Source organism: Vulpes lagopus, chromosome 10 (assembly GCF_018345385.1).
Source record: "Vulpes lagopus strain Blue_001 chromosome 10, ASM1834538v1, whole genome shotgun sequence".
In the NCBI taxonomy this organism is placed as follows: Eukaryota; Metazoa; Chordata; class Mammalia; order Carnivora; family Canidae; genus Vulpes; species Vulpes lagopus.
The window spans coordinates 18,648,359-18,792,537 of NC_054833.1; the positions used below are offsets into that span (position 1 = coordinate 18,648,359).

Consider the following 144,179-nt stretch of genomic DNA (forward strand, 5'->3'; position numbering starts at 1 on the left):
GAAGTGACAGGGTGGGGGTGATGCACCTGGGCTTGCACTCCGCCTCCCCACTGACAAGCTGGTGACCTTGGGCAAGTCACTTGAGTCGTGTGAGCTGTGAACCTGGGTCCAGCGGTGCCTGCCTCGTCGGGTACTTGCAAAGGTCAAACGCAGCAGTGCAGTGGCTGCTGTTCGGCTTCCACGCAGGAAACCCTGCTCGCTCGCTCTCTTAAGTAGAACAGCTCCCAGGGAACTCACCCCAAGACATCTATGCCAAGGGCCTCGTTGGTAGAAGGCGCTCAAGAAAGGGGAGCTACCCTATTTCAAGTCCAGGAGGCCTCGGTCACACCACGCATGCTGTAGACTGAACATCTGTGTCCCCCCCCAAATTCATATGTTTAAACCTCATCCCAGTGTGACGGTATTAGGAGGTGGGGCCTTTGGGAGGTGACTGGGTCGTGAGAGTGGAGCCCTCGGGAATGGGGTCAGTGCCCTAGTGAAAGAGGCCCCAGAGAGTCCTCACCCCTTCCGCGGTGTGGGACGACAGCGGCCTGTGAGCCAGGGAGCAAGCTTTCACCGGACACTGAATGTGCCGGCGCTGTGATCCTGGGCTTCCCGGCCTCCAGAGCTGCGAGGACTAAGTGTTTGTTGCTTAAGCCAGTCTGGATATTGTTACAACAGCTTCAATGGCCTAAGGCAAAGTATGTTATTTTTTTTTTTTTAAAGGTTTTAGTTAGGGATCCCTGGGTGGCTGAGCCGTTTAGCACCTGCCTTTGGCCTTTGGCCTTTGGCCTAGGGCGTGATCCTCGAGGATCAATTCTTGCATCAGGCTCCCTGCCTCGAGCCTGCTTCTCTCTCTGCCTGTGTCATAAATTTAAAAAAAAACTTTTTTAAAGATTTTATTTATTTAATCAAGAGAGACACAGAAAAAGAGGCAGAGACACAGGCAGAGGGAGGAGAAGCAAGCTCCATGCAAGGAGCCCGATGTGGGATTCAATCCCAGGAATCCAGGATCACGTCCTGAGCCAAAGGCAGACGCTCAACCGCTGAGCCACCCAGGCGTCCCAATAAGTAAAATCTTAAAAAAAAAAAAAAAAAGTTTTAGTTATTTGAAAGAGAGAGAGAGAGCAAACACGCACGAGCACACAAGCAGGGGGAGGAGCAGAGGGGGAGGGAGAAACAGGCTCCCCACTGAGCAGGGAGCCCGACGTGGGATTCGATCCCAGGACCCCAGGATCATGACCTGAGCTGAAAGCAGGCACTCAACCGACTGAGCCACCTGGGTGCCCCCAAAGTATGTTACTAATTAATACATTAGGTGCTGATGAAACCACTTAGAGGGCTGGAGGGATAGGACCTAGGCTGGGTTCTCGGAAACAAATCCCAGAACACCACGGAGAACTGGCCTGCCAAGAGAGCTGCCCCTCGCCACCATCAGGGGCTGGGACTCAGAAAGCTCCTGAGCGACACAGATCCGGGGTCATAGAGTGGAGCAGAGACTTGACGATAGGAAAGCCACTTGCCATTGTCGCTGCAGAAATCCCGATGGCTCAGAAAACACCAGGGAATCTCCCACGAGCCACACGTGCAGGACACACGCCCTGCTTCCCGCCTGGGGTGCCCACTCACACGCAGTCCCTCCCCTGTCAGGTGGCCTGCAGGCTCCTGTGCTCAGCTGTCCTTGCTGTCACCGCCCCCCCCCCCCCCAGGCATGGCCCTCAGCCTGGACGGTGCAGGAGCCTGAGCGAGCAGGGGGCCCCGGGGAGCTCCAAGGAGCGAGCGCCCAGTGCATCTCCCGCTAGAACTTAGCGCAGGGCAGAGCCAGGTAGGAGGGGAAGGCTGGCCTGTTTCTTTTCTTCTTCTGCTGACTTTTGTCCCCGAGCTGGAAGGCCTCCCACTGTTACCTGCATAGCAGTCACAGATGGGCTTGTTTTTTGTATTTTTTTTTAAGTGGCTGGTTTGCAAAGCAGCCGAGGAAGGGAAATTCCTGGATAAAGCAAAAGAATGCTTGCGTGCCCAAGATGTAGCAGCTGTGTGGTCCTGGACACGCTCCTGGGGCCCTCCCTCCGGTTCCTGGTCCCTAAGGTGGCAACGGCCGTGGCTCCTGCCTCACATGGTGCTGTGGGCTTGACGTGACGCGGGTCAGGTGCGTTGAACACGGTACACGTGCCCAGTAAAGGACAGCTGCTGTCAGTTCTGTCCTCGTTACTGTTACTGCTGCTGTTACCAGCCCCCACCTCCGGTCTAGAAGTAGGCCTCACTGATGGCCCAGGCAGCGTTTCTGGAATGTTCCCACAGCTAGAGAATTTTCAGGGAATTGAAGAGTTCATTGCGGCTCCCTGGTGAAGGCACGATGGTGAACACCTGCATGGCCCTCTATGGGTGCCACACCTGGAGGCTGGCCTGTCCTGCCTGCTTGCAGAGAGGGTGTCCACTGCGGTCTGCTCACAGCGCCCCTGTCCCTCCAGGGACCCGGATGACACTGGTGCTGTTGAACCCCCTTTCCTTGCACACACCAGTAGGACGCTGGGCCACAGGCCCTACGCTGACAATGAGACCGGGAAGGAAGGGGGAGAATGGCAGTAGGGCTGGGGGTGCTGGGAGCAGCTCGTCCATTGGTCAGAGAATCCAACTCACCAGCTTTTCCTAGTTATGCCTGAGGCTCTGCAATCCAGACTCGCTTCTTCACTTCGCCGTTTGTGGGCTTCCCTTAAAAGAAGCCGGTCGGGGGGTCCGTGGGTGGCTCAGCAGTTTAGCGCCTGCCTTTGGCCCAGGGTGTGATCCTGGAGACCAGGGATCCAGTCCCACATCGGGCTCCCTGCGTGGAGCCTGCTTCTCCCTCTGCTTGTGTCTCTCTCTCATGAATAAATAAATAAAATTTAATAAATAAACAAAAGAAGCCAGTCTGGAGCCAGAGAAATGTGACCCACCCCCCACCCTTGTGTCTATGTATTACCCACACTCTGACCTCCTGGAATTTTTTGAAAATTCCAAATCTCGGGGCACCTGGGTGGCTCGGTGGTGGAGCGCCTGCCTTCGGCTCAGGGCGTAACCCCGGGGTCCTGGGATCGAGTCCCGCATCAGGCTCCCTGCACGGAGCCTGCTTCTCCCTCTGCCTATGTCTCTGCTTCTCTCTGTGTCTCTCATGAATTAAAAACAAAACAAACCATAAATCTTGATTCTTACCTTGTCAAACAAAGCCGCATTTACAAATAATGTTTTTTAAATATAGACTTTATTTTTTTTTTAGAGCACTTTTGGTTCACAGCAAAATTGAGAGAAGGTACAGAGCTCCCATTACAACCCCACCCCCAAGTGCACGGCCTCCCGCCCTGTCGACACCCTCCCTGATCATCATCTCTAATAATCACCTCTCACAGAACGATCTAAAGGGGCCGAACCATTTTTTTTTTTTACTGAATCTCATGGGGTAACTTGCCTTGTGTATATAGTCACACTCGAACCTGGCAAAAAAATTATGGGAAATGTCTATGCTTGATAAAACCATAATTCAACAAAACTACCAATTTTGCCTCTGTGGCTCCAAATTCTACTCTTTCTCCAAAGAAATCAAACTCTTTAAACCTGTAGCAACATTTTTTGGGGGGGAGCTGGGATTGCTGTTGTGTTTCAAGGGGTTGTCCACATAGATCTTCTGTAACAGGGAGAAAATTCTTTCACCTCTTCAGGACTCAGCACCCATCTCAAATTTGATCCCTTTCCCTTTGGGGCCTGAGTCCTTTTTTTCTTTTCTCTGCTTCTTTGGGGTTGTTATCAGAACCACTAGGTTTGGGGATCCCTGGGTGGCACAGCGGTTTGGCGCCTGCCTTTGGCCCAGGGCGCGATCCTGGAGACCCGGGATCGAATCCCACGTCGGGCTCCCGGTGCATGGAGCCTGCTTCTCCCTCTGCCTATGTCTCTGCCTCTCTCTCTCTCTCTCTGTGACTATCATAAATAAAGAAAAATTAAAATATATATATATATTTAAAAAAAGAACCACTAGGTTTGGCACTTCTTCTCCAATAGCCTGCAACTTAAAATCCATGACCCCCAGGGATGTGCCCACACATCATCTTCGTGTAGAAGAACAAACTTTTCTCTATGCAGTCTACGTATTCACCTTTGCTGTCAACCTTCTGGTACTTCTCAAGTGTTGGTTTTTTTTCTCCCAATGATCGCCCTAAAGTCTGTTTTCTTTCGAATTCCCAGGACCCGGCTGGACATTGTGCATAATCCAGGTAAAGTGCAGTAGTTGCTTCACGCTGCCTTCCACAGGGAAGAATCCGGAGTCCTTCCAGATTGCTAAAAGATGGGAAAGCCCAAGCTGACGTGGTAAGAAGAGAGCTTCAGTTCTAAATTCCTTCCTTGAAGGAACCTGGACTTGCTTCCCTCTTTACTGATCACCATCCCAGGCCGCGTGGTTACAACTACCCAGGCTGGGTGTGATGTAACATGTTCAAACTGAATTACTCCTGACTCCTAATCGTTCATTGCCTTGAGTTTTTTTCTGTCTTGACTCCCTATGTAGACTGGGAGTTCCTGGGAGGAAGAAGCCATCATATTCTTTCTTTCCTTTCCCTCCCCCCATTGCTGAGATACAATTTCAATATAATAAAACTCACCAGTTTGGGGTGTATGATTTGGTAAGTTTTAACAAATGTTTTCAGTCTTGCAGCCAACACTACAATAGTGATATAGAACATTTTCATCATCCTAAGAAGTTTCTTTTGTGCTACTTTACAGTCCCCTCTCCTCACTCCAACCCCTGGCAACCACTGATTTGTCACTATGTGTTACCTCTTCTAGAATTGTATAGAAGTGGAATCACACAGTATACACGCTTTTACCTTTGGCTTCTTTCACTTAACATGCTTGAGATTCGTCCATCGTATACCAGTAGTTCGCTCCTTTTTATGGCCGAGTGGTTTTCCACTGAATGGATAATTTGTCTCTCCATTCACCCGTTGACAGGCACTTCAGTTGTTCTCTGTGTTGGAGCTACCATGAATAAAGCCCCTTGAATTCAATCTAGGAGTGGTCTAGGAGATTGCTGGATTGTAAAAATCGCATTCTGAAAGTTTTCTAAAATGATTGTACAATTACACAGTCCCGTCTAGCAACAAACGAGAATTCTAGTTGTTTGGCATCCTCACCAACGCTCGGTACTATCAGTCTTTTAATTTCAGCCATTCTGGGATGTGTGGAGTTACTTCATTGTGGTTTCATTTCCCTTCGCGATGATGTTGAGTGTCTTTCTTGCGCTTATTTACCATTCATATTATCTTCCTTTGTCAAGTGTCAGATCTTTTGTCCATTTTGGGGCAGTTAAGAGTTCTTTATAGATTCTAGATACGTCCTTGGTCTGCTATATACTTGTGAATACTTACTCCCATTCTGTGGTCTCCCTTAAGTGTCTTGTAAAGAGCAAAAGTTCAATGTGATGAAATCCAACCTAGTGGTTTCCTGCTTTCTCTTTGATGTGTCCTATTTTTTTTTTTTTTTTTAAGATTTGATTCGTTTATTCATGAGAAACACAGAGAAGAGGCAGAGACACAGGCAGAGGGAGAAGCAGGCTCCATGCAGGGAACCTGATATGGGACTCGATCCCAGAACTCCAGGATCATGCCCTGAGTCAAAGGCAGACGCTCAACCGCTGAGCCACCCAGGGATCCCTGATGTGTCCTATTTAAGAAATCTTTGCCTAACCCAAGGTTACAAACAACTTCTGCTATGCTTTCTTTTAGGAATTTTAAACTTTAGCGCTTACATGTAAGTTTATGATTAACTTCAGGTTGATGTTGGTATATTACGGGAGGTAAAACTTGAGGTTCCTTGTGCTTCCTATGGATATCATGTTCCAGCATATTTTGTTGAAAGCACTACCCTCTCCTCATTGAATTGCCTCATCAGCTTGTCAAAAATCAACTTATCAGATATCTGTGCATCTATTTCTTGATTTGTTCCTGTTCTACTCATCTACATTATGTCAATACCACCTGTCCCATTACTGTAACTTCATAATACATCTTGAAATCAGGTAGTGTTAAGTCTTCCAGCTTGCTTCTCTTTCCTCTTAAAATGTTCTGATTCTTTTAAGTCCACTGCATTTCCATATTTTTTTTATTTTTATGTTTTTTAAGATTTATTCATGAGAGACACACAGAGAGAGTCAGAGACATAGGTAGAGGGAGAAGCAGGCTCCCTGTGGGGAGCCCAATGCAGGACTCGATCCCAGGACTCCGGGATCACGCCCTGAGCAGAAGGCAGACACTCAACCACTAAGCCACCCAGGTGCCCCTCTATATAACTTTTTAAAAATCAATTTGCCAATGAAAGAATGGAAGTAGGTCTAGGTAATTTATGTATTTCAAGGAATTTATCCATTTCCTTGAAGTTGTATTTATTGTGTTGCATAGTATTATAACACTCCCCTCCCACCCTAAGCTCATCCATATGATTAACTTTGGCCAATGCTATGTCAGTGGACTTTCTTCTTTTTTTTTTTAGGTTTTATTTTATTTGAGTGGAAGAAAGAGCACACAAGCAGGGGGGAGGGGCAGAGGGAGAATTTATTTATTTGCAGTATCAAGAATATCTTATTTAAATTTTTTAAATCTTTTTTTTAATCTTATTTAAATTTACAGCTTAATGTGATGATGTCTTCTGTAAGCAATTTGGGCAACTTTTTTCCCCCTTCCCCATTGGTAAAAATAATTTCTTTTGGGTTTTTAGGAATGTCTCTAACTGCAGGATGGATGTCATTATTAGTTTCTAGGACTTCCTCTTCGAACAGATGATCTGGTCTCAGGTTATTTGGTAGCCTCCTCTTTTTCAACTGTTGGCAAACTGATTTTATGATATTCCTCCTGCTACCCTTTTAAAAATATATATTAACTCAAGTCCATTTTAAAAATGTACTGGAGGGGATCCCTGGGTGGCGCAGCGGTTTAGTGCCTGCCTTTGGCCCAGGGCACGATCCTGGAGACCCGGGATCGAATCCCACGTTGGACTCCTGGTGCATGGAGCCTGCTTCTCCCTCTGCCTATGTCTCTGTCTCTCTCTCTCTCTCTGTGTGTGTGACTATCATAAATAAAAAAAAATTAAAAAAAAATAAAAATGTACTGGAAGCATGATGATGTAAAGGAAAAGACATGGGCCTCAGAACCAAGTCAGGTAAGATTTTGAACTTCAGTTCTATAGATGAGATTAGATCCATCTGTCTAGATAGAAGCTTGTCAATTTTATCCATCATTAAAAAAAATTTTTTTTTTAAGATTTATTTATTTGAGAGAGAGAGCAAGCATGGGTGGAAGGGGCAGAGAGAGAAACTTTAGCGCTAAGCATGGAACCTGATGCAGGGCTCCATCCCAGGACCCTGAGATCATGATCTGAGCCAAAACCAAAAGTTGGATGCCTAACCGACTGTGCATGAAGGCGCCCCTCATTTTTTAAAAATCTGCTTTTGGTTTCATTTACTTTCTCAGGCTTTTCAGTTTTCTATTTCATTGGTTTCTGTTACTGTTTCCTTCGTTCTGTTTAGTTTGATCTTTCTCTACTGTTTCAGGGTGGGAGCTTAGATCATTAATGTGACACTTCCATCTTTTCTTAGTCAAGCATTTAATATCATAAATGTCCTGAGCACTGCATTAGTTACATCCCACAGATTTTAATATGCTGTTTATGTTGATTCAGTTTAAAATACTAACTTGCCTTATTATTTGGACCTGAATCATTTAGAAGTAGGCTGTTTAATTCCTAAATACTTGAGGATTCTTCAGATATGTTCCGGATTTCTAGTTTAATTCTGTTGTGGTTACTTTATGTGATTTCAATCCTCTCCAGTGCATTGAGTGTTGTTTTATGGTCCAGAATGATCTTGGTCACGATCACAAGTGTGTATGAAAAGAACATTCTGCTAGTTGTCCGGGCAATGTTCTACAAATGTCAGGTTGGTTGACAGTACTGTGCGACTCTTCTCTTTCCTGACGTGCTGTCAGCTTGTGCTATGAATACTAAGGGACAAATGTTGGAATCTCCAACCGTAACTGTGAATTTGCCTTGTCTTCCTTCAGTCTCGTCAATCTTTACCGCAGGTATTTTGAACCTCTTATGACACGTATATTTAGGATTGTTATGTCTTCTTAATGAACTGAATTCTATGACATTTTGAAATGTTCCTCTATCTCTGGGAACATTTGTTTATTGTTCTGAAGCCTACTTTGTAATACAGCTTTTTGGTTAGTGTTAGCATGATACATTCCCCCTTATTTTTATTTGTACCCTCGTATTTAACATGGGTTTCTTATAGACAATGCATGGCTAGGTCTTGCCTTTTTATCCAATTTGACAATCTCTGTCTTTTGAGCGCTTAGAACATTTACATTTAAGGTTTAATAATGTCAATACGGGTGGTTTTAAATCTACCTTCTTGCTGTTTTCTATTTATCTTAATCTGTTTTTTCTCTATCTTCTTCTTTTGGATTGTTTTTTAATGATTCTGTTTCCTCTCTACTATGGCTGATTAGCTATTCCTGTTTTATTTATTTAGTGGCTTCTTGGGGTTTATTATGTACATTCACTTGCCACAGTCTGTATTCAAATATTATGCATATAGAGTGAGGCCCTTACAACAATACACTTCCAATTCTCTTTCTACACTTGTGCTACTGTTGTCTACAGGGAGCTGTAGCTGATTCAAGTGTGTATAACCATGTCCATGATCAGTATTCCCACAATACAGCAGCCTGCACACAGAGCCCACTCTATAGGGTGAAGAGAGAAATGAATACATCCCATGTTAACAATGAGATCACTTGTTTGGAGGAGAGGCCGACTGCACAGTCACCAATTAATCAGAACAGCTACCAACCAGCCATAGCTCTGGAGCAGAGCAATTAATCAACACACCCGCTGGCTCAATTATAACAACTCAAAAGCAAGCTACATAAGAGGAAATTAGCCTCATAAACATACCCAAAAACCCTAAGTAGATTTTGTTTTTTTCCAAGGCCTCCAGCTGTGCTAGACATCAGCCCTTTATTTGCTGGAGCATGGTGGTGCCTAGGAGAGTCAGGAATTTCCATGGCAAAGGCTGGGGAGGCTTGGAACAGCAGTTATTTACCAAGCAGTTTGGAGGTATTTCAGTATTTTTACACTGGACAGCCATTCAGGTGCGTGCCAGCTGTGCATATGCCCTGGAGGTAGATAATGTGAAGCACTCTCCTATATACACTTCTCTATGGAGTCTTCAAGGATATATGGCATATGTGCTAATATTATAGTGGGATAGAGTTCTCCGAGGGCATGAGAGGGGTATCTAGGTTGGTCCCTAAGGAAAGCCAGACATAGGAGGCACAGCAGAAAGAAAACATTCGGAAGTGTGTTACAAATTATAATGGCAGGTATTTAGTACTTGCCATCTACAGGTACTGTGTGGTGCAAGTCACAGTCACTATCTCTAAACCTCACTGCTACCCTTGAGAGCATATTGTTATTCTCAGTCTACAGATGAGGAATTGGAAGCATGGAAAGATTTGCGCCAGGTCACAGTGAAGAGGCAGACATGTATCCTATTCATCCCACTCATCGCCGTGCTCCCTCTGATCAAGGCTATTCCTTCCATTATGTGAAGAATTTGTTACTTACACGGGTTTCATTTGTATTAAATAGTGTCAAGCAACAGCAAATAAAGCCCAGGCTCATGCTTTCTCTCTCTCAATTCCTGAAAGCTGGGATCCCTGGGTGGCGCAGCGGTTTGGCGCCTGCCTTTGGCCCAGGGCGCGATCCTGGAGACCCGGGATCGAATCCCACATCAGGCTCCCGGTGCATGGAGCCTGCTTCTCCCTCTGCCTGTGTCTCTGCCTCTCTCTCTCTCTCTGTATGACTATTATAAATAAATAATAAAATTTAAAAAAAATTCCTGAAAGCTCCCTTTAATTAGCTTTCTCATTCTAGAAGACGAATCATGGCTTGGAGCTGGAGGAACAATATGGGTTACCCAAGCTCCATGATTGTGGGAAACAAGCCTCATAAACATAGTATGCAAGCAACCCAACCCCAAATCCCTTAATTGGTGCCACAAGGTATGATCCTCAGAAGGCAGGCCTCTCCGGAGCCTGCAGTCTTCCTTAATTTGACATTGTCCAGATGGTGTGTGCAGCAACTCTTTAAACTGGAAGTGCCTCCTGCCTTTTAATACTAAAACAGAGGACTAAAAATAAGCTTAGAATTTTATATTCTATTTTATGGATGCATCTTTTCTCTTAGTGAGTGTGGTCTCTTGGATGGGAAACTGACTCAACTTGCTCAGTAAAGATCACAGCTTGCAGCCCCTTGAGCCTGACAAATCTTTCTTTCCTGAAAAGGAGCAACAGGAACTACTGGTCCCAACTCAAAAGCTGTGAGGATTTTCCGTAACAGCAAACTCCCAAGTCTGTGGCCAGCATAGGAAGTACAACCACTAATGTAATAAGTGAGGTTTAGTTTAATAATCAACACACCTATTGGCTCAATTATAACTCAAAAGCAAGCTACATAAAAGGAAATTAGCCTCATAAACATACCCAAAAACCCTAAGCAGATTTTGATGTTTTCATCCTCAATGCAACAAAGCTTCACACAAGAACTCTTGGGACCTTTATGAACTCACTAAACATAAAAAGAAAGCATCCTTAAAGACCGGGGTAAAGACCCTTCACATACTTTTACAGTATTAATACTTTTGTGTGGCCTGATATATAGGTGATTCAAAAATATTTTTCAAAACCAATTTATTATTTTTTTAAGATTTTATTTATTTATTCATGAGAGACACAGAGAGAGAGAGAGAGAGAGGCAGAGACACAGGCAGAGGGATAAGCAGGCTCCGTGCAAGGAGCCCGATTCCGGACTCGATTCCTGGACCCCAGGATCATGTCCTGGGCCAAAAGCAGGCGCCAAACCACTGAGCCACCCAGGGATCCCCCAAAACCAATTTAAAACATTTTATGTAAAATTTACCATTTGACAACTAATTTTCACTAAAAGGCTTGAGATGATTCAATCAGCCTTACTCTAAAGTGGCAAATACTTGGAGATCACTGATCTAATTAAACCTGAGTGATGAGTTTATTTTCCTATTGAACATAATCAGTACTCTGGGCTCTGCACAGCAGCCACCTTGACAACATGTAAATTAAAGTGACCAAGACCAGTCTAAATATTTGAGAAGCTTCCTTAATTTCTTTTTGCTCACAAATACCTCCTCTCTTAAACTTCAGCATAAGCACTGTTCTCCTATGGCAGATGAAAAAAAACCATACCCACAACCTCTTCAAGAGGAGCAAGGGATGGGAGGCAGTAGACGAGGTAGAACAGGTCTGAATTTTTCCTCAGCTGCTTCAACTTCCTTATGTTGGTTAAGATTCCTCCAAGAATCTGGCATTTAACTGTTAAGACATCTTAATTTCAGGATGTACCATGAAATTGATTTTTATGTCTTCATGTGAAATGTAAAGTTGGTCAATGCGATGAACTCTGGTGTATAAACAGTATCAAGATACAAAGTAAGTTCATTTATGGATCTGTTTGAATTTAACTAAATGATAGGTGGAAAAATAAAATGGTAGGATTTTAATTGTTTTATGATTTTATTTATTGGGGGTCAGGGAGCACAACTAGGGGAGCAGCAGAGGGAGAAGCTGCGTCCGTGCTGGGCAGGGTATCAGATGTGGGGCTCAGCCCCCAAACTCTGGGATCATGACCTGAGCAGAAGGCAGATGCTTAACTGACTGAGCCATCCAGGAGCCCTATGTTTGGGGGGATTTTATAAAGCAGTTCAGAGAACGTGGTGGATATGCAGAGATTGTTATGAAATGGCAGACGCTACCATGATGTAAACTCATTCAAAAGTGTACACAGTTAATAAAGGTTTGCATGGGGTGCCTGGCTGGCTCAGTCAATGGAATGTGCGGCTCTTGATCTCAGGGTTGAGCACAAGCCCCATGATGGGTGTAGAGATTACTAAAAAAATAAAATGAAATAAAATCTTTAAAAAAATAAGTCTGTATAGTGGTTAAGAGCAGGGGCTCTAGTTCCAATCTTTGTTGCATTATTTGTATGACGCTGGGAAAATAAGCATTTCTATGCCTAAATTTTCTCATCCATAACATTTATTACCTACATCATTCAAGAAATCATACTAAAAACACTTTGGGGATTCAAAGATAATCACATATATTTTACTTTCAAAAAATGTTTAAACTTAGTTGGAGACAGAAGCAATTAATTATAAGAGGGATGTACAGAAAGAGCATGGACCTTGAGGCCTCCAGTTCCAAGACTCTTTGAGAACTAGAGCAAGTTATTTAGTTCCTGGAGCCTCAATTTCTTTATTTCTAAAATGGTGAAAACCCTAGTCTTCATATCTCAGAGTGTTTCCCTGAGAATTAGATATGTTCAATACAAAGAGCTCATCAAAATCACAGAGATACCACTTTGCAGCCATTAGAAAGGCTATTACCAAACAAAACTAAACAAAACAAACCACCAGGAAGTACCAAGGGCTGCTTAAGGCATGGAGAAAGCGGATTCCTGGGGCACTGCCCACGGAATGAATGTAAAATGTACAGACTCTGTGGAAAACACTGCGGTGGTTTCTCAAAAAAAGAAACATAGCATTACCTTATGACCCAGCGATTCCAATTTTAGGTATACATCCACAAGAACTGAAAACAGAGACTGACTCAAACAGACCTCTACATAGCCACGCTCGAGCAGCATTGTTCCCAATAGGCAAAAGCTGGAAATAACCCAAATGTCCACCAACAGATGAATGGACGAGCAGATAGGGAATATACACACAATGGAATATTATTGCAGCCTTAAAAGAAATGTGTTCTGATACATGCTATGACATGGATGAATCTCGAAAAGACTAAGTAAAATAAGCCAGACACACAAAATATTGTATGATTCCATTTAAATGAGGCCCCTAGAACAGTCAAATTCATAGAGACAGAGAGTGGAGTGGTGGTCATCAAGGGCTGGGGGAAGGGATAAATGAAGAACAACTGCTGTTTAATGGGTAGAGATTCGGTTTGGGATGATGAAAACATTCTGGAAAGGTACATTGGTGATGGTTGTACAATAGGATGAATGTTAATGTCACTGAACTACATGTTTAAAAATGGCTAAAATGGTAAATTTTGTTATGTATACTTTTTAACTATCCTTAGTGCTTTTAAGAGAGTTCAGCAGAAAAAACTGTTTATAGCCAGTAGACTATAAATGCAGGCAAGAAGATACCATCGGAGCTAGAACTTAAAAAATGGGTAAGATGGATAGCAGTTATAGTAATTAATAATATTAGTATTTAATGAATCAAAAATTAGATGTTAAGTGATAGGGTCTTGCAAATGCTTTTGTCAAAATTAAAAATAATAAATTGACAACTACCGTGCTAGGCATAAGGGTTATATTGATAAAAATATAAAACCTGCTCTGGAAAAGCTCAAAATCCAGTGAAGGAGTCTGAAACACAAATAGATAAGCATGGAAAATTAATACATTCAAGGATCAAGCAAAGCCTCTTATGATCTAAATCTACATTTTATTGGATAGTTTGCAGTAGTTGATATTATACTTAAAAATCTGTAAAAAACTCTCGTTACATTTTACACCTCCTCCTTTCACAGGGGCCATGCTAATCTCTGTATGTTCCAATTCTAGTATATGTGCTGTTGAAGCAAGCACGCTGGTTGCATTTTAGATCTGCTTTTCCCACATCATCCTATTTTTCCCTAAGTATCCACACTGCCCCTTCACTTATTTCTCTCTTCTACTAAAAACCCAACTATGCCTTTCAATCTTACTCTTTAGTTTCAGCAGAATCACTAAAATCACATTGAAAAAACAGAATAATAAATTAAGTTACAATATATAAAAATTGCTGATTAATTCAAATGGTTTTGACCTACAAAAGCAGCAATTCTATATGGCTCATGATTATGGTAATGCCAAACTCCTAAATATTTTTAGTTTTTAATTTTTTAAAAAGACTTTATTTATTTATTTGAGAGCATGAGAGAGAGCACAAGCAGGGGGAAGGAGCAAAGGGAAAAGCAGACTCCCCGCCAAGCAGGGAGCCCAATGTGGGACTCAATACCAGGGTCCTGGGATCATGACCTGGGCCGAAGGCAGATGCTTAACAGCCTGAGCCACCCAGGCACCCAGTCCTTAAGATTTTTACGTCTGAACTTTATATATTTAGAAATTAAGTATAACAGCAGTAATAAGATTTCATATTGGTTAAGTGAACTGTTGATTTCCAACTTATAAATCTGAAGGCTGTTTTTCATACCTAAAGTCTAATGGCCAATCTGATCTATATCCAGTCAACCTTTCTGTCATTGTCAGTTACTTATTAAAATAATTAAAGTTTCATTTCTATTTGGAACATACCTTGGAATCTCTATCCTCAGTTTCTAAAGATTCAAGATACTGCTATTAGACAGGAGATGATTAACATTTAATGCCAAAGTTTCACCTGAGTGACCATCAGACAACAGAACATAGTACAAACAAAAAGGAAGAGATGACTGACACACACAACATGATTAATCTCAAAAATATGTGGAGTGGAGGAAGGTACATATTATAGTATTGTTTATATGAATTCTAAAAAAGATACATCTAATCAACAGCAACAAAAACCAAATCTGTGGTTGCCTAGAGGTACGGCAGAGAAATTGAAGAGTAAAAGGAGTACATGGGGATTTTGGGTGGTGTTGGAAATGTTCTCTATCTCGATCAAGGTGATGACTTCACTGGCAGGGGTGTAAATTTGTCAAAACTCAATGAAACATACATTTAAAATGGGTGCATTTTATTAAATATAAACAGTACCTCGATAAAGATGATTTACATAAAAGAAAATGACAATATTTTTAATTAAAATCTATTTTTAATTAACAAGTGAAAACATGAATACCTTATTTTTAAAAATTAATGTTAAGGATAAAGCTAAAGTTTTCTTTGACCATCACTTCCCACCTCTCCCATCTATACTCGTCCCCCAAATAATTACTGTTATGAGTTTGGTATGGGTCCTTCATGACCCTTTAAAAATATATTTACATACATATATGGTCACAGAAAATGTATATTATTTTGTACATAAATATAACTTGTATATACCTTTCTGCACTTTACAATTTTCACTTAGCATTGTTTCTGAGATCTATCTAATGTTAATATAAATAAAGTTCATTTCTTTTAAATCCAACATAGTAATCTATCACAATTATACTATATTTTATTTAACCAGGCCATTCTCCTTCTGACAGTTATTTACATTTTTCCCTATAACATTTCACCAGTGTAGTAGTAAATAGCAGTTACTGAGGTGGCCACAGGAATTATAGGTGGTTTTCCAAGGAAATGATAATCTTAGCTATAAAGTTTCATTTTTTAATATGAGAATGTATTCATGTATTATGTATACAGTTTAAGTATCAACTTTAAGAATTTTTCTGATACATAAGTTATCACAAAGAATGAAACAAAATTAGTAATAGGAAGCAATCATCTATTAAAATGTAAGTCAAACAAAGCTACAAGGCATAATAGTGTACTCATGGTTTGAAACATAAGTACTTACTGAAAATTAATGTTCTGACCACTAAGTGAGTCATATAAACACAGTCTCCTACTCAAAGCAACTGTAATTAAAATATTGGCATACTGGTTATCATGGCATAAGCATAATTAATACATGCACAAATACCTCATTTATATTTTTTGCTTTCTTCTTTTATGACTATGATGTCTGTCCCCATCCCTGAAATGACAGGAGTGAAAAAAACTATTACAGATGGTGGACATTTTAATATCAGAACTTTGAAATAGTAACTCACCAGAGTTAAAAGATGCATTCAGAACTAAAGAGTATTTTTCTTTAAGTTTTTATTTATTTATTCATGAGACACACACACACACACACACACACACACACACACACACAGGCAGAGACCCAGGCAGAGGGAGAAGCAGGCTTCCATGGAGGGAGCCGGATGCGGGACTCGATCCCAGGACTCTGGGATTAGGCTCAGGGCTGAAGGCAGTGCTAAACCACTGAGCCACCCAGGCTGCCGCAGTATTTTTTTTTTTTTTAATTAAGCTCTATGCTCAATGTGGGGATTGAAATCCTGCCCCCAAGATAAAGAGTCACATGCTCTACTAACAGAGACAGCCAGATGCCCCTAAACAGTACTTTTTTTTTAAAGAGTAAATATGCAAAAAACTAAAGCACAAAATTGACATGGGGATAAACAAAATGAAATTTTTAAAAAATTGAGCTTTAGAGTGCCACTTTAAAATTAACTTTGAATATAAAGAGGACCAGAGAGTTCATTTCAAATAAAATGTTAAAGTCATAGAAAGAATTCAGAAATTTTCTGATATCCTTATGCTGGTTCCTATCAACTCCATTCAACCATTCAATTCATTCCACCTCAGGCATGGATATCAAAGATTAACCCTGCACTCTTGAGAAGTATTTCCAACTAATACTATTTAAACTCTAAATATAACCCCTCTAAAGACATATTATTTCATGTTTACATTTGAGGCTAATGTACTTAAGTCAATAAAAACTGATCAGAGATGCCAAAAATTACTTAAATGGAAAAAGCATTTTTGTTAATATAAACCAGAAAGAAGTAAAAAGCACAATAACTGATAATTAAGTAATCTGTGTATAATCATTACAAAATGTCATTTATATATGAATCAAAAGGGATTAGTAAGCAGATATTTCATTTTTATAACAGGACTAAATCACACCTAGCTTTAAACCTACGAAATGAATAAGATGAGCAAAATTATTAAACCAATAAGCATTACTAATTCCTGATCACCAGTGGCCCTGGAGAAGGACAAGATACCATTTGAGAGGCTACTTTAGACAAATACTGTGCATATACAACTAAAGAAGACATGGACTCAAGGAGCTTAATCTAGTAGGGAGAGTAATAACTTCAATAAAAAAATACATGGTAGGCAGAGTGCTGACAAAATGGAAAGATCAGCTCTGCCTCAGTGAGTGAGAAGCTTCCTGGAAATGACTAAGCTGGGTCTCAAAGGACAAGAAAGAGTTTACCAAGCAGGCTTTAAAAAATTAAAATTAGGCAGCAGAATCTAACATAAAAAGGCATAAATGTGACACAGTTTAGAAGAGGAACTGTAAGTAATTCAGGCTAACTAGAGCATAATTTAGGCATTTCATGTGGGAGTGGCAATATACAAGGATGGGTCGGCAGGAGCCCTGATCCTAGAGGTCTTGGGAACCATTCTATACAATGTGGATTTTTAGCCCCAAAGAGTTTTAAGAGCGAAAATTCACTCGGGCAGTAAAGAAGGGATGACTCCATTTGGGGTAAGCTTATAGGTGGTTAGAACAATTAGGAAAACTATCATTTCCCAGATGGAAAGCAGTAAGGATAGAGACAAGGAGGTGCATGCAACGTATACTCAGGTAGAACCAAAAGCAATTAGGAACTAACAAGAAAGTAGGAATAAAAAAGGAGCAACTAAAACAACTCCATGATTTCTGGCTTAGGTGAACCAATGATGGTCATCCCATTATCTAGAATAGGGAATGCTGGGGAAAGAGGGTCAGAATGAAAAAGACAGTTAAGGACCTAACATTGAGATCCAGGTAGATGCCCTTTAAGCAGGTAAACCACCAGAACAGACCACAACTGATTTAATTTTATTCTTTTAGGGACCCCTGGGTGGTTCAGTGGTTGGGCGTCTGCCTTCGGCTCAGGGCATGACCCCAGAATCCCAGGATCAAGTCCCACATTGGGCTCCCTGTGTGAAGCCTGCTTCTCCCTCTGTGTCCTCTCACAAATAAATAAATAAAATCTTAAAAAAAAATATACATATATATATATATATAAATTTATTCTTTTAGTATTAGTTATATCTTTCCAGCTGTCAAAAATCTATCAGAGATATTAACAAGGGCAAAAGTGACTTGACAGTCACTTTTGTCAAAAAAATTTTTTTTTTTTCCATATAGTAGTCATCTAGCATTTAATTCATTCAGTTGGCAAACACTTATTGAACACCAATTATGTATTGGTTCCTGTACAAAGTATACAAAGATAAGGAAGACTTTCTCTCTGTCCTTATAGAGTAGAGCTTAAGGAATAGGCCTTTTTTTTTTTTTTTAAGTAAGCTCCACACCCAGTATGGGGCTTGAACTTATGACCCTGAGACCAAGACCTGTGTTGAAATCGAGTCAGATGCTTAACCAACAGAGCAACTCAGGCACCTCCAGACGAATTATTTTTTAAAGAAGTATTCAGAGGCACTAAAAGGGGAAGACCAAGTATGTTCAGAGTCTTGCTTTGCAGATGGTTTCCTTTTAAACGGTTCAAAGTTTTAGCCTAGTGGTTTCTAGATATAGAATATTGAAATTAATATCTCTAAGTATAGATACCTATAGATCTAAAAGGCAAAAGTGACCCTCCGGGAGAGACTGGAGAGTGAGGAGGAGAAGCTGGCCGACTGGAAAAAGATGGCCTGCCTGCTCTGCCGGCGCCAGTTCCCCAACAGAGATGCCCTGGTCAGGCACCAGCAGCTCTCAGACCTTCACAAGCAAAACATGGATATCTACAGACGATCCAGGCTGAGTGAGCAGGAGCTGGAAGCCTTGGAGCTGAGGGAGAGAGAGATGAAATACCGAGATCGAGCTGCAGAGAGGCGAGAGAAGTACGCCATTCCAGAACCTTTTGACAGCTGTCAAAAATCTATCAGAGATATTAACAAGGGCAAAAGTGACTTGACAGTAAAGTTTGGATCTTCTCTCTGACCCCTGAATTCAGGAATTAGCAAGAGAAAGAAATGACAAGAAAAAGGATGGTGGAAGGAGAAGAAAGAGTTAACTTCCTACCTAGACATCGCCTCCATACATCCTGGCTAGGAAACAAGGAGTACAAGAGGGAAAGCCATATCCAATCAGGCACACAGAAAACTATGCCACCAGAGCTGTGGGTACCTGAACTGAAATCAGATAAATGCTAAGAATTCTCATCAATTACTCTCTTCACTGTAACTTACTCTTACAATCCATTTTCTTAAGGTTGTCTAAAACAGAAGGCTCTATTTACTTTTCAAGAGTAAACAGTTCACCATCAGATGATGCCGTGTTAGACTTACCTCTCTTTCCTTCTTCTCGAGTCCCAGTTTTTATCCTTATCTTTATTTCTTTTTCGCTTATGTGGGCTCCTACTCCGATCCTTTCTATGTCGTGAATATTCAGTATCCAAATAACTTCCACCAGACTGCCGTGAATCTACTGAAGCTGATCGCCTTTCTTCATTCCTGAAACACAAAGAACAATCAGTTTCAACCACCCGTCTCCACCAAACACAGACACAGCAGCTTAAGTTGAATATTCTGTATAAACAATGACAGAGCCGAGAAATATATTCTGTGAGAGGACAAAGAAACATAACTCTTATATGTTTTACGTTCTCACTATTTCACTAGTATATTAGTTTCCCCAAAATTGTCAAAGGGCAATGCTAACACAAAATCTCTGGTATAATAATCCTGAACAATGACAACATGAAACAATTTAAGTATTTTATGAATTACGGTGTGCTAATATTAATGTTCTGAAAAATGTTAAAATTTTATTAAATAATTATAATGTAACTGATTAAAAAGAGATTTTCACTGGTAAACACCATGACATACTTTTCAGCATCATCCTCTGCTCTCTCCTGCTCTTCTTGCCAATGACTGCTGAGTTCTTCCATGTGCACATTTATGACATCCCGAATCACCTCAGAAGAGATAAGCACCCAATTTCAGGTAAGAAAGTTTTTTAAAAAAATTATATAAAGCTAGAAAAATCACTGTTAACAATCATCCAAATATTTACTAAGAATTATGACAGAATGGACTGTGGGACATGAGCAGTTTAGAGAACACAAAAAAGTCAATGGTCAAATTGGAATATAAATGGTAGATGAAAGTGCTATAATTAATAATAAACTTGCTAGTTGATCACTATATTATAACGGTGTTAGGAAAAATATCCCTATTCTTAAGAAGTATATACTAAGAAGCAACAAAAAAAATCATGGGGTATGTAACTTACTCTTAAATAGTTTAGAAAAAAAGATAATGTACAGATAGAGATCAAAACAAAGAAAACTGTACAGGTAAAAAGAGAGCACAAATGACAAGCAAATGGGACAAAATGTTAACTACAGGTGATCTGAGTAAAGGGTATTCAACACTTCTTTGTACTGTTTTTAGTTTTGCAACTTATTCGTATGTTTGAAATTATTTACAAATAAAAATTTTTAACAACTTTATAATTAAGTCAAGATGACAGCCCAAATATGAAACATTCTCATCACTTCAGATACTTTTCCTAGGAGACTACATAAAATCCCTTACCTCTAGGAACCATTTGAAAGTTTTTTTCTTTCCATGCCATCAAGCACAGGGGTAGTCAACTGGGAGGCACAGATGAAACTAAAATAGAAGCTTGGGACTCCTGGTGGCTCAGCAGTTTAGCGCCTTCAGCTCAGGGTGTGATCCTGGAGTCCCAGGATCGAGTCCCACATCAGGCTCCCTGTATGGAGCCTACTTCTCCCTCTGCCTATCTCTCTCTCTCTCTCTGTGTCTCTGTCTCTCATGAATAAATAAAATATTTAATAAAATAAAAATAAAATAGAAGCTTACACTTCCCTCATGCCTAATTAGGTGATATTTTAAGAAGGTACAGGGGACAAGGGGCACTCTCAAAGACGCACACTGTAAAGTTCAGGACAGATGGAGTTTCTCCTCATGTCAAAGAAACTTTCAAGGGCTCCCAAAGTAAAATGGAACAATGTCCAAAATCCTTAATAGGGCCTCTGAAACCTTTCATGATTTTACTACATCACATAATTGAAACCAGCCTTATCTCTTACTAGATAATTGAGATAAGTAGCTAAGAGTAGCCACTCTAGATTACTGATGGATCTCTGGAAAACTCCTGTACTTTTTTTAAGGAACACTAGCCTTTCCACCTGGAATATCTTTATCCATCATTTCCCCTCCCCTACCATATTCTCTTGTGAAAATCTAACACATGTGACATGAGTCACGCATACCTAAATTCCAAGTCCAGCTCTAGCACTTCCAGAGTAGCCCTACATGAGCTCCTTGAAGCCTGAATGTTACTGGACAGTTTCCAGATTTGCCACACAGGAAAGAGCTAATGAACATTCTTTATCCTTCCTGCTTCTCCCTTTCCTTCAAATGCTATCTTCTCGATCAAGCCTATAGCAATCTTAACTTTTAAAAACAATCACTCCTTTCTCCCACAAACTTTGATCTCACTTTATTTTAGCACTTAATGCAATCTGTATTTTGAAAGATCTGTTTCACTTGTTATACTATACTAAGCTTCTTGTGAGTGGGGTCTGTATGCCATTTATCCCTACCGACAGCAGTGTGTTATGCATAATAAGTACAGTAAGTAATAAATTTTTTTTAATTTGACAAAATTTAGGTTCTAGTCCAAATTTAAAAAAAATTATACAGGATATGAATGAAGCTAGAAATAGATAAAATGTTGAAAAAGCTGTGATCAGAAATATGATAAATCACTGAAGGATTTGTAAACACTGAAGCTTTTACAGGTGAAAGGTGTTTTGGATCTGCTTCCAAAATTATCGGTTTGGAGGAAGGAGAAAGTAAGAGGTAGTGAGTGAGAATATAAATAAAATGACAAAGCCACATGTTGATAATCGTTGAGGCTGAGTGACAGTGACAATGGGGTTCATAAGACTATTCCATTCACTTTAGTATATGTTTGAATATTTCCACAATAAAGAATTAACCATAAAATTGTGAAGAACACTAACACTTGATTACAAGGTATTGAGACTAGAGAAGAAACAACTGATGAACCTCCAAGTATGTGAGGGACTGTAAGAATACTTAGCTAGTATGACATGGTCCCAGACCTCTACCGGAAAACGTAAGTATAAAACATATACTTTAAGTGTGAAAAGAACAGCATACTTTTAAGTACTTAGCTATGTGGTCCAGAAAGCATAAAAGCAATAGAACAGCAAATGACTGGGTCAACCAGCACCTCATGGAGACAGTGGGCCTTAAACTGATCAAGATTTAAAAGCATAACAATAAAGAGCATTTGAGGTGAGAAAACAACGTGTTTTTTGGACACAGAGATAAGAATAAATGTGTATAATCAGATACAGTTTAAGAGACATGCTAGATTAAAGCAAAAGAAAATGTTTGGTAAAATGAGGCCAGATTATGGACAGTCACAGAAATCAGAGCAAGAAGAAAGAAATAATGTGGTAAGAATTCAGAGATTCAATGAGGAAATTATTTGTAAAGTCTGGGCAAGGTAACTCATGTATCAAAAAATTAATCAGCTGTATCCACTAAAGGATGTCTGAAAATAAGTCTAGACATGTATCAAGAGATTAATGTTTAAATAACTTATGCCAGACTTTTCTTAAGCCCAAGTATTTAGCAGAGTACATAAAAGCACACTAAAATTTCTGTAAGGCAAAGACAGAGGTCATTTCTTGGCCAATTTCTGTGTCCCCATGCATTATCTCCATCAATTCTTATTACCCTACAAAGCTGTATAAAATGAAAAAAAAGTTATAGTTAAAATGGTGAAAAAAATAAAATGGTCAAAAACTTGTTCAAGTCAAACAGCCAATGATAAATAAGCAGCAGGATCAAAACTCTAAATCAGGTCTAAGGCCAAAATCTACACTTTTATCACGACATAATACTATTCTCTCAAAAGTAAGCATTTTTTTACGATTGTGCAGCCTCTTTACCTAAGATTTTTGTACCTGAAAAGCCTTTGCTTGGCACAGTGGATCTGACAGTAATGGAGCAAATACAAATCAGGTGTGCTGCCCTAAAGGCACCTTCTTTCAGATAACCTCCAAGGAACTGTGGAAATCCGTAGAGCTGGCTTGGAGAACTACCTAAGGGAAATTTCTATTCTCAACAAACCACTAAAAGATTATGTAAAACTTACCTCGGTATAGGATTTCTTGGTTATGTGAACATTCTTAGCTCTATAGGACTGGCGTCTTCTCTTATAATCTCTCACTTCTGCCAGGATTTCAAGGTAAGATTTTGGACTTTTTCTACTATTATCTAATAAAAAAAATAAAATATAATTATTATATCCTTGGAAGCTTTTAAATCTTATAAATTAACAGGAGGAAAGGCTACAATCATTCCATATTTCAACATGTTTCCATGCATCCAAAAACACACAAAACTTCTATATTATAGAAATAGGCTAAATCTTATATCATTCTTTTTCTCTAGCCATTAGTTGAACCTCACGTTGTTAAGGTACAAAGACCAGCACAGCTGTAAGTAACGATCTTACAGAAGGAAGGTGTGCTTATGTGAAAGGGAGCACAATTTCATGCACTGAGAAAACATCTTTATACACGTGTGAATGTTAGATAATGCAAAACCATCCTATTCCAGTTCAGAGTAGTCTGACAACTAAAGCTTAATAACACGCACAGAATGAAATAACAATTAAGAAATATAAAACTATAAATATCCATCTCAAACCTTGATTGACTTTGGCAGCCAAGTCTACAAAGAGATCACTGTCATTTTCAATAATTTGTGAATCAGAGCGCTTTTTCTTCGTCTCCTCCATTACAAAATCATAGAGGGCAAGACGATCAGCTTGGGTTAGATCACAAACGCATCGTTTGTGATTCAGAGGAACTTCAACAGGTAATGAAGAATAAATCCCTAAAGTAAAAATAAAACCACAAGAATAAACAATACATGAAGCATTGTGGATTTAAAATCTACTCCTTATCTTTAAACATGTGCTGTAATAATGCGATATTAACACAAATGTTTTCGTAATAATCCCTTAACATACAAAATGTCCATCTACGTGATAAATGGTAAACAGTGACTTTATCCTCAATGTTATATCCACAGAAAGGATGTATTGTGGATGTTTGCTATCCTCTCCAACAATATTAAGTCAGATCCCATGAAGGCAGGCAGTAATAACCAGAGATAATTTAATTTGCTCATAAGAAAACCTTCTGGGTAACAATTTTTAAAAGGCTACCAGTATTATAAAAGTAGATACTAACTTTCTGTTTATAGGCTTTCCCCATAAAAGCAAGGGGCGGGGGGATGCTTTCAATAGGTAATACATATTATAGTCCCTCTGAAAATAAATTATGGAAATATGAAAAATGTGTAAAAAAATGTCTTTACATGAGACAGCAACTTAGGTATTCCATACTCAAAATATATCCCACTTGTGCAATGACTTAGAGCTAAAGACCAAAACACAATTACTTAAGTAGGAGAAATCCCAAACCTCCTCAGACCAGAGAAAGAATAAACTGAGACTAAATTTTTAATTTTCTGAAGAGGAAGCATATTGGTATAATCAAATTAATTTTAATAACTTAGCAGCAGTGCCCCCCCAATAGTCATAGAACTTTCTAAAATCTGCTCATTAATGAAAGAAAATAAATACAATACCTTGATATGATGTATTAAACATTGAAGAAAATTTTTGCTTTGAGATTCAAATTTTCTCAAAGAAATAAAAAATTATTGTAACTGTAAATAAAGCAATTGTTTTAAAACAATTCTTTCTAGCCTTCATTATTCACTTGATGCAAACAATGAACATGAGCTACTAATGTTTCCTAGGTTACTCTGAAGTAATAACGCTGGTTCATAGAACAAGGTTAAGATCAGTAGCTCTTCCCAGATACTTTTATTTGATAAAGTCTAACCTCATTGATTTCCTAGGTAGAGGCAAAAGAAAAATTTAAATAAGAGCAAACTATGAACTAAGCACTACAACATAAAAAGAGAAACGACTTTACATTTGTCTACAAATTAAAAGGAGTGTTACATTGAATATGAGTTCGTGAATAGCCATGGATAACAATACATGGTCCCTTGTATTAGTCAAAGGGTTCTGAATTAGTGGAGAAGGGTTTCCTTTCAAGTCAATCAGTTTCACTCTAAGTCTGACAGACATTAGGAAAAGCCTTTTTATCCAGGCAAGTGTTAAAACATTTAACTTCGTACGATAAAAATGGTTAACTTTCATAAGCCTAATTCCTTTGAATATAGGCTCTAAAAAGCTGGGAGAAAAATACAAAGATTAGAAAACACTGATATAAGCAAGCTCCACATAAACCTCTGCCTGTTACTTTTAGACAAAGAAATATAATTTCCTCCTTTAAATATTTTGGAGTTGTCTTTACTCATCTTAAATTTCTGTATGGTGAAGATTAATACTTCAGTTCCTTGAAATCCAACTAAAATTGCAAAAACTGTAATATTGTGACAGTGGTTAAGATAAAGTTTAGAAATTTGAGTGATACTTTTAAAAGGATATCATTTGCAAAAAGGATACTGCATATCTTTAAATAAGGAGTATATTCAGGTTCCTAATTCCTCTTTATACTCACCCCAATTACTGAAAAAGAAAAAGTACAGGAAAAGTTAAACAACAAACTGCATTCAAATCATTCAGAACATAGTTATTTCTGACAAAAAAAGGGATAAATACAAATAAGCTTACATTTCCATAAAAAGTAAGTTTTCAAACACAAGCTTCTATATGACTTAAAAGTACATCTGAATGCACTGTAATCATATTAAATTGTGATCCTCTACTTTTATTTTGTAGTAGCTTTCCTAAAATTGTGGTATAATATACATAACATAAAATTTACCATTTAGCCATTTTTAAGTGTACGGCTCAGTGGCATTAAGTACATTACTGTTTTGCAACCATCATCTCTGTCCATCTCCTGAACTTCTTCATCACCCAAAGTAAAATTCTAATCTAGCTTTTTAGTAACTCTGATTCTTCCTTTTCAGTCACTTTTGCCATCACAGAGCATCTTAAACATATGACATATAATACTAAACATTAGTAGAATGTACTGGCTTAAAGCTACAAATTCAGAATTTTAGGGAGAATTCACACAGAGTCAATTTCCAAACATCATAGAAAAAGAAATTAAGGCCCATAGAGGTGAAATGACTTGCCGAAGCCTCACAAGTGGTAGGAACAGATTAAGCCTAGAACCACTCCTCTTGGGTCTCTTGAGGGTTCTTTAGTATAATACACTGATCTTCAAATCATGGCCCTGATTCTAATATATGTCATGAAAACATATATTAGGAAAAAGATAAACCACTAAATATAAAATGACTCTTTATGATTAAAATTAGCATCTTGGTTATAAAACTAACCAAGGTAATCACATCTGAAAATAAGTACGTAGATCTAATGGTTGTTTCAAGCTTTCACAAGGGTTAGTGAATTGAGAATAATTCTGTACACTGAGTGGTGACCTGGTATGAGTGATGAAATGGAAACATAAATTAACTCATCAAAAAATTCATGACAAACAAAATATTAATTAAATGGAAAACTAAATTGCTCGTTAGTCATTCTTCCTTCAAAGTTAACAAATCAGTGAGATATAAGAAAGAAGAGATTCTTGTTCTGGGCTATAAGATTTTAAAATGTCTAAAGACATAAATGGGCCACAAAAATAATGTCTATTGAGAAACTGCAGAACTCAACACAAAATGAAAAAAGGGTTTAAAAAGAGGGTGACAAATCATATAACAAAATTCTTAAGTTAAATCTTAAGACAGTGCCACAACAAAAGTGCCCTTAATTTTCTACTGAAAGAATTATTCAAAATAATTCTTTGCTTTTGTAAAGAACTAAATCCAAGGTCCAAATCTACCTTATGGCTTAGTCATAAAACAAACAAAAAAAAACCTTGAGAACATTCTCTAAATTACATATATAAAAATCACACCCATTTCATTATCTTAGTATCACTTTCTAGACATTAATGTGCTTAGTAAATTGCTTAGACATTAGCAGCCAATTATTAGAGCTCCATCTAGTTTAGCATTCATTATCTCCATTACCCTAAACAACACTACAAGATAGTTTTATACTACAGACAAGGAAACAAAACCTCAGAAAAACTGTCATTTGTTCCAGGCCAAGCAACTAGTTTCTTTCTTTAAAACGGGCTTACACAAACCAGAATAAACAAGGAACAATACTAATAATAGCAAGCAGTGAGTAGGTACAGATTTGAAAGTTTGTGGTATTCCTCTACTTAATTCTGACATATTAAATAATGAATATATTTGAGCAGTATCTAGATTCGTAATCTGTAAGTTTCACTAAATGTAGTTTCTAACAGAAAAGAGAGTAACTCCATTCAGAATGTGTACCCAAATCCAGAACTTGGTTCTCAGTCCAGCCCAGCAATTACCAAGTCTTGCTATTATTATTATCTAGCAAAAGAGGATTAATTCATTTCTCTGTGCCTCTATTTCTTTACCTAATAAGGAGGAGAAAATACTCATCCAGTCTATGTTAAGTGTGTTACGAAAAAGAAATGAATATATAAAACAGCTATGAAGAAAGAATCTCTTTTAAAAAAACTTAAGTATTGGAATGCCTGGGTGGCTCAGCGGTTGAGCATCTGCCTTTGGCTCAGGGTGGGATCCTGGATTCCTGGGATTGAGTCCCACACTGGGTTCCCTGCATGGAGCCTGCTTCTCCTCCATCTGGGTCTCTGCCTCTCTTTCTGTGTCTCTCATGAATAAATAAAATCTTAAAACAAAACAAAAAACTGAAGTATTGACAGCCTTCAGAACAAACACACCAGAACCTTATCATTACTCTCAGGGTGTGTTTCCTCATCTCTAAAACACAGGCGCTGGATTAGATGATCCTCCAGTTCTCTTTCAACTCTAGCAAAACAAATTCAGTGAATCTAACTAGTTAGGTCAAAAAAGGCCTTTAACTATTAACCCCTCCAAAACACAATAGCAAAAATCTTCTACTTTTTAATGGTTCATTAAGTAAACGGGAGTAGAGTCAGTAACAGGAGGCAAAAAAAAAAGACTTGTCTGATCACAGCTCAGTAATCTCTTCAAATAAGAGTGAAATGTCTAACCTCAAAGAAAAAAAAAAAAACCCTGCAATTTGGCAAAAAGTACATAAAAATGGGAGCTTAAAAACAGGGAATACAAGAAAATGTGCTTCTGGCTGCTTTATGGAACCACTGTAATGTACAGGAAAGGTAAGAGAGTACCTCCTGGAGACACGATGCAACGAAGGAAAAAAAAAATCAAATCCACTGGCTTACAACAATGGGTGAAGATTCTGAACTTCAACAAAGGAGAAACAAATCCTAACCATGGACTAATGAATATAATTTGGCTAGAAAGAATGAGGGGGAGGAAAAGGTAAGATATCAGAGAAAGCTACCTTCAGAAGGTTCAAAGACAACTCAGAAATGCTTATAAGAGTCAGTCATGCTGTGGCTGCATATTATATCTAAGTTCAGAAATCTAGTAACTATTTACTCATTTACTTTTATGTTTTCAATGCATTTTGTTTTCATTTCCTAAATTCTCATACTTAAAAATGCTAACCTAGTTTCTGCTGAAGTAAGTCCCAGGCAGAAACTCTTAACTCAGCTCCAAAGTTGGGCACGAAGGGACCCACGAACTTTCTGACACTCTATGTAAAACTTTGTGTTTGGACTGTATTTGAAGGGCAGCTGTCAAGACCACTCTTAGTATAGGCCTTTCCTTTTACATTGCATTCCAATATTCTGACATTTAACAATGGACTGATTCGAGAGAGAGAGAGAGATAGAGAGAGAGAAAATCTCAGGGTAAGACAGTCTCAATGGGATTTAGATACCAATAATCATAATAAAAATTTTCTACAAGGGAATCTCACCTATTAGGTGATTGCAAAGCATGAACCCCTAGCTAAGACACGGAGCGGTCTAATGAGACTGCTGTATTTGAGCAGAAAATATCTACTTAATGAAGCTGATACCAAACACATTGGTCCAATGTTAAGTTAAAATGAACTTTTCCCATGTAAGTGTTTCCACAAGACTTTTCTTAAAAATTAGTAACCTCTGCTTGCGGGACAGAAATAGTTCAAATCATTAATTAGCTCAAACTATGATGCCACTTACTTTGATTATAACAATCACCATCTTTTCCAACTGCCGTTCTAGCTTGTTTAATTATCTGGAATTGTGAGTCCTTATCTGTCAAAAAAGCACCCATAAACACAATATGAATCATCAGTGCCCATGATTAATTAACTTGTTCCAATCCAAGCTCTTTGGGCATATTGACAATCCTTCCAGAATCTTAGGAGTGAAAAAACACATCCCCACCCAGGTAACCTGAATACAGAATTCTTTCAGATTTAGCTAGAGAACCCAGTAAGTAACCGGACTTCAGGCAGTTTAGAAAACATTATCACAAGGCATGCTGCAGTAGCTGCTACAACTTTGAGCAACCAATAAGAGCTACCATTTCTTAAATCCAGCTAAGGGTCAGGCATTATTCTAAGCATTTTACATATATTATATCATTTAATCTTCACAAAGGCGCTAAAAGAAATTTAGGCAACAAAAAAGGTGTAATTACTTGCTAAAAGCCATAAATCTATTAGTGACAAATCTAGGAGCTGAATCTGGGCATTCTGATTCCAGAGCCTGGGATTTTAACCTCCACACAGGCTGTGAACACTTGGAATACATTTCCAGCCTCAGTCTGCAAACCGTGTTTTATGGCCAGAATTTTGCTATATGCAAGAAAAAAGGTATCTATTTACTGTACAAAGTTCTGCCGGCTTTTCACTGCCTATTAATATAACACTGGTCTCTAAATTCCAGATTAAACAAACTAGTTTGACTGTATATTAGTTAATCCTACATTCTCTTAAGATATAAACATCCTTCTTACTCATAAACATGCTTATAAAATCCATTCTTTTGATAATTCGAAAATGAAATGTCAATATCTACACTAAGATACTTTTGTTATAATCTATTAAATCATTACTTACTCAAAGTAATTGATGGTATCTTCAGATTCTCATAGAAAAAATCAGAATTATACATTTGATCCTAAACAGTAAAAACAAAGTTAGTATTCATGTAACAGATAACTATTTTAAGATTTTACATGAACAAGAGATTAGTATCATTTAAATATTTCTTTAAAAATTTTGCAAAATTAGGCAAGTACCATTCTACCCCACAAATGACTAGTATTTTATTTATTTTTATATATATACTTTTAATTTTTATTTATTTATAATAGTCACACACACAGAGAGAGAGAGGCAGAGACACAGGCAGAGGGAGAAGCAGGCTCCATGCACCGGGAGCCCGACATGGGACTCGATCCCGGGTCTCCAGGATTGCGCCCTGGGCCAAAGGCAGGCGCCAAACCGCTGCGCCACCCAGGGATCCCAATGACTAGATGACTAGTATTTTAGATCAGAAAACCTCACACTATACCTTCGAAATATTCTGAATTTATTCATGCATGAATTGCATGACATATACACAATAAATATATGGTACCTCTTCTTCTTTGGTGTAGCCCAGTTTCCTCAACCTACAGGACATCATGTGCTTCGCTAAAGATGATTTAGGCATGTGATGATTAGAATCATAAGGGCATATCACAACTTCATCCTATAAAAAGGAAACAAAAACAAAGAAAAAAGGAACAAAAAATTTTATTTTTTTTAAAAGATTATTTGAGAGAGAGTGCGCGCGCACAGGTGGATATGCAGGCAGGGTGGGGCAGAGGGAGAGAATCTCAAGCACTCCCCACGGCACACTGAACCCAGGTGAGGCTCATGAGATCCCGACCTGAGGAGAAACAGAGTCGGAAGCATAACGAACTGAGACACTGAGGCACCACAAGGAACCACATTCATTCATTCATTCATTTATTAAAGATTTTATTTATTTATTCATGAGAGACAGAGAGAGCGAGAGGCGCAGACACAGGCAGAGGGAGAAGCAGGCTCCATGCAGGGAGCCCAACACGGGACTCGATCCCAGGACCCCGGGATCACGGCCTGAGCCAAAGGCAGATGCTCAACCACTGAGCCACCCAGGGATCCCCAAGGGAACACATTTAAATGATTATACCATTAAATATTTACTACTTAAAAAAAAAAAAGATTTTATTTATTCATGGGAGACAGAGAGAGAGAGAGAAAAAGAGAGACAGAGACCCAGGCAGAGGGAGAAGCAGGCTCCATGCAGGGAGCCTGACGCGGGACTCGATCCTGGGTCTCCAGGACCTTGCCCTGGGCTGAAGGCAGGCACCAAACCGCTGAGCCACCCAGAGATCCCCCAAAATTCAGATTCTTTAATACAACTGAAACAAATTTTAGAACTTCTGTGATTTCTTTAATACAGTAAACAAGGGCAGCCTGTGTGGCTCAGCGGTTTTAGCGCCACCTTCAGCCCAGGGCCTAATCCTGGAGACCCGGGATTGAGCCCCCACGTTGGGCTCCCTGCATGGAGCCTGCTTCTCCCTCTGCCTGTGTCTCTGCCTCTCTCTCTCTCTGTCTCTATGAATAAATAAAATCTTAAAAAAAAAAAAAACACTAAATGAGAACTGTTTGTGCACAAGTCAGATATGCCTTAAGGGTCTTTGGGGAATCAATCAAGTTAATTTAAACCTGGGAGAAATAATGACAGTGTAATAAACCCAGAAAGAGGGCAGCCCAGGTGGCTCAGGGTTTAGCGCCGCCTTCAGCCCAGGGCCTGATCCTGGAGACCCGGGATCGAGTCCCACATCGGGCTCCCTGCATGGAGCCTGCTTCTCCCTCTGCCTGTGCCTCTCATGGAGAAGTAAATAAAAATATTTTTTAAATAAATAAATAAATAAATAAATAAAAATAGAATAAACCTGGGAGAAATAATGACAGTGTGATAAACCCGGAAGGAGCACCAGAGATTGTGCATTACCCACACTGAAGCGCTTCCCTCCTCCCACCCCATTAATAACCAACCAAAAAATCAGGACTGTTTAATACTCCTGCCTACAGTTTTTTTTTTTTTCCTTCTAAAGATTTTATTTATTTATTCACAGCGAGAGAGGAAGAGAGGCAGAGACACAGGCAGAGGAGAAGCAGCCTCCCTGCAGGGAGCTCGATGCAGATGCAGGACTCGACCTGGGACTCCGGGGTCACGCCCTGAGCCCCCCAGGTGCCTCCTGCCTACAGTTTTTTTTTTTAAGATTTATTTATTTATTCATTCATTCATTCAGAGAGAGAGAGAGAGATGCAGAGGCACAGGCAGAGGGAGAAGCAGGCTCCACGGAGGGAGCCCGACGTGGGACTCGATCCCGGGTCTCCAGGACCACACCCCGGGCTGCAGGCGGCGCTAAACCGCTGCGCCACCGGGGCTGCCCCTGCCTGCAGTTTTCAAAGCGCTTCCAACGCTCGGGAGAGTCGCAGCCTTCCTGGTGGCACCTGGTGGTACCCTCTAGTAACCCTACAGCGGGTGCTGCCGCTGTCAGAAGCGGACCTAATGTTTTAAGGCAGAGAAAGGTGAGGGGAACTCCCGCGCTCTGCAGAGGCCGAATCCGGGGCAACTCGGCATCCGTGTGACACGTGACAAAGCGGACGGCCCACCTCCACCCCCGCGGCAGCACTCCCCCGGCCCCCGCTCCTCCAGGCAAGCCCCCCGCCCACCGCGGTTCACCTCCACCGCGCACCGCACTTCCGGCGCTCCGGGACCCCCGCCCCTCCCCCGCCCCCTCCGGGGCCCGCTCCCCCCTCCTCCCCCCAGGCCCGCAGGCGTCCCGGGCGCCCCAGACCCAGTCCCGGGCCTCCCCCCTCCTCCCCCCAGGCCCAGTCCCGGGCGTCCCCCCCCCACGGCTCCCCCCACGGCTCCCCCGCCACCCGGGACCGCAGCCTGACGGGCTGACGGGCCCCTCACCTCTGCCGCCCCCTCCGCCCCGGGGTCCAGCCGATCCAGGCTCCAGCCCAGGGACGCCGTCACCTCCTCCAGCTTCCGGCAGCAGCTCTCCACGAAGTCGCTAAGCTCCTGCTGCAGCCGCCGCCGCTCCTCCACCGGGGGCGGCTCGCCCGCCGCCATGGCCGCACCCGACCGGCCCGCAGGAAGCCGTCCGACTGCCGGCGGCGCGCGCGCGCAGGCTTCTGGGAGCCGGGGGCGGGGCCAGCCGTCGTCACGTGCTCGGGAGGGCCTATGGGGAGAGGGCGGGGGCGGGAGCTGTCATTGAGGGAGGTGTTCCCGGGTCCTTTGCAGGCTCGTGCGAGTGCTCCGGGATGCTGCATTGCCCAGCCTCCCTCTCCCCACCAAATTTTTATTTTATTAAAAAATTTTTTTTAGTTTTATTTATTTATTCATGAAAGGCACAGAGAGAGACTGAGAGGCAGAGACCCAGGCAGAGGGAGAAGCAGGCTCCATGCAGGGAACCCGATGTGGGACTTGGTCCTGGGTCTCCAGGGTCACGCCCCGGGCAGAAGGCGGCGCTAAACCTCTGCCCACAACTTTTTATTTTAAATTTTTTTTTAAGTTTTATTTATTTATTCATGAAAGACACAGAGAGACAGAGAGAGGCAGAGACCCAGGCAGAGGGAGAAGCAGGCTCCATGCAGGGAGCCCGATGTGGGACTTGGTCCTGGGTCTCCAAGGTCACGCCCCGGGCTGCAGGCGGCGCTAACCGCTGAACCACCCGAGCTGCCCCCAACTTAAAAAAAAAAAAAAAAATTTGGTTTATTCGCCCTCTCCTCCGCTGCCCCGGAGATGCTCAGTCCTTCCGATGAGGCCAGGCCGCGTTGGGGTGAGGTCTTCTTGCAACAAACAGCTCCCGGGGGCGCTCCCCCGCCCCATGGCCTCCCCCGCGGAGCCTGCCGGCGTCTGCTCCGCCCTCCTCTTGCACGACTGTGAGGTGGCGGCCACGCAGGAGATCAGTGCCCTCATTTAATGTTGAACGATCCTGGCCAGGCGTCTTTGGGAAGGAGCTGGCCACTGTTGGCATCGGGAGCCTCGAAGCAATGGAGGGGCTGGTGGACCTGCCCCAGCGGCTGGCGCTGCACCAGCCAAGGTCCTGCCCGGTCCGCCCCTGCTGCCCCTGCTGGGAACAAAGTGGAAGCAAAGAAGGAAGAATCTGAGGAGTCTGATGATGACGTGGACTTGGTCTTTTTTTTTTCTTTTCTTTTTTTTTTACTAAACCTCCTTAACCATGTTCAATAAAAACCTGAACTTAAAAAAAAAAAAAGGTTTATATCCACAGAGAAGTTTAGAGTGTACAACGAGCGTTTGCACAGCCATCCTCCAGCTCATTAACATTTGTTTTCTCCCTCTCCACATACACACACAGCCCCACGTGCTTGTTTTTGCAGAATTATTTGAAAGTCAGTTGCAGCACCTTCAACCCCCAAATATGTCTGTATGCATCGCCTTGAGAATAAGGACATTGTCCTAAATAGCGACCGTACATGGTCAAACCTAAGAGAATAATTTGGGAATATCACCCGATGTTCAGTTTATATTCAAATGTCCCTGGTTGTCCTCCCAAATTCCTTTCAGAGCCATTTCCATTAGTTTTTCGACCCCACAAGCTGTAATTGGCTATTGTCGCCTTTAACCCGACAACGTCTCCCCAACCTCCTTTTCAAATTAAATCACTGAATTTTTTGTCTGGAGCTGCAGCCAGGTGTCTTGTAAAATGTTCCTTTCTGGATTTATCAGGTTATTTTCCCATTATGATTAGGTTTTTTCCCAAGCATTTTTGCAAGGAGGTGTGTGTGACTCTTTATTACATGTCACAGAGAACATCTATCTTAAATTCTCCTTCTATTAGTGATGCTACATTTGATCATTTGATAAAGGTAGATTATTTTATCGCTCTATTGTAGGACATTTCCCTCTGCGGGATGATACGTTGAGGCCGTATGTCTTATTCCCCAACAGACTCAGTCCTTCAGTGAATCTGTCATTATGTTAGGAGTTATAAATGATTCTCGAATACATACTGTCATGGTTTCTATATTTGTTAACTGGCATTCTTACCATAACTTGATTTTGTTGTTCACTATGGAATCAAGGGATTTTAAAAATTATTAATATAAGGTTTTAAATTCATTATCACATACTCCATTACCATCATAATTCTTGCTGATGCTCAAATTGTCCCAAATTTGACCAGTGGAAGCCACTTTAAGCACTTCGTGTCTCTTTGATGTGTCCCAATAGTACTGGAGTACCTCCTTTTCCTTGCTTTGATTAACCCAAGCTTACTTTGTACATTTCCTATCCAAGACCTGGAATCAGCCCTTTTGATTTCCCCAAGTGGCTTTAACTCCCAGAATCTAATCCCTCTTATATTATGTATTTTTACTTTTTTTCAAGCCTCGTGCCAAATCTTTGCTTCCCTTTGGGCCTGCCTCTATCAGATGAAGAAACTGTGGAGGGAATTTTAGTACAATTCTCTCACAAAAAAAAAAAAATTATGAGTATAAATAGGCAGTACCCAAAAATACAGAAATAGGCCAATAGCTGCAAACAGATGTGGGGTAAGGGAGGAGTTCCAGTTTACTCTGCCTACAATATCCCTACTTTTTATCTGTATTTACATGGCTAGCCCAGCAGCATTCTAGAAAATGTGACTTTTTAGAGGTGTAATGACAGTCATTGAAAAACTATATATATATATATATACACACACATATAATACATATATGTATGCACATATGTGTTTATATGTAACACTTTAAATATATATCTTTAAATATATAACCTTAAATATATATATGTATTATGTATATATATATAGAACTTTTCTGTGGAGGCACGCTGTAGGTGAACCAAATCAAAATTAGCCAAGGATGTCCTCTGGGACAGACCATCTCACCTCAGAGCTTAATGACAACTTTGACAACAGCCTAGAGGTATATTCTTTCAACCTGAAGAACTGCTTTACATTGATGCTTATTAATCTGTTTCATTACCATTTTTCTAGGGACTTCTGACCTGTTCTAGGAGTCTATTATAGGCTGAATTGTGTGTTGTCCCCATCCCCACCCCAATTCATGTTGGAGCCCTAACACCTAACGTAACTGTATTTGGGGATAGGGACTATAAGGAGGTAAAGTTAAATGAGGTCATAAAGATGGAGCTCTAGTGTGATAATATTCAAGTCCTTCTAAGACACACCAGAGCTCCTTCCCTACCCCTTACTACCTACAATCCAAAAAGAGTGCTTTCACTAGCAACCAACCTAAGACTACCTTGGTCTTGGCCTCTGCAACTATGAAAACATGAATTTAACTCACATAGTCTGTGCATCTTCTTATGGCAGCCCAAGCTAACCGACAGTCTCCTAGCTCTAATAGGAAAATCTTTCTTCATTTTGCCCAGCACAGCGCTTACCCCTTATTTTTCTCTTCCTTTTATTTTTTTTTTTTGGGGGGGGGCTATTTTTGTACCATGTGTCTCTACCATGGGATCCATAGCTTCTGGCACAATGTGTAGCACACGGAACTCAATACTTAGTGAATGATGTTAATTACAAGTCCTCCAGATTGGGGGAGGAGCAAGAAGAAGAAAAGGAGGTGAGACAAGAAATGAATGCTGTTTTCGTCCAAAGTCCAAAAAGCCCCCGATAATTTAAGTATTACCTTACATATGATCTTTTTTGTTCAACATTAGCATTTCACTTGTTTTCTTACTTTCTGATCTGTACCATAAAATGTTTGATTAATACATACTGCTGATATATGAAGGTTGTCCCTCTGATTGCTTTATATGTGTTTCCTGTCCCACCTAGACTATAAATGTTTTGAAGTTAGGGGGCTGGTAAAGTCTATCGAATCCTCATAGTACCCAGCCTAACAACTAGACATAATAAGTATTCAGAAAGGTCATGTTGATTTAATGACAAATGTCTGAATTTCAAAAGCTTCTCTTTGATACAAAGAGCAGGCTTATATCTCATTGTCTTTCAACAAAGAGCCAAAACCACACCAGGATTCATTTTTATAGATTCAAGGACAATTCTTTCCTCTTAGGGGACAAAATGAAACCCCACATATCCGGAGAATATTCAAAATGGAATCTATCTTTTTTAGTGGTATTATGGTGACTTTTGCCCATGCTACTTAGAATTTATTGACCAGAATAAACAAGAACTGGGTATTGACGTATGGCCTGGCATTTTTACACAGGGTTCTTTCCGAGGACTCCACCTGACAAACCAAGGGGACTTGAGAAATGTCAAAGAAACTACAAAAGAGCAACTTCCAGCAAGAATTCAGAACTAAAATAGTTTTTTTTTTTTAATGGTCTTTCTTAATAGGTACTTGGTAAACAGAAGGTATTGGACATCTTTTACAATGAGCAGAACTATGCTGATAAATACCTTGTATGTATAAAAGTAAGAAATGAAAACGCAAAAATTTCAAAAGTCTAAAAGTTTATTGCCAGAATAGCAAACTTCATAAAGACACCTTTTTAAAGTACATAGTAAATGACAAGCAAAATAAACAGAAAACTTTGACCAAAGAAAAGCAAAGATTGCTGCTATCATGCACATATAGTCAAATTAAGACCAAACCAAACAAGTGCATTTAAGAGTATATGGGTTACACAATCCACAATCTAAGACTAAAGGAGACTCATTCCAAAACGTTTGGGGTGGGGTATTCTAGGGAGAATGGGAGGAAGAATTTTCTCCTAATACAGAAAATGGAAATATTTAGATGAGACACAGAATGATGACTAAAACATCAATGATCAGCTTAATTTCATCTTCAAGAATAGAAATCTGGATTATAGGCCAAAAGAAGTACAAGAATCGACCAAAAATCGAAACATAGAAGGAACAAACTCAGATTCAATTTGTGCTATCCTTACAACTGATTACCGCTTCATACACACTACAGCCACTGCGTGACATACTCCGGGTGAGCTAAGGAGAGAAAAAGCCAGAAGAGCCTTTACTATTTGATTTCAGCCAGAGTCATGTCTTCTTAATCATGGAAAGCTCTATCACTATACTGCAAGCACTATAGTATTTGCCTTTTGTTAGTATTTAGTAAAGTGAAAAATTCACATAAACAAAGCCAAGGAAATAACAACTGACCACTAGTGCCCAATAGAGCTACTGCTAAAGGAGTAGGAGTAAGAGTAGGAGGCGTTCCCAGTTGCATCAAAGCTTCCTCTCCGGGACCCACTGCGGGAACCAGAGCGAGAGCCGGAGCGGGATCCGGAGCGAGAGCCAGAGCGGGATCCGGAGCGGGAGCCTGGGGCAGAAGACATGTTGTAAGGGCTAGGCAAGCCCTTAGACGAAACAGAGGCGGCCTCCAGGAGGCGAAGGCCGGTGATATCTTCCACCATGGAGCGATTCATGGCATCCTTATAGGAGATTTTCAATTTGGTTTTGGGGCAGGTCAGGATTTTGGCATAGGTGCTGGTGTCTTGCAGCCTTTGAGCTGCTCGGCCATCGATGTACCCCTTCCTGATGGCTTCTTCTGTGCTTATCCTCCCATGTACTTCCGGATCAACAAGGCCCCCAGTGAGGTACTGGAACTCCAGGAAGCGCTGACCTGCCTCATAGGGGAGCCATTTTTCTTTCACTGCCTCTGCGGCTGACATCTTCTTCTTTCCCTTCACGCCTTCGAAGCCAATGAAGGCTTTCTGAGCGGGCTTCAGCCTGGTGGCCATATCTTGGTCAATCAGGCCCTGGGAGACTGCATCCTGAAGTGACAGCTTCTGACCGCTGGTTGGGTGGATGATGCCACCTGTGCAGGCCTGAGCCTCCAGGAGCCTCTGACCAGTGATGCTATCGACAATGCCCCTCTCTATTCCTTCCGTAATGGAGATCTTCTCTAAGTTTTCTGTGTCAAAGATGGCGGCAATGGGGCTCAATTCTTCCAGGGGGTCAGACAGAGAGCTACTCCTGATGGTTATGTTCCTGACACTGGATATGGTAGAAATCTTACTTAGGGACTCGTGTCGGGAGTTGCTAAAAACGTCATCGCTGATGCTACTAGCACCTATGCCACCGCTGTTGCCAATGCCATTTTTCAAGGAGATCATATCAGCAAACTGAGTGAGGCTGAGGCTGCCAGATCGGTACTGATCAAAGAACTTCCTGTCAATGAGGCCCTTGTCAATGGCATCTTGAATATCATACTGACTGCCTGTCTTCCTATCGACCAGGACCACCCTGGTGGAGCCGTCAGATCCAGTGATGGTTATTTCTTCCCACTCACACTCCTGCTCACACAGTTCTTTGAAGGTTTCGTAATCAATGAGGCCCTTCTTATAGGCCTCCTGAACAGACATCTCCTTGTTGGTTTCTGGGTCAACAATGACTACTCTACGCTTCCTGAGGGTATTCTTTTGTGATGTCTGGACCTCCTTCTTCTTTTCTTTCAAGGGCAGAAGACAGAGCCCTGTCTCATCATCCTTGATACACCTTTCTTTTAGTTGCAGATAGGTCAGATTTTCTTCTGTGTTGGGGTCAAAAAACCCTTTTGTATCATCACTTGGGTCTGAGAGAATTTCACTGAGCTCCTCATTAAAGTAGCCCCTCTTGTATGCCATGTCAACTGGCAACCGATGGCTCTCCTTCGGGTCGATGATCCCGCCTGTTGCGATCTGTGCTTCCAACAAACGAATGCCGTGGCCCTTTTCGATGAGTTCCTTGTTCATGGCTTGGAACAAAGAGATGATGTTTCCTGTTTCAGGATCGTTATACCCCGTGACAGCTCGTTCCGCAGACAGGAGCTTCTCTTTGAACTCAATACCCACCAGGCCTCTTTTGTAGGCTTCCTCCACCGGCAACCTCAGGTTGCTAACAGGATCCACTATAAAGCCAGTGGCTGCTTGGGCTTCCAGCAACTCCAGAGCAGTACCAGGTCGGACCAAGCCAATTTTCATGGCCTCATAAATGCCAAGCTTCTGTTTCGTGGTTTCATTGTATATGCCTGCTATGCAACTTGAACCCTGAAGGAAGTCTTTAATTCTCTCACCAACCTCATCATAAGAAATCTGACCTGATTCCAGTTCGTTTACAGTGGATGGTCTCAATATGCCAGAATCGACCAGCTCAGAGACGGTCACCTGTTGTCTGATTCCTTGGAAGGACATACTTCTCTTCTGCACCGACAGCAAGAGTAGGCCAGTGTGTGGTTCGATTCTACACCGTTCCCTCAGCTGCATGTAACTGACTTTCTTTTTGGTGACTGGATCCACAAAGTTTTTCTGACTATCTCGGGGATCATTCAGGGACCGATACAGATCTCTGTCAATCAGTCCACGGGCCAGTGCTACATCTTTTGGCAAAAAGACACTATTCACGGGGTCCACTACACCCCCTGAGGCAATCTGGGCTTCCAGCAGGCGCATGCCGGTTTCTCTGTCGATCAAATTTTTCTTGATGGCTTCCGAAACAGATACTGTCTTGCCCGAAAACGGATCATCGAAACCCGTGACCGCTTTCTCTGCTGTGTATATCTGCTGACGGTCATCGAAGTCAATGAGGTCCCGAGCGATTGCATTGTCAACAGTCAGCTTCTCGTTCCTGTGGGGGTCGATGATACCGCCTGTAGCTGCCTGGGCCTCCAGGAGCATGACTGTGGACTCCGGGGTGATTAACTTCTTTCTCTTGGCCTCTACTAGAGAGTACTTTTCCTTAGGGGAGGCAGAGGCTCCGGCGATCGCTCCGGCACCCCGAAGGAAAGGCTGGATTTCAGAAGCAACTTCTTCCACTGATTTTTTCCCTTTCAACAGTTTGTCCAAGGTTGTCTTGTCAATCAGCTGGCACTCATAGAGCTGCATCGCCGTCACCTTCTTCCTTAGCCCATCGAACACCAGCTTGGAGGAGTCAACTGTCCACTCGTACTCCGTCTGGGTCTCCCGATGGGACCCATAGGGGCGCTGCTTGAGCTTGTCGATTTCCCTCTGAAGGCGGGAGCGCTCGGTTTCCAACTGTGACTGCGTCTCCCTGGTCGAATCCTCCAACTTGCGCCTGTAACGTTCCTCGATCCTCTTGATCTCTGCCTGCAGTCTTTCGATCTCACTCCTAAAGCTGTTCTTCTCTCTCTCGCTCTTCTCTCTTTCCGATTCGATCTTCCTAATGGTCTCTTCCTTGCGGGAATACTGGGTTTTCCACTGATTGAGGTCATTCTGGATTTGCTGTTTCTCACACTCCAGGCGTTGTTTCACCCTGCTTTCGGCCTCTAGTGTGGCCTTCAGGCGAGTGAGCTCATCCTCCAGCCTCTGCAGCCTGCTCTTGTCCTGCTCCAGAACTTTGATTTTCACCAGGAGGCTCTCTCTTTCCTGCACCACCTGAGTGCACTGGTTCTTTGATTCCTGAATCCTATTAGATGCCTGGAATTTAAAAAGAAAGAAATGGGAAGAATAATGTTTTGATTATATCATATGGCGATCATAATTCAACTTCTTTCCCCACATTTAAAAAAAAAACAACAAACATTCATTTATTTGCCCTTCATCTGTGTTCCCCGGATACACTGCTAGTTTGTTATCTAATTACTTTATGGGAAGAAAATTCTGTAGATATATGCTGCCACTTTGATAAATGGCTTCATACTATATTTTTAGAAGGAACTAGAGAAGTCGTAGACCTCTCTTATTCCTAACAAGAATTATGGTTTGAAAAAATACAGGGAATTTTGTTTTAGGTTATCACACCTGCTACACCTACATCCCACCTGTTATATCTATACTAGTATGTACAATAAAGCAAAATAAATCCATAGACGTATATGGACCCCACACCCAGCCCCACACAAATATTGTCTATAGAAATCAAATTAGAACTTAAAAGAGCTATTTTTTTAAATTAGGGGTTAAAAAAAGAGAAGGCAAACAAAAAGAAACATATTAGGGTTGTGATCAAAAGGGAATAGAATAATTAATGCAGGAAAATGCATGCAGAAAAATCACATAAGCAAGAAAGAAAAGGTGATTTTAAAACTGCAGAAAAAGCCCCTTTCATATGGCTTTTACTTAGAAAAATGTTCATTAAAAATGCAGTTCATAGCTCACTAAGAGCTATCTTCTAAAAAATAGAGTGGAACATACAAGAGGACAAGCTCCGAGGTGTCATACTCGTGCTAATGTTCGAAAAGCATGGCCAAACAGAAGTTACACGCAGATCGACGTCGATGCAGGGACAGAACAGAACGGCAAACAGCACTGAAATTACTTTAAAGCAGCGGCCTGGGTTATGACAGATGTTAGCACAGCAGTAAGAACAAAACTCAGATTTTCTGTGAGCATCCGGTCCCAGCAGCAGGAGCACAGGTGAGACTAGAAGAAAGAGCGCAAATTATTTGAAAGACAGTGAAGCTGTGATCAAATATTTGTGAATACCTCCAAAGCCTGCTTTTGGAATTTCTCAATTTCCTGTCTCAAATTTTCCCTCTCTCTCTGTAAATCATTAATCAGCCCCTGCAGTTCCAGGGTCCGGTTGTTGCTGATCTGCAGCTGGCTCCTGAGTTCAGAGATGGTTGTGTTTTTATCGCTATCCGCCTCACTCCGGCTCCTCCTGAGGTCGTCGTATTCCAGCCTGAGGTTCCGAAGCTCTTCCTCCAACATCAAGTGCTCCTTGGTCAGGTTCTCCGTGAGAGACTGCAGCCTCTCGATCTCGATTTTGCTTTCGTTCAAGCTCCTGCTCTTCTCCTCTATCGCCTTCTGGAAATGCTCGTTCCGCAGGTGAGCCTGCTTGACATTTTCCTGCTCCTGGAGCAGCTGCCGCCTCAGGGCCTCGACCTCCAAGGAGAGCCTTCTTAGCTCCTCCTGGGTCCTCTGCTTGTCCCTCAGGTGGCCGTCCAGCACGTCCCTCTGCTGCCGGAGATCGTCCTCGCTGCGTTTCTTGACGATGGAGGCCTGCTCCAGCTGCTGGGTCAGACTGGTGATTTTTATCGCCTGCTCCTTCAGAGACCTCCTCATGCCTTCCAGCTCGTCTTCCAGCTTCTTCCTTTTCGACGAGTCTTCCGACGCGGTCCTCCTCAGCCGGTTCAGCTCCTCTTCCACCTTCTGCTTCTGCAGCTGCAGGTCCTTCAGCGAGCTCTGGAATCGTACAATGTCCTGGTCCTTCACGGTCCTCTCCTGGGAGACCCTCTCGTAGTCGATCCGCAGGCGCGTGAGCTCCTGCTCCTGAACCTTCAGCTTGCTTATAGTCTCCGTGGCGCTGTTGTTTGCTTTCTGCAGCTCATACTGCGTCCTCTGCAACTTAGCGTTCTCCTCTTCCAGGCACTTGCGTGCACTCGTTTCCGTCTCGATCAATTGTTTCAGCCTCTCTATCTCCTTGTTCTTGTCCTGGATCGTCTTGGCGGCATCGTCAAGCGACTGCTTGTATCTCATGCTCTCCTCTGTGCGCATCTGAGTGACCTGCCGCAGCTCGATCTCCAGCTGCTGTTTCCTCTGAGACACTTCGGTGCCGGTGGCCTTTTGCTGCTGGGCGTTTTCTTCCACCCTCCTGAGATTCTCTGTGGTCTGGGCCAAAGTGTTCTTCAGCCGTTTGACTTCCTCTGACAGGCTCCGGTTTTCCCGGGTGAGGTGGTCTATCTGGGCTCGGTAGCCACTGGTGTCCTCCTCCTTCTGCCTGGTGAGCTGGTGGATGGTTGTCTTGGTGATGTTGATCTCCGTCTCGAACTGGTTTTTTAAGCTAATGATTTCCTCATCGTAATTGTTCCTTACCTTAGCCAGTTCATTCTCATATTCCCAGCGGCGCTTGGCCTCCTCCTGAAACTCAGCTTTGAGTCTCTCGATCTCCTTGTTTTTGTCCTGAATGGTCTTTGCAGCCTCCTCCAGGGACTGCTTGTGTCTCGCGTTGTCCTCAGAGCGCTGCTGGATGACCTGCTTAAGCTCGATCTCCAGATGCTGCTTCTTTTGCAGCATCTCGGAGCCACATGCTTTCTGCTGCAGGGCATCTTCCTCCGCCCTCCTCCGCTGCTCCGTGGTCTGCAGGATGCTGTCATTGAGCCTGACAATTTCATCCTTCAGATCTCGATTTTCCCTTGACAGTCGATCAAGCTGGTTTCTGAGATTCTTGGAATCGTCCTCTTTTTGCATGGATATCTCCTTGATGGTGGTCTTCGTAATGTTAATCTCTGTTTCATACTTGTTCCTTAAATTACTCATCTCCTCATTATAGTGGTTTCTTACCTTTGCCAGCTCATTTTCGTATTCTCTCTTCCGGGTGCCCTCCTCCTGCAGAAGAACCCTCAACCTTTCTATTTCGTACTCCTTCTCTTTGATGGCTTTCTCAGACTCCATTTTCTGCCAGCCAAGGCTCTCCTTCTCACACTGCCTCGCCTTCTGCAGCTGGTCATAGTCATTCTTCTGCTGGTCAAACCTGTCCTCCACGGCCTTCCTTCTTCGCTTCTCATCTTCGATCTCGTAAGTCAGCCTCGTGATCTTCTCGTTGAGTTCCTTTATTTGGCCATAGCACTTGTCCAGGTTTTGCTTCGCTGACTTTCCGTCCAGCTCCGCCTGCCTCTTCAGCTCTTCCAGACTCACAAGCTTGGCTTTGAACTGGGAACATTCCGCCTGGTATTTCTGTAGGTTCTGATCCAGAAATTTGTTCTTGTTGCAGTTTTCAGAGTTGGCATCTCGGGCCAGTCTGAGCTCCTCTTCCAAAACTTCAATCTTGGTATTTTTCAGCTGTGGAAATAAAAGCAAAAATTGTGTTGAAAAGAACACATCTCAGGTCTTAAGAAAGGACTTCTCCCCTCCCAGACCACCACGTGCTCTCTCAGTTCTCTCTACACGCCTGCACGTGCACATGCACACACCACACACACATAAGCACACATATAAAGAGTGATATGAGGCACAAGTTACTAGACAAAAATTCATGAAATCTGTATTCTCTTCCTAATTCTTCCATCAACTGTCTGTATGATCTTAGCACATGGTACAACACCTTTGCGTTTTCCCCTGCCTCATCTGTAAATGAGGTAATGTCTTCCAAGATGAAAAGCTTGAGGTTTCATAAATTATGTTTCCTTTGTGTCAAGATACAAAGTTTCCATATAAACTCAAGGCATGTATTAGAAATGAGGAATAAATAACAATTACTCAACCTAAAATTAAAATCCAAATCCAACCAGTCCAGGATGTTTTCTTCCTTAATTTAACATACAAACAAATAAAGCAAATTCCTTAACCAAACAGTAAATGAAATTAGTTTTTTCTCAAAAGGTAAAGGAGCTAGAATTTTGTAAATATTACTTAACTCCATTCAGAGCAGTATCCCGGATCACAGAACTACCACATGACTTGTGAACAAACTACATACCAGTGAGTGTGTACCAGTGAGTATGTCTAAATCCAGGTTATAATGAGGCAGTAATAATAAGGTTCTATTATTGCATTTCTTTTCTGATACGCCAAGGAAATAAAGTAAGTAAATTACCTTCAGATCTTCCAAACTCTTCAGCATCTCACTTAAGAATCTATAATAGTCTCCAGACCTTGTAAGTAGTTCTATGTACCGAGCGTGCAAATCTGCAGCCTTGCAAAAAAGGAGTGAAAAAAATTATAATTTAAACTTGAAATTATAAAGAGTGAATTCCCTTCATTCATGTGTGCTAATCCCAAAATCTAGAAGTACAACAAAGCAAAGGGCTGATAACAGTGTATTCCAACCTAATTGACTCTAGGTTGTTTCTCCTAAGCCACCAGATAAGTAATGCTGACACCTTTGGAAAGAAGCTGTCTTTTAAAGACCTACTAGACATTTTCCACTTTTGAAAAGCCTCTCTCATTAATCTCAAATTTCAGTCCAGTTTCTGCAAAGATTCTAGCATATATACAATAGATTCAGACTCCCACTGACCATTTCCTAAAATGCACAAGGGAGCATAACCTGCTATTAAGCCTGTTTTGAGTGGATACCCTCTAAGGGGTGAATTCAGAGTCTGGAGGGAAGACGGGAAGCAGGCAGGGAAAACAGAAGATGCAGGAGGGGCATTAAGAAATATGTCGTGACATATCTACCTCTTGCAGAATCACCCCAGAGGGAGACTGAACCATGGTTCTCTTGATAGGTATGTTCAGGAGAGTTTCCAGTCCTGAGGTGTACGATGCCAGCTGGAGTTCATAATCCTGCCCAATAAAAAAGCTTAAGATAAACATACTTAATAGACTTGAAAGAGTCTGACAGCTACGATTCCATGGCTTTAAATCATCTAGCTGTTTTTTTTTTTTTTAAGATTTTATTTATTCATGAGAGAGACAGAGAGAGAGAGAGAGGCAGAGACACAGGCAGAGGGAGAAGCAGGCTCCACGTAGGGAACCTGATGTGGGACTCGATCCTGGGAATCCAGAATTATGCCCTGGGCCTAAGGCAGGTGCTAAAACGCTGAGCCACCCCGGCGTCCCATCTAGCTGTATTTCTAATGACAACCCCAAAGGCTATCATGTACTGATAGTGTCCAAGTAGCTAATATCACATTAGTACACTAAGTAGTACATCTTTATACACTAAATGAAGATTTTTGCACATACTATCAGTGTAAAGAATGAAGACCAGCCCATTCCCACAGATAACTGCCAATGTGCAATGAATTCAAGTAAATGCATAACAAACTTTTTACAGTTTGTTCAGGAGAGAAGACAGAAAAGCCATAATTGCTATCCTCAAGAAGTTTATAGCCATTGGCTCAGTCAGTTAAGCACTCAAACTCTTGATTCTTGGCTCAGGTCATGATCTTGGGGTCATGAGACTGAGCCCCACATTGGGCTTCGTGCTCAGTGTGGAGTCAGCTTGAGATATTTTCCTTGCCCTCTGCCCTACGCCCTGCTCACATACATGCACACCAGTGCTCTCTCTAAAACAAACAAAAAACCCCTCTAAAATGCAGAGGTTTATGCTCTTTAAAGTAAATCATAAAAATAATGCACTTAATATTATATTTTTTAATATAATGGTACACTTCACTAATTTGCATGGCATCTTTATGCAAGAACCATGCTAGTATTCTCTGTATCATTCTTTGTTTTTGTTTTATTTTTTAAAGATTTTGCTTATTTATTCATAAGAGACACAGAGAGAGACAGGCAGAGGGAGAAGCAGGCTCCATGCAGGGAGCCCAGGATCACACCCAAGCCGAAGGCAGATGCTCAACTGCTGAGCCATCCAGGCATCCCTCTCTGTATCATTCTAATTTCAGTATATGTGCTGCCGAAGCAAGCATAGTCAACATTATTCTTGACGAAATCCCAACATTCTTTGTGAAACCAACATACCTTAATCGAATTTGCACAAAGTTCAGCAATTTTTTGTACTTCTTCTGATTTATCTCGCTTGCCACATATTTCATTGTGCAAGTTCTAAACAGAAAATAAAATATTTATAAACACCAAAGTGGTAAAATAATTTTACATAAATGTTATTTCATTGTTGAATAACTGTTTTTCCTCAGTCTATTACTACATTCAGTAACCTCACATTCTCACAGTTAAATCTTAGGAGATGAGCGTGTTTTCTATTCAAAAAAGAAGAACGCTCTTCAATTTTTCTCTAAAAGGAAACTTTCTAATCTATGCTGTTTTCTCATCTCAACACCTCAATGTACCACAATGTTACATTATTTCTATGTTCTTAAATGATTTCTTTGTAAATATCACAATTGTTTTTTTTTTTTCCCTTGGGGCCCTATGCAAGCATTCACAAAATGAACTAGTAATATTAAATATCATTTCGAACCTAGGCACTGCTATGAAAACCAGAGGAAAATACAGCTTACACCCAGTGTTATCTAAGGGAATGACAAATTGGTTTGTACCTTCTGCTCATTTAAAAATCGCATGACCGTGTTAGAGTCACCAAACTTCATGGATTCTAAGGAATCCTGGCGGCGTTTGGCATCGTAGAGCCACTTGCAGAAAGCCTGATAGTTATCGCGGTAATTCCTCAGTTGCTTGATTTGTTTCTCCAGGTCCCACAATCTGGAGAAAACAGATATGATAAAATTACTAAAGCAATGCTATCATTCCTGAAAGTATGAAACAGTTATTACATGGTATCACCCAGTAATTCCACTTGCTGCACACTCAGGAGAACTGAAAACACACATCCGTACGAAAAGTTATATTTGGGGATGGCTGGGTGGCTCAGTGGTTGAGTGTCTGCCTTCAGCACAGGGTATGATCCCAGAGTCCCAGGATCAAGTCCCACATCAGGCTCCCTGCATGGAACCTGCTTCTCCTACCACCGCCTATGTCTCTGCCTCCCTCTCTGTCTCTCTCATGAATAAATAAATAAAATCTTAAAAAAAAAAAGTTATATATGAATGTTCCCAGTGACATCTTTCATGATGGCCAAGAATCATCAATAGATGAAGGAATAAAGGAAATGTAGTATAGCCATATGATAGAATATCATTCAGTCATAAAAAGGAATTAACCACTGACACATGCTACACCATGGAGGAACCTTGAAAACATTGTACTGGGTGGGAAAAAGTCACAAAGGACCACATATTGTTTGATTCCATTCATACGAAAATTCTGAAATAGATAAACCTACAGAGACAGAGGGAAGACTGGTGGTTGCTTGGGGCAAAGGGTTGGGAGGTAATGGGGAGTGACTGCTAGTGAGGATGGGGCATTTTTTTAGGATAAAGAAAATGTTGTAGACATAGATTCTGGTGATGGTTACACCTTTCTGATACACTAAAATAAAATCCATTGGACTATACACTTTCAATGGATAAATTATATGACATATGAGTTAATTACCAATAAAGATGTTTGTAATTTTTTTTTCTAATCAATAAAGATGTTTGTTAAAAGTAGTAAAAGGAATTACATCAAAATTCAGGATGCTTTTAAACTCTCATTTGGAATAAGGCACTTATTTCTTTTGTATAGGATTTAATTTTCTTAAATTTCAGAAGAACACTCACTCAAAGCATCTACTCTCTCCAACAGTCCTAACAAGTCTTTCTAGAGGGCCCCAAAAGAGCCTGATCAATGGCTTCCATTTCTTCCTAAGAGCCTGGGGAGCACCTGGTACAGGTTAGTTCAAGCAGCTCATCTATTGTGACGTACCCACTTCCCATTTCCAACAAAGCTGCCTCCGGGCAGTCCGTGAACAAAGCGCCTCTTATGCCTAACTTACACTCTAAACTAAACCACTACTTTTATAGTAACATTATCCTGGAACAACCAAATGGGAAGAAAGTAAGGGAAAAGGTTGGCACACCTGTAGTCTATCTGTTTATCTATTTTTTGCCAGCGGTCTGTCAGCTGTGTGACTTTGTCACTGAACTTGCCCAGATCCAGGTCATAGAGAGGATACTGTTGTGAAGTCTGGGAGTGGATCTGCTGGGCTTTCTGCAGCTCCGTCTTCATGGTGGCCAACAATGACTTCTTCAAGTTCAAGTCATTCTTTATTTTCTGTCACAAGAGAAAAAAAGAGTACAAATTAATCTCTTGTAATAATCAATCCAGGAAAATATATTTACTGATTGCACTTCCAATATTTACGTCCATAACCTAGTTCCTTAGGCTACCACATTAATAAAAGATGCAATGTGTAAGTTTGTTTGAAAAATGCTAAATACCATACTCTATTCCATTCCTGAATAATTATAATGCGTAAGAATGTACTGAAGAGGAAGAGAAGTCCTGCAGTAAAGAATCCAGTTTAATTATATTCAACTCAGCATTCCTCAAACTAATCTCATTACAAATCAGCTTTGCATATAGTTCCTGCTAGCACCTTCTGGAAAACAATGTCCTAGAGATATGGACAGCCATCAACCATGTGTGACCAATGAAATCCAGTAATCCTTCCAACTCACAAAAACTTACTAAAACCTCAGGATTGGGGGCTGAACAGTCCTGCATTATTTCCCATAAGCCGGGGCACTGTGATGACTGAATAGAACTTTCAGTTACCTTCAGTCCGCAGCGGTAAGCTTCCACTTTATCCAGATCCAGGTACACGGTTTCCTCTTCGGTGAGTCTGGCTTCATACACCTTCAACATGTCTTCTGTCTGCAGGATAGCCTGGAGTAGAGCTCTCACTGTGCATAAGCTGTAAAGAGCAAAGAGGCCAATAGCATCGCCAGTGACACAATTAGACTTTGAACATCTGGCCTTGGCCACAATTAACAAAAGAATGTTAAAGCCAATAAAAATTTACTCTGCCTATTTTACAAGCTGCAGGAGCAATAAACTCCCCCCCATCCCTGACCCCCCAAACTCCAATCCACCCCCCTGACCCCTGCATCATGATTCAGACAGCCATTCTGAATTAACTAAAGATTTCGAAGTCCAGGCTCTTACAAGCATATGCCTTTAGCTGTAAGATATGTGAGATTTCACTACGGTGGAGTTAACGCCTAGGCTAGAGGCCCCTCTCTCAAGAGCACAGAAGAATGTAAGTAAGAACACAGAAACTGGAAGAAGGCAAGGCTGCAGTGAGTCGAGCAGAGAAAGCTAACGCAGTCTGACAAAATGAAGCTTGAGGAAAGCAAAATGTCTTGAGATTCGGTCGTGTTTACCTATTTAAGTAGCCATCTGTAACACCGTTGATGTTTTCCAGTTTCTGGAACAGTCCAAATACCTCATTCTGTAAATAGCAGTATTTTTCTGAGCCTCTGAAGTTAGCCAGCATATCTTTAAGCTGGTTGAGAACTTCAGCAATTGCTTGGGAATCATTCTGCACACTCTGTTCAAAAAAAGAAGGAAAGTGCTGGGGTTAGCTGTGTGATTCTTATCATTTTTTTTTCTTTTGTTTGTTTGTTTTGTCTCCAGCAAGCCCACTAAATGGAAAAGACTCAAGAGATAGAGTGGATATTTTATCTCCTTGTTCGGGAGGCCTTACCCATACTGTGTAAATGTGGCCCTCTTACTTAGGATATAGATCATGCATCTGCCCGTGGTGCCCAGGTGTGACTGAGCAGAAAAGATCATGGAGCAGGGAGTTGAAAGGGCTGTAGTCCCAGCTCTGTCAGTGACTTTGAGTTTTTACCCCCACCCCTATCAAGTACCTCCGTGTCAGTCTCCTACCTATAAATAAAAATAATTCTACCTGTTTAGCCTGTATCATAGGTGGTTTCAAGAAGCAACCAGATTAATGTTTACGAAAACTTTAAAAATGAACACAGTACTATGTCGCACAAAGGGAAAACACGGTAGCCTGATTCAGCAACCCACAAGCCAACACAAAAGTGGCTTAGTCCCCAGCCTAGTAACCTTCTACAAATTTGGAAGCATGGGAAAGAAAAAAGGAAATCCTGCCAGAAGCAGGACTAATTTCCATTTCTTAGAAATTAGTGCTTTTTGTCTATATTTAAACCAGGAGGTTTTTTACATTAATTTGTAGATAAACACAAATAGAGCTGGAATCGGGCAAAATAGCACTTGGACACCTACCTTTAGCTCATTTATTTTCACTGTAATGTGGTGTGTAGACCCCTGGTCTGCCAGAAGAAGGTTTTTAAGGGTCATTCTGCCCTCACAGAGCTCCATCTGCCTGCGAACCTTCTGAAGCTCCATCAGCATCCACGTTTCCTGCTTGTCACTTTCTCTGTTGGTTTCAATCACTTTATTATGGTTGACATCTTGGCAGGAACTATGAGTGATTTCAGTTGTGGTTACTGTAAAAATATGTTAGGGCCGCAAAAATCAGAGAATTCCTAGCTGGAAGGGTACCTGGCCTCAAACAACCTCCCTACTGCAATGAACTATAGTTCCCTCCTGTGATTTGATTCTGAAAATGTAGTGTATAGACGACTTTTGCTATGTTATTTTTCAAAGAAATGATTCTGAAAATAGTTGTATGCAAACTGCTTTCTGCTAATGCTGTGTGTGTGTGGCTGATACAAGGAGAAAGACGCTCCCAACCTGTCTGGTGCTGCGGGTGGCCAGGGAGCTGAATGACCAGGGTCTGGTAGTGCTTCTGGGCATCCGTGAACTGAGACTGCATCTTCCGTTTGTCATCATCTCCAAACATCTCGGAGCCCTGGCTGTTTCTAATGAACTCTTGGTAATGCAGCTCAAGGTCCGATATCGTCTTCATGTAATCTTCCTGACGCATCGTTTTCAGCTGGAAGTGAAACAGGCAGGAGTGTCTGATTACTCCCATAGCATGACCGACAAGAGCCCCCAAACACCCTCAGCTAGAGGGGGCTTATGGCAATCCTTGTCAAAGGCCCACTGAGACATAAAAGGTCTTTGGGGCTCCTGGGTGGCACAGTCGGTTAAGCATCTGACTCTTGGTTTCAGCTCAGGTCAAGATCTTAAGGTTGTGAGATGAAGTCCTGAGTCAGGCTCCAAGCTTAGTGCAGAGTCCACCTGAGATTCTCTCTCCCTCTCCCTCTGCTCCTTCACTGTCTGTGGTCTCTCTCTCTCTCACTTTCTAAAATAAATAAATAAATCTTTAAAATATACATAATATATATATATATATATATATATATATATATATATATATATATATCCATCCTTGAGAACTCCAAGACTGCTTCTAAGAGCCACAGCAGTGGGTTGCCTATTTTTTTTCCTACAGAATTTATTTGTCAAAGAAAATATTACTCAGAAGTTGCAAATCTAAAGCAGATCACAGCAAAGCTGCCCTGATTGAAAACAGAAAATGGGGAGTAAAGGGGAGCCCCAGATTTATACATTCTGTGCCTCTCTCCTCTCTGCTGGTCCTGTCATCCCTAGGGGACCCCCCTGAAGCTGGGATTCTTACCACAACTTGAAAACCACAGATCTAGAGAACTAATGCTTTGGGTATTATTCCACGAATTCTATCCCGCCTTTTACTTCTGCGATATCCAGTTAATAATTTGTGACCTAGCTTTCCGTTACATCAAAGGAGAATAAGATCCAGAGTATTACAGGACTGTCTGCCTTTTTTGTGAGTACTTCTGGCTTGTCAGACAACCTGAATTAGTATTTCTGTTTGTACCGGACCAGCCAGGTGTGAATCCCTCCCTTTCTATATGGGATGGACCTGAACCTCTCAGGCAGGCTGAGCTAACTCTCTTGATGAGACACCAAAGCATCAGCTGCACTGCTAGAAGGTCTGCCTGGCAGAAACAAGCACCACAGGGAGCAGCTTAGCGCCTCCTCCAGGCAGCCAGAGTAGTCCTGAGGATGTACCTTGGCGATAGTCATGGCTCTGATTTTCTCGATGTCGATCATGCAGTAGTGCCAGGACACCAGGCTCTTCATGTTGATGTACAGCTGGTTCCACAGAGCCAAGATGGCCTCGTAGTATTGCTCGATCCTAGAAGGCACAAGGGGAAAAACGCACTGGAGCCTGGCTTCCAAACTCTGACCCAAACAGGAAACCTGGCCATGCTTACACACTGCATAAAAAACTAAAACAAGAACTAACGGAGTAACAGGCAAACGTATACTTTTCAAACACTCAACATTTCATTGGATCTGGATTAATTTTTCATTCTCAATGATCTCCATTAGTATAGATAATTCACTTTGGGTCAAACATACATTTGTCATTGTGTTGTTTGTCAGTAACTTTTTAATTGACAGAGGTCTAACACCATGCAGAATGGTAGGGAGACACCAGTCATGGAATGCTGATAGCTGTTAATAGCTTGGAAGTAAGCACGTGGGCTCATCACACTACTTTCCCTATTTTGTGTATGGTTGAGGATTTCCAAAATAAAAGGTGGAAAAGAATCTTCCGTGGATGATCTGTACAATGAATGCTCTACCTGCTTATTGATGAGCAGGTATTAATATGAAGGGTGTTTTATATTTGTGGCTACCTGCAAAATTACTGATAGTCTAAGAAGGGAAGAAGAAATCTGAAGCAATGCCTTCAAGATACATGATAGGACTTGTTTCCTCACAGACATCCAGATCCAGGAGGCATAGAGAACTTCCAAAAAAATCAACAAAAGCGGGCCAACACCGAGACATACTACAAGTAAATTCACAAAATATAGTGATAAAGAAAAAAAAAATCTTAAAAGCAGCAAGACAAAAGAAGTCCTTAACTTACAAAGGAAAACCCATAATGTTAGCTGGAGATTTCTCAACAGAAACTTGGCAAGCCAGAAGGGAGTGGCATGATATATTCAAAGTACTGAATGGAAAAAATCTGCAGCCAAGAATACTTTACCCAACGAGGCTGTGATTCAGAATAGAAGGAGCTATAGTTTCTCAGACAAACAAAAACTAAAGGAGTTTATGACTACTAAAGAAATATTAAAGGAGACTCTTTGAGTGCAAAGGAGAGACAAAAAGTGACAAAGACAAGAAATGATTAGAGAAAATCTCCAGAAACAGTAACAAGCAATAAAATGGCAATAAAACTTATTTATCAATAATTACTTTGAATATAAATGGACTAAATGCTCCAATCAAAAGACATAGGGTATCAGCATGGTAAAAAAATAATAATAAAAAAATAAAAAAATAAAAAAGACCCATCTATATGCTGCCTACAGGAGACTGATTTTAGACTGAAAGACACCTGCAGTTTGAAAGTGAGGGGGTGGAGAAACATTTAAAATGCAAATGGATGTCAAAAGAAAGTGGGAATACCAACATTTATATGGGACAAACTAGACTCTTTTGTTCTTATAGTATTTTTATCCTGCTTTGGTCAGGGTACTAATGGCCTCATGGAGTGATTTGGACTGTGCTTCCTCCTCTATTCCATTATTTGTAAGATTTTGATAAAGATTGTCATGAATTATATATTTTTAAATGTTTGGCAGAATTTACCAATGAAGCCATACAGTCTTGGACTTTTCTGTGCTCAGAGATTTTTGATTCCTAATTTAATTTTCTTCTTGTTATTGTTCTAAGAAGATTTCCTATTACTTGGATTCAAGATTCGTGATTCAATCTTGACAACTTGTACAGTTTTAGGAACTATCTGGGTTTTTCCTAAGTTATCTGATTTGTTAGTATATAAATATTTACAGTAATCTGTCATCATACTATGTATTTCTGTGGTTATCTGTTATACTGTTTTCCATTCCTCATTTTGGTTTTCTCAGTCTTTTTTTTTTTTTTTTTTTGCTTAGTTAATACAGTTACAGCATTCCAACTGTTCTGCTTTTTGGAAAAACTGGTAATTACTTTCAGTGTTATGTTATTGTTTATTCTGGTCTCTATTTTATTTATTTCTGATTTTTTTTTATTCTTTCCTTCCTCTACTAAATCTCAGCTAAGTTTCTTCTTTTTCTAGTTCCTTGTTGTATAATGTTATTTATTTGAACTTTTTTTCTTAATACAAACATTTACAGATAAATTTCACTCTAACATCTGCTTTTGCTACATCTCATAGGTTTTAGAATATTGCAGGGGTTTTTTCTTTTGTTTTGAGACATATTTTGATTTGCCATTTGATTTCTTATTTGGCTCATTGCTTGTGCAGTAGTGCATTGTTTAATATTTACATATTAAATATTTAATATTGAAAAAAAAATTGTTTCCTCCGACCCCCTAAACATTCTGTTTTATCTTCCAATACAAACTATAGTACCTTCAACATAAAGTTGCACAAAGCAAAGGGAACTTCCTGAGGCTCCTTTTTACAAGGGAGGGGGTTTTAGTGAAAAAGAGTGTGTCTGTGTTTCTCATATAAGATTTTGCTCTATTTCTCCATATTCGCATTTATGTTGTGGCTACTAAGAACTTCAACAACTTACTTGCATGAGAGGTCTACGGCCAGAGGATTTGGAGGAGGGATAATCAGACCAACAGAAGGGACAAGCATGTCCACACCTCCGGGACCAGTCACATACCACTTGCTGCGCTCATTATTGTCTTTCAGGATGCACTCATCTCCTTTGTGTACAATTTTCTGTAAGGCAAATGGCCCCGTGTTTTAGGTTTACTCATGAGTATATATTTTTATCTTTTTTCTCAAAGAGAGAAATAAGAGATTAAAATGTGCAAACCATTTGAACTTTTATTTTCTTCATTTTATTCTTTTAAAGTAGGCTCCAAGCCCAGTGTGGAGCCAAATGTAGGGCTTGAACTCACAACTGTGAGATCGAGACTCAGGCTGAGATGAAGAGTCAGATGCTTAACTAACTGAGCCACCCAGGCACCCCTTATTATTTTCTTTAAATGAATATAATCTTTACACACCCCAACAATACTGCTGCTTTAAATAATGCACAAGAGCCTAAAAGGTGTGTATCCAGCGAATAACTTTCCAAAGACAGCCTGGGGAATTCATCAGTAAAGTGAGAAATCCTTTTGTAAAGCAAAAACCCACCACATGGCTTTCCTATCTTTGTGAGTTCATATTTTACATATGAGATTTACTACGGCAGGAGTCACTTGTCTTAACGTTTAGAACTAAAAACAAAAAGTCTGGCATCAGGTCCCCAGAAAGAGAACTTTCTCAATTAACTCCACTATCTGAACACCTTAATTTCTATAATAATTCCATAGCTTCTTGAAATGGGTACACTTCAAATATGAAAATTATCTTCACTAATGAAATGTAACAAGCCTGATATTTACATATTTCAATCTCTACTTCAATTTATTTCTCCTCCCCATGCAAATTCTTAAAACATTTCTTTTGCCAGAATAAATTCCATTGTTTTATAACATTTATCTAAGCAACTAATCATATTTCTTAAATCCTCCATAATTTTTATAAGAAATCAGAGTGTGGGAATTACATAAATAATCAGTAAAAACAAGTCATCTTTCCATATGAATGCTTGTATTTACCAGAGCCCACAGAACTGATGTGGTCAGTTACTGGAGAAAATCTGCAATGATGTTCACTTCACATGCGGCATAATGGTCACATTTCTCATTTCTTTTATGTCAAAAATTTAAAGATCTTTCAAGAAATTTAAAGATTTTAAACTTAATATTTAAAGGCTAACATTTTGCATATTAGAAGAAAAGAAGTATTAAGACTTAAAATGAATAGTTTAGGGTCACCTGGGTGGTTCAGTTGGTTGAGTGTCTGCCTTCAGCTCAGGTCATGATCTCAGGGTCCTGGGATCTAGCCCCACGCCCACTCCCTGGGGAGCTTCACTCTTTCCCTCTGCCTCTTCCCCTCCTTCCACTCCCGTTCTCTCAAATAAATAAATAAAATCTTTACAAAATAATAAATAAAATAAAATAAAATAAAATAAAATAAAATAAATAAAATAAAATAAAATAACATAACATAACATAAAATAACATAAAATAACATAAAATAACATAAAATAACATAAAATAACATAAAATAACATAAAATAAAATAAAATAAAATAAAATAAAATATAAAATAAAATGATAAAATAATAAAATAAATAAAATAAAATAAAATAAAATGAATAGTCTATAAATTAACTGCTGTCCTAATTATTGAAAACTCTGATAGAACTCAGAACAAAACTGCTATATTTTCATAGCTTGCTGCTTTGTGTATGAAAGAAAGACATTTACCATGCTGCTTACTGAAAGTTGAATTAAACTCTGCTCCCTCTATTGGCAAAAATCTCTATGTAAAGAAAGGGAAAACTTTTGTATCATTCTGAATAACTGAGTGCACACCTGGTCTTGTTTGTAGTCACAGAGAGCCCTGAGAATGATGGGTTTGTTGCTTCTATAGTCTGGGTTCCGAGGTTTCAGCTGCACGATCTTCTTAGACTTGTTTACCAAGTTCTGTACCTGACGTTTGTATTCGAGGATTTTCTCTCGTTCTTTCTGCAATTGCAAATAAGATCATACTTTCATCACATAGATACTCTGTGAATTTCAGATAAGAACTGCAGGTGACATTAATATAGCTGCTATGACATGACAAACTAGATATTGCTACAGTAGCACGAGCTCTAAAAAGCTACAAATTCCTCTATCTGCAGGATCTTTGGGGACCTTCCATAATGAGCCACTTAGGAAGCTACAAAGCCATGAATTAAGTGGACAGGAAAGAGTATCATTGAAAAGACTATGTCGATTGAATTTGAAGTATGCTTTTCCAAAGGAACTTTTGTTAAATTAACAGTATTCTTTCTTTTTTTGTTTTGTGATAATACCTCCAGCTCCTTGATCTGTTCCAGCAGGCGCTGCAAGGGCATGTTCTTATCACAAGGGTACTTCTTTCTGATGGAGTCCTGAAGGCCCTTCAGATAGGCTTCAGTTGACTGGGCCTCTTCAAAAAACTATTAAAGATGAGCATGATCACATGTTAATGAGAAGGAACTCAGTAAGCAGCAGCATCTAGTATTTCCGTGTTAAGGACTATCTTCTTGAAGTCTATTTAGTAGGTGGCTAAAGAAACAGTATTAACTTATGTGACAGCAGGAGATAACTGAGTAACTGGTTACCAGGCTACAATCTATGCTTCTCTAAACTAAAAGCCAATAAATACTACTCATAAAATATTTTGAAGATTGTTTCCAGTGCTTTTAAAAATACATTAAAAAAATAAGGTATTAAGACCTAAACGACAATTAAATTACTACAAAGCATAAAAACCTGAAAGTAGGCTGCATTTTCTTTGAGGTGAACATCAATGCATTTGGTGATCTGAAGAATCCAGCTCCACTGCGTCTGAAGAGTATCCATATAGGCCTGAAGCAAGAAAACATTAGCTGTTCGTTGATAGATATGTGAGCCAGAGTGAAAGCTATGAAACATTTTTTCTCGAATACCAAATCAAGCAAAGATTTTTCTAAAAAGTGAAAATAGATTTCCCAGTGGGAAAATGGTAGAGATTAAACTTTAAAACCAGTTTTAGCAAATAGATACCATTAGGAGTATTAGTCAAAATATGCACTCAAGGGGATCCCTGGGTGGCGCAGCGGTTTGGCGCCTGCCTTTGGCCCAGGGCGCGATCCTGGAGACCCGGGATCGAATCCCATATCAGGCTCCCAGTGCATGGAGCCTGCTTCTCCCTCTGCCTGTGTCTCTGCCTCTCTCACTCTCTCTGTGTGACTATCATAAATAAATAAATAAAAAAAATAAAAAAAAAAATAAAAAAATAAAAAACAAAATATGCACTCAAATGGCATAGCTACTGACCAATCAGGATTAGAATAGACACTAGGGGTAGCACTGGAGCAGGACCCCTCCACTGCACCCTGATCCTATATAGCTGCTAGATGATGGGAAAGTCCGAGGAACCCCTGCAGAGGGCTTGAGGGTCTTAAGGCAGGGACTCTCACCAACTGATATGAAAATACTTGTTTTTTTCTTTAACAAACAGTATGGCCAAACCAGTTGATGTCATACCAGCTGATGCCAGCCTTGAGTACAGCCCACAGATGGCAGCCTAGGACAAAGGTCAGCAAGCCATAACCCAAGGGCCACATCTGGCCCACTACCTGCGTTTATAAATAAAGTTTTATTGGAACACAGCCATGCTCATTCACTTACATATTGTTAGGGTTACTTTCACACTATAATGGCAGAGTTAAGTAATTTCAACAGAAGCCAAATGGTTTGCAAGCCTAAAATATTTATTGTTTGGTCCCTTCCAGAAAAGCTTGCCAACTGCCAGCCTTGGGTGTTGATCCCAAAATATATAAGATAAGCTTGTCATGGCTTTATGATAGATAAGAATCATTCATCTGTATAGTCTTACTTTATAAGAAGTTCCCCTTTTTTTCTCTAATAAAAGTATAAATCTTATGAAGCCTACCTCAATTTTGTCTGAAGCCGGATGTTGATTGAGGACAAGTTGGTCACTTTCTTGTTTAAGCTTATTGAGCTCTTTTTCCTTAACTTCCAGTTGGCTCATGCGTATCTATAAATGAAAGGAAAGCAAACCCTTCAGAGCAAGTCACCATTAGCCTTCCAGCACTGCTGCCACACTTAAGGGAAGCTGGAACTCAAAGCTACATTGTGCAAATGAACGAAGTCAAAGAATCGTGTTACAGTTTCCTCAAGAGGCATAGCATTTTTAAGATCAAAAAGGATGGGCAGCCCGGGTGGCTCAGCGGTTTAGGGCTGCCTTCGGTCCAGGTCGTGAACCTGGAGACTGGGGACTGAGTCCCATGTCAGGACTCCCTGCATGGAGCCTGCTTCTCCCTCTGCCTGTGTCTCTGCCTCTTTCTCTTTCTCTCTGTGTCTCATGAATAAACAAAATCTTAAAAAAAAAAAAAAAAGACCAAAAAGGATGTCTGAGATCATCCCATACATGGCAGAGGCCACACTGGTGACATTTCTTGTCCAAATCCACACAGGTAAAGTGACAGCAACAACTAATGCTGCAATTTTCTAATTCTAGGTTTTAATCCACCATCCTACTGTACTACACACACTCTGGGATATCTGAATGTATAATTCTGACCCTATCTAATCTGTTCCAGGATGTTAAGCAATGCATTGCCCCTCTGAAGTCACCAAAAGGGGCACCTGGATGGCTCAGTGGTCGAGCTTCTGCCTTTGGCTCAAGTCATGACCCTGGGGTCCTGGGACCGAGTCCCACATCAGACTCTCCGTGGAGAGCCTGCTTCTCCCTCTATGTCTCTGCCTCTCAATCTCTCTGTCTCTCATAAATAAATGAATAAAATCTTTAAAAAATAATAATAATAAATAAAGTCACTGAAAATCTTAAGAAATGGGTCTTTGTGACCATTTCAACAGAGGCTGAATTACAAGTAGCTAAGTAATTGCAAGGCCATTCATCCCCACCTCGGGGCCCTCCCATGCGAGAGCCCCACATCCACAATCAGGAAAGGCAAGCTTACAGAGAAGGCCTCCTGCTTCTGGGCAATGTTGGTGTTGCGGTCACTCCAATCATAGAGCAGCTCCTCTTCCTCACAGTCATTGATCCACATGATCTCTCGGGACGTGGCCTGGATGATGTTCTGCAGCTGTCGTAGGTGATCCATCCTCTCAAAGGATGCTTTCTGCACAGGAAGTTCAAAAGTAGCATTAGGATAAAGCAATGCACGTTAATGGTGTTCTCTGCAGATTCTATATATAAAACTGTGTGGTCCCTTTTACATAAATTAATCAATCAATCACACGAATCAAGAAAATGTTCACTGACTACCTAGTATGTAAAAGACCCATCCAAACTTACAATGAACAAGGGAACAATTTTAGATTCAGTGGAATAGCCTAGTTCAAAAGGGTCTTGATTCAGACACTGATGTTTGGGTTCATTAATTAGTTTCAGACTACAAAGGGAAAAATGGAATCTTAAAAAGATAAATCAAGCTTTCCTGCCCTCTTCCACAACCCAAAAATTCAAGGTACCATTAGTCACATCCCAGATGTAAGAGGACAATTGTGTCACTGCTAGCCACATTATTTAAAAAAGGATCACTGCCAGGGTCCCTGGGTGGCTGAGTCAGTTGAGTGTCCAACTCTTGGTTTCGGCTGGGATCATGATCTCAGAGTCCTGGGATTAAGCCCTGAGTTGGGCTCTGCACTCAGCAGGGAGTCTGCTTGAGGATTCTCTCTCTTTCCCCCTCTGCTGCTTCCCAAATCGGGCTCTCTCTCTGTCCCTCTTTAAAATAAATAAATAGGGGCACCTGGGTGGCTAAGTTGGTTAAGTGTCACGATCATGCTCCGGTCATGATCCCAGGGTGCTGGGATCTAGTCCCACATCAGGGGTCCCTGCTCACTGAGAAGCTTGCTTCTCCTACCTCTTCCTCTGCCTGCCATTCCCCCTGCTTGTACTCTCCCTCTGTCAGATAAATAAATAAAATCTTGAAATAAATAAACGAACAAATAAGTAAGGATCACTGCCAATGAGAAAATATTGAAAAGGTGAAGATAGGGTGACAATAACAGGCCAAAAAAATGGCAATAGCTCTTCTTATCAGACAAGTGAATTGATTCCTACTTTGTCATAAAATGGTGATGATAGTCTAAGAAACCTCTACCTAGGGAATCAAGTCTTATTTCTGCTTATACTCCCTAGATCACAATTCACAAGTGGAAAAGCTTTATTTCTTTAACTACAAGTATTTAATAAGTGCCATCAACATGACACTCAACTTACAAATAGAACAGCACCAGGTACTGCCTTCAGGAAAAAATCATCTAACACTCAACTCACTTCTACAGGAAACCCAGCAGTAGAAATGAAGGTAGCACCTACAGGCCTTAAGTATATTTCCAGGTGCTCCCACGGTCACTAGGTGCCTCAAGCCCAAGCATTCTCCATTTTTTTTACAACAGAACTGAACTGAACACAGAGACATCAGAAATAAATCAGCTCACCAGCAGGTTTTCATACTCCTCTTCCAACTGGTAGATCGCAGATTTCTCACGCTAGAAGACGACAAACGGCAAGTAATTATTTAACTCTCCTCGTGGGTTTGTATACAAACAGCAGTCCTTCTAAATCTCCTTTTTATCAGATAATGACTTCAGATCATTCCATAGAAAGAAGTATTTGCTCTATAAAATCTTTTTCCCACAGCAACCTTTTCCCAGTTGGATTTAAAGGCAAACCCCCCACTGGTCTGGTGGTGCCCTCCCCACAAAGTAAAGAAAAGGGCTTATCACTGTCACTTAAAGACTCACTTGTTAAAAAATGTTAAGTCTGACAATACAATTTAGGACTCCCTAGGTCTTAGAGAAAAGAAGGAGAAACGTGGTCAGATACTCAGGTGGACAAAAATAAAGGGAGCAAAAAAGGCAGAAGAAGTGAGGCTATCTCTGGTTTAAGGAAAAAACGTAAGGGATTTAAAAGCACGGAGATCTAGGGGGAACCAGGCACTTAAAATCAGGTGATTATTTCAGGCTGTAATTCTTAATTCAGCTTCAAGCCAGCCCTTTCAGAAAAAAAAGGGGGGGCCAGGAAGAGACACAATTTCTCTTACTAGAAATACATTTAATTAGCACATAGGAAAGGGTTCGCCAAGCACACAAAACTCTGATTGTTGTGCTTTCTCCATTTGAAGAGATATTCTGCTTTCAGAAAAAAAAGAAAAAGAAAAACCTACCATTCCCCCAAAATATTCACCTACAAACTACACACAAATCCATATTGTATGCACCCTTTGCATTTTGTTCACCTCCGGGGTGAACACAATCTCTACTGGGTCTATCTGAGTCCACTTCCTCATTTATGAAATGGGATTTTTAGAAATTTCCAGTCTGTTGGAGAAGAAATCTCAGGCTAACGTTTCAGACAAAAACACCCAGGATTGAGTAACTACATAATCCTTTAGTATGCTTTTTCAAGACTTTAAAAATAAAACATTTCAAAGTACCAGGTCAGCCTTGATTTTGTCCAGCTGCCAGCGATAGTCCCCGATGGCATTGTGGATGCTCCTGTGGCTGTTGATGTGCTGCTCAACGGAGGCCAGGTCCACGCCCCAGGCCACCATGTCCATCTCCGCCTGCCAAGGGAAAGTGTGCCCTTCATTTCTGGTCCTTTGCAACTGATTCACCTTACCCCCAGCATCAGGGGTCAGAGCAGCAAGGGACATACATAGCTTCCATTCAGATAAAACTGAAGATGTATATATTCAATATTTTCAAAGCCAAAAAAATTTTGTAAAGGCTTGGGATTCTCAAACTGCGAACAGAGCTTGCCCAATCCATCCCACAACTTGTTGGACACCAGCTCAGCATGGCCGAGGAGAGATGATACAGGAATGAGATCCTTGAAAGCTAGATCATGTCCACTGAAGAAAAAATAAAATCTACCTGTGAACATTCAAGTGATATGTGTGTGTGTAGAACAGATGTGCGTATCTACATGACACAATGTTAGAAATTACTAATAGAAGTTTCTATATTATTTTAATCTATTTTAATAGATTTTAGATTTTTTAGAACAATTTTAGGTTCACAGCAAAATTGAGCAGAAAATACAGAGTTCCCATATACCCCTTGCCCTACACACGCACAGCCTCCTCTACCAATATCTCATATCAGGGTGGCATATTTATTACAATCAATGAATCAACACTGACACATCTCAATCATTCAAAGTCTATATATGCATGTAGTTTCACTCTTGCTGTTGTACATTCCATAGTTTTATATTTAATTTTGAAAGGCAAAGTGATACACAAAAATGAGATCTTCCCCCCAAGATATTATAGTATGTGCTCAGAAAACAGATGGATACCAACTGAGCAAGCTGAGAGTCTTCAGAATAGATACCCAGGAACCCTACACAGCCCACTGATCAGTTCTTTCTTTTTTTTTTTTTTTTATGATAGTCACACAGAGATAAAGAGAGAGGCAGAGACACAGGCAGAGGGAGAAGCAGGTCCCATGCACCGGGAGCCCGACGTGGGATTCGATCCCGAGTCTCCAGGATCGTGCCCTGGGCCAAAGGCAGGCGCCAAACCACTGCGCCACCCAGGGATCCCCACTGATCAGTTCTTGACGCATCGCAAAAATGTGTATCAAGAAGAATAAAGAATAAGCTCGCAGAGAAGTGCAGAACTTCATGGTCATTCTCACTGGCATGACTCAACCACTCTAAATCCTTTCGCACTGAATCCACAAACTATATTCAGTCATTTTAAACTGTGCATCAGAAAGAGCTCATTAAGCTCAGTCATGTACTATGTCCCAAGCTAAACAGCTGACCTAAACCTATCTCTCATTGTTTATTTCTTTAAATTGTTTTGATTCCCATAACTGTTGACTCTTTAAATTCAGCATTTGCCATGACCTTTCAGGATGCCAAACTCCCAATGGCCCATTTCAAAGAGGAGTTACTACACAACATACTCAAAGCTCATTGCAATTCATGTTGGCAATATGAAGGGAGTGGATTTATGTCAGCTCTTTAAAAAAATTAAATCTGACTTTCTAATTTGAGTCTCCCCTACCTCCAATTTAAGAATGCCACCCAATAAGAATCACCCCTTCTAGTCCACCAGCCTATTATCTCATCTTTCTTTTGCATGAGCTCATGTAAATTTCCAAATCACCTGTGTCATCTCTTAGAGCTGCCAAGGGCAAACATTCCAGTCTGGGGTTGCAGCAAGAACATAACACACATTGTTCTAAGCCACATCCATGTTCTAATACACTTGGCGGGCCTTCAGAAAGGGGAGCCATTTCAGTCAGATCACCTAGGACTTTGACCTTTCCCTGGGCTGGCTTCGGCTTTAAAGCAAAAACAGGTGAGCGCACTGGGACGTTAATGAGATGAGCCTGACCAGGCTCCCATGCATGCCCCTCATTACCAGCCAGGTGTATAGTATCTGACCTGTGCATCAGCAGAAACACAAATCAGGGAAACAAAACAAAAAACCTGGCACAGGAGATGTGTGACTGCCTACTGATTAGTGGCTGGGGATGGTGCTCCCTTATCAGCTGGCCGGGCCAGCAGCTCAGTCTCTGGGGAGTGAGAAAGAATGCAGGCTATGCTTGGGGGAAGAAGGATAAGAAGAAAAGGGCCCCAGAGAATCCCAGAGCAAACAGGCGGTTAAGTGATAAAACTACTTTTAGTTCCTCTGGAGCCCTGGAGGCCAGCTGATCTGAAGTGCATTGCTCATCGATTGCACCTATTAAAACATAAACACAGAACTGAGATGATCCACGAGATAATGCCACTCTCCAAAATTTAAAAATGCTGAGCCTCCGAGACCTGGGTTCTCACCAAGCTACACTCAACGTGAATGCAGAAAATGACCAATTAAGAGCTGTCATTTTCTATAACTGTCATACTAAGAAGAAATGAAAGGATTTGATGTTTCGTAAGTAATTTGGTTCAAAGGTTGTCAAACCTACCATCGCTTAAGATGTAGTTCAAGCCCTATCAGCTCTGCTGAGCCTGCTTTTCAGGGCTCCTTTCCAGAGACTGGAGCACCACCCCCGCCCCTGCCCCACCCCCGCAGCCCTCGCTGAGCAGGATTTTATTGCAGCTCAAATGCCATTAACCCCACACTGCTCTGGACAGAAATGTGGCATGTGGGGGTACATGTCTCGTTCTCTTCGATCATACTCATTGTCAGGACTACGAAACATTACTTCTGAACACACTTTCTGCTAGGGTGCCAATACATATAAAAAGCTCAAGAAATATGTGTTCCAAGATCAAAAGAAAATCTGAAAACACGCAAACAGGACTCTACTTTAGGTTTCTGGGATTATAACTTTCTCCTCTATAAGCCCCACCTTCTCGAACAGTATTGTACGGTCTTTATATTAAGTGGAAGAAAAACTTAGCTGACTGAACACACGGACAGACCCATAAGCCCTCACCACTTAGGAAAGAACATATACAAACAATTTTAAGTGGTTGAGAAACTTTAGAACCATTGCTCAACTGGTCCAACAACAAGCAATAAAACCAATACTTCTCACAAGCACAACCACACGGCATCACAAATGATGTCTGCACAACTTATCAATCTAACATATCCACCTTCTCAAGAGAAGGATGGCTCATGAACACCAGGTTTTCATTATACATTTCCCATCCATGTGATTATGGCATATTTCTAATGCCACCTGTTCATTAGAGGGCATAATGACCACATAAAACAAAACAGTCATTAGCAGTGGAAAACACTTTGTAGAAACCACAGTTGTGGGGAAAGGCTCAGCATATACTTTGGTCACCATTATTTCACTCCCCTCCCACAGCTGCGACGTAATGATTGCACAAGAAGAACTGATACCTCAAAAATATAAGGTAAGCAGCCAATGAGTCCAAACCAGAATATCCAGTTTTACTGTGTTTCCAGCTGCTCTGATTTAACATTTTAAATGAACATCCACAACATTTGTTTTTTAAGTACCTGTCAGTAACACAGCTGAGATCACTTACTAGAAAAATAAAATATTTTAGCCCATCGACTCCAACACATTTTCAGGTTGTGAATGATAAGGGCTAGATATTCAAAATCTACTAATTAAATTATACCGGCTAAATGTTACCTGTGCCATAAGTTGTGACTAGTAAACAAAGAGGCTGATTCCCTAAGCCATAAAAGGAAAAGGGGGAAAAAAAAAACATGTATGAAGTTTTATATGAATATTTTTATATGAATATATATATTCATATTATATGAATATATATTTTTTATGAAGCCTACAATTTAAAGTGTGTATGAGGTGGGGTGCCTGGGTGGCTCAGTGGGTGAAGAGTCTGCCTTCTGCTCAGGTCATGATCCCAGGGTCCTAGAATTGAGCCCCATGTCAGACTCCCCACTCAATGGGGAATCTGCTTCTCCTCCCTCTGCCACTCCCCCTGCTTGTGCTCTTTCTCTCTCAAATAAATAATTAAAATCTTTTAAAAAATAAAGTATATATGAGGTGGGGCGCCTGGGTGGCTCAGTCAGTTAGGCATCTGACTCTGGCTTAGATCACGACCTCAGGGTCATGAGATTAAGCCCCACGTCGGGCTCCACACTGGGCAGAGAGCCTGCTTAGGATTCTCTCTCCCTTCCCTCCCCAACTTGCTTGCAAGCACACACACACTCTCTAAAATATAAAAGATAAAAAATAAATTGTATAGGAGGAAAATATGGAAAACATCAAGTTTCTGCTGCTAGCTGAGGCTCCAGACCACTCTTTGGCCAAACCACTGGGGCTGACCCTGCCACATTCTATACACCTGCGCCACTTGGGCTTGGCACATTCGAGAACCAACCTCATCTGGAAAGCGCTTACCCTCTGCTGCCTCATCCACCCCAGACATTCGCTGGTGAGGCGCTTGGTGAATTCATCCCACCCGGAGCCACTCTGACAGGTGTACCCTCCGCCACCCTTGGAGCTGGCCCTTCGGACTCGAGGGACACTGATGGCTTTATAAAGAGCTCGCATTTGCTCCTGGAGCTGAAGCAGTCTGAAAAGAAAGGAAAACAATCACACCGTGGCAGGAAAACAGCCTCTGACCACACATTCTGGGCAAACGTCCCCCTTTCTGAGTCTCCTTTGTTGTCAGTACAGAGGTCACAAATGTTTTATTTGAAGAATTCTTTTCCTTACCACATGACTTGAATCTCCATCACATACACATACCTCAGCATTATGATGCTCAGAGCCTGAAACATCACAGAAAGTGTAGTACCTGGCTTGGCCTAACCTGATAGCACCTTCTGCTTCTCCTTGAGTTGCACCCTGGGCATCTGCCTCGTAACCTGGGCCCCAGGTACGGTGACAGCAAAATCAAGACCACCTGTCTCCACTTTAAACTGCTCTCTGACTCTACAAGTCTCATTTTTATATGCGTGAAACTGAGCTCGGCTTGGTATTGGACTCTTGAAAGTCAAATGCTGCGCCACAGGCTGTTGCTGCTCCCAAATGGAGGTCCAGTTAACATCTTATGATAAATTCAATCCTTCGAGTCTTTTCAAGGCAGCTTTGTGATTCCCCATAAAATGGAGGCAGTGAGTTTAGTCCATCGGTACACAGTAGCTACAAAATACCAAGTAAAGCGAGCCCTCGCTCTGGAAGAGCTGTGCTTCCTTCAAGGGAAGACCAGGCTGTGGGATGGAGCCTAAGTGGGTGTTATGACCTTCTTCTCCATGAGGCCTGCCTGCATTTGTGCTCAGTGGTAAAGGAGATACCTTTTCTGATAAGCATCACAGGGCTGGCCCATCTGTCGCATCTCTCTGATCAAGCTATCGGTAATTTCCATCTGATCATTGGCCTGGGCAAAACATTCATCCAATTCTCTGCTCCGAGACAGCTGTATTCCATCTCCATATTTCAGCTCCTACGTGAAAGAAACATGTGGGGAGAATGCTTCACTTGTGTTAATGCCGGAGAGAAAAGCTTCACTTTTGTTAATGGAAGCAAAAGCTTCCGCTGTGAACTTAAAACAGTCTAAGTTTCCATTTTGCATGTGACTGGAAAAAAATTCCTAACTGGAAATTACCTTATGAATTCGAGACAGGGAGGTAAATACAAGAGGATTCATGAAGCAAAATTTGAAGACTGTATTTTAAATTTTTACTAGGCTTTTAAAAGTATATTTACGGGACACTGTCCTTTCCCGTCCTTTAATGTGTTAAACGCTATCTTTCATATTTACAAAGAACCTTCAACCAATGGGAATTGCACAGGAGTAAGAAAACTGTACTATTATACTGGATAAGGTCTTTTATAGACAAACTGAGCTTTTCCAGAGTCTTATAGGAACACAGCTTTTCAGTTCTTAAAAAGGAAGCTATCTAATTCATTGCATTGGGGCAATCAATTTCCTGCTTCTGATGATGCATTACCCTTATGGGAGATGTCACTTTTGGGGAAAGCTAGGTGATAATGGGCACACGGGAGGGCTCTGCATTATTTTTACAACTTCTTGTGAGTCTATAATTATTTCAAAATTAAAAATTGTTTTAGAAATGGAAACCTTCTTTCCATTGCATTGTCGATGCAAAAGACTGCTGCTTCGGGGCCATATAGGAGCTTGCTCTAGAATTTTACATTTGCCGCTTTAATTGGGCTTTAGCCAAATGAACTTTCTCTTAACAGAAATGGTCGCAAATACGCTATATTTCCCTGACATTATTACACTTCAATGCGTGGAAGTAAAACTACACTGAGAACATGATGCCATGTAAATTTTTAGAACCACATGTAAAACGTTTCCATAGCCACTACAAATCGTGTCCAGGTCTGGGGTATGCGTGTGTTCGATATTAACTTGCTGGAGCCTCCCACTTTGCTTTATGGAAAGGAATCACAGCTCTGTGATGAGTAGGTTTCTAATCAGAGACTTGGTATAACCAGAACTAGAACCAAGCTAGTTTGCTGAGCCCCAAATATCCTTTTATATAGACTAAAGTGAAGTTATTATTTTTTTAACTGGGTAAAATAAACCAGAACCCACCCCAATCTGTAATACTGAGAAATTAGAACAGTAAGATATTCTCTAAACAACACATAAAATTCACTTGGCTAAAATCCCTCCTTTATATTTAAACGGGGACTTTGTGATGGGCCAGATTCCAGGTTTAACTCCTACATCACTGTCAGCATCCAGGAGCCTGGCACCCAAGGCTTTCATGGGGAGATACAATAAATCAGGGGAAAGAGAAAAAAGGCACTTATGGCCCCACCATTCTCTAGTCTGTTTTTAGTAACCCCAGAGCAAAGGTGAATGCTAGCTACAGTATTTTAAAATAAACACTTAACACATGCAACAACCCAACATCCATGATTTCTAAGCCTGTTTCAATGAGAACCTAAGCTAATATCCAGGAACATCACAGGGCTTTCATAAACGTTACCACCATTTTTCCTCAATTTTCAATTGCATATTTTTTCTTTCTTTCTTTTCTTTTGTATGTGTGTGTGTATTTCTCAAACGTTGTTCTCACAATATGTTAATTTTTCCTGAAGAAGCAAAAAAAAACCCAAACTTCTTAAATTCAGGGTGTACATCACAATCCAGGGACATTAACCTGCATCTCTAGGAAGGGAAAGCATTACAACAGTTACACAAATAACAATAAATGAGGGGTTGTTGCAAATCCAAAAGGGGGAGGCAATCTGTCATGTAAACATTTCTTGGGAAAAAACTATGTGATAACTGGTTCTCACTGTTAAACCAACATTACAAATAGGTTAAGAAGATATATATCCCCTCTCTAGTCCATTTCTAAACCGTTAAGAATACGAAGGATGGTAGTGAATGAGGAAGCACAGGTCAGGACAGTAAGTCTACGCTAACTGGAACAAGTCACATGCGGACGACCCTCCAGCTCACCGGCTGCACGATCAGCTCTGCCCGCATCAGACAATCCGAGCAGTTCTGTAGAAGTTCCTGAATGGTGTTCTGGTTCTGGTGCCTGGACATCGTACCGGTTTGACTGAGGAAGCAAACACAAAAAAACAGACATGAGATTTTTTTTCCCCTGCCAATTTGGAAATAATTTCAAACTTTCAGAAAAGTTGCAAAAATGCAACAAGCACACAAAGGTCCTGTAGGCCTTTCACCCAGATTCCCTGTTAACATGTTTGCTTTATCCCCCTCTCCTTCCCCTCTCTGTATGTGTATTTATGTATATGTAGACTTGGCTGGACTATATGAAAATAATCATAAACTTTTACACCAAAATATTTCAGCAACTGTTTCCTAAGAATGAAGACATCCGATGGTATAATCGGTACAATTATCAAAATCAGGACATTTAAAACTGATTGAATACCGTTTTCTAATCGATAGACCATGTTCCAATTTTACTAATTAGCCTGATAATGTCCTTTACAGCAAATTTGTTTTTTCCAGGTCCAAGATCCAACCCACAAATATTCCCTTAAGTTGTAAAAACACATTTCGAGCAGCTTATCTATCACCTTTCCTGCTTCATCTCACAATAATCGACAATGTGGGCTATCTGCACAAGTTCCTCCAAAGAAAAAACCTCAAGGAATCCGACCCAGAACATCAAAGTTTCACTGGCGAGTCTGGCTGCAGAAAACAGTAGGAGGCGCAAAAAGAGCTCATTCTACAAAAATATCTTCTGCAATCACAGTACAAGAATGATAGAGAAATACGGTGTCAGGAAATTGATGGGAAATGTAAACAACTTGATTGCAAAAGCAAGCCACTTTTCCTTTCAGGATGACCCTAAGGAATATTTTTCTCTACAATGATAATCACCCAAATGTACATCTCAAATGAAACACTTTTTTTAGAAAAGATTTATTTGAAAGAGAGAGAGAGAGGGACGCCTGGGTGGCTCAGTGGTTAATGTCTGCCTTTGGTTCAGGGCATGATCCTGGGGTCCTGGGACCTGCTTCTCCCTCTGCCTGTGTCTCTGCCTTTATGTGTCTGTTATGAATAAATACAATCTTAAAAAAAGAGAGAGAGCACGCGCACAAGCAGGGGGAGCAGCAGAGAAAGAGGGAGAAGGAGGCTCCCGCTGAGCAGGGAACCTGATGTGGGGCTCCTTCCCAGGACCCTGGGATCATGACCTGAGCCGAAGGCAGAAGGGGAACCCACCGAGCCACTCAGGCGCCCCGAAACATGGTCCTGATAGATGAATGGCAAAAACCTTAAAAAAAAAAAGGTGGTAGATATGGATGTTTCATTTTTTTTCTTTTTTGGATGTTTCATGTTTTAAAGAAAGAGACGGCAGGAATTTAACATGCTCCAGACAGAAGTAAAAAGAGCAATAATAAATTAATAATAAAAAAATCTTACTTGTTAATTTGCCAAGATACATTATGTCACAGCATGGCCTCCTATAGCTTAGTTCAAGAGAGACTTCAGACATGTTAAATTCTTGTCTAATGTTCAGGAAAAGGCCCCCTGAATGCACTCCAAGAAGCCTGAGTTCATCACAGGGCCCCAGAGCCACCCAGTCCCCTTCAGCCAGGGCCAGCCTGTGCACCTGCACATAAAACTGATGCCTCTTTCACATACTGGACTTTTTCTTATGTGTGCAGGTACCTGCGTGTGGGGATGGGATTGGGGGGGAGGGGGTCCTGTGTGTGCTGTAAAGAAACATTTTTACTGTTTAAAAAAAAAGGGAGGGGAGTCGCAAAACCCAGGCTATATGATGCACAGATGGGGTGAAATGGCAAGAAACTTCTCCCATGGGGGCTGATTCTGCATCTCTTCACACTGGGGAAGCACCAACTTTCTCTGCCACCTCTCTGCAGTTGCTCCCTGGAAGCGAGGCTCCTCAACAAGCCAGCACTAGCTGATGTTTGTGGGTGAGGAATCAAGCTTTCCCTGGGAACCACTCCCGGATGATGACACGGCTCCTGGGGCAGGCCTAGGCAAAGTGCTGCCCGAACTGCCCACCTCCCAAAACCAGCACACCCCACCCCTCACCCCCCTGAATGTAATCTTCTCTTCCTTCCACGCAGAATTATACAGGAAATCTGGCACATTAGATCGCTGAGATGTAAGCAGGGCTGCCTCAGTTGTCAAAACTTGTACAAAATTCCAATAGACTTAGAATCACAGAAAAGAAATTCAAGAGACAAAGGAAAAAAATGAGGACATGGGTAAGGAGTTAGGAAGGCCCCGTGGAATTATATTTGTTTTCTTTCTAGAAGGAGGATGAAAGTACCTTTGTTCTGAAACCTTCAGTGATTGTTTTCAGCAATCTGGTTCAGAGAGTGAGTCCCACAAAGAAAGCCAGTCCCCAGTAATTAAATGAAAAGGCTACTTCTTAGTGTGATGGAAAGTCAGAGTCCCTTTAATGATTTAATAACGGGCTGTTGTAAAAAGTATCACAAACTGAGCCGGAAGACAGAGCGGAGAGGGGGAACTGGGTGGAGGGTATGTGAAAACTCCCCAGTAGCTTTGCAACTTTTCTGTTAATGTGAAATTATTCCAAACTAAAAATATATTAAAAAAAAAAAAAAAGCAAGGAGGCCAACTCAGCTATGAATGAATGGACCAAAGTGTACATACAAGTCTTTTTAAAAGTGAGTTTATGACACTAAACTCTAAGTTGATTGGACAACAAAATATAAAACTCACCAGCTTCTTTTAAACCAGCTATTAGAGTAGTGATATGACACAGAAATGAACTGTATCCAGCAAAAAAGGAGGTGAGGAAATTAAATAGTGGCTTAAAATACTGGTGGACTTTCTACATTTTTCCCCCTCCTACTTTTAGAAGACATTTGTCCAGAGACAGTTGACCTCTCTATAAATTTAGATGCCACCTTAACTGCTTCCTCTCCCATATGTACATCTGAACTTAAAACAAACAAAACAAAAACCAGGTAATTGCATACGTTGCTAACAATTCTAAAAAGAATTCTTGATGCTTCACTAAAGGACTTGCCTATGATCACCACACATGCCCTAGATATCCACTAAAACCCTATATGTGTTGTTTGGCAATTAGGTGAACAGATCAACAACGGAACAGGTAAGAGACATGTACAAAAATCGAGGCTTTTTAAGGGTCAAAAAAAAAAAGGAGAAAGCTAAGCGTGAGAAAACAATGTAATGAAGAATCTGGTCTTGCTATCTGTCTACAGGAACACAGGCTCTGATGAACCAGATTCCATCCTACACACAACTTCTCAAGACTTCACCTGGTTCTTAAAGCAAGATCTGCGCATCCCAACTTTCATCTGTAAGAGCCTCACTTCAGTCTGAGGTCTGGCTAAGTAAGAATGACCTTGGGAAACACGGCTAGGTAAGAAAGGGAACCAGGTGTAGGCTTTTTCTAATAGGTCGGTGCACCTGTAAAACAAGACAGAGGAAGGGAGACTCAGGCCCACTGACATTTGGTGACTGCGGGGAAAGAGAACCCACTTTCACGTTCAGTTTGCTCCTCTTTGGCCCAAGGGAAGATCCAGCATAGAAATGGTTGTACGTAAATCAAGGAGGAAGTACAGGCAAAACGACTGTGACTCATGGAGTCTGTCCAGCGTCACACACTCAGCCTTGTGCAGCTCATGACAGCCAGGAGGGCTGGCTTCAGGGAGTGTGTGTGTGTGTTTGAATGCTGTGTGCCATTCAAAACTTTTTAAGTCAAATGACATTTTTTATCGACCACATAACAATTATAGAACTTTTGTTTGTATCAGGAATTTCTAGACCTTGGTTTTTCTCATCTGTTAGGTTAGGTGATACCTAAGATTTCTTTAGCTCACTCTTCTGTAACTCTGTCTTGTGAAACTACCAAATTCATTCCTATGGAGAATACTACAAACATCTGTTCTGTCTGATGGCAACGAAATTTCCTCTTCAGTTCATCGGGTGACTGGGAAATCCAAGATTCTATCAGAGATGAAGAAAGAATTTTCAAATAAATGTACACATTTAGGAAGCATAGAAAGATTTTTTAAAACCCTTGGCCTCAAAGAACTTTTCAATAGTCATACCTATCGGTGTGCGAGTGCAGAGATTTTAAACCGTGGTGGGAATTGAACTAACAAGCTCAAAGTTAAATTTTTAAATCCCATTTCAGTGGCATGGAAGATGAAAAATGTCATGGGAACAACAACAACAACAAAAAAGCCCACAAGGAAACAAAGCTCTCTTGGGTCAAGTCTATCAAAAAAATCTTGACTTCTAAACTAAAATGAATGGCTGTCCTTGAAAAAAATAACATTTGTCCTCAAAAGTTTTTCACCTTTCTGAAATTCTGGGTGTTATCTTCAAATTTACGAAGGCAAATGATTCATACTACAAAGAACCTGCCTGCACAAACATTTTTTTTTAATTCATTCTAAGACTTGTTTAAACAAGTAATGGCTCTAACAGTTTACATAAAGATCCTTTCAACAATGGCTAAAAGGAAAACGCGTTCTGGATTTTAATTCAAATTTTAAGAACAGAGCACACGAATATATCAACAATGTTAGAGAACTGTTGTATTTTAGTACTGCCAAATAAGTCTTTTTAAAAAAAATAAGACTTCAAAATTACTGTTTTAAGATATTAGTTTAACACCTATTGCCAAAAATATTATTGGGAAAAAATATAAAACCAATATTTTGAACAGAGGCATGCAGCATTACAAGGTAAAACATTTTTTTTCTAATGCTTACACTTTTTGTTTTTAAAAGTCATTTTAGGGCAGCCTGGGTGGCGCAGCGGTTTAGCGCTGCCTTCAGCCCAGGGCGTGATCCTGGAGACCCAGGATCCAGTCCCATGTCTCACTGCATGGAGCCTGCTTTTCCCTCTGCCTCTGCCTCTCTCTCTCTCTCTCTGTCTCTCATGAATAAATAAAATCTTTTTAAAAAGTCATTTTATAATAATCTGTACTGCTCATTACACAGGTGGCCCATACCAACAAATTCTGCATTTCTTTTTGTGAATATAGTTTCTCTCCTATTGGATTCCTCCTTTACTTCCCCCCCCTCATTCTCCCCCCACCATCTTTATCTTTTGCCTTTCTTTTGTTCATTCCACCAACACAGGATCCTGAAAGGGTACCAGCAATGTCTCTTTGTGTATTCAGGTTCATAGAATAATGGCCTTATAAAAGCTCGATAAATATTTGTTGGAAATTAAAATGACATGATGCATTAATATTGATCTTAAGGCCTATTTGCTTAGCTCTTAATAATTTTCAAAGCATTTTAACATATACTATTTTGAGTTTCTTTAAAGAATCTTAAGCAAAAAGGGGGAAAAGTAATTGTTCTTACTTTTTCATTTAAGGGCAATCTCATACCTCCAAGAAACACCAATCACTACGCATCCGTGGAAACGTCAAATATCCATCCTTCGGAAGTCACAGACCAAATGCTGCCTCCTCTGGAGCTCACTGGGTTCATTCACACCTCTGCCCTCATTCTGTACTATTACTCACACACCTGTCTATCCCACTCCTGGAGAGCAAAGTCCTACATCTAAGTCACCCATGACCCCTACAAGCACGTACCAACCCAGTTTCGCATACAGAAGAAGATACTTAATGCATGATGGTTTGGTTTAGTAAAGGTGAAGGAAAACAAAGGTAAATAAAAGACTGGTCCAAGGCTATACGACCCCCATCCCCATCTCATTACCCGGATTTCCAAAGCCAAGTCAGGTAGTGTACTTGTCGTGTCCCCTTACCCACCCCCCATTCCCACCCCGACAATGTGCAAATAGGGTTTCTTTTCTATTAAGTTTTAGAAAGGGAGCCTCCTCTGAGCTTCTGTTTTTCTCCTTACCCCGTGGTTTTGGAAGCAGCCTCTAATAAAAGCTCCACTTCCTTCCCATGTTTATTATTTTCACACTGCTTTCGGTGGATGGAAGCACATTGTGGGGCAAACGGATCCCATACCATGGACTTCATAAACACTGTGAGGTCAAGTAGACTAAGAGTCCATTCCCTGCTCAGCCACTTCTGCTTGTATAGCCTGGGACTTTATGCAAATGACAGATACACGGTGCCTGGAGTTTCTCCATCTGTAACAGGTAGGAACACACCCACCTCCTGGGGTTGACAGAAAGCTTAGGAGGAGCCAAGAAGATCTGCAAAGGCCCACAGAAACCCAATTCCCACCGCTGCTGCTGCTGTTGCTGCTGCTGCTAGGATAGGATTCTCAGATTTCAGTTATATTTTTCATTTTGTGTTTTTAGTCTCAGTGAATCATTCTGAACTTAGCCCAAGGATGTTTTGCATCAAATTAGGATGGGGTGAGAAGGAAAAAAAAAAAAAAAGATGAAAAAGAAGAAATGGATTAGGTGTTAAATGTGAGGCATTTCAGAGGTTCCCAAAAATTATTACAAGACCTGGAAATAACAGTCTGAGGCGATTCAAAGAGTGACACATTTTAAGAGCACGAAAGAAACTTAAGAAAGGGATAAGAAAATTCAGGAAAGGATGCACTCTTTTCCTTCATTAACTGGGGAATGACACATGCATACATGCTCCTTATAAACTCAAAGCCACAATAAGGATTTCCATTTTGAACTGTTCCCTATGGAGAACCTCCATTCATTCTAAGCCCTAAAAAATAAATAAATAAATAAAGTGATTTACAGGTTATCTGGTTATTTATGAAGAAGCCAGCTCCTTTTTAACTTTTTCAGGTGCCAGATGAAGCAAGGGATGTTAGGTTCGCAGGTCAAAAAGTTTAATTCCAGGGGCACCTGGCTGGCTCAGCTGGAAGTACTGGGGATTCTTGACCCTGGGGTAGTGAGTCTGAGCTCCACGTTGGGTATAGATATTAATAAAAAAAATAAATAAATAAACTTGAAAAAACCAAATATATAAAATGGATCTTTTAAAATGTAATTCCGAGCAGGAACTTGGGCCTAATTGCTAAAGCATCATCATTTTCATGAAATGTAGATTTCACCTCACATTCGTGAGGTCCTTGCAGTCCTCAACAGGTCCAGTCCCAGGTGTTGGTGATAAGATGTAAATCGTTGGGCTGCACTAACATTTTGCAGGATGCTGCCTCAAAGGAGAAGAGTCTCAGGGTCTTCAGGGCGGTGCCTTCAATATCAGAACCACACCTATCACTTCCCATGAAGCGAAAGAGAAAAGTGAAGGGTAGGGCAGTGCCCTGAGCACCTGGCCTCCAGACTGAAGCTCTCCTTCTAGAACCTCCTCGTCCGGAAAGACTGGTTGGCTAAGGAGTGAGACTCCCCAAGTCACACCCAAGCTCGCCTGTGCTCCACCCTAAGCAGTCAGCTCTGAGGCATCAAGGGGCATCAGCAGCGTTTTTCCTCTTTCCCAAGATATTTTCAGTCACCTGAACAGTGATGAAACTCTGCCCATATTTAGAGGAAAAAAACTCACTGCTGTTGAAAGCTGTTGTGTAGATCTGACCGACATGAGTTGGCTCAATGCGGCATCATACTGTGTTTTTGCCTAAGCAGATGGAAATCCTACTGGAGCATGAACAAAAGAATACGACGGTTATGCAATAAATATTTCACAGGAATGCAACCGCCTGGAAGAGTTTATAAGCACAAGAGATGAATTCTAATAATCAAGGTGTGATCTGGTCTCGATCCACTGTAGTATACTGGATTCAAAGGTAGCTCAACCAACTATCTGTGTGACCTAAGCCAAGTCATTAAGCGACCACTTTAACCTCAGTTTTCTATTTGTAAAATGGGAAGTTTGTCGAGGCTTCAGGTAACAACGTGCGTAAGGTACCAGGCGCATCACAGGTGTTTGCCAGGTAATGGTAACTCTTATTAGCCACCAATCTGGCATTTTTATAAAATAGGTAACTTACTCAAAGTTAATAACCATGTTAAGTGTTATCTGCCATAGATTAAGCTAAACTGAATCTCACTTTGCAATCGCTTCCCAGAAAAATATTTAGAAGATCCATGCTGTGAGTCACTCGACTCCAAGCCTGCTTTCTCAGACTCTCCCTTGGCCCTGCCCGTCCAGCTCTCAGCTGCAGCTGCCAGTCTACCTGGCCCTGTCTACTTTCCTGTCCCAAGGCTAGGCCACCACCCAGAGACTTTCATCACCTCTCTCCTTCACTGCGTGATTGCTTCCTGAAGTCAACTCCCTCCCCCTTCATGCCACCCCGGTACACTGCTGCCACAGAAACAGGCCCACAGCTCACTAGGACAGTCTTATTTCCCTGCTCCTTCAAGGCAGGAGACTCTCCGTGGCTACGGTGAAAACCTGCACTGGCTCCCCTCTGCCTATGCACACTCCCCAGCACCGAGTCAAGGTGTCCCAGGCCCTGGCCCTTCGTCCGTATGTCTTACTGCTTCCCACTTACAGCAAAGGCTCAGAAAGGAGACTGCGCTAAGGGCCTTGAACCTGCTCCCGGGTTTGTCACCTCCCAGACTTTTCTCATACTTCCCTCCCCCTGGAATGCTCCTCTGCTCACCCATCTTTACCAGGGGAAACACTCGCAACTCTAATTCAGCACCACTTTCTTTATAAAATCTCACTAGTGCCTTGGCTATACAGATGTTATTTTTTTGGAAGCCTTTGAGTCATTGGTACCCTCCTGTCTATTATTCTTTTGTGTTATACTGTTTGTTTTCCTTTAAAGACCTAGGTTCCTTTCAAGAAGTCTGTATTTTCACCTTTGACTTACCTAACACACAGCAGATGTCTAGTATTTGCTGAATGAATGAATGAATGAATGAATGAATGAATGAGTGGACTTGAGATACTTTCATTGTTTAAGTACAGGACTGTCCAATCTACTGCAAAACGATACATGGTCTAGAGGCACAGGCTGACAAGAGGGCAGAGGTGAGTAGCCCTGGATAATCCCATCAACGTAGCCATGACTAGACTATGAGATTTAGGGCAAGTCTTACTCGACTTATCTCCAAAGTGGAAGAATGAGGCTTCTGTACACCTTTGCACTCTCTCCAGCTCTGAAATTCAATGCAAATAGATGTGAGTAGCTCTTGCTAAGAAGCTTCTTTTTAAAAGGTAGTTTACAAAAAAAAAAAAAAAAGGCTTCATTGTAAAAGATGGTTTAAAACAAACTTTATATCAAGTAGAGATCACATGTATTTTGGTTTTGAAATCATGAGTTCTGGAGAAAAGTAAGCATTAATTTTATAACCACATATTTCTGAAGCTTAATGACTGTGTTTGGCTTCTAATCCTCCTACAATATCCACACTTTGATCAGTGAAAGATCCAATTGTAGGACTGTCACTTGGCCACCGAATTTCACTACAGATTTGTCATTTCTTTTAACCACAGGAACAAGGCTATGGTAGTTCTGCCTTAATTGAAAGCCCATATTCATAGAACATCCTATACAAGCAATATCCACAGTTTAAATTTTCAACAGTGTTATCTCTTACATCATCAAGCATGTAACATTTACCAAACTTTAAAGTATTAAGTAAAGCAAAAGAAATGAAAGCAGCTGTGATTGCATGCAGCCTAAAATAAAGAAAACATGAAAGACAGGTGGGCAGGGAAGGAGGGAGAACCATCAACGAAATAAAATAAGGTCTTCAGAACTGGCAAGTGTTATTCACGTAAAACGCGGATGCAGGAAGATGTTTTAAAATCCTCTTAAAAAGCAAATTAAAATTTGAGCTCTTTACACACTCAAATTGTATTTAGGAAAGGTTAAATACAAACACTAATTATTTCAAATCCCGATTATTTAAAAAAATCAGACAACAAAGTGGCAGTTTTTTAAATAAACAAGCTTAAATTCAACCGGTTTTTGTGCTTTAGAAACAAACAAAAAACCCTTTATTTAGAAAAACTTTTGGCCAGAAAAGCACTTATTAGGTTCTTAATCCTCATTCAGAGGGCAGTGGGGTCAGAGATGGCATCCCACTTCTTCAAAGTAACCTGCCCTGAGACAACAAATCCCTCTGCACAAAACCATGCAAAAACACCAGAAAGAAAAGTGTGGGTGCAAGCCCCGTCTCTCTCCAGTCAGTCATCGTTTTTAAAATGCAGAAGCCAGCAGTTGCAGGCAACTTTTTGTGTGTGCTAATTTTCTAATTCCAGAAGATTCAGACAGCACCAGTGGCTGGCCAGGAGTGTTAGGAGAATCCCCATTCCCGGATCAAGAAAGAACGGGCCCCACGCTGACTCCAGCCCCCAAGCAAGACTCCCTGCGGCCTAGGTCAACATCAAAGCAAAGAAACACCAGTCCCCCCAAATTACAAACGTCATTCTGTTTCCCCTTCCTAGTGAGATGTAAAACTTGACATATTTATCAACAGGTTTTCAGTCGGAAATACAGAATGCAAGAAATAATGCTCTGGGACAACACTGCGCCTCCTCAAAATTTAGTGTTTCAGTGAAGAATCGTCAAAAACCATGTATCTGTACTCAATTCGTTAGCTGATATAGTAATTTCATTACAAATTTACCTCCCCAGGAGGCCGAGGGAGTGAAATATTCCATTAACAGTAATATTTATTGTCAACCTAAAAAAAATCAGGACGATAAACAGAATCATAGTTTAAAAGAAAAATACACAAAAAAATAAATAACTTTGGTTCACAAAGTGCCAGAAAAAAATTGCTGAAGATTCCTTGCAAAATCCTGACCCTATAGGAATAAATGTGTGGGCTAAAGGAAGGTGCTTCCCAAGTACAAAAGGACTAGGAGGGGAGATTAAAACTAGATTTAATTGGTTGGCCAAGTTTTAAAAGAACAGACTTAAAAACCGAAGTGATAACTGGCAAAATCTTCACCTACTCTTTGGCACATTTTTTCCCTGGAAATGCCCGGGCGCATCTTGCTCGGAAAACAAGAGCTCCGAAATGGAGACCGCTCTTCGCTCGCTCAAAAAAAAAAAAAAGAGAGAGAGAGAGAGAGAGAGAAACCAGTTGTCAAGATGCTGGGGGAAAAGTACATCAATACATCGAGGCCGGACACAGGTCTTAACTTGAGTCGTCGCTGCCTTCAAAAAGTGCTGGGAAAACAAAAAAAAACTCCTGGAGCGTGTTCAGGTGGCTCCTCCCCAGCCTCAGGCCACAAGGCAGGGTCAGTGACTTTCTGGAAGGCGGGGCGCAGGGGTGCAGGGGCGCAGGGGCGCAGGGGGCGGGCAGGGCGCAGGGGCGCAGGGGCGGGCAGGGCGCAGGGGCGCAGGGGGCGGGCAGGGCGCAGGGGCGGGCAGGGCGCAGGGGCGGGCAGGGCGCAGGGGGCTGGCGGGGGCCTGGGGGCGCGGCCCGCGGGCTGTCCCGGCTCCCGTGGGCTCCCCGCGTGCAGCCCCGCGCCCGAGGACCTGCAGCCTCACGGTTGCCCCCCATCCTCCCAAGTGACCCCCGCGATCGCGCGCCAGGAGGCCCCGGACGCGCAGACCCTGCGCGCATCCCGGGGCCCCCACGGGGCACCTGGACCCGGACAGGCCCCCGGCGTCCCGCGCCCGCCCTGGGCCACCAAGACACCGAGGTCCTTCCTTCTGGGCTGTTTCTAAAGGAGGGAACAAAGGGCGCAGGCGCTGGGCCCCGGGGCGCCGGGGCGCCGCGGGGCAGCGGGACCTTGGGGGTCGCGGGGAGGCCGAGGCGGGGCCCTCCGGGGCCGGGAGCCCGCGCCGCCGATGCGCCCCGGGGGCGGGGGGCCGGGGGTGGTCTCGGGCTGAGCCCGCAGCGGCGGAGGCGCCCCGAGGCCGAGCCTTGGCGGTCGCGCCTCTCGGTGCGGTTCCCCCGACCTCGCACCTGCGGCCGGGATGCCCGGGGGCCCGGGCGCGCGGGGGGCGGCGGGGGGTGCAGAGCCGGAGGCGGCGACCCCGCGGGCGGCCGACCCCTACCCGGCTGCAGGCAGGCCCCGCCCCCGCCCCCGCACCTGCGCCGGGACAAAGGGGTGCCAGGCCGGGCCGGGCGCGCGGGGGCGAGGGGGAGGTGCCCAGCGGGAGGCGGCGACCCCGCGGCCAGGCCGGCCCCGTGCGCCCCTCGCCCCGGGGGTGCAGGACCCGCGGCCGCCCCGCGCGGGCACGGAGCGCTCCCAGGAGCCGCTGGCCGCGGCCCCTCCGACTCCGACGTGCGGGGCTCGGGCGCCCCTGGCCGCGGCCGGTACCCACCAGTAGCCGTCCGAGGTCTGGTCGGTGACGGTGCAGCGCCGCGAGTAGTACATCCTGCTGGTGCCGCCGCCGCCGCCGCCGCCGCAGGTCGCCTCGTAGCGCAGGTCGGGGCCGGACTCGGCGCGGGTCATGCGGCCCAGCGTGTTGATCCGCGGGTGGGAGCCGCCGTTGCAGCTCATGTCGGCGGCGCTCGGAGGGCGGCTCAGCGCCGCGGCATAGGCGAGGCGGTGGCGGGAGAAGGCGCGGGGCGCGCAGGGAGAGGCCCCGCCGGGACGGCGCGGGGGGCGCAGCGGGAGCGGAGCGGAGCCGGGGCTCCGAGGGCGGCGCGGGGCACGGGAGCCGGCGGGGCGCGGGTCGGTGGCGGCGCGCGTCTGCTCCCCGCTGGCGCCCGGCGCCCGGCCACACCTGCGGGTTTCTTCCCGGGGCGGGGTGCGGCCTCCCCGCCCCGCGCGGGTGTCGCCGACGCGCCCGGGCCGCCCCTCCCCACCTGCGCCCGCGCGCGGCTCCGCCCTGCGCCCCGAGGCGGGGGCCGGGCGGGGGCGGGGGCGGGGCGGGGGCGGGACGCGCGGCCCCAGCTTTTCAGGATTCCCGCGCGCCCAGGCCCCTTGGACCGGAGGTTACTTATTAAACATTTGCTTTTAAAAAAAAATAAAAAAATAAATAAATAAACATTTGCTTTTTGCCAATCCCTGGAAACAGTGCGAGCCCCAGCTTTGCACAGAAACAGACCTGACAAGAGCGTGCTTAGCTGCTGAGGTTGGCTGGTTTGTTGGTTGGTTTGTTTGTTGCTCGGGGGAACTTTTTTTTTTTTTTTTTTTTTTTTTTGTGAATTTTCCTTTATTCCCGTGATGCAGAAAAACGGTCTCCGAAATTCGATTTCCGACGTGTGAAACGAACCACCACTTGCTGGAGAATGGAGAAGGTCTTCACCGTGAATGGTTAATTTCTTTGGTGTGAAGGTGAAGAGGAAAACAGGACCCATTTGTGGTTCCCCCCCCCCCCCATGCAGTAAAAAGGGGGAATATAATATACATGGTGATTTATTTTATTTTGACTGCTGATGGTCATTTTGAACAGGAAATTGAGAAAACATCCACCTCCGCACCCGGTTTTCAGGTTTTGTGAAAGAGCCTTAGGAAGGTTTGTCTCAGGCGCCTGAGCCCCTTCTCCCTAGACCCATCCCTTTGAGAAGTCTGCTTTTCCCACAAGTCAGTGGCCTTCCTGGGACTTCAGTCTGAGAGCAGCAGCGAGAACCCTGGACAGAGATCGTCTGCTTGGTACAGATGAGTAACTCTGAGCCAGAACATTCCAGCGACTTGCTCTGGGGCCCCTCCCAGTTAGGTGTGAACCACACTGTAGTCTTTGTGACCAGGGTTGAGGTACAGACCCAGTCCCAGTCAGACCTATCCACATACACACACACAAAAACTGCTTTTACAATTTGGAAAACTAAAAAATAAAAATAAAAATAAAATAAAATTTGGAAAACTGTTCAATTACTCTTTACTAAATACCATTTAAAAATCTGCATAGGGGATCCCTGGGTGGCGCAGCGGTTTGGCGCCTGCCTTTGGCCCAGGGCACGATCCTGGAGACCCGGGATCGAATCCCACGTCGGGCTCCTGGTGCATGGAGCCTGCTTCTCCCTCCGCCTGTGTCTCTGCCTCTCTCTCTCTCTCTCTGTGACTATCATAAATAAATAAAAAAAAATTTTTTTTAAAATAAAATAAAATAAATAAAAATCTGCATAATAAATATTTATCACCTTCCCAAACAATGCCCGTGAACCTACCTTCTTTACGACATATTCTGAAATGTTTGTAAACTGAAAAAGAATAAAAATGGAACTACATGTGCATGTCCTAAAGGGAGTGGGGGAGTTTTCTAAAGGTTAGCGTGTTTTAGCACCCTTAATCACACCTCACTTTTTAGGTGTAAATCTTCCACAAAAACGTGCTCTTTTTTTTCCCTATTGCCCACAGAGTTGGCCAGACTAAATACAATGAGATAAAAGTTTGCTGCTGTTAGCACACTCAGTAGTTCCCATAACTGTCTCAATTTCCACTCCTTTTCAATAAATGCGAAAGTGATGAAATTCAAATGATCATGCAAACTCTGATGTACGGACCAGAATGGTGTTTCTTCTGAAAATTGAATCAATGGCTGAAAGTCAGTATCAGCACAAATGGTCCAAATAACCATTTGAGGTGTCCGTGCATAATGCACATAATTTAATTTAGGGTGTTTTGTTGCCTCTATGCATCTCATTTGTCCAGCAAATAATTATAACCTACTATATGGGAGGACCGATGTTAGACTTTGGAAAATACAAAGATGAGTGAGGCATAGTCACTGCCCTGAGAAATATAGTAAACCTTCAATTAAAAAAATTCAGGGACTCCCTTATTCTATAATGTGTAACAAGAAGGTCACGCAATTGCACAAGAGAATTCTCCTTAAAAACAAGACATAGGGCAGCCCGGGTGGCTCAGTGGTTTAGCGCCACCTGCAGCCCAGGGCGTGATCCTGGAGACCCGAGATCGAGTCCCATGTCAGGCTCCCTATGTGGAGCCTGCTTCTGCCTCTGCCTGTGTCTCTGCTTCTCTGTGTTTCTCATGAATAAGTAAATAAAATCTTAAAAAAAAAAAAAAAAGACTTAAGTAATTCTACTTCTGTGATTAAATCTTCCTTTTAAAAGAAAAAAAAGGACATATTGGGGCACCTGGATGGCCCAGTCGGTTAAGCATCTGCCTTAGGCACGGGTCATGATCCCAGAGTCCTGGGAGCAAGCCCTACATTGGGGTCCCTGCTCATTGGGAAGCCTGCTTCTCCCTCTTGCCCTGCCTACCGCCTGCTTGTGCTCTCTCTCTCTCTCTCTCAAATAAGTTTAAAAAAAAAAAAAAAAAAGAACAAGACATATCTACCTAACTCACATTGGGTAGTCAGGAGCCTGACTACACATAGACCCAGCTACCACCCAGACTCACAGAGCTGTTCAATCTGTTTACAAAACAAGTAAAGAGGTGGAAAGTACAACCTACCAACTATACACCTCTGGCTACCATTACTTGGTAGCCTGTCCTAGAGCTTCCTGAACTCCTTTAGGTATTCCCAGGAAGGCAAATTAGCTCCCAGCTAATGAAATATGCCAGGTTTGGGAAGACAATGGCTTCCATTTATCTTTCTTTAAGGATAAAGGGAGATAAAAGGATGACATAAAAGATTGACATGATAGATGGAATCCAGACATACACACATTAGTTGTCTAAACTGGCTCATCTCATGGAAGGCCCCACAGTGAAGGTTGAGAATCAAAGGACCAGAGTTCTGATCTTATGCTACAGTTTACTTGGGCAAGAGTTCAATTTCTTCATGTGCAGAAGGGAAATACTACTACTTACCCTGCCAACATTATAATATGTGAATATTCTTGAAAACGGAAACATTACATAAAGCTGAGGTGTCACCCAGTAAACCAAAAGCTCTTTGCTACATGGAAACATTAGCCTTTAGCGTTTTTGTCTTTAATCTCCCATGAATCAATAAAACTCCCTCTTGCAGACATTTAACATTCATTCACTTAAAAAGCAGTTGTTATTAAACATCTACTATGCGCTTCACAATAGGCCCAGCACTGATCATATGAAGATGAATAAGGCAGGGCTCCCTTTCTGTAAGATGTCAAGCCTGTGATAGGAAAACAAATCATTCCTGAACATCCGATACATTATTACAAAGGTATCTTTATAGAATAGTGGGGTACAGCAGAAGGGTTCAGCTTATTTCTTACAAGCAAGTTGAGAAAGTGCCCAATCCAAAATCTGGCAAAGTCCTCACCAGCTCACCTGACCAAGGTCAGCTGTTTTTCTTCCTGCCACTTGTAGATACGTCCCCTTGTACTGTTAGAGACAGATCACTGACATGTAACTTTCTCTCTGGCTGACCTTGGAGATAACCTTGTGGTTAGTAAGAGGCATCCGTCATATCCTGAGTATTATTTTTAAAACTAAACAGAGCACCTTGATTTCAATGAGCTTAGGAGGGATCATTTTCTTGCTCAAAATCCCATGGGAACTCCCTCATCTCTCTTTGTTGGTGAAATGATATCCCTTGGCCACAGAAAAGATTTACAGCTGGTGAGTTAAAAGAGCCTTTCTGCCTGCCAGGGGAGCAGTATTTGAACAAATCCGAAGTACCGAAGCTAAGATTGGAACTATGATGTGAGGTAGAGAAAATGCCTATTGAAATCGCAGATGACTTAATTGGGGGGTAATTATACATATCTTTGTCCTTTCTTTCTTATGAATAAATTAGAAGCCACCAGAAATAATTAAATCTGGGTCCTCGGTATCCCCCCCGATAAGACTGATCTCTCATTCTTAGAGTTGAAACTGCCCATTGAAAAAAAGCAATTTGATACACCACATAAATTTCATTCCAGAAATAGGAAAATGTTGGCAAAACACATACATTAGCTCAGAACTATATTATCCTTGGTTCAAAGGTCCTTCAGAGACAGGAGAATTCTTCTGTTTGTAGTGGTTTTTTGTTTTTACCAGGGGAAGAAGACTACTTTTTAAAAAATTAAAAAGCTGAGAGAAACTTCTCAAATAGGTTTTCTATCACTGTAGTGAGAAGAGAAGATTTTGTTGTTTTTGTTGCCCCTTGTTTTGGTTTTCTGCACAGGTAATATCTAATAAAAGGTGCTATCCCTTATGTTTTAAGAGTATGTTTCTTTGGGGCACCTGGGTGGCTCAGTGGTAGAGGGTGTCTGCCTTAGGCTCAGGGCCTGATCTCGGGGTCCTGGGATCCAGTCCCGCATCAGGATCCCCGCCTGCTTCTCCCTCTGCCTGTGTCTCCCATGAATAACTAAATAAAATCTTTAAAAATTTTTTTAAAAGAGTATGTTTCCTTGACTGCCTCTAATTGAATAGCATATCTATTGGGGATTAACCCATGCTCTTGCCTGATCCTGTTTTTCATTAAGAGCTCACGCTGTTGGGCAGCCCGGGTGGCCCAGCGGTTCAGCGCCGCCTGCAGCCCGGGGCGTGACCCTGGAGACCCGGGATCGAATCCCACGTCGGGCTCCTGGTGCATGGAGCCTGCTTCTCCCTCTGCCTATGTCTCTGACTCTCTCTCTCTGTGTGTGTGACTATCATAAATAAATAAAAATTTTAAAAAATTAAAAAAAAAAAGAGCTCAAGCTGTTTCACTCAGGAGAAGGACAAACATTATATGGTCTCATTCATTTGGGGAATATAAATAATAGTGAAAGGGAATAGAAGGGAAGGGAGAAGAAATAGGTAGGAAATATCAGGAAGGGAGACAGAACATAAAGACTCCTAACTCTGGGAAACGAACTAGGGGTGGTGGAAGGGGAAGAGGGCGGGGGGTGGGAGTGAATGGGTGACGGGCACTGAGGGGGGCACTTGACGGGATGAGCACTGGGTGTTATTCTGTATGTTGGCAAATTGAACACCAATAAAAAATAAATTTATTATTTAAAAAAAAGCTCAAGCTGTGAGGCTGAGGGGCTGGAAGTTAAGGGTATGGATGATGGTGAGCGGAGCTTTGGACCACATAGGGGCCACCCACACCCTTGACCAAATGACTTCTAACCCGCCAAGCTAAATAGTAACTCACATTAATTTTTAGTGGGTAGGCCACAGAGTCAATAAATATAATGCAGGTGCCAGTTAAGTTAGCCTTTTTAATATAGTCTCAAAGTAATTTTTAAGCTTATCATGATTGTGAGGAACGATCAATCTGTCATGTTGGGACTGGAACACTTACTCAAATTTCCATAAATATAAAGTCAAGATGCAGATTATTGCCAGTAAACCCAGTTATCACCAAATGCCACATGGATATATAATGTGCTAATTATAACGTGAGGAAATTATGGGGGTACCTGGGTGGCTCAGTGGTTGCGAGTCTGCCTTCCACTCAGGTCGTGATCCTGGAGACCCGGGATTGAGTCCCGCATCAGGTTCCCTGCATGGAGCCTGCTTCTCCCTGTGCCTGTGTCTGTGCCTCTCTCTGTGTGTCTCCCATGAATAAATAAATAAAATCTTTAAAAAGAGAGAGATTGAGAATTATGAATAGCTACTTAGCCTTTTCTGAAGGAATTCAAACTTTATGTTCTACTGAGAATTTCAGAAACAAAAGCTGCCTTAAAAGATTTTTATACGAGTTGTTTTCAAAACTTTTAGAACCTTGGAACTCTTTTTTGTAAATGAAACTCTGAGAACAGTCAACAGCCAGAACAGATCATGATAGTGCCAGGCTGGTTGTAGCTTGGTGGGAGCCCAGTGTCCACCCACAGCACCTGCATCAGAGATGCTGCAGCCCCAGAAAGATTTCACCAACTAAAGTGCCATATAAACCAAACCCCAAATTTTATTTTTTTTAAAATATTTTCCATTCATTTATTTGAGAGAGAGAGAGAGAGAGAGAGCTCCCGAGTGCTAGCTAGAAAGGAAAGAAAGCAGGAAAGAGAGAAGCAGACTCCCCATGGAGCGTGGAACCCAACAGAAGGCTGGATCCAGGACCCTGAGAACATGACCTCAGCCGAAGTCAGACACCCAACTGACTGAGCCACCCAGGCGCCCTCCAAACTCACATTTAATAAAAAACAAACAGTGAGTCGCAGAGCGGTTAAGAAACTTTCCTGAGTCACTCAATATCTAAAATATTAGAACTCTGTTTTTGGCCTCATGCCCTTTCCACTATGTCAAAATTCCTGTACAATCAGACATGAAAGCATACATTTCTGAGCAGTGATTTGGTATCAATTTAAAACCAAGGAACTGGAAAAAAAAAAACCAAGGAACTATGCTATTAATTGTTATTGTTCTACACTAGACACATAGGATGTCTGGAAATGTAGTTAACTATTAAATCATTAGCCCGCGCTGCAATAGTCACACAAAAAAACATTATTTTTAATCCTATCTCTACAGGTGAGGCGAATGTTTTTCCTGGTGTCATCAAATCACAGTGCATATTTTTGTTTTATTTTGGCTATTTTTTTTAATACAGCTTCCATCATTTAGAAAAAGTGAAATTAGAAATTCATATACAAACCACATAAAATCAGGACAGAAGTGAAGCCATACCTTTACTTCCATAAAGTAAGACATCTACCTTTGGGTAGAGTGTAATGCAGACGACATGTCACCTAGTCTCTGAAGTGACCATCTTTCAAAATTACTGATATTCATAGGTAAAATTGCAAGTTCCTGAAACCATTATCGTTTTATCATCAGGAAGGATTTATTGCACTTACATTGTTTCCCTGCTGCAGAGAGAAATGTCCACACAGGGGAGTCTAAAGAATAAGTTCCTGTCTTTCATTATCTTGACATCTGAAGCATCTAACACAGGAGACAGAACATGAAACATAAACCAACTGCTAGTATTAACAAAAACACAAAAACTGAGCATCCAAATAGAGCAGGGCCTGGAGGGGAAAATCCTCAGCTTCAACAGATTCTCCTAATTTAGGATTGCAATGGTTTCATTTTGTGGAGACTTGGTAAAATTGCAGATCCCAGGAAAGAAACTGTTCAAACGCCTCCATTGCCTGGAGAAACAACAGAGGCAGCGAGACATTGCATTCCTTATCAGGGTCCCAGCCTGTGGGGGAGCAAAACCTAGATTAGACCTGAGGAGGGAACTTGATGGGATGAGCACTGAGTGTTGTGCTATATTTTGGCAAATTGAACTTCAAAAAAAAAATTTTTTTTTAAATTTAAGAAAGACCTGAGAGTTTGCTAGCAAACGAAGAAAAGGGTTTGCTTAAAAGGATGAATCTAAACTTGTAAAAGTAGGTTTGTTGGCTGTAAAAAAAAACTCAGAAAAGGTGGGATGATGCAGAGAAGCTAAGAAAATTTCATCTATAACTACACCATCCAGGTGAGACAATCACACTATGCATTTTGGGTAGATTTCCTTCCAGTGTTTTCTTCAATGAATTTTTTTTACCCGATGTCAAACTCTATATACACATTTGTATCAGCTTCTTAATTTAGCATTATACCATGAGCGTTTTCCAGCCTCATTTAAGATGTCTTGTCAGCATGGCTTTAAAAGGTGCATACCATTTTGTTGTTTGTTTTTAAAAGGCTCTTTTAAAGTGTCAAGGTGCAGATCCTAGAGCTTTCTATAGGAGTGATCCATCCCGTTCTAGAATTTTCCAATCAATAGCAAATAGCATCCACCGCAGATAGGGAAAGGCCGAACTGAAGGAGTGAGCCATCATCGCATGGAAGGCAGTCACAACTACCAAACACGTTTAGGAAAATAATCCTGCCCTGTCGAGGACCAGCAAGCCCTTGCAAGGTCTTCTAGCAATCCTTCTGTAGCCCTCAGTGTAAGGGTTGCAGACATCAGACACCAGAGGGTTTTCTCCTGAAATCTTTAGTAATCCGTGGACATTCCTATTTGGGAAGCCCTAAGAGACTGGGCTCCTTCTGGTTTCTTTAATCAGCTCTCCAGGATTTAGTGAACTGAACATACAACTCAAAATGAGAAAACTTCCCTTCAACGAGATTTGGATTAAAAGAAAAAAAAAAACCACACAAATCAGGAGGATAGCCTACAGGACTGTTTCTCCAGCCATAAATTAATGCCCGTTGCAACAAACCTAACTGGATTTGATTTGTGCATTTTTAATGATTTGCAGGATTTTAACCTGAAACATTTAAACCATGCTGACATTGGACAAAAACGTTTCAAATTTAGGCAAGAGTTGTAGCACGGTTCCACAGCAGTTTCAACAAACCTGTGAAGCAGTTCTGTCTTGCAAAGGTGGGTGTGGAGAGGTACACATCATTCTCGTTAAACCTGTCTGGCGGCTCCCTGAAGTTTTTAACTGCTTAGCAATTTGGCTTCAGGTGGAATCAAGCAAAGCATCTGGAGTCCTTTCCCACCATGCTACTGAGGAGAAATGTCACCTGTCATCTCTAAATGACCTTTTATTTTGCTTTACTGAATAAGGAAAACATAACCTCATGATTTAAAATTATAATTACTGCATTCTGAAAACAAACATCAATATTCCTATTGGTATTATAGCCCTGAGGAAAAAATGTAATATACAAAAGGAGGGGTTTTAATTATTTTTTTTCCCAAAAGGAGGGTTTTTGAACCTCCTTTGAACTACAGCAGGATTTGTCTTTGTAAGAGGGAACTATAGTATCATGGAATACATCTCAATCCCATTGTTATCATTAAAAATAAATGTTAAGGGGACATCTGGGTGGCTCAGCAGTTGGACACCTATCTTCGGCCCGGGGTGTGATCCTGGAGTCTGGGGATCAAGTCCCGCATCGGGTTCCCTGCATGGAGCCTGCTTTTGCCTCTGCCTATGTCTCTGCCTCTTTCTGTGTGTCTTTCATGAATAAATAAGTAAAATCTTTAAAAAAAATGTTAAGAAAATAGGTGTAGTCCATTCATATAATCATGGATGTAGAAAGAAGACAAATGTATTGTAAAGTTAAAAAAAATGGGGGCCCTTCGCTGGCTCATAAAAACATACATACATAAAATTTTAAAAAGTCACTCACTTAAAAAAAAGGCAACTTTTAAGCCACATATATATAGTGTGGTCAGATTGTTTATATTAAAAAGTATGTATTAGAGGGGTGCCTGGGTGGCTCAGTCCATTAAACGTCTGACTCTTGATTTCTACTCAGGTCATGATCTCAGCCCCGCACAGGTCTCCATGCTTAGTGAGAAGTCTGCTTGAGATTCTTTCCTTCTCCCTCTCTCTCAGCCCCTCCCCCCCTCAAATAAATGAATTAACTTAATTTATTCTTAAAAAACAATGTGTTAGAAAAGGCATATAATGAGATCTTAAGGGGTAAAGGTTATTAATGGAAGATGGGTACATAGAAGACTTGTTAGCATATACATTTCTAATAATAGATCCATAAAATAAAGGTATGCAATTTCATAGAAAAAAAGGTAGCTTTCATATCTGGGTTTGCAAAGGGAAGTTAAATTTCCCAATACCTGAGTCTTGAAAATTTGGTATTCATCAATATGAGAATAATAATTCTCATTCTATTTATTTGTGCCTCAGGGGTTTTCTTTATTTTTAAAAGTTGTTATATATATATATATATATATATATATATATATATATATACACACACACACACACATACATATATATGGCATAAAATTTACCCTTTTAATCATTATGTACAATTCAGTGGGATTAAGTACATTCACAATGTGTGCACCGTCACCACCATCCATCTGCAGAACTTTTTTGTCATCTCAAACAGAAACCCTGTCCCCATTGGACACTAATGCCTTCCTCCCTTTGCCTAATCCAGCCCCTGGGAACTCCTGTTCCATTTTCTGTCTCTATTAATTTGACCAATCTAGGTTCCTTCTATAACTGAATTACACAATTTTTGTTATTTTGCGTCTGGCTTATTTCACTTACCATACTGTCTTCAAGTTTCATCCATGTTGTAGCCTGTGTCAGAATTCCCTGTTTTTTATTTTATTTTTATTTTTATTTTTTAACATTTTTTTTTATTTTTTAACATTTTTAAAAAGATTTTATTTATTCATGAGAGACACAGAGAGAGAGAGAGAGAGAGAGAGGCAGAGACACAGGCAGAGGGAGAAGCAGGCTCCATGCAGGGAGCCCGATGTGGGACTTGATCCCAGGTCCCCAGGGTCACGCCCTGAAGGCGGCACTAAACCGCTGAGCCACCCGGGCTGCCCAATTCCCTGTTTTTTTAAAGGCTGGATAATATTACACTGTATATATAGAACACATTTTGTTCACCCATTCATCTGTTGGTGGACATTTAGGTTGCTTCCATCTTTTGGCTATTACAAATAATGCTACTATGTTGCTTTTTAAGTACCAAAATTATTATAAACTTTTTCTTTCCTTTGCAACTTCTCCCTCCTTCCAGAATTAATAACTGTCCTTCTTCTTTTTTTTTTTTTTTTGCTTTTGCTTAGTTATCTGCTATCATTAATTTGTTCCCAAACTCTCTTCTAGTTGAGTAAATATTTTCTCAACACAAACATTCACAACAGGTATTCTATTAATTTCATCTGCTTAAAAACATCCTTCCTGGTTGGAGGATGGGAAGTGGGTGAAATGGAAGACAGAGGTCAACAGACACAAACTTCCAGTTGCAAAATAAATAAGTCATGGGGGGTCAAGGTAGAGCATAGTGAGTATAGTTAACAATACTGTGTTGTAATTATAAAAGTTACTAAGAGAGGGGCACCTGGGTGGCTGGGTGGTTGTGTGTCTGCTGTCCCAGGGTCCTGGGATCCAGTCCCGCATCTGGCTCCCTGCAGGGAGCCTGCTTCTCCCTCTGCCTGTGTCTTTGCCTCTCTCTGTGTCTCTCATGAATAAATAAATAAAATCTTTTTTAAAAAGAAGTTGCTAAGAGAGTCGATCTTAAAAGTTCTCATCACAAGAAAAAAAAATTGTAACTATGTGTGGTGTTGGATGTTAACTAGCCTTGTTATTAAAAAAAAAAAAGAATCCTTCCTGGAGCCTTCTGACTTGCTTCAATCTGAGCTGACAGTTCTTCAGATCTGTTTCTGCACAGTTGACCTGGAAGCTCCCTTCTCTGTCATCCTAAGGCTGCCTTTGCCTGCTGTGTGTTGGGTGTACCTTCTGTTTTCTGGATCGCATGTGTTGCACTCTCCTGATTTATTCCCTCATTTTTTTTTAATTCCCTCATTTTGATAGCACTCACTTTCACCAACTTTAATGAGAAAAAGTGCATGAGAGATACGTCTTTGGAGAACTTATGTGACTGAAAGTGTCCTTATCCCACCACATACCTGTCTGATAATTTGGCTGGGTATAGAACTCTAGATTGGAAATCATTTTCCCTCAGGTTGTTGGAAGCATTGCTCGCTTCTGTTTGCAGAGTTGCTTTTGAGAGGTCCAAAGCCACTCTGATTCTTTATGCATTTTATGAAACTTCCACTATAAGTTTCAGGACATTCTATAATTTTTAGATAATAAAATTTAGAGAGTTCAACACCCTTCTTGTTTGGTCCCCAGGGCAGGAGAAAAAGAGTACATTATGGTCAGTAATGAGAGAGACTTAGAGAACAAAGTCAGTGGTCAGTAAACATGGCAGATATTGGAAAAAGAGGAAAGTGGATTTTTAAAAATTTAATAGATATGATAAATAAATGAGTGAATTCTCCCTAAGAGTAGGAAAGAAGAGGGTCCTTTACCTTTTTCCTTTCATTATTTTTTCTCTTTCTTTCTTTCTTTCTTTCTTTCTTTTTCTTTTCTTCCTTCCTTCCTTCCTTCCTTCCTTCCTTCCTTCCTTCCTTCCTTTTCTTCTTTCTTTCTCTGTATTTTTTTTCCAAAGATGGTTTCTTTATCTGGGGAAAATAATTTCCTCCACAGAGACATACCTCTTTCCTAGAATTGTAATAAGACCAACCAGCCTGCTCTGACTCTGCTTCCCAGGCTCCACCTGCCTGCTCCTGGTCAAGTGAAAATGGAGTGACAAGGAGAGGTCCATGAGGCTACCCTACTGACAGGAGAAGGAGGCATAGCCCACCCCGGCTCTCACCTCACCTGGCTTCACCTGCACTCTCCATCACCAGGGGAGCCATCCAGCTCCTGCTCTCCACCTCCTCTTAGCAGGTCAGCCCCATCCCTCCAATTCCCACCTGGCTCCCACTCTATCTAATCTAATTCACCTTTCTCCATGCAAGCGAGTCTCACCAGTTGGCAATTTAGCCTTCTCAGATCAGTTACACATTCCAAGATCAATCCATTTCCTAACCCTAACTACTGTTTATCTTCCAAAGACTCTAAGAAAATAAAACCCAGCCGTGTCCTTAAATCACCTCTACTTCTTGACTCAATTAATGCTACAAGCTCCATACCTCTCATCAATCTAACCCTCCAATTTAAGCTTGTCTCCTCTCCAGCTAAACATTCACCTGCAATGATTTTCAAAAATGTCATCTTGTATATTTCAAGGGTCAGTATACATGTTGGTAAATGGTTTAAATGGCCACATTAAGAATTCATAAAAATAGAGAAGACACAGCAACTACTGCCCTTTCATTAATCTGTCATTTGTCTCTCAAAGGTCAGGGACTTGACCATGTCCCATTTAGAGTGGATTGCCCTATTCCTTTCTCCCACTCCATACCACACACCATCACCAGACTAACCTTCTGGAAAGTTCTCATCACGTCATTCTCCTCCTCAAAGCCTTCACTGACTCCCCACTCTCAGCAGATAAGATACACAGTCTCCAGCCTGGCATTCCGAGCCCTCTACAACTGTATCCCAATCTCCCCTCTACATATATTGTGTTTTCTCACCTCTGTACCTTTGTTCATATCCATCACCAATTGTAATGCCCTCCTACCTTTTCCACACATTCTGCTAAATTTACTTCATGTCTTACTTCATCATGAGACCCTTCCAGGTCACCAAAGCTTATAGTTCATTTTAAAAATTCTCCTCACCATCTACCTCTCCTTTCATCCCTTCATTTAGCAACACTGGGGATTTTTTTTTTTTTGGAGGGGTTACTTATTATGAGTCAGGCATTGTGCTTGTGTTAGGTGGGGAAACAAAAATAAATAAGTCATCCTTCCAATGGTGGCAGGATTGACAATCTAATAAAACAAATAATAACTACCATTCATTTTGCACATACTGTAGACCAGGTATAGCACAAAACATGGAAAGCACTTTGTAATAGTCATCTTTACAATAATACTGTGAGTGAGGTATTAAAATTCTGATTTTATTGATGATAAAATGGAGGCTCAACAGGGTCAGGTTGTCTATCCGTGGTCATTCACAAGTAATTAGCAGAGCCAGGAATGTGAGTCTATAAAAACCTGTCCTAATGTCCAGTCTCCCAACTGACACACTCTCTCTCACCACACTACCCACACTCTCTCTCTTTCCCCATTCCTTCCTCCCACCCTTTCCTCTGAGCTCAAAGCACTTGACAATTGATCACATACTACATGAGGGGTTTTTTTTTTTTGCATTTTCTTAGCTCGTTATTTAATTTTTTGCATACTTATACTATCTTTCTCCAATTAGAGCTACAAATGTTAAGAGACGGAATTAGAAAAGGATGCAGTAAAAAAATATTGTGACTTCTACAGAGTAGGAATATATTTGTTCCATTTGCAATAGTTTTGTAATGTTAACATTTCAATATTTTATGGAGCTGAAAGGAGCTCATCCAGGAATTAAGGGTAAATCACTAACACTTCCAAACAATGACCCCCAAACTTATAAATTATGAGGACCATTTTATTGTTAAAAATTGCAAACCTGGGGCACCTGGGTGGCTCAGTGGTTGAGTGTCTCTGCCTTTGGCTCAAGGCATTATCCCAGGGTCCAGGGATCGAGTTCCACATCAGACTCTGTGCAGGGAGCCTGCTTCTCTCTCCGCCTATGTCTCTGCCTCTCTCTGTATCTCTCAATGAATAAATAAGTAAAATCTTTTTTAAAAAATTGCAAACCTGCACATAAGCAAAATTATGCTTCTGACAGCAACTGATGGAGTAAATAATGACAAAAAAACTTCTGTAAATTTACCAATGCTTTTATACTTATGCATACTTCATTCATAGCAATTTTACACCTCCATACTTTTGAAAAATAATACATGCAGGTATAAAACATTTATGCAGTTATAGATACTGCTTCCAAACACTTGACAAACACTTCTCATCCTTTCAGGCATCTACATCCCATAGACTAGAAATCACTGATCCATGAGTTTGCTGACCCTGGGCCAAGAGTGGACAGGATGATGTCACCTTGTAAAGGAGCATTCTTCCCTTCAGAGTCCAGAATTCTTTTATGGGGAGAAATCTTAACTTAGGGCAGAACTCTGACATTTATTTGTCTTCTGTATTCAACAAGAATACAAAAAGGGGGTTGTGTCTTAGCTGGCTGATTATGCAATACGATTAGTAGAGGTGTTAATGGGATTAACAGTAGTGGATTCAGTGGGTTGAATTTATATACAATTCAACAAATTCATTTTAACCGGCTCTTACCTCTCCATAGTGCAGAGCTCAGAAAATTCTGGGCTAACCGATATGGGTTCAGTTAAAGCTGAAAATGTGCCAGATGTGAACTGATAACAGAATACTTGCCATGGGAAGAAGAAAAGAGAATCACCCTCCCACCTCATGTCTTTCGTTGAAACTTTTATCTTAAATCTTTGGATTTTATTTAAAGGCAAGGCTATATTATCTGGTTAGAGAGTGTTTCTGGATGTATCTGTAAGAAATCATTGGAAGCATCAAATATAGGACTTACTGTATAACAGGAAAAGGATATTAAATACTTATTTTCATCCAGCTACTTAATGCTTCCTTAAAGAGGCCTAAAGATCCTCCTGACATGAGACTTTTTTTTTTTTAATTTTTTATTTATTTATGATAGTCACACACGGGGAGAGAGAGAGAGAGAAGCAGGCTCCATGCACGGAGGGCCCGACGTGGGATTCAATCCCGGGTCTCCAGGATTGCGCCCTGGGCCAAAGGCAGGCGCCAAGCCGCTGCGCCACCCAGGGATCCCCCTGACATGAGACTTTAAAACATAAGCAACATGCAAGTGTTGACTATGACTCTCACATCGTAGAAATGCTGAAAGGAGAGGAGGTGGTCTAAAATCCAGTAAGCAATTACCCCCATAAAGAAACTGACCAATTCAAACAGGGCTGCAATACATTGTTGTTACTTTTTTTAAAAAGATTTTATTTATTTATTTAAGAGAGAGAAAGAGAGAACGTGAGAGAGAAAGAGAGACGGGGCACGAACAGGGGCAGAAGGAGAAGCAGACTCCCCACTGAGATGGGAGCCCAACATAGGACTCTATCCCAGGACCCTGGGATCATAACCTGAGCTGAAAGAAGAGGCTTAACTGACTGAACCACCCAGGCGAGGACATTGTTGTTAACTTGATTGGTAAAGAGATCAGGTTTAATTTAATTTAATTTAATTATTTAATTTAATTTAATTTAATTTAATTTAATTTAATTTAATTTTTTTCTTATTAACACAGTATTTATTTGTCTTTCTTCTGTCAAAACCTGAGCCAACCACTTTCCCCAGGCTGCCTGGGGAGGTATAGGAAAAGGAACATACAGGGCATACAGGGCAGACAAGACATGGGAGAAAGACCTATGGGAGGTGGAGACGACTCCTTCACATGGCAAAGAGGATGAGAAAGGCCACCATCAGGCAAAAGAGCCCCATGGCCTCCGAGGAGATTAATTGTAAAAGTAATAATGATCTAGATTTATTTAAACCTAACCAACCCAGAGCTTATCCTTATTTTTTTATAAAGAAACATGCACTCAACTATTATCTTCATCCCAAAATGCATTTAGAGTTCTCATTATGTGCATGCCATAATTGAGAGCAATAATACTCTATTTTAGGATGCCACTTGTTTCTTGTACTCTAAAGGTCAGACCTATAAATATCCCATTTGGGCTTCCAAGTCTACTCATAGGAAGAGTAGAACTTCTCCTTGGAAAGTCCAGCCTTCACACAATGCCTGGCACATAACAGGGCTCAGGAAATGAATTAATGAATGAGCTAATGATTGGGATGTCCATGGTTTCAGCAAACAGATGTATAAACACAGACATCACACCCTCATTCAAGGAAAGCAAAGCCTCCCACTCAGGTTGATAAGCTGAAAAGCTGTACATTCTAGAAGTTGGTTTTCTACTCATTTTCCCCTTCCAGGTATACATTTCTTACAGCTTTTTTTTTTTTTATCTTTAGGGGCACCTGGCTGGTGTGGTTGGTGGAGCATGCAACTCCTGATTTGGGGGTTATGAGTTAAAGTTCCACCTTTGGGGGTAGAGATTACTTATAAATAAAATCTTTGGGGGCACCTGGGGGACTCAGTGGTTGAGCGTCTGCCTTCGGCTCAGGGCATGATCCAGGGTCCTGGGATTGAGTCATACATCTGGCTCCCCACAGAGAGCCTGCTTCTCCCTCTGCTTATGTCTCTGCCTCTCTCTCTGTGTGTCTCTCATGAATAAATAAATAAAACCTTAAAAAAATAAAATAAAATAATAAAAATAAAATCTTTAAATAATTTTTAACGTATGTTTATTTCTCTTGTATTAAAATATGACTAATTAATATTAAAATGACACCATGGAATATTAAATTCATTGACTAGTTTTAATAATAGGGATTTAGACTAATCATAGGTTGTCCTTTTAATTGGAAAACTTAATTGATGATGACATAATGGGTTTTTGTAAAACATGGAAGATAGTTTTTTTTTTATTGAAGTATAATTGACATACAATATCCTATTAGTTCAGGTATACATCATAGTGTTTGATATTTGTACACATATGACGTGTTCTCCATGATAAGTCTAGTCACCATCTGTCACCATACAAAGTTATGAAAATATTATTGACTCTATTTCCTATGCTGTACTTTTCCTCTCCATGACTTATTTTATAACTGGAAGTTTGTACCTCTTAATGCCCTTCACCTACTTTGCCCAACTTCTCACCCGCCCCCTCCCCTCTCTGGTAGCCAAAAGCTTCCTGTATCTATGAATCTGTTTCTGTTGTTCATTTGGTTCTTTTTTTTTTTTTAGATTTCATCTGTAAGTGCCATCATACAGTATTTGTCCTTCTGTATGATTTATTTCACTTAACATAGTTCCCTCTACTTCCATCCATGTCATTGCAAATGGCAAGATTTCATCCTTTTCATGGCTAATACTCCATTGTGTATATATCGTCCTCATTCATTTATCGATCAATGGACCCTTGGGTTGCTTCCAAATGTTGGCTATTGTAAATAATGCTACAGTGAATATAGGGGTGCATATATCTCTTCAAATTGGTGTTTTCTTTGCATAAATACCCAGAAGTGGAACTGCTGGATTTAAAAAAAAAAAAAACTCCATACTGTTCCACAATGGCTATACAGTTTGCATTTCTACCAACAGCATACGAGGGTTCCCCTTTCTCCATATCCTCACTAACACTCATTTTTTTGTCTTTTTGATTATAGCCAATCTGACACGTATGAAGTGATATCTCAGTATGGTGTTGATTTGCACTTCCCTGATTATTAGTGATGGTGAGCATCTTTTCATGCTTGTTATCATCTGTATGTCTTATTTGGAAAAATGTGCATTCAAGTCCTCTGCTCATTTTTTAAAAACTGAACTATCTGGGGTTTTTTTGCTGTTATGTTGAATAAGTTCTTTATACATTTTGGATGTTAACTCCTCTTGGATGTAAGATATGCAAATACCTTCTCCCATGTAGTCAGTTGTCTTGTTGGTTTCCCTTATTGTACAGAAGCATTTGCATTTGGTGTAATCCCATTTTTTATTTTAGCTTGTGTTGCCTTTGCCTGCTTTTACATCAAAAGCAGAAAGGACACCTGGCTGGCTCACTCGGTGGAGCATACCACGCTCCATCTCAGGGTTTGTGGGTTCGAGTTCCACTTTGGGCATAAAGATTACTTAAAATCTTAAAAAAAAAACAGAATTAAAAAGGGGATTCTCTGAGGTTTGATGTGACTATTGTGTGATAAACAGTAGAATCAATTCAAGGCAGTGTGCACAGAGGTGATTAATTCTGGAGAGCAGGATGTGTTGAAGGTTTGTATGCAAGGATAGCACAGGTAGAGAAGGCTGTCTGCAGAGAACATAAAAAGAGAAAAGAAGAAATTGAGGCAGGAAAAAAATAGGAAGGTGTACACATATGCATCTTTCCTCCTCAGTGCCTAAATGATTAAACAAAAAGGACTTCCTCTGTCTATGGGAAAGACTTTTTAGCCTTTGAGTTCTATGGCTTTATATCAAGCTGGTCCAACGTATAAGACACAAAGGAAAAGGCAAAATAGCTAGCATTCTTTAGAATCGAGATTGCTGAGGTAAGAATGTTACCAGGGAAGGCCTCTGTCCATGGGAGCAGAATTATTTTTTTTAATTAATTTCTTTTTTATTGGTGTTCAATTTGCCAACATACAGAATAACACCCAGTGCTCATCCCATCAAGTGTCCCCCTCAGTGCCCGTCACCCAGTCACCCCCATGCCCCTGCCCACCTCCCTTTCTACCACCTCTTGTTTGTTTCCATGGGAGCAGATTTAAACAGTTAAAATGGAAAAGTTCAAAGGCAGAAATACCAGTGTATGGTGTGAGAATTAGGGCAGTGGTTACCTTGAGGAGTGACTTGGGGAGAGGGGGTGCCAAAGAAGGGGTTTTGTCGGGTGTTAGGAGGCTTCTATTTCCCAATTGGGAGACTTGATGTGTATGTAGGGGTGAAAATTCACCCAAATGCAACTTTTATGATCTATATATACTTATGTATGTATACTACACTTCAACAGAAAAGCCACTTAAAACTCCAATTTCAAGACATTTCATTGGTAATCGAGTCTACATAAAAGACTAAACAATTTCATAGCTACCTATATTTTTTTTTTTTAAGTTTTTATTTTATTTTATTTTATTTATGATAGTCATACAGAGAGAAAGAGAGAGAGGCAGAGACACAGGCAGAGGGAGAAGCAGGCTCCATGCACCGGGAGCCTGATGTGGGATTCGATCCCGGGTCTCCAGGATCGCGCCCTGGGCCAAAGGCAGGCGCCAAACCGCTGCGCCACCCAGGGATCCCCCATAGCTACCTATATTTTTCTTTAAAGAAGGTGCCTGAAGGATAGATACTAATAATTAAGAGGAAAAAGTGCCTGCTCCCAAATCAAGTGTTTTGAGCTTCCCAAGGAGATGAGATGCTGGTCCCATGTCATTGAAGGAATTATGGAGCCACCCTGGCTCTAGGGCCCAAATCCACAGGGTAGGAGAAAAGTCTAGGCCTCTGGAGGTCATAGGGTCAGCTGGCCCAGTACTTTGCTAATTGTTTTCTTCCCTGGTATTATTAAAGGCCTTTTCAAGCTGCTGGTAAACAATGAATACAGATTAGTGGTCATTAATCAGGGACTTGGATCACCTAATGGGGTTGGCTCAGCGGGTAGTTTCTGCTGGTCTCATAGTTGATTGATCATCAGGGATGACCAGGCGTGACTACAGCTGCATGGCAGCCACATTCTCACTCTGAGGGAAACACTCCTCTCGTTCTCCTCCCTACACTTCATGGATGAATAAGGCGGACCCAACACAGGGACTTCCAGGTACCACACTTGGACCGAATAGGCCTTCAGACTGACTGGGGCCCTTTTACTGGAGCTGTTCCATCCAGGGCCTTCCTCCACGGCAGGGGGCGGCAGCCCTAGGATAGCTGTTAGCTCCTAAAGCCTTCCCTGTCAGTACATGCCTTACCTCACTTTCTCTAATCTCCAGAATTGGCAGAAGTAAATTTAAAAAAATTTTTTTTAATTGGCAGAAATGACAAGTAATTCCTCTTTATGGGAAAAAAAGAAACTCTAAGGATGCCTGGGTGGCTCAGTGGTTGAGCATCTGCCTTGGCTTAGGGTTTGATCCTGGGGTCCTGGAATCAAACCCCGCATCTGGCTCCCCACAGGGAGCCTGCTTCTCCCTCTGCTTGGGTCTCTGTCTCTCTCTGTGTCCCTCATGAATAAATAAGTAAAATCTAAGAAAGAGAGAAAGAAAGAAAGAAAGGAAAGAAAGAAAGAAAGAAAGAAAGAAAGAAAGAAAGAAAGAAAGAAAGAAAGAAAGAAAGAAGAAAGAAAAAGAAATAAAGAAAGAAAGAAACCCTAGAGGATTTTTATTATTTTCATACTGAAAGGTAAAACCCTTGCAGCGTTACAGGATGGTGGGACTCTCAAGGGAAGTCTACCAGCGTTCCAGGAAAACACACTCCTGCTTCAACACGGCCTGTCCCCTCTCTGTCCCTATAACATGACAATTCTGCACAAAGTTTCACAAATACAAAGAAGTTGTGATGTTTTTTTACAAAGTTTGGAAACAGGGGCTCTAGCAGCTCGGAGGTGACAAGGGTGGCGATGTGCAGCCCGCCCAGCCCCGCAAAGGTTTTGCCCTCCTGGCAAACACACAGGTGCTCCCCAACGTACCCTCCAGATGCCTGGAGAAAAAGTCAGTGCAAAAAAAAAAAAAAAAGAAAAGAAAAAGTCAGTGCAGCTCAAGAGGCAGTAAAGGGGGAGTTCCAGGACCCAGAGGCCAGACATCATCCGAACCTTCTCAGGCAAACACTGATTGTTGTAAAAAAAAAAAAAAAAAAAAAAAATCATCAGGCAAAAACAAATAAACAAACAAAAAAGACAGACGAAGGAAAAAGGGGAGCAAAAGGTAAACAAACAAAAGTTAACCAACCAAGAACTTGAGGACTCACAGGCAGTAAACTTCTAGAAAAGCTAACATTAGGACAGGTCAGCCTGTGATGAAGCAGGAGAGAAAGAAGCCAAATCTGATGAACATCCCTAACTTGTCGGTATCAATTGCATCATACCATGCTTCTCGTACAATCCGGAGGCATTGTATTCTATAAATGAAACTACTTCATAAATGAAAGATCTTAATAGTACTAGAAATGCACATTTAAGGAGTAGGAAACTCTATGCCTTAAAAACAATTTTTATAAGTATAAATGCTTTTTTTAAAAAAAAAAAAGAAGTGAGGTCACAGGCCTGTTGTTTCTTTTTGAGGACAACCAGAAAGTAATAAAATACCAAATTAAAGGAGGCTTTGATCATAGGCTGGGGAGGAGGAGTGTGTTGGCTGGTTTAAATCCCATAAGAAGAAACCTAATCAAATGGTAATTTTTTTATAAATTTATTTTTTATTGGTGTTCAATTTGTCAACATATAGAATAACACCCAGTGTTCATCCCGTTAAGTGCCCCCCTCAGTGCCTGTCACCTAGTCACCCCCCCACCTCCCCTTTCACCACCCCTAGATCGTTTCCCAGAGTTAGAAGTCTTTCACGTTCTGTCTCCCTTTCCGATATTTCTCACTTATTTTCTCTCCTTTCCCCTTTATTCCCTTTCACTATTTTTTATATTCCCCAAATGAATGAGACCATATGTTTGTCCTTCTCCGATTGACTTATTTCACTCAGTATAAGACCCTCCAGTTCCATCCACGTCGAAGCAAATGGTGGGTATTTGTCGTTTCTGATGGATGAGGAATATTCCATTTATACATAATCCACATCTTCTTTATCCATCATCTTTCAATGGACACCGAGGCTCCTTCCACAGTTTGGTTATTGTGGACATTGCTGCTAGAAACCTCGGGGTGCAGGTGTCCCGACGTTTCATTGCATCTGTATCTTTGGGGTAAATCCCCAACAGTGCAATTGCTGGGTCGTAGGGCAGGTCTATTTTTAACTCTTTGAGGAACCTCCACACAGTTTTCCAGAGTGGCTTCCCCAGTTCACATTCCCACCAACAGTGTAAGAGGGTTCCCCTTTCTCCGCATCCTCTCCAACATTTGTGGTTTCCTGCCTTGTTAATTTTCCCCATTCTCACTGGTGTGAGGTGGTGTCTCATTGTGGTTTTGATTTGTATTTCCCTGATGGCAAGTGATGCGGAGCATTTTCTCATGTGCTTGTTGGCCATGTCCATGTCTTCCTCTGTGAGATTTCTCTTCATGTCTTTTGCCCATTTCATGATTGGATTGTTTGTTTCTTTGGTGTTGAGTTTAATAAGTTCTTTATAGATTTTGGAAACTAGCCCTTTATCTGATATGTCATTTGCAAATATCCTCTCCCATTCTGTAGGTTGTCTTTTAGTTTTGTTGACTGTATCCTTTGCTGTGCAAAAGCTTCTTATCTTGATGAAGTCCCAATAGTTCATTTTTGCTTTTGTTTCTTTTGCCTTTGTGGATGTATCTTGCAAGAAGTTACTGTGGCCAAGTTCAAAAAGGGTGTTGCCTGTGTTCTCCTCTAGGATTTTGATGGAATCTTGTCTCACATTTAGATCTCTCATCCATTTTGAGTTTATCTTTGTGTATGGTGAAAGAGAGTGGTCCAGTTTCATTCTTCTGCATGTGGATGTCCAATTTTCCCAGCACCATTTATTGAAGAGACTGTCTTTCTTCCAATGGATAGTCTTTCCTCCTTTATCGAATATTAGATGGCCATAAAGTTCAGGGTCCACTTCTGGATTCTCTATTCTGTTCCATTGATCTATGTGTCTGTTTTTGTGCCAGTACCACACTGTCTTGATGACCACGGCTTTGTAGTACAACCTGAAATCTGGCATTGTGATGCCCCCAGCTATGGTTTTCTTTTTTAAAATTCCCCTGGCTATTCGGGGTCTTTTCTGATTCCACACAAATCTTAAAATAATTTGTTCTAACTCTCTGAAGAAAGTCCATGGTATTTTGATAGGGATTGCATTAAACGTATAAATTGCCCTGGGTAACATTGACATTTTTACAATATTAATTCTGCCAATCCATGAGCATGGAATATTTTTCCATCTCTTTGTGTCTTCCTCAATTTCTTTCATAAGTGTTCTATAGTTTTTAGGGTATAGATCTTTTTTTTTTTTTTAATTTTTCTTTATTTATTATAGTCACACAGAGAGAGAGGGAGAGAGGCAGAGACACAGGCAGAGGTAGAAGCAGGCTCCATGCACCGGGAGCCTGATGTGGGATTCGATCCCGGGTCTCCGGGATCGCGCCCTGGGCCAAAGGCAGGCGCCAAACCGCTGCGCCACCCAGGGATCCCTAGGGTATAGATCTTTTACCTCTTTGGTTAGGTTTATTCCTAGGTATCTTATGCTTTTGGGTGCAATTGTAAATGGGATTGACTCCTTAATTTCTCTTTCTTCAGTCTCATTGTTAGTGTATAGAAATGCCATTGATTTCTGGGCATTGATTTTGTATCCTGCCACGCTACCAAATTGCTGTATGAGTTCTAGCAATCTTGGGGTGGAGGCTTTTGGGTTTTCTATGTAGAGTATCATGTCATCGGCGAAGAGGGAGAGTTTGACTTCTTCTTTGCCAATTTGAATGCCTTTAATGTCTTTTGTTGTCTGATTGCTGAGGCGAGGACTTCCAGAACTATGTTGAACAGCAGTGGTGAGAGTGGACATCCCTGTCTTGTTCCTGATCTTAGGGGAAAGGCTCCCAGTGCTTCCCCATTGAGAATGATATTTGCTGTGGGCTTTTCGTAGATGGCTTTTAAGATGTCGAGGAAAGTTCCCTGCATCACTTGCCATCAGGGAAATACAAATCAAAACCACAATGAGATACCACCTCACACCAGTGAGAATGGGGAAAATTAACAAGGCAGGAAACAACAAATGTTGGAGAGGATGCGGAGAAAAGGGAACCCTCTTACACTGTTGGTGGGAATGTGAACTGGTGCAGCCTCTCTGGAAAACTGTGTGGAGGTTCCTCAAAGAGTTAAAAATAGACCTGCCCTACGACCCAGCAATTGCACTGTTGGGGATTTACCCCAAAGATTCAGATGCAATGAAACGTCGGGACACCTGCACCCCGATGTTTCTTTTTTTTTTTTTTTTTTTTTTAAATGTCACAGGGATTTTTTTTTTAAATATTTTTTTAATTTTTTTTTTAATTTTTTTTTTTTTTTTTTTTTTTTTTTATGATAGTCACAGAGAGAGAGAGAGAGGCAGAGACACAGGCAGAGGGAGAAGCAGGCTCCATGCACCGGGAGCCCGATGTGGGATTCGATCCCGGGTCTCCAGGATCGCGCCCCGGGCCACCCCGATGTTTCTATCAGCAATGGCCACAATAGCCAAACTGTGGAAGGAGCCTCAGTGTCCATCGAAAGATGAATGGATAAAGAAGATGTGGTTTATGTATACAATGGAATATTACTCAGCAATTAGAAACGACAAATACCCACCATTTGCTTCAACGTGGATGGAACTGGAGGGTATTATGCTGAGTGAAATAAGTCAATCGGAGAAGGACAAACAGTGTATGTTCTCATTCATTTGGGGAATATGAATAATAGTGAAAGGGAATATAAAGGAAGGGAAAAGAAATGTTGGGAAATATCAGGAAGGGAGACAGAACATAAAGACTCCTAACTCGGGGAAACGAACTAGGGGTGGTGGAAGGGGAGGAGGGCGGGTGTTGGAGGGGAATGGGTGACGGGCACTGAGGTGGACACTTGACGGGATGAGCACTGGGTGTTTTTCTGTATGTTGGTAAATTGAACACCAATAAAAATTAATTAAAAAAAAAATCTATAACCCAGTATTACGGTCTGTGGCCACCATGCTGTACATCAGAGCCCCAGAACGTATTCATCTTATAACTGGAAGTTTATATCCTTTAACTTATATCTCTCCATTTCCTGCACCCAAAGCCCCTGGGCAACTGCCAATCTATCTCTGTTTCTATGAGTTTGCTTTTTAGATTTCACATGTGAGTAAGATCACACAATATTTGTCTTTTTCAGACTCATTTCACTTATGCTAAGTCCTTTAAGAGCCTCTTTTTTTTTTTCAAAGATTGATTGATTGATTGATGAGAGACACAGAGAGAGATAGGCAGAGGGAGAAGCAGGCTCCTTATGGGGAGCTCAGGGTGGGACTAGATTCCAGGACCCCAGGATCACGACCTGAGCTAAGGGCAGATGTTCAACCACTGAGCCACTCAGATGTCCCTAAGAACCTCTTTTTAAGAACAATTTGTCCACAGATTCTAAGCTGGAAAGTCAATAGAGTAACTATTTGGATAAAAATGACAATAATGTAGCTTTTTATATACATTTTAAAAGATTTTAATTTTTTAAGTCATCTCTACATCCAACGTGGCTTGAACTCACAACCCCAAGACCAAGAGTCACATGTTCTACTGACTGAGCCAGCCAGGTGTCCCTAGTTTTTTTTTTTTTTTTTTTTTCTTCAGTATCAGCACTTGCACTAAGAACTATATACAAGTTGATTGTCATGTTTATGTACTGATCACCACATGAAAGCCAGTAAAACATCAATTAAGGAAGAAAGTCTGAAAAACCTAGGCTGGTAGCCATCATAAGCAGGTGGAGAGGGGTTCCTGATCCAGAGAGGTTGTGTGACTTGTCTGACATCACAGAGCAAATGTTCTATAGCAAACCAAGACTTGCAGCATGGATAAGTGTCCTTCATGACTTCTCAGCCCTGTGCCGTTTCCATAATCCCACATAGTCTCTTGGGGGTATCTCATGGTCCTGTAGTCATGCATGGCTTGCAAAACCAAACAGCCAGAAATGGGTTCAAATCTAGATTTTTTTCCTCACTCGCTAGATTGCTTATAGTAATGATTCTTAGCACTCGTTGGGTACCAGGTCATCTGAAAAAGCTTTGAAAAAATGTAGCTGCCAGATGCCTTTTCCAGACATTCTGACTCATTTGCTCTGGCGTGGGCATTTTAATTTTAAAAAACTCTCCCCAGGTGATTCCAAAGTGTAGCAAATTAGATGAAAATCATGCTCTGTGGCACCAGTTCTCATCCCCAGGTACACACTGGAATCATTTGCCAGAGCTCTGAAAAGTATTTGCTTGAATCCCACCTTCAGGGATGCCGATGCACCTGGGCTGGGGTGCAGCTTCAGCACAACAGCTTCCCCAGGGAATCTAACACCTAGCCAGAGACAAGAACCATTGCTGGTGGGCTCCCCAGCCGTTCATCTCCCAGAGAGGATTTTAGGGCCCCGATCATTGCCATTCTTAAAATTCCAGCACTATCGATGTTCAATAAATGCTTGATGATAGAATTGCCTAATGAGGATCGGTGTTAATGAACAGGCAAGAAGGAAAGGGGAAGCTTAAGAAATAATGAGCACGTAGTATGAAAATATCTGTAGAATGGGCTATGCAGTCAGATAGGTAAATATTAATATCTTACAAATGCACAGTAGGGGCTGCCATCCTAAGCTTGGGATATCCTTATTTCCAAGGATATTTGGAGATGGGAGTAAGCAAATTCCACCTACCTTAACTAGTTCCTACCACAGATAGAACCACTTTTCACCAAGTCTAAAAACCATCTAGGCACAAGCCTCAGGAGAGCAGGCTAATTCTGTTATCAAATACTGTGCCTAGGTGAGCACCCAGACCCATTTTTTCTTTAAGATTTATTTTTTTATTTTTGGAGAGCAAGAGAGAGCACAAGGCAAGGGTTGGAGGGGCAGAGGGGGAGGGAGAAGCAGACTCCCCGCTGAGCAGGGAGCCCGATGTGGGGCTCGATCTCAGGATCCTGAGATCGTGATCTGAGCCTAAAGCAGATGCTTAACCAACTGAGCCACCTAGGCACCTCCTCAGACCTGTTTTAATGGGAGATAAGACCCATTGGTGTGAATTTATACCAATAAGAAGATCCGTTTTTCCTGAATGGATTTGAGTACTCTAAGACAGACAAATGATTTTCACTTTGAACGTGATTTAGCAGGAATGTTAAGTGAACATTTAGGACAGCAAAGCTGTCTATGTTGCATAACCCCACATTTGTAAGAAACATGGCTAGAAGAGGAAATTTATGAAAATATTTACCTTCTCTTTGGAAAGGGGGACTATGGTGACTTATTTTCTCCTTTATACTGTTCTGTGTTTTCTAAATTTTTATCAAGTGCATGTATTACTTTTCATAAGAACAAAGAAATCAGTCACTGCTCTGTGGCATTGGCTCCCATCCTAGGAACAGGCTGGAATCACTGGTGGGAGCTACCTGCCCGACTCCTGTCTTTTTAAGAATTTAAAAGACCTGAGACCCGTTTTAAGAATTTACTTGTGCTCGAGCCTGCGGAATGATTGTCGAAGGCTTTTCTGAACCTGTTGGTACATAGGTGAGGAGGAGCAGGTTTGGCCTGCAGTTTGAAAATTCAGCAGGTCTGGCTGTGGTTTCATAAGCACTTGGAGATTTTGCAATCCTGGTGATGTGCTTGCCAGGCTCAGCAAAGTTGGTATCAGACAGGGGAGTGATGAAGATGAAGTTCCCAATAACCAGGCAGTCTCTCCATTTGTTGCCAACACTGACAACATAGGAATGAACTAGACACTCTTTATATTGGCTTGCCACCACTGATTGATAATGTGACGTACAGGGAGATATGAGGAGACCATGCTTACAAAGAGTCATGGGCTAGTATCCCTGGATCCTGACCCTTGACCAATTTGGCCACAACATTTGTAAATCAGGATGCAAATAACACGATGGTTTGAAGCCAGAAGATGCAAATGACATGTGGATGAGCCTTTTAGAGAAATTCCAGGGCTGAGTTTATGTGCTTGCTTTATCTGCTAAGCCCAGTGAATAAAATGGGCCAGTGGAAGCTCCCAAATAAAACCTCAAATCCGAGCGAGGTCCTCTTACCTTCAAGCAACAAGGTTCTCCTTCCTCAGGACCCTCTAAATCATAGCAGCCATTTCTAGACTACTTTTCTTTTTTTCTTTTTTTTTATAATAAATTTATTTTTTATTGGTGTTCAATTTGCCAACATACAGAATAACACCCAGTGCTCATCCCATCAAGTGCCCCCTTCAGTGCCCGTCACCCACCCACCCCCACCCCCCGCCCTCCTCCCCTTCCACCACCCCTAGTTCATTTCCCAGAGTTAGGAGTCTTCATGTTCTGTCTCCCTTTCTGATATTTCCTACCCATTTCTTCTCCCTTCCCTTCTATTCCCTTTCACTATTATCTAGACTACTTTTAAAAACCCTGAAGCTCAGTTTCCTTTTCCTGTTCATTTCTTCTTTCAAGAATTTTCCAGCCTATTCTGTTGCATCACGCAGACATTCTTCATTCAGTACTTTCCTGAAACGAAACTCTTTCTCTTAACATCTTCCACCCCAAACACCCCCTCGAGACCCATCCCATTTCACTGCCATCAGGAAACCTAACAGTCAGGAGGTTTAATTTCTGACTAACTGAATGCCATCTATTATAAATTGAATTGTAAACAACTTGAGGGAAGGAATCTACTTATTCATCTGTATCCCTCCAAAAGCATAGAGCTACTATAGGTTACCAGACATTTGTTGAACAAGTGAATTTCAAACAACAGCAATGGCACTTGAAAATGATATCATATGTTTATTCAAATGGAGCCATTTTGAAAGCACACGAAGCTACAGCTCCAACTGGGGGCACCCCCTAGAACTGTGGAATCGACTGTCTTGGGGATTTCTCAGAAATGCAGTTATCTTTGCCCCCTACTTCCTCTCTCTCCTCCCTCCCTTATCCACACCCTACCAAATCAGATTTTGAGCGTTAATAAAATTCCCAGACAATTCCTGTAACATTCAAGTTTAAGAAACCTTGGTCTCTCAACTTTGGCTGCTCATTGGGATCATCTGGGGACTTGAAAAATGCAAGATGTCTGGGCACCAGCCCCCGAGATCCTGATTCAGTTAGTCTGGGATGGAGCTGGGAAGTAGGATTCTTAAAAGTGGTCCCAATGGGGGCACCTTGGGTGGCTCAGTTGGTTAAGTGTCTGACTCTTGATTTCAGTTCAGGTCATGACCTCAGAATTGTGAGATCCAACCCACGTTGGGCTCCGCACTGAGTGGGGAGTCTGCTAGAGATTCTCTTCCTCTGTCTGCTCCCTACTTGCTCTCTCTTTCTCTCAAAAAGAGTCCCCAGTGTGCAGCAAGATATAAGAACCATCGTGAATGTTCTTGCTGGAGCTTCCCCAAACTCCTGCAATATTCTGTAAACCCAGAGCCTCACGTACATAGCGATTTCTCTCTTTATGATTCAACCTTCCTTTCAGATTGTGTTGCTTCTCATCTTCCAAAACTTGCTCCATAGATTCATCTGTCGATGAATGTGTGGTGTGCACCTAGGACCTGTGTAAGCACAAAGCCTGTCCTTAAATTTGCTTTCACTGTGAATGATCTAAATTCTTTCTTGGCTTCTTTCTCCGCTACCCTATCCTCTAATTTTGTAAGCATTCTCTGGTGCTGCTGTAAGTATGGCTTGTCATTTCCAGAGTAGAGAAAAAGAATTGTCTTCCTCCAGTTTTAAAGCAACCCAGAGACTGAGTCACAGAGACACCAACAAAAGCTGATTATATTTAAAAGGAAATATAAATAAATAAATTAATTAATTAATTTAAAAAAAGGAAATATATTCTGTTCCTTCACCTTCACCGGCATGTTCCACTTTGCCATCCTCACTGGAATGCACAGCATTTCTAGAGGGCCTACAAAGCCCCTGGCACCATGCTTTTCCTGTCTTAACTATGTCAGTTAATCCACCCAGCAACCCTGCGGGGTATAGCGTGCTGTTATCCCTATTTTGGGGGCGAGAACATAGCAGCACAAAGGAGTTCAGAAACTTGCCCAAGGTCACAGTTTGTCTGCTGAAGACAAGATTGCAATCCAGGCAGGCAGACGCAGAACCTGCTTGCAGCTATGCTGCTTCTTCTCTTGAGCCTGGTGTTTCGGCAACATACAATGATGCGGTTTCGGATTCCAGGCCATGGGGGAGCCTCTCATTCTGCGCTGGCTCTCCGCAGATCACTTAGAGCCTTTTTGCACACCTTTTTCCCACTTTAATCTGTGGCCCATAAAGCTGTTTCCCAGGTGTAATGCATTGTGAAGTTTAAAGGGATTTCATGTTTGGACAAATTCCTTCTGAAAGTTGAGCAAGATAAGAAACAAGTTCTGACTAATATAGCGAAGGTCTAACTCAAGAAGTCTTGATAGCTTGTAATGAAAATCTCCCTCCCTAACCAAATCCATTCTTAAATTTTAATATCTCTATTGAAAACAAGAAGATAAATTAGGGCAATGCCTGTAGCATCAGCTAGGAGATGATTTCTTTTCATCTTTTCTGGCTGTTTTCAAAACTAGATTTCTCAACCTTGGTACTATTGACGTTTTAGCCCAGATGATCCTTTGTTCTGGGCGCTACTCTATGCATTGTAAGATGTTTAGCAGCATCCCTGGCCTCTACCCACTAGGGTGCCAGCAGCACCCTCCCCAGCCTGTGAATTGTGATGACCCGAAGTGTCTTCAGATATTGCTACATGTCCCCCCCCCCGGGAGGGAGTAGGGAGTAGAGGGGCAAATCCTTCCCCTACCCCAGTTGAGAATCATTTTTCTGAAAATATTCATTGGAATTGCAATACTACAATTCATATTTTGCATATTTTATCCCTAAATATACTCTCAAATCTACATAGTAGGTCTTTCTAGTATTTATCTGCTTTCTTCTTGTCCGTGGCTTCCTGAGCCTTCCTCAGAAAAACTTTACCAGCAATTTCCAGAAGGCGACAGGGTGACTGCTGTAGCAGGGAGCATCAAGAGGGCCGTGGAGGGTCCAGAAGAATGATTCTAGGAGGATGGGGAATAGAGGCGGGCCCTGCCTTCGCTCCTGCCTTGACTACAGACCCAGCTTGGTCACCATGGGCCTTCCTTGGAAGCTTATGTGGACAACATCACAACACCTCAGATGTTATTCCAGCAATTCCTTATAGAAAACAAAGGTCTAATCTTGGATAGTGTTGAGAAACCTAAAACATCTCTACCTAAATGCAATCTGCCCAAGGGCAAAGCCAGACTCCAATATCTTAGTAGAAAAGACAACTTTGAAATATATGAAATGAGTATGGCAAATGGCGACATTAATCATCTTTACTCCATATGCGTGTGGGCCTTCCTGGTGCATATATTTATGAATATGAATACGTGTGGTGGGAAATCACTTTTTTTTCTTCTTTGGATCAAGTTTATTTTTTAAAAAAAGATTTTATTTATTTATTCATGAGAGACACAGAGAGAGAGAGGCAGACACCAGCAGGCTCCATGCAGGGAGCCCGATGTGGAACTCGATCCTGGGACTCTAGGATCACGCCCTGGGCCGAAGGCAGGCACCAAACTGCTGAGCCACCCAGGGATCCCCTTTGGATCAAGTTTAAAAGGACAAGCTGCACAAGATTGCCAATGGCCAGCTTGTAGTTGACCTTCTGTCATGGATGCCTGAGCATTCGATGGTAGAAGTAGCTACCGCTGAGTGCTGGCTATGTACCAAACACAGCGCTGAGTGCCTCACTGGGCTGTCCCACTGAAACCTTACAATAGCCCTGAGAAGTGAGTCTCATTGTCCTCTCCATGGGACACATGACAAAGGCTCAGGCTGGTCAATATTTCCAACCAAGCTTATATTTCCCGCAAGCCACGAAACAGGGATTCAAATCCACAGTTTGTCTCCAAGATATGTGTGTGTGTGTGTGTGTGTGTGAATTTTTTAAATTGTGGTAAAATGCACAACAATATGGCATTTACCATTTTAACCATTTAAGGCCCTATAGTTCAGTGGCATTGTCGCGCACACGTCACCACCACCCATCCACACACAGCACTTCTTTCATCTTCCCAAACTGAATCACCGCACCTATTAAGCACTACCTTCTCCTTCCTCCCTCCCCTCTAGGCCCTGTCAATCACCACTCTGCTTTCTTTCTCTATGGAATTTGACTACTCTAGATACTTCCTCTAAATGGAACCACACAGTGCTAGTCTCTTTGTGATTGTCTTATTTCTCCTAGCGTAATGTCCTCAAGGTTCATCCATGCTGTAGCCTGTGTCAGTGTTTCCTTCCTTTTCAAGGCTGAGTAAATTCCATTATCTATATGGATCACATTTTATTTTTCCACCTACCCATTGACGGGTGCTTGGGTGCTCCCACTCTGTGGCTACTCTGAATAATGCTGCTGTGAACATGGGCGTACAAATGTCTCTTTGAGGTCCTGCTTCCAATGCTTTTGGATACATATCCAGCAGTGGAATTGCTGGTCATGTGGTAATTCTATGTTTAATATTTTCAGGACTCATCACAACTAATTGTCCAGCTGTTGCACTGTATTTTTGCATTCCCACCAACAGTGCCCCCCGTTTGCATTCTCCACATCCTCAAAAATAGTCATTTTTGTTTTTGATTGATAGGTAGATCCTGATGGAGGTGAGGTTTGAAAGCTAGTTATATGCTAAATCTTTCCCTTCTAGACCTTCTTCTTTTTCTTTCTTTTTTTTAAAAAATCTATTTACTTTACAGAGAGAGAGAGAGAGAGAGAGAGAGAGAGTTGGGGGAGGGGCAGAGGGAGAGAAACTTCAAGCAGATTCCTAGTTGAGTGTGGAGTCTGATGCTGGGCTCTACTCTCGGCTTGATCCCAGGATCCATGAGACCAAGAGTCGTCTCTCTCTGCCTGTGTCTCTGCCTCTCTCTCTCTCTCTCTTTCTCTCTCTCTCTGTGTCTCTCATGAATAAATAAATAAAATCTTAAGAAAAAAAGAAAGAAACCAAGAGTCAGAGGCTTAAGCAGCTGAGCCACCTAGGTACCCCTAGACCTTTTCTTCTCAATTCCGTATTGGTTGCAGGCACCTGTGTGCAGATGCACACACACACACACACACACACACACACACACATAAAATGGAAGATCCTGATCATAATACAGTAACTCATGAAGATTCATGCCCTTGCACTCCTCACTGCACTCAGCTTGGTCTCTTTAGCAAGCTGGTGAGGAGGATGGGAGGGCAGGAATGGATAATATGAACTGCCCCACCACCCACCACCCACCTCCATCTGCCAATCTCCAACCCCCTGGATATCAAAGTATGTTTCTTCCTCTTTTCTGTCATCTAACTTTCAGGGGTCCCTGTAAACACTTAGGAAACAAAAAGGAAATACATAAATCACATTTCAAGAGAGATCAGCTTATTTTGATTCCATTAATTTAATGGGAATGATCCCTTGGGAAACCTGCTCCAACTTGATCAAGGGAGCTTGGTGCAGGCAAATTCTCCACCTGGCATTCAGAACTTGGGCAAAAGGTGTGGCTGCCAGAGGAGACAGGAGTGACTCACACCCGCTGACGACTCAGCATGAGCCCTACCCTAGGCATGTCTCCTTCTCCTCCCTGTTTTTTCTCTGCTCTCTGCTCTCAGGCCTTCCTCGCTTCCAGGCATCCTGGGAAACAGTGGCTGAGATCACATGGTGGTGAATCACAACCCATCTGACCACTCGGCTGAAGGCAGGAACAACTCTAAAATGACTCCTGGAGTTTCAAGACCCAGGGTCCCAACTCCCAGGCCATGAGAGCTTCAGAATGCTTTGAGTTCAAAGGCCTCTGACCAGAGCTGCTTGTTCAAGAGGGAGGATAGCTCCAAATCTGGACCAAAGCCACCTTCAATCAGGATGCCAGCGAACTTACGCAGCAAGTGAGTGCTGTGAATTAGGTTTTGGGTGTAGCCTGACAATTAAAAAGAAAAAAAAAAAGCCATCCAGTGTCAGAATCATAGAATTGTGGCATTGTAAGGCTGGAAGGGACTTTTAGATCTATAATATCAAAGAGTATCCGGATTAAAATATGTATATTATTGATCTTATCCAAAGTTGTATTAAAACTGATGGGTGCTGTCTCACCAGGGCCCAAGGCTAAATTTTCAGGAAATTTATAAGCCAGTTGACTTTGCTGGGATATTTACACCACAGAAATTAACAAACACTACAAATCAGGGCTTCTTTCTCCCCGCCTCTTCCACCAAGAGCTAGTTATTAAAGATTTACTAGCACATCATTGATTTTACCCAGGCCTTTTATTCATGGATGAGAGAATTGAGCCCCAGAGAGAGGACATGACTTACCGAGGCTCATCTATTCATTAGTGTCAGAATTTAGAATCCAAATCTTTTGCATCCTATTCCCGTCAGTGGCTACCTAAAGCATAGCCCTTTCACCCAAGACCCACGAGAGCCACAAGAAGATTTACTGCAATAAGCACAGGGAGTAAGAGACAAATAGTTATCTTGAAAATAGTTCGCAGGGGAAAGAGAGAACTGTCTGCTACTAGACACATCCTGGAACTTCCTAGAGGACGTTGAGGCTGAGAATGAGCACTGGTCTTGTCATACTTACGTGGAATGTGACAGCGAGACCTGGACACAGTCACTTCTTTGTAACATCTTCAACAGAAAGAGGCTTGGTAGCCCTGGAAGAAAGAGTGGCATGATTGGTAGTTTTGGGGGTAAACAGTCTGGCTGTTAGTAAGAAGAAATTAAGATCCGTAGCCTGAAAATCCATCGTTTAGTAAACGTTATCAGGTTTGCTCTACTGTCTCTTGTGATAACATGGATTCCAAAAACAGAAGCAAAGGAAACTTGTATGCTTGCACCTTTTTTCCCGTTGTGATTCTCCTGTCCTTGCACAGCTGAACTCAAAGTCCTGGTTTAGGACTTCCACAGGAGAGCAGAAGTAGAGGAAGCAGAGCCCGCCGCAAGCCAGAGGAGCAGGCCAGGGAAGGACAGATGGAAAAGGATGGAAACTCTGACCAGGGTGTGCATTCCAACTGGGCCTCGAGAGCTGCTTGGTGCTCAGAAAGGCAGAGGGATTCCCCACCTCGCAGAGGGCAGGGAGTCCCCGAGGACCGGAAAGGTCTCTGCTTCTGCCTGGCCGAACCACCAGGACCAGTGACCAGGAGGGACTGGGAGTGGCCGTGTTGCAGGGGGGTGAGGAAGAAGGAAGGAATCACAATACTTCCAAGGTAGGAGAGAAGAGGTCAGATGTCTCCGGCTTCCACGGCCTCCACGCTCCCTCTGAAATCCCTTGCAGTTGCTCTGGTCAAGCCTGCCTTCCTACCAGTCCCCTTCTATCATCGTCCAGAGGCTCTTTCTCTGCTCCGGCCTCCTCAACCACGACAGTGGTTGCTACATCTGACTCTGAGGGAACCCTGCCTTCTGCTGTCAGACATTTCAAGCCCACGCTCTATTATCTCATCCCTTTAACCCATCACTGTACTCCTGGCCCTGGGGAGAGTCCAGGTCTCATTGGAAGAGTGATGTGATTCCTAGTGTCACCGACCAGGACAAGAGGTCACTCATGATGGGAAGAGAACTGAGGCCCCGGGGTGGGCAGCCTTCCTGTCCAGACTTCAGATGCCAAGAGTCAAGGAAGGGACTCCTGTGTAAGGCAGCCAGAAGGAAGCCAGTCAAGTAGGAATAGCCAGTCAAATATTTGGAAGACGGGAGCCCAAACAGGGACCCGAAGAAGCTATACCACCTTCAAGGCCATGGTATGGAGAGCCCCCCTCCCCTTTGGGAGGAAACCCACAAGGCCCTCGGAATAATCTGGTTATACCGAGTACCTTGCAAATCTGCTGTTTGCTGTGTTCTCTTTTGTTCTCTGTTCGTACTTGGAAAAATCTTTCTTTTCTTTCTTTCTTTCTTTCTTTCTTTCTTTCTTTCTTTCTTTTTCTTTTTCAAAAGGTTTCATATACTTATTATTGGACGAAACTACTGGTGCAGAAGCACAGTAGTAGAAAAATCATTTCCCCAATAAAACATGTCTATTGTTCAGGTATAGGATAGGAGCACGTGACCTTCACGCAGTACAAATATGTGTGCCATCTCATGTGCCATCCCCTCGGACCCCAGTCTTCTCCAATGCCTCCTCTTGGAGTTGTACCTGATTTTATTTCCAGTTTTCATCCAAGTCCACTGGAGGATGCAACGATCCCGCTTTGGTTTCCTGGCCAGGAATCGCTTGATCCTGAAAGTCTTGTGAGAAGACATGGCAAGGAACAGTCGACTGGACACATCACAATGGCAGAGAAAAGGAGAGAGAAGGAAAAAGTCTTTTAAAAGAAGTCCCAGTGTGTCATAACAGTATAAAGGAGAAAAGATGCGTACGTACCCTTAGGTGGACGCGCTAGAGCAATGGCAGCGTAGTAAATTGTCAAAGGTCTGGGTTTTGAAGTGACGTTTTCTTTCTGTCACCTCCTCTTTGCAGTTCCTCTCTCAGACTTCTGAACCTCCCCTCTGCCCTGATTCTCCTCTCCACCTCCTTCTCCATCCACGGGCTGAGCCACCAGGCTGTTTCCGGCCCCTTGCTCTGTGTCTGTCCACTCAGCCCTCGACAATGTGAACCCCTGTCATGACTTCAGTTGTGACCTCCATGAGGATGACCCCAAACCTTTACCTCTGGTCTTGACCTTTCTCCAGACAAACTTCCAACCTTCCTCTGGCCACGCTGTCCAGAGAGGTGATCGCTGTCATAAGTCAGGGTCGCCAAAACAGAATTGAATTCTTTCAACCAAAGCTCAAAACTTTCAAAATGATCTCGGATGACTTCCTCATTCTTCAGCCTCACATCTAGTCATGAAAGCATATCACCCCATGTGCACTGATCTCTTCACACCGCCCTCCTCTGTCCCACCTCCATGCCCCCACCCGATCCCACTCTGCTACCTCTTCCTGGCACTATTCCCCACCCACTAGCGACTCCCCACTTCCATTCCCCACCCATTCCAAATCAACCTAGATCAACCCTGACAGATTTCCCTTCCTCAAGGCCAGTCAAGGATTTCTCCTCATTGGCCCAAAGTGCCTCACTCTTCTGTCATTGAAAGCCACAGAGAGTGGGTGCACCTTCCTCAAAACCTACCCCTGCCTTTCCCTCAATATAACCTCATGCTTCACTGTTTCTTCTCTCTAGAATGTTCTCCCTTGCAGTGTCACCTGGCCAAAATGCTTTTATCCTAATCTAAAGTGATCTGGCCTACTTGGACCCTTCCCCAATACCTTTCACCAGGTGCCCTGCCTCACTTTTGTGCACCTGCCTGGCGCTGCACGCTCTCCATGGCATCCATCCTTTTCTGCCCTGTAACATTGTGCAGCCTGTGCTCCTTTCCTTTCACCAGCCCCCGCTTCCTTCTCCCACCACAGCAAATGCCACCACCTCTTGTTGTTCAGGTCAGAAACTTTGGACAATTCCAGATGCCTTCCTCTTTTTCACCTCCCACCGGGGTCCTCAAAAATCTGCCTTTGAGATCACTCTCATTTCTGTCCTCTCTGGTTATCCTCCCTTGCCCTGCATTAGCTCTGGACGTTCTCATTAGGGGAGCTGGAGCAGAACTTTCCATTTGGCACCGAGGCAGACAGCCTGCAATCTGCACCCTGCTCATCACCTGTGTGACTCCGGCAAGGTTGCTCAGCTTCTCTGGAACATCAATTTTGTCACCTGCAGAAGGTAAACAAACAAAATTAAAACTCTCCAAAATTTTACACAGAAATCCTAGCATATGTGGTAGACACTCATAAAAGTAAACAGTTATGGTTTTTTTTGCTTGAATTAATAAAACAATTTCCTACCCGGCCCCTGGCTGTGGTAACCCAAGAATAAAGCCCAGCACTCTTTGCACCACCAATGAGCTCTATAAAAAACCGGTATGATCCCACTTATACTTTTCAAAGGCAATCACTGTCAGAATAAAATTTTGTTATTGGTTGCTTTTATTTTATTTTTTGCTTAGCCTGTAAGGCTGTACATGTCGTGGCCCAGCTACACCTCTTCCTGCTCTGAGGAGCCCCCAAGATAGAAAAGCGAGCAGTCTACCAAGTGTGGCAAACCCTTGCACACACCCAAGCCTTGCACACGCTGTTCCCCAAGCTTCTAATCATCCTGACCCACCTCCACTTCACTCCTTGATGCTTTCCACATCTACTAACTCCTCATATTCTTCAAGAGACAGCCCAGCTGGCACCTTCTCTGAGAAGCCTCCCTGGCCCCCCAGGAAATGTAGGGAGCTCCTCTCTTTATTCCAATCATCCCAACATGTAGTCCGAGTGTGGGCTCCACGCAGGGCTTGATCTCACAACCCTGAGGTCAAGACCTGAGTCAAAACCAAAAGTCAGATGCCCCACTGACTGAGACACCCGGGTGCTCCAGTCCATGCTACTTTCTAGCTAATTTAGCTGGCTGGTCTCCTCCCTCCTGAACTCGAGGTCCTTGTCTTGTTGGCCTTGATTTCCACAGTGCTGCACTCTGGACCTAGAATGAATATGAAGATAATAATTTCTATTGAATAAGTGAATGAAAGAATGAATCCTACTCCTCACCCCTACTCTTATTTTTAGAAGTTCATCAAAGACCAGCATTGTATTTCTTCTAACGTCTGCCAGTTGATCCTACACTAAATAGATTCTCAATCGATACTTGGCTGTTGGGATGCGCAGGTGGCTCAGCGGTTGAGCAGACGTCTGCCTTTGGCTCAGGGCGTGATCCCAGAGTCCCAGGATCGAGTCCTACATTGGGCTCCCTGCAGGGAGCCTGCTTCTCCCTCTGCCTGTGACTCTGCCTCTCTGTCTGTGTCTCTCATGAATAAATAAAATCTTAAAAAAAAATTGGCTGTTTAAAGAACAGCAAGGAGGACAGTGTGGCACGAACATGGTGAGCAAAATGGACAATAGGTGAGCCATAGGGGCCAGGTAGGAATGGATCTTTGAGGCCGTGGGAAGGAGTGTGGGCTTCACGTAACAAGAAGCTATTGAAGGGACTGAAGTAGGTGAACATCGTCAGACTTATTATTTTATTTTTATATTTTCAAGTAGGCTCCACACCCAGCATGGGGCCCAATGCAGGGTTTGAACCCATGACCCAGAGATCATGACCTGAGCTGAAATCAAGAACTGAATGCTCAACTGACTGAGTCACCCAGGTGCCCCCAGATTTATGAATTTAATCAAAGCCTGACAATCAAGCCCACATACTATATGATTTCATTGTATGACATATTTATCATGCTCAGAACCCACCCCCCGATACATCAGTTTGCTCATCTACAAGATGAGGTCAGAGCAACTGACCTCTAGGGTCATATTTAGTTCTGTTTTTTTAAATTTTATTTCTTGTTAATAAAAACGACATTAGGCTAAAGGAATAGAACCCAGCATAGCAATCCCAGGGAAGGGATGCTTGGTCTCTGTTTTGGCAGCGCTGTGATATAGTGCGAATGACCCGGGAGGTTTGGATCCTTCACTGGTTTGAGCATTTACCATTGGAATGATCTTGGAAAAGTGGTGAAATTCTCCAGGTCTTTGTTTTTATATCTCTAAAACATGGGAACTCTAGGGGGTGGCTTCTGTGGTCCTTCCCATATAAAGTTTGAGTTCTAATCCTCCCTCTCTCTGAAGGCAACCTAAACCAGTCTTGGAATAAAGTATATATTCACCCACCTTATACATTTTAAGAGTTTTAAGAAAATTAATGTCATTGATGTTTTTCTGCTAAAAAGAGTGAGAGAAATACAAGGAATACTGTGCATATTTAAAAGAATGTGGCAGCTTCTCCTCCAGGAAAGGAGGACAGAATGGTGGACGATGCCAGTGCTGTGGGAGGGCTCTGGAAAGGGAGGTGGTGGAGGCAAGGCCGAGGACAAGGAGTGGACCCCCATCACCCAGCTGGGCCACCTGGTCAAGGACATGACGTTCACGTCTGGAGAGGAGACCTGTCTCTTCTTCCAGCCCATCAAGGACTCTGAGGTCATTGACTTTTTCCTGTGGGCATCTCTCAAGGATGAGGTTTTGAAGAGTCTGCCCATATAAGGCAGAGCAGTGCTGGCAAGGCATTTTTTGCCCATCAGCTTTCACAATGGACACATCGGTCTGGGTGTTATGTGCTCCAGAGGTAACCATTGCCATCTGTAGGTCCATCATCCAGGCCAAGATCTCTATCATTGCCATTTGGTGAGGCAACCAGGGGAACAAGATTGGCAAGCCCCACACTGTCCCAGGCAAGATGACAGTTGCTAATCCCTTACTATGTCTAATTTATAAATTAAATTTCATCATAGGCATGTGTGTATAGGAAAAAACAGTATCTATAGTGTTGGGTGGCTTCAGTCATCCACGGGGTTCTTGGAACGTATCCCCCATGGATAAAGAGGGACTACTGTAGAGTATGATATCATTCTCCTAAGGAAATAGTGTATGCACATATAAGTGCCCAAATCTTTTCCTCACTCAGCCTTTACTATCTTACTATGTATGCACCACCATCCACCCAGCAGCTCAAGGCAAATGCACAGAGATGAGTCACTCTTGGTTCCTTCCTTGACACCTTAGCTCTCTCTCTTCATGGGAGATAAGGGGAAAGTCACATGTACATTGCTCTTGGGAAGTTTTATGATCTCGAGGGAGAAGACAATGCACAAGAGAGGATGAGAGAATAAATTGGAATAGGTGTTATGTAATTGGAGGAGAGAGCACCCCACTGGCTGGGGTGGTCAGAGAAGAGGCATGAAAGGGTTGAGTTGGGCTTGGGGAGGGAGTCAGGCTACATGAGGACAGACGAGAGGAGCAGTGGAGGGGAGTGGAGGGAAAAAGTGTGGCGTGAGAGCAGAAAAGAGTAGCTCCTGCAAGGCAGGCCTTGCAAAGGTGCCCGTGTGCACCTTCTAGGGCTGTCACAACAGAGTAGGGAGTTTAAACAACACAAATTTATTTTCTCAGTTCTGTTGGCTGGAATTCCATGATCAAGTCCAGGTTTCTCCTGAAACATCTCTCCCTGGCATGCAGATGCCTTCTTCTCCTGGGGTCTTCGTGTGGTCTTCCTTCTGTGCATGTCTGTTCCTAACCCCCTCCTGCTGTGATAGCACAGCAGTCAGATTGGATTAGAGTTTACCCTCCTGACCTCATTTTAACTTAATCACCTCTTTAAAGACCCTCTCTCCAAATATAGTCACATTCTAAGGTGCTGGGGGAGACGACTTTGATGTATGAATTTTGAGGGAACACACTTCAGCCCATCACACCGCCTATGCCAAAGGTGTAGTAGATGGCCAGGAAATGGTTGAAAAACTGAATAAATAAAGCGCATGAGATTTCTTTGTTTATGGCACAGCAGGAAGTTTATGGAACACATAAAATGAGAAAGATCATGGAGAGAAGTTCAGATCCAAGCTCCAGACACTCTTTTTTTTTTTCCCCCATCCACTCTTGAGCAAAGGAAGACCATGGCATTGATGTCGTTGCAAGCACATTAGATGGCAACGTCTGCCCTGTGGTTTGGAGCAGAGGTGAGCCTGGGGGCAGAGAGGTCAGGTGAAAGACCGTTTCAGTCATTCCAGGTGTGGAGTGACTTGAGTCTTGACCAGGGTGGTGGCCACAGAATAAAAGCTGGAGACAGATGGGTGTGCCTGGGTGGGGAGGGGTTGTGTCAAGCACTTGGACCAGCCAAAGCATCTGTGAGGGCCATTTTCTGCCTGGAGAACAATGAGTCCTCTCGAAACTGGAAAGGCAGTGGTTACCAAAGCTGCATAAGATGATCTCATAGGTCCTGGGACACCAGTGACTCCAAACAATTCTTTTTGATTCAGGGCCTTCTCAATTTGTCCCCACCTTGCAGCTGGGTCTACCCTGCACTTGAATAGGAGTGGGTTGCACTAAGAAAGATTCTTATTGGTTAGCAGAGGAATTAAATTCACTCCCACCATGTCTTGGATTCTGTGGTTATCTCCCCTAATCACACCACTTGAACCTACTAGGATGTCCTCTCCCTTCTTCTCTGCCTCTGAAATTCTATCCCCCTTTCAAGGCCCAATTTATATACTCCCATGTCCGCACACCTCTTGGTGGCACTACAGCTTGTGTGGCACTCTCCCTTGCTGAGTTCTAATCACACATATTTATACTACAAGATGCGTATGACATTAAATAAGGTATCATGCCCATGCTTGAGATGTTTAGAATATTCGTAAGCCGTGCAAACTCCCCCATGAGACTCTAAAGTCCTTGAGGTTGTGAATCTGGAACGTCTTATGTTACACCATGAACACCAGTGCATATTAGGTGCTTAACAAATTAATGCTGAGACAATAGCCAACACCCCAAAGGTCCATATAACTGGAGTTAGTGGGCAAAAAGGGCAGGGGTGAAATATAAGATATTCATTTCAATCCATAGAAATGGCCTCTAAGTCCCAATCCCACAAGTTTGCCCTGTGCTTCCTTAAGACTGCTCAAAAAAAAAAAAATTAGCCCCAAGTTAGAGGGGATTCTTAACCCTCCAAAAGGAGCTTCATATGTGGGAACTCAAATTTGGCTTATCCTTATATGTACAATGTTGATAAAAGGGTTGAATGGACCAACCCTTAGCAGTCCGCATCCAAGGAGATGATTAACCTGTCCTGGGAAGCGAGTGAGACTAGCACCTGTGATAAGGATCATGCAGAGGGCCTGAGAGGAGCTGGCACTGGGGTGACCTTTGGGGAGGAAGGCAGTTGTTTGAATTCTCCTCAACGGATGAGAACAAAGAAGAATTAGCAGGTCTTTTTTGAAAAAAATGTAAAAGCTGACCCTCAAGTTCATATAGAGTTGCAAGGAGCCATGAAAAATAAAGAGTCTTGAGAAAGAACAAATAGGGAGGACTCACATTTCAAAACTTATCACAAAACTACAGAATTAAATGACTAAATGACTATGGTGCTGGCATAAGGATAGACATGTTGACCAATGGAATAGAATTGAGAGTCTAGAGATAAGCTCATGTACCTACAGTCAAATGATTTTCAACAAGTGTGCCAAGTCCATTCAATGGGGGAAAAATGGTCTTATCAACAAATGATGCTGGGAAAATTGGATTTCCACATGAAAAAGAATGAAGTTGGGCTCCTATCATACACTATATACAAAAATTAACTCAGATGGATCAGCTCCTTATATTTATTTTATTTTATTTTTTTAGGGAATATTTTCTGTGCTTTATTCAGAAAGTGAAACTGTATTATAGTCAGCTAAATTCTTACTTGTGCTTAGAATGTGTTCCCTCCTACAATTTACTCTGGAGAAATTAAGCTTCTTATTCTTTCTTAGAATCCTGGACCCTGAAATTGGCAGTTACTAGGATTCCACACACAGGCAGAGTAATGCCCAAGGGGAGGCTCTGAGTAGCTAGCCATACAAGTTGACTTTTCTGTGCATTTGTATCGAGGAGGATCCAGCTCAGGCTGATGTCCTGGAAACCAGCGAGGCTCTCTCTTAAATCTATGAGTTGAAAGTGGCCTTTTGTTGTTATAGCTCATATCATACGTTGTTTCAAAATAGTGTCCAAACTGGGAAGGCAAGGGTTTGGGCTGCACTATATTCCTTAGGTCATATCTTTCCTGGTTCCAGTTGCCCATCAGGGTATGATGTGAATAGGAATTCTCATTAGTGGTACATCTCCATCCATATTGGAAAAACTTGGACATATCATTCCAATCTGTCCATATTTCAGCATGTCCATCTGCATTAATGAGGCTGCCATAGTGTGGGTTTGCAAGGAAATAGGCAAGGGACTGTCTCTGGAGAAATCTCGAGCAGCAGAGACAAAGGGAAGCAGCCATTTTGGAAGGTTGTTCTAAAACCCTCTGCCCAGCTCCTTATATTTAGACTTAAATATAAGGTCTAAAACCATATAACTCTTAGGAAAAAACCACAGGAGTACATCTTTATGGCCTTGGTTTTGGCAATGGATTCTTAAGTATGACACCAAAAGCACAAGCAACAAAAGGAAAAACAGATATATCAGATCTATCCATTAAAAAATAAAAACTTTTGTGCACCAAAGACATTATCAAGAAAACAAAAAGACAACCTATAGAATGGAAGAAGATATTTCCAGATCAAATATCTGATAAAGGTTTACTATCTAGATTATATAAAGAACTCCTAACACTCAACAAGACAAACAACCAAATTCAAGAAATGGGAAAGGACTTAAATAGACATTTTTCCAAAAGAGATATACACACGGCCATCAAACACATAAAAAGATGTTGAACATCATTAATCATTAGGGAAATGTAAATCAAAACCACAGTGAGATACCACCTCCCATCTATTAGGATGGCCATTATCAAAAACAAACAAATAAAAAACAGAAAACAAGTGTGGGTGAAGATGCGGAGAAATTGGAATGGGAATGAAAAATGGTGCTACCACTGTGAAAATCTGGTGTTTTCCTCAAAAACTAAACATATAATTACCATATGACCCAGAAGTTGCACTCACAGGTACATACCCAAAAGAACTGCAAACAAGTGTTCAAACAGATATTTGTCCACCAATGTTTATTGCAGCATTATTCACAATAGCCAAAAGATAGAAATAACCCAAGCATCCATCAGCAGATGAATGGATAAACAAAACATTGTATATATATAATGAAATATTATTTAGTCCTAAAAAAGGAATGAAGTTTTGATACAACATGGACGAATCTTGAAAAGATTACACAAAATGAAATAAGCCAAACACAAAAGATCAAGTATTGGATGGTCCCACCGATATGAAACATCTAGAATAAGCCAATTGATAGACACAGAAAGTGTGATGGAGGTTACCAGGGGCTGGGAAACAGGGAGAATGGGGCGTTATGACTTAATGCTTACAGAGTTTCTGCTTGGGTGGTGCAAAAGTTTTGGAGACCAATAGTGGTGCTTGCACAACATTGTGGTTAAGATGGCAAATGGCAAATTCTGTTATTGATCTATATCTTACCACAATAAAACAATTTCACAAAATGAAATGAAACAAGAATTGGCAGATGCGAGGAGGAAAGAGAAAAGCAATGGGGATATGGCACTCTTTGGACTGGGTGGTTACTGGGACAGTGAATGGTGAGGGCCAGCCTTTTATTCCAAAGATGTTTTGTCCTAGGCTCCAAAATATGTCTAGACACAAAATCATCATCATCATCATCATCATCATCATCATCATCATCACTGGCAGGGAAGATTTGCTCCAGCAAATATGGGAGAGCATTGACCCTTAGAGTTATGAGACTGATCCCTGGGCTCTCTGGGCCACCCCTAAGATGCCAAGATAATGGCTTGAAGGTGACTTTCTCTGCCCAAGTTTTATCATACTGGTGGCACTTATTTCCTTTGCCATGTCGAAGCTAAAGTCCCTTATCAAATATGGGAATGTTATTTAAAACTGTCTCAGCTGGGGCACCTGGGTGGCTCAGCGGTTTAGCACCTGCCTTCGGCTCAGGGCATGATCCTGGGGTCCTGGGATCGAGTCCCACGCCGAGCTCCCTGCACAGAGCCTGCTTCTCCCTCTGCCTGTGTCTCTGCCTCTCTCATGGATAAATAAATAAAATCTCAAAAAAAAAAACAAAACAGAACTGTCTCAGCTGACAGATGCCCAAGAGCCTGCTTAGCTCAAAAATGTTTACTCTTCCAGGCTCTCTCTGTGCGCGCGCACACACACACACACACACACACACACGAGGTAGTATGGCTTGCATACCCTTTTCATTTGCTTTTTAAGGCAAAATACATCTGCTTCCTATTCTACAGCATTACAAACTTTGCTATCATGAGAGAAAGTGACACACAGTCACACCCCCTCCACGATGAGATGTGCCTTTAAATCTTCCCCCAGGGGTGCAGGGGTTCACCAGCTGTACCAGGGTAGTGCAGCCCAGCACCCTCCTCCATCCCCTGGCTCCCAGCACTGTGGTGTCACAACCCATCTCTAGAATGGCATGAGCACTGAGATAAAGTACTTTGCAGTGCTTGGCACACGGGAGATACTCAAAATATGCTGGTGGAGTCCAGAGATTTCCAGTTCACTCTAAGCTGGAGAAAGAAGCTCGAGGTGGGGACGGGGAGAGGAAAAAGCGACCCCCGTGGAACACTAATGAGGTCTAAGTTCAATTTTAAGACAGGGATGTGTTGAAAACAGAGCACACGTGGTCCTTTTGCTTCAGGCCTCTTTGAACACATCTGCCATTTCATCCGGATGATTTTAAACTTTCGGTTGGATGATGAACCGATTTCCAGGGCTATCCACTGTTGAACTGAGGAGCGATCTGCCTGCAAATCGGACCTGTCCTTAAAGGTTTAAACCTACTAAATGAAATAGGCCACCTGAGGGGCACCTGGCTGGTCCAGTGGGAAAAGCATGCGGCTCCATCTCTGGGTCATGAGCTTGAACCCCAAGTGGAGTGTAAAGATGACTACTAATAATAAGTTAACTAACTTAAAAAAAATAAATGAAATAGGCCACCTGAAAAGCACAAATAAAAAAGGAGTAATGAATACAGTCATACTGGTGAAAAATTAAGAGAGGGCCTTAAAAAAGGACATGTACGTCCTTCAGTCTAAGTGGCATTTGGGTAAATTTGATATGACAGCTAGTTTGCTTTCTTTCCTTCCATTTTCATGAAATCAGCTTTCTTCTGATTTAAACTGTACTCTGCAGCTACACCCCACAGCTGGCCCTAAACACTAATTGCTAAGAGACACCCTTGCAGGGAGGTAGATTCAATTAGCATCACATCTTTAATGATCCAGCATATTACATACTTCCCATGTGTAATTATTTTATGGTACCATGCCACCCTATAGATAAATAAAAACGGAGAGAATTTACTAGCTTTTTGGGGAGTGTCCCCCAAAGGGTGTCATTCTCATTTTAACAGCAATAACTAAGATGGGAAAATCTCCACTCTGGAGGGTTAACCTGTGGAGCTACATTTACGTTCAGAAATGCCCCTCCTGAGTTTTTTTTTTTTCTCTTTTTAACATAAAATTGCAGAAATGTCTATCACACCCACATGTACGAGGGACGGCCTAGCGTTGGGAATATAAATTGTAATAGTCCAGAGATTTTGTATTCAGGGAACTCTCGGTAAAGCATGGGAGACTGCTGCCTGAGTAAACAAAGTCTGATGAGGGCACAGAGAGCAGAAGTGAGTAAGGGTCGGAGGGTGGCGATAGCCTTTATGTGAAAACGAAATGTGAATACTGAACAATGAGTAGACGCTCTCATGGCATTCCAACGTCAGGACAGCATTCCAGGGAGAGCGAGCAGCACGTGCCAAGGCATGAAATGAGGGATGGGTTGGGGATAACTCCCTATAGGTCTACGTTGCTGTGCGTGGGAGGTGAGAACAAAAATGGAAAATTTGAGGGAAAGCCTGAGATTTCTCCACACTACATATGTAGCAAAGGAAGCCCCTGCACAGGCAATTCCTCTTCATCTTAAAATAAGAACATAAATTGGGTTAGTTTATTGTAAAATAGGATTGAGGCAGAATGAGCAGTCCCAGGAACAACTGAACCAAAAGTCTTCAAGCTCAGCTGTACCCTTCAGAGAACCAGTAACACCAAAAGAAGAATGTCTCTTGCCAACCCCATCTCCATTTTTAAAAAATTTGTCCGTTTAGGACAAGGTGGGTGAGCGTGGGTGGCTCAGTTGGTTAAGTGTCTGCCTTGGGCTCAGGTCATGATCCCAGGGTCCTGGGATGGAGCCTGAAGTTGGGCTCCGTGCTCAGCGACGGGTCTGCTTCTCCCTCTCTCCCTTCCCCTGCTCATGCTCTCTTTCTCTAATATATAAATAAAATCTTTTAAAAAAAAATTGTCAGTTTATCACGAGCAAGCCAGGCAGAACAAGGACAATCAGAAGTGGAGGGTATTGGGGCAATTCCTAAAGGGCTGTGGGACCCAGCTCTTGGCATGCTGGTGTCACGACTGAGAAGGTGAGGGGTGAGGAAGGAGAGTGAGGCGTGTGGCAGAGAGGGCCTGCTGCACAAGGAAGAGCAGTCTGGAGAGCTGGCGAGAGGTCTGGTCTCTGCTGCCTCTTCACTACTCCGTAAGAAAGGCAGCTGCTGGCAATTCTCATTCCACACCCACCGCTTCCCCTGCTACTTTCTCTTCCAATGTCTCCCAGCATCAACATGTTTCTGCTCTTTGGGGCGCCAGGGAGGCCCAGTTGGTTGAGGGACCAGCTGCTGATTTCAGCTCAGGTCATGATCTCAGGGTCATGAGATCGATCCCCTCAGGCTCTGGACTCAGCAAGGAGTCTGCTTGAGATTCTTTCTCTCCTTCTCCCTTAGCCCTTCCCCCCTCTCTCTCTCAAAAAAAAAAAAAGTTTCTGCTATGCAAGATCTCAGGATGATGATTCCACACAAAGCTGTTTGGTGTTTATCATGAGCCACAAGAGGTGCTCTGCCTCTCATTCCCTGCTCTCCCCTCCCCCTACTTCCTGCCCCCCCCCAAAAAAAAGATCAGAAATTGCCTCTGACCAAGACATGGCAAAGTTCATCTGCACACTCAACAAATTACATTCTTTTTGTATAACAAATATAATTTTGGTAAGTTCTCACAGCATCTAATTGAGGAAAAGGATGAAGAAAGGAGATAATATTTACAAACCTGCCTATGTTCCACTCTGTGGGGGGTGCTCTCAATATATTATCTCATTTAATCCTCTCAACAATCCTGTGAAGAAGGCTTGTTCCATCCATTTTACAGATGTGAAAATAATCACAAAGTCCACAAACTCTAGCAGCCATCCTTATCCAGCCTAGTTTTTTATTTTTATTTTTTATTTTTTAAAGATTTTATTTAGGGGATCCCTGGGTGGCGCAGTGGTTTGGCGCCTGCCTTTGGCCCAGGGCGCGATCCTGGAGACCCGGGATCGAATCCCACATCAGGCTCCAGGTACATGGAACCTGCTTCTCCCTCCGCCTGTGTCTCTGCCTCTCTCTCTCTCTCTATAACTATCATAAATAAATAAAAAATTAAAAAAAGATTTTATTTATTTACTGATTGGAGACACAGAGAGAGAGAGGGAGAGATGAAGAGACACAGGCAGAGGGAGAAGCAGGCTCCATGCAGGGACCCTGATGTGGGACTCGATCCCAGGACCCCAGGATCATGCCCTGGGCTGAAGGCAGTGCTAACCTGTTGAGCCAATGGGGCTACCCAGCCTAGTTTTTTAATATACTGGTCTAGGCAAGTTTCTTGCACAGTAGATGACTAAAGAATGGTAGACAGGTCCCACTGGATCCTTATTCCTGATCAAGTTATTAAAGGTTTACCTAGGTTTTCCTGCCTGGTCATCTTACCTCATCCAGTTATCATGTCTTACCTGGGCACTCCAAACATATATTAATGGAGAATGGAAAGTTCTTCACACTATATTTGGCTCTCTAAATGAAAAGTCAAAGTCTTATATGCATTTATTAATGCCCCACTTTTCCCCCAGGAGTTTAAAGTGATTTACCAGAAAGAGGAGTGCCTGGCTGGCTCAGTCAGTAGAGCATGCAACTCTAGATCTCAGGGTCATGAGTTTGAGCCCCATGTTGGGGACAGAGCCTGCTTAAAATAAAATAATAAATAAATAAATAAATAATAATAAATAAAGTGATTTATCACAAAGATAGCTACAATAACATGACCAAGTATAAATCTGAATAAAATGATAGGATCATAGATAACATAAATATGAGTAGTTAAAATAAAAGATAATAACAGAAAAGGAAAAGAAAAATCATGAATTACAGGCTATAAGGAATTATATAGTTGCTGTAATTAAATCTTGCTTATTTACTTTTTGTTTACTACCAGCCAAACCAAAAAGGAAAACCTGGTCAGTTATATAGTTCTAATTGTTAGAGAAGAAAAGAAACTTTCACAAGGGAAGCTTAGCTTTTCTGAAAATTTAGTTTTAAAATATCTACCTCATGCGCAATTTCTTAAAACTTCTACCTTCCCCACTTCATGATAGAGAAGACACTATTTGTATCATATATTCCTATAGCAAAAGCAAAGCATTAAAGTAAAACTCTCTAGTCAAGGTTAGACCCTCTAGAAAGGTTCTCAAACTGGGATACACATTTCATATCAGTTATCTATTGCTGTGTAACAAATCGCCCCAGCAGTTAAAACAACCACCATTTCATTTTCTCCTTATTCTGAGAGTCAGCAAATTGGGCTGAGCTTAGCTGGGCAGTTCTTCTAACAGTGCTCCAGCCTCATATTATAGAGGTTCTGATTCAACTGGTCTTGGATGGGGCCCTTTATTGGTAGCTCCCTAGATGATTCTATGTATTGCCAAGCTTAAGAACCACTGGCACAGTGCATAACCCTAAATCACAACTGAGTGGTGGCAATTATTCCCAGGTGACAAAGTTAAAAGGACTTTAAGAAATGCCAGATGCAAATTATCCAAAACAATAGTGAAAAAGAACAAAGTTGGAGGACTCATACTTCCTGATTTCAAAACTTACTACAAAGTTACAGTAATCAAAACAGAGTGTGGCAAAGGATCGAAATACAGAGCAATGGATCAGAGCTGGGAGTCCGGAAATAAACCCTACTTTTACAGTCAATGGATTTTCAGCAAGACTGCCAAGATCTTTCAGTGGGGGAAAGAACAGTCTTTTCAACAAACGGCACTGGGGAAACTGGATATCCACATGCAAAATAATGATTCTGAACACCTTCCTTTCATCATATAGAAAAAGCAATTCAAAATAGCTCACAGACCTACACGTAAGAGCTAGAACTCTATAACTCTTAGAAGCACAGATTACACACCATGGCCCAGTAGGATTTATCCCCAGAATGCAATGTTGTTTTAACATCCAAAATCCAACTAACATAATTCACTATATTAATAGAATAAAAGATAAAAAAAAACCTCACATGATCCTCATAGCTGCAGAAAATCATTGCTCAAAATCCAGTTATATTCATGATACACTCTCTCAATAAACTAGGAATAAAAGAAGTCCCTCAATTTGGTAAAGGGCATCTATGAAAACCTGACAGCATGATAGTTAAGAGTGAAGACTGAACATATGATGGAATATGGTTCGCCCTTAAAATGAAGGAACTTCTGACACAGGCTGCAACATGGAGGTAACTGGAGGACATTACACTCAGTGAAATAAGCCAGTCACCAAAAGATAAATGCTGTATGATTCCACAGATAGGAAGTACCTAGAACAGTATAATTTGTAGAGGAAGAAAATAGCATGGTGGTTGTCCAGGGCTGGAAAGACAGGGGAGTGCAGAGTTAGTGTTTAATGAGGACAGAGTTTCAGTTTGGGGGGATTAAAAAGAGTCCTACAGATGGATGGTGGTGATGGTCGCACAATCATGCAAAGGTACTTAATGCCACTGAACTGTACACTTAGAAACGCTTAAAATGATAAATTTTGTTATGACTTTTATATTTCACCACAAGTTAAAAAGTGAAAATAAGTAAATAAAACAGAAAAAAATAATGTTTTCTCGCTGAAACTGGGAACAGGGAAGAATATTTTCTCTCACCACTTTTGGTCAACTGTGTACTTCATGTACAACATGAACCTATATGTAGAAAACTCTATGGAATTTCCAGAAACGTACTAGAATTAATAAACCAGATCCGCAAGGTCACAGAATAAAAAATAAAAAAAACCACAAAATTAATTGTATTTCAATATACTAACAATAAACAATCCAAAAATAAAATTAAAAAATAATTTCATTCACAATAGCATCAAAAATAAATAAATACTTGGGAATACATTTAATAAAAGAAGTACAAGAAATACACAGTAAAACCACAAAACTTTGCAGAGGTATTTATCTGAAGGCCTGAATAAATGGAGAGATGTACCACGTACGTAGACTAGAAATCTCAATATTGTTAAAAGGGTGACCCTTCCTAAACTGATCTAGAAATTACATGAAATATCTATCAAAATTTCAGCAGTTTTTTTGGTAGAGTCATATGAAATACAAAGAACAGGGGCACCTGGATGGCTCAGTCAATTAAGCATTTGACTCTTGATTTTGGCTCAGGTCATGATCTCAGGGTCCTGGGATTGAGCCCCATGTCAGGCTCTGTGCTCAGCTGGGAGTCCTCTTGAGGATTCTCTCCCTTTCCTTATGCTCCCCGCCCTCTCCCCCATTTGTGTTCTCTCTCTCTTTCTCTCTAAAACAAATAAATCTTTAAAAAAAAAAAAAAAAAAAAACAGGGCAGCCCGGATGGCTCAAAGGCTTAGTGCAGCCTTCGGCCCAGCGCCTAATCCTGAAGACCCAGGATCGAGTCCCACATTGGGCTCCCTGCGTGGGGACTGCTTCTCCCTCTGCCTGTGTCTCTGCCTCTGTCTCTCTCTCTCTCTCTCTGTCCCTCATGAATAAATAAATAAAATCTTAAAAAAATTTTTTGAGAGAAATAAAAAAAAAGTAAATAACCTAGAAAAGTCAAACAATTTTGAAAAAGAACAAAGTGGGAGGACTTATACTATCTGATTTCAAAACTTACTATAAAACCATAGTAATTAAGACAATATTGTATAGGAATAAGTAGAGGCAAATGGGTCAATGGAGCAGACTAGAGTGTCCAGAATAAACCCTTACTTATGGTCAACTGATTTTCAACAAAGATGTGAAGGAAAAAGAAAGATATACATATGTGTGTGTTGTATACCCTTACCTCACAGTATACACGAAAATTCATTAATAGACCTAAATTTTAGGAACTAAATTATATTCTATACCAATGCCAAAATCTACTAAAAAAAAATCCTGACTAAAATAGCTCTTTGCTTTATTGCACTGAAGCAAATAACTGAGCTAAAGAGGGGCCAAATATCTTGAATGGTATTGTCTATTATTGAACAGCTTCACCAATATTTTTCTTCCAGTGGCCAGATTTGTCAAGCTGAGTCCCTTGGCAGGAAACACCCCATGACAGCATCCTGATGGACACCTGCATTGAAAAGAATGGCAGTGGGACTTTTAAGTTGACCCCTAGATGGGTTTTAAACACAGATTTGAGCAGCCCGGGGGGCTCAGTAGTTTAGCACCAACTTCAGCCCAGGGTGTGATCTTTGAGACCCGGGATCGAGTCCCACGTCAGGCTTCCTGCATGGAGCCTGCTTCTCCCTCTGCCTGTGTCTCTGCCTTTCTTTCTCTCTCTGTGTGTGTGTCTCTCATGAATAAATAAATAGAATCATAAATAAATAGATAAATAAAATAAACTCAGATTTGGTTTTATAGAAGAAAAATGTGGTTTCCATCAAGAGAATTTAATTAAAAGTTACTCCAATCAGTTCTCAATCATTCACCCCAATTTATTCTGAAGACATGACAAGGAAAGGAAAGGAAAGCCTCCCCAGGGCTTTGGCTCCTGGGTTTCTTGGGACCCAAAGTGTTGAGAGGGTCTACAAAGCCTTAAGTCAACAGCTGTGGTTTTGGGGATCTTACACATGAGGTGTGCAAGTGTGTGTGTCTCTCCTAACAGCCAGGAACATTGCTGATCCAGGGCTGAGCTTGCCTCAGTGAAATGCCTCCAAGGCAAGCAGTCCCTCAATTATTCTTCTCAAGGCTTCAATAGACCTGAGAAATGAAAGAACACACCCCTCTCTCAAGGGAGAGCTGCGGGTTTGTCCACATCTTCTGGATTCCTTCCAGCTTCTGGCTAGGTTTTCTTTCTTGCAAGTCTGGAATGGGTGTGGAAAGCAGCAAGCTCCTCTTCTCCATCAGCGGCAGCGTGTGTGTCCACCTGCCAACACAAGCAGCAACTTGTAGAACCAACACCTTGTTTCTTTTGTTTAGAGATTTGGTACAAAGCAAAGCAGGTCCCCTTCCCATGAGGCTAACAAAAGGGAATTTGTATTTAAAACAAGGATCTATACCCCAGACATGATTTCCATCTATCACCCTACCTATCCAGAAATACCCATTAAAACTGAATTTAAGAATAGCCATGCATGTCTTTTAAAATATAAAATTCCTAGGGGTTTTAGAGGCTACCTTTGGCTCCAGTCGTGATCCCAGGGTCCCGGGATGGAGCTCTGCATCAGGCTCCCTGCTCAGTGGGGAGCCTGCTTCTCCGTCCCTCTGCCTGCTGCTCCTCCTGCTTGTGCTCTCTCTGTGTGTCAAATAAATAAATAAAGTCTTTAAAAAAATAATAAAAGATCAACTCCCCTCTCAGCAAATTGACATTTAAAACTCTATTCCAATTAGTAGCGACCTTTCTTCATTTTAGAATCTCACTCTCTCATCAGAGACATCAAATCTTTTTCTTCTCAGGAATAAAGATGTCACAATTTAGGGGCATGTGGGTGATGCAGTCGGTTAAATGTCCAACTCTGGGCTTCAGCTTGGGTGGTGACCTCGGGATTGTGAGGTCGAGCCCCAAGTTGGACTCTACACCTTTCGTGGATCTGCTTGAGATTTTCTCTCCCTTGTGTTCTCTCTCTCTCCAATAAACAAATAAATATTTTTGTTCATTTTATTAAAGATTTTATTTATTTATTTGAGAGGGAGAGAGAGCATAAGCAGAGGGAGAGGCAGAGGGAGAGGGAGAAGCAGACTCCCCACCGAGCAGGGAGCCTGATGCAGGGCTCGATCCCAGAATCACAATCTGAGCAGAAGGCAGACGCTTAACGGACTGAGCCGCACAGGTGCCCCATAAATAAATATTTTTTTTAAAAAAAGGTCACAATTAACTCTTAATATTTGTTTGCCTTCATGGTACACTTTCTACCTGGGAATTTCAAGATGAAATGACATATCACACACACGGTCTCTTTCAGATCTATTCCTCAATTTAATGATAGATTATAGAAAATGACAGTGTGTGACCAAGTTAAGCCTGGCATGCGATCCCTGCTTCTCCAGTTATGAAACAGAAAGCTAAGTTATCCATAATCCCTCCACCAAGAGATAATCACTGTTAACATTTTTCATGTATTTCTCTTTAGTATTTTCATGTATGCAGTTTTCCCTCCAAAACTACAGAGCAAATAAATCAATTTTCCCATTCTTTTTTTTAAATTTTTTTAAAAAATTTATTTATGATAGTCACAAAGAGAGAGAGAGAGAGAGAGGCAGAGACATAGGCAGAGGGAGAAGCAGGCTCCATGCACCAGGAGCCCGATGTGGGATTCGATCCCGGGTCTCCAGGGTCGCGCCCTGGGCCAAAGGCAGGCGCCAAACCGCTGCGCCACCCAGGGATCCCCAATTGTCCCATTCTTAATCTTAATGGATAAGACCACTTATGTTTGGTCTTGAACTTGTCCCACAGTGCCTCCAGCCCCGATCTTCCAGTCCCTGCCTTGTGGCCTGTGTCTCCATCCACACTGAGTTCCTCGGCTAGGGCCCCACTCACACTGGACTCCACGTTTGGGTTTTGGCTGTTTGCCTTCGATGCTGTTTGAACCCCTTGGACCTTTGGGAATGTGAATTGTCAAGGCGAAAACCTCATGCTATTCTGTACCCAATAAAACAAAAATTATGAAATTCTCCATTCTTTGTGCTTTGGAAACTAACCTGGAGTTTACTTTGCCTTTTTTTTTTTTTTTAAGATTTTATTTATTTATTCATGATAGTCACAGAGAGAGAGGCAGAGACACAGGCAGAGGGAGAAGCAGGCTCCACGCAGGGAGCCGGACGTGGGATTCAATCCCGGATCTCCAAGATCGCGACCTGGGGAAAAGGCAGGCGCCAAACCGCTGCGCCACCCAGGGATCCCTACTTTGCCTTTTTTAAGGGCATTTCCAAAGACATGAGATACTAGAGAACAGGTTCCGTGCTCATTTATATCTATAACTCCAGCACATGGCCCATAGGAAGTGTTCAATAAATGCCCACTAAGTGATTAAATCACATTTATTGAACTCGTGCTTTCTGTCTGGGGGAATATAATCGAAGCTGGACATCAATAATAGCAATAGTAATGAATGTGGTTGGTGGCTCTGCAACCATTACCAGCCAGAATCACTGGTCTTTAATCACTTAAACATCTCTGTTCTCTGTTCTCAGGCAGGGTCTCCCCTTCCTGGCCACTGGCCTCCTCCTCTTGCCTGGCACCTTCATGCCTGTGGCCTCGCCCCGACCTCCCCACCTCCCCACTTCGCAGGATGGACTGAGACTTGGCCCTCCCCACCAAGGACAGAGTTGCCCTCCCCCTCACTGTCTCCTAGCCCCTCTTCTGACCTCCCATCACCCCCACCTAGTGTAGTCACCCCCATTCTTGCCTGGCTGCATGACCACCTATCATCCTTGTCTTACTTAACCTCTCCAAGGCAGTTGACACACCTGCTTTCAATCTCCTTGAAACTCCATCTTTGGAGAGCACATTTCCTTCCTCTGAGTTCTCCTCATACCCCTGGCTGCCCCTTCTGAGCCTCTTCTGCAGAGTCCTCCTCTAAACCCCCACGCCCTTCCTCAGTTCTCTGCTCTCACCCTGCAGACGCCTCTCTGATCTCCCCTGCTTCCATGATTTCTGCACCAACCATGGATCCATGCCCCAAGAAGTGGAATATCATAGAGCTCCTGCTGCAGAATTCCACTCAAATGTCCCTCCAAATCAACACATCCCAATGGAACTTACATCCTCCATCTGAAACCTGCCCTTCTCTTATTGTTTCATGATACTCACGTCTGAAACTTGGGAGTTCCCATGCTCTTCCATAGCCCCTGATCTAATGGTTCACCAGGTCCTGTCCATTCTACCATTTTACTGTTTGTCCAATTATCCTCCAGCCTGGAATGATCCCAAGAGGTCCATCTGACCTTCCTCTCGATAAGATCGGCTCCTCTTATACTAATAGGGCCCAGCCTCCTTCATGTGGTTGGCAGACCCTTTGGAATTGGGTCCATGCTTACCTCACTAGCCTCATCCCTTAACAGTTCCTGTGGTCTAGTCATGCCCAAACTTTTAATTCATTCAGAAAGCCGCGATGTCTCTCATCTCTGAGTGGTTGCATTTACTTTTCATCTATCTGGAGTCCTCTCTACCCTTTCCTTCATCTGGCCATCCTTTGCTCTTCCTTCAAGTCTTAGCGGAGACATCATTTTTAGGGAAGTTTTTCAGGAAGTCCTTCTGAAGCTCCAAATCTCTTAGAATATGTTCTTGATACATGTGCTCCAGAAATACTCTGTACCATCTTAGCACTTACACTGAGACTAACTGAGATTACCTTCATACTTGCCTGGGTGGCCAAGTGAATGTTCAGTTTGCTAAGAGGCAGACACCAACTTTATCTTCCCTGCACACAGCACAATACGATGCTAGCACATAGTAGATGTTCAGTAAAAACACTGAGTGAATATCAAATTAGTGAATGAAGGAAGAAAGGAGTAAATGAGTGTTCTTCTCTCTTTTACCAGTGCTTTTTTCATCTCTTTCCAGGATGAAGCAGAAATTCCTAAGAGACCTCCTCACACTCCTGTCAGATTTATGTTCTACATTTGGGTACAAACGATCATTCTAAAAAGAAGACCTAATCGTGTCCTGCCCTGTTTTAAAATCAATGGCTATGCATTCCTCACAAGATAAAGTGCAGACTTTAGCCTGGTTTTAAGGCCATTTAGGATTTCACTCCTCCTTACCTCCTCACTAGAGCCCCTCGGAACAGTTGATCCATTGAAATACTCATCTCCAACCCCGCTGAACCCCTCTTGGCTCTTCCCCCAGGCCAGGCTCTCCTGGCTCTGGGCCTCTGCATATGCTCCTCCTTCTTTTCCCCTCTGCCCCACCTACCCCCGCTCAGCCTCAGGACCCAGCTTAGGAGTCACTTCTTAGGAAGCTACCTCTGAGCCCTCTGCTCCCTGGCAAGTAGAATGAGGTACCCTAATGTGCTTCCTATAGCCTCCAATCAGCCTTCAGTTACAGCTTCATTGGCCTACAGGTGTCAGCCATGCTATTCCATACAGTTCAGGAGAGCTAAGGGCAAAGCCTTGTGACCCTCACATACTGAGAAAGGTAAGAGGTAGACAATAAGGTCATTAACAGAAAGCTATTTTCAAAAATTTCAAGGACAACTGTGAGCCCCTAATGATAATCCTGTGTTAATAACTCAGCAGTCATGGGGCATCTGGTCAGCTTAGTTGATAAGAGTATGCAACTCTCCATCTCAACGTCATGAGTTCAAGCCTCTTGTTGGGCATGCAGCTTACTTAAGAAAAAAATTAAATACTGAAAAACAACAAAAACAAAATGCAGCGGTCGTATCACCTTGTCTGTGGTAGGAGAGGACAGACCTGCAAGGGGGACAAGGATGGGGAAGGGGATAAATATAAGAGGAGCCTTGTGAGACTCAGAATGAGACTGACCACAAACTGGGGTGAATAATGAACTTCACCTTCTGCCCCTAAGCGTCGTCCCACCTTTAAAGTATCACCAAGGGATCCCAGATTTTACTATATTCTTTTCTTTACACAGTCATTTCAATTTGGGGCACAAATTGTTTTTTGATAAATGGAATCGTATTTTTAAATATTGCTGCTCAAAAGAACCCAGACATCTCACATCCAGTAGGATGACCTAATTGAAAGAAAAAAAAGAGAAAGAAAGAAGAAAAAGAAAGAAAGAAAGAAAGAAAGAAAGAAAGAAAGAAAGAAAGAAAAGGACATGTTGGTAAGGATGTGGAGAAACTGGAACCAATACAGAATAGTGGTTTCTCAAAAATGAAACAGAATTCCCTGAAAATACTAGTCTCACTGCTGGGCATTTACCCGAAAAAGAACTGAAAGCAGGGACTCAGATATTTGCACACTCCCGTTGGTACCAACATTATTCTCAATGCTCAAAAGGGTGGAAATAACTCATGTGTCCATCCACAGATGAATAAACAAAATGTGGTACATACATACATTGGAATAGAATATTATTTAGTCTTAAAGAGAAAGGAAATTCTAGGCGCATCTGGGTGGCTCAGTGGTTGAGCGTCTGCCTTTAGATCAGGTCATGATCCCAGGGTCCTGGGATTGAGTTCACATCAGGCTCCCCACAGGGAACCTGCTTCTCCCTCTTCCTGTATCTCTGTGTCTCTTCTGCATCTCTCATGAATAAATAAGGAAAATCTAAAAAAAAAAAAAAAAAGAAAGAAAGAAAAGAAAAGAAAAGAAAAGAAAAGGAAGAAAGAAAAGAAAAGAAAAGACAAGAAAAGAAAAGAAGAAAAGAAAAGAAAAGAAAAAAGACAGGAAATTAAAAAAAAAAAAAAAAAACCTGGAAGGAAACTGACCTAGGTTACAACATGGATAAAACTTGAGGACATTATACTCAATGAGATAAGCCAGGCATGAAAGAACAAACACAGTATGAGGTCCCTAAAATAGTCAAATTCATAGAGACAGAAATTTAAATGGTGGCTGCTGGGGGTGGGTGGGTATTTTTAACAGGTGCAGGATTTCCATTTTGTAAGGTAAAGTTCTGGAGATGGATAGTGGTGATGGTTTTACAACAATGTCAATGCGCTTAATGCTGCTGAATTGCACACCTACAGGTGGTGAGGATGGTATATTTTATGCTACCTGTATTTCCCACAATTAAAAAAAAAAGAAAAAATAAATAAAAATTTTAAAATTTAAAAAAAATTTTTTAAAAGCCCATGAATGAATCCCTTTGTTTTTTTTTTTCTTTTAAAGATTTAGTTATTTATTATTTGAGAGAGAGAGAGCAGGGGTGGGGAGGAGGGGCAGAGGGAGAGGAAGAGAGAATCTCAAGCAGGCTCCCCACTGAGCACAGAGCCCTACCCGGGGCTGGATCCCACGACCCTGAGATCATGAGCCGAAATCAAGAGTAGAGCATTTAACCAACTGAGCAACCCAGGGGCCCCTGAACCCAGGATTCCCCTTTGTAAAACCAAAGTGTGTGTATAAGGTGAGGAGTCACAGCTCCTCCTCCTAACTAATCTGTTTGGGAAATTCCGGTTTATGTATAAACCAGTCCCACCTGAGATATGTCTTGCTCCGTGAGCTGCCCAACTGTGGTCGCTTCTCCAAGGACATTCTGTGACAGTCATTTGCAGACAAACATATTTAATACTCATATTTAAAAAAGTTACTTTGGGAGCCATGACCACTCACTCACTTCCATCCCACGTGTTGGGTGATGAGCAACCTGCAGCAGCTTACTAATGTCCTTCTGTCCTTGCCCCTGCCACGGGGAGACAGGGTTACAGGGACACACGGTCCCCCATCACATCACAAAGTGAAGGGAGAAATTCAAGCTCCTCGGAGCCGTTGGTGGGAGCGCTGGGTCGGGTGACTAATGGATGGGACAGCCACAAATGAGGCTTCCTCTGACTCATCGGTACATGAAGCTGCTTTATCTCCCTGGCCCCACCCGCCTGCCCTCCCGGTCCGTCCCTCCAGAGAAGTCAGGGGCTGAGATAAAAGTAAGCACACTGCGCCCCAAGTGCAGGGAGGCTGCTGAATCAGGAGCCCGCCCAGTCCTTGCAGCCTGGCCCCAATAACGCCTGGGCCATGCCTTTAATCCAAGGACCTCAAAGTCCTTGAAAGCATCAGTTTATGAGTCCTGGTGCAGGCCCTGGAAAATGATCTTGACTATTTCAAAGTCGGAGAAACTAAGGCAGAATGGGGGTGGTGGGGGGGTCATGGTCATAGCATATATCACACAAGGGGATGGCCCAACAGGAACTCAGCACTTCCATGTTATTTTTATTTTTATTTTTTAAATTTTTTTTTCCATGTTATTTTTAAACAGTAGCCCCTCCTGCCTCTTTTTGGGAATTGAGCTCATGTTTCCAACGGGCGAGGGAAAAGAAATAACAACTTTGTACAAAACATAATCCACAGGGACCCCTGGGTGGCTCCGTGGTTGAGCGTCTGCCTTGGGCTCAGGGCGTGATCCTGGGGTCCTGGGATCGAGTCCCACATCAGGCTCCCTGCATGGAGCCTGCTTCTCCCTCTGCCTGTGTCTCTGCCTCTCTTTCTGTGTCTCTCATGAATAAATAAGTAAAATCTTAAAAAAAAAAAAAAAAAAGTCCACAAATAACCTGATAATTTAAGCCATCTCAAAGAAACTTGCTTTTAGAAAAGCTTTCCTTCCTGAACTTTCCTGGGAGTGCCTCTCCTTTTGGAAAATCTTCTTTCGTTGCCAGTGATCTTTCGGAAGGGAGTCACCCCAGGCTGTCAGACTGAGTGTTTCCCCGAATGATCACGTGGGAATCTATTAACCTGCAGAATCCGATCCAATAGCCTGGGTGGGGCCTTAGGTTCCTGGTCCCAGGACCACACTTGAGTGGGCA

At 42.1% G+C, this 144,179-nt stretch overlaps 3 protein-coding genes, 1 non-coding gene and 2 pseudogenes across 5 annotated transcripts; 1 reads left to right on the plus strand and 5 right to left on the minus strand.

Moving 5' to 3' along the window:
* Positions 1-13,602: 13,602 nt before the first annotated feature.
* On the minus strand, positions 13,603-13,710 carry LOC121501052. The gene has a single exon (XR_005990497.1). It is a non-coding gene; the product is annotated as a U6 spliceosomal RNA (small nuclear RNA).
* Positions 13,711-14,422: 712 nt separating this feature from the next.
* On the minus strand, positions 14,423-33,082 carry SNRNP48 (small nuclear ribonucleoprotein U11/U12 subunit 48). The gene is made up of 9 exons (XM_041771984.1): positions 32,877-33,082; positions 30,495-30,608; positions 29,972-30,032; positions 29,088-29,162; positions 23,617-23,805; positions 23,060-23,181; positions 19,726-19,814; positions 19,183-19,347; positions 14,423-15,796 (listed from the first exon to the last, which is right to left on the minus strand). Exons 1-9 carry the CDS (start codon positions 33,033-33,035, stop codon positions 15,748-15,750), a joined length of 1,023 nt encoding a protein of 340 aa, XP_041627918.1. The 5' UTR covers positions 33,036-33,082; the 3' UTR covers positions 14,423-15,747.
* Positions 33,083-37,360: 4,278 nt separating this feature from the next.
* On the minus strand, positions 37,361-83,131 carry LOC121500007 (desmoplakin). Of its 2 annotated transcripts, none has more exons than XM_041771385.1 (24): positions 82,659-83,131; positions 70,510-70,612; positions 68,363-68,511; positions 67,464-67,638; positions 63,089-63,217; positions 62,091-62,141; positions 60,605-60,766; positions 59,554-59,658; positions 58,389-58,484; positions 57,947-58,072; positions 57,462-57,614; positions 55,598-55,752; positions 53,067-53,193; positions 51,804-52,005; positions 51,333-51,556; positions 50,459-50,625; positions 49,851-49,989; positions 49,153-49,346; positions 47,732-47,894; positions 47,193-47,276; positions 45,942-46,049; positions 45,358-45,456; positions 42,309-44,603; positions 37,361-41,300 (listed from the first exon to the last, which is right to left on the minus strand). In XM_041771385.1, the coding sequence occupies exons 1-24, from the start codon at positions 82,835-82,837 to the stop codon at positions 38,049-38,051; spliced, it is 8,637 nt and encodes a 2,878-aa protein (XP_041627319.1). In that variant the 5' UTR covers positions 82,838-83,131; the 3' UTR covers positions 37,361-38,048. The 2 variants fall into 2 exon arrangements, with proteins under 2 accessions (XP_041627319.1, XP_041627320.1); XM_041771386.1 differs by having other exon boundaries at positions 44,106-44,603; positions 82,659-83,130.
* On the minus strand, positions 46,865-46,964 carry LOC121501062 (annotated as a pseudogene).
* Positions 83,132-122,719: 39,588 nt separating the features above from the next.
* Positions 122,720-123,216, plus strand: LOC121500839 (annotated as a pseudogene).
* Positions 123,217-126,213: 2,997 nt separating this feature from the next.
* LOC121500840 (UPF0686 protein C11orf1-like) lies at positions 126,214-126,729 on the minus strand. The gene has a single exon (XM_041772957.1). The coding sequence runs from the start codon at positions 126,727-126,729 to the stop codon at positions 126,214-126,216; it is 516 nt and encodes a 171-aa protein (XP_041628891.1).
* Positions 126,730-144,179: the final 17,450 nt, after the last annotated feature.

Coding starts and splice junctions, on each gene's coding strand:
- SNRNP48 (XM_041771984.1), bottom strand. CDS start 33,035: ATGGCGGCGGGCGAGCCGCCCCCGGTGGAGGAGCGGCGGCGGCTGCAG. Junction 30,609..32,876: donor GGGCGGAGGGGGCGGCAGAG/GTGAGGGGCCCG, acceptor TCCTTTTTATAG/GATGAAGTTGTGATATGCCC. Junction 19,348..19,725: donor GCAGAGGATGATGCTGAAAA/GTATGTCATGGT, acceptor TTTGTGTTTCAG/GAATGAAGAAAGGCGATCAG.
- LOC121500840 (XM_041772957.1), bottom strand. CDS start 126,729: ATGGCTGCTTCCCTTTGTCTCTGCTGCTCGAGATTTCTCCAGAGACAG.
- LOC121500007 (XM_041771385.1), bottom strand. CDS start 82,837: ATGAGCTGCAACGGCGGCTCCCACCCGCGGATCAACACGCTGGGCCGC. Junction 62,142..63,088: donor ACAAAATCAAGGCTGACCTG/GTACTTTGAAAT, acceptor GTCGTCTTCTAG/CGTGAGAAATCTGCGATCTA. Junction 47,277..47,731: donor GATTTTTAAATGAGCAGAAG/GTACAAACCAAT, acceptor TTTTCTGTTTAG/AACTTGCACAATGAAATATG.